We start from the raw sequence: 144,179 nt of genomic DNA, 5'->3' as shown, positions 1-144,179 counted from the left end.
TAATTAAGCCTCCGAGAGGGATAAAGAGGTGGTGTGACGAAAGTTAAAAAATATTGTTTATATCGCCAGGCCGGTTCTCACTTCCTCCTTTCCATTGAACTACACTGGTGCCGAAACCCGGGAAGGAGGAGGGATATGGCATAGTAGAGTTCTTGCCACTACCAACCACCCCAACAGAGCTGACCGTGAGGGGAGAAGGGGCTTGCAAATTATGTCTGCCAATTTCTCATTGGCCTTTTCTCATGTTCAGAGGTACACGAGGCTCTCAAGAAAGACCCCTTGTGTCACTATATTCGACACAACGTTTCTTCCATCCATCAGGGAATGGGTTACAACAGTAACTATGACGTTACTCCCCAACCCTGTATAATATATATATATAATAATTTTCTTTACATTTTTTTGTATTTTTTTTATTGTGTTTATAGTACTAGTTTTCATTACAAAAATGGCCATGGTTTGTTTTATAGAAATAATGTTACATCTAACCAAGTTAATGAAGATCCATGCTTGGTTTTACATGGTTATCATGGTCTTGTTACCAAAAACACTGTTAAAGCAATAATAATAAAAATGTAATAAAAATAAACTATAGTACATTTTATAGGAGTAAATGGAAAATAGAATCAAGGGCTTTAAAGCATGGACCTTTGTGAATTATGGACATAGATCGTTTTCTGTTCTCTTCTAATGCTCTCTGATTATAGAAAAGGATAACTGGTTTTCTTTGCTTTCAAATTTCCAATAGATGACTGAACTTGAATCAACAAGATCCTGATGAAAGGAGTTTCAATTCTGAATAATGTTGCCCTATGTAAATTAGGTTAACTTTTTACCTTTTGTAGATGTTATAGATAACCTTACTGTTTTGCCAGTAAATTTACATATGCATACCAACTCAAAATCAATGCCTTACTATTCAATGAGCATTTCAGTCTGGAAAGTCTATGCAATATTATTGGTAATTGCACTCATTTTTGCAATATATAATATGAATATCACTTTTATTATTAGTTTCTGTCTTTACATTTTTTAATTTATAGGCCACAGTCCCCCAGAGTATTATATATATAGTACTCACCAGATACCAAATGGGGGAATTAAAAAAAACTTTTCACGGATGTCAATACACGATTTCACTGTTCTACTTTCCATCTCAGATGAGACTGATCCCAGAGAAATCGGACAGTGTTGATGTATAGCTTCTGCTTTGCATAGTAAAGTTTTAATTGCACCTGTGGATACAGCACTAAATGGGGTTGACTGACAAGGTAAATCAAAGTATTCCAAATCTCATGTCATGATTTCCATTACAGATGAATGAAAGCTTTTAAGACAGTGACATCTGAAGGATCAGAGATCACCTGCATTAAGAAGTGGTTTTCCAGCAGGACAACAACAAATCATGTATTACCCAGATTACAAATGCATGGCTGTATAAGCAGAGTGTATGCGCTAGATTGGCCTGCCTGCAGTCCTGATCTGACTCCAGACCTTATTCACAACAGTGCCATGTCTTTGATTTCTGAACGGAATGACAACGAGGATGTGAGGGGTAAAAGTACAGTCTCTTCGATGGGTTGTACGGTTGTTTAAAGTGTTTTTGGATTATTCCGCTGATGAAACATTTAAAAATATCTTTCCAAGAAATTTAAATTTCAAAAAAACTTCAGACAACATGAGCTGTGGAAAATTAAAAGTGTTCTATGAGCTGTTTGTTCCCTTTTCAAAAAGCTACACTTCTGATGCTGCACTGGAAAGCGCTTTGGGAACCGCTTTAGGTGTGACTAGCTGTGAATATGTGTGCAACACATCAATGAACATTGACCGGAATTCATAGCCTTTGCCGGTGTAATCATTGGGCAGGGCTATAAATAGATGCATCACAGGAGCATCATCAGATATTTTGTCTTCAGATCACTCTGGGTGTGTGTGCTTTACAAGCCTGTCAGAACTTTCTTTCCTCTGTTAGGAGTTACAATTTTTTAGGCAGTGTGCAGAAACCTTTCCCTTTCTCTTTTCTTTTATAAAAAAAAAGAAGAAAATGATTGATAAACAAAGCAAGCGGTTTTTGTTTTGTGTTTTTGGGGGAAGAGCATGCTGCTCTTGCGTTTGGGCGGGGCAGGTGCGAGCATTGCGATCTGTTTACAGTCAAAATCCGCATTCTGAATTACATTGATGACTGGCTGATACTAGCACAGTCACAAGAACTGACTGTACAGCACAGGGATATCGTCTTAGCTCATCTGGTTTCTCTGGGGTTGAGGCTCAACACCAAGAAAAGCATCCTCTCTCGGCCACCCAGCCCCGTCCCGGTCCTGCTAGAAGGGAGGCTCAGAAACAAAGCACGGCGAGTCGTGCTCCCCCTCGTAAAGACTGGGGACAGGCTCGTCGCCCTCAAAAGCCCCCAAAGCAAGACCTCAGGGAAGTAATTTCTATGAGGAAGAAACCTTGACATTCTTGCACCCAGCCTTATGGGGGTAGCTCCCCTCGGGACGGGGCACGTGTATCATCCACTTCGCCCCTCCCGGTACCCCTATGAAACCTCTCCATTCCACCGCCTCTGGTGTTTCGGGAGTTAGAGGCTTCCAATGAAAAGTTGGGTGTACCGTTGTATCCTGCCTTAGTCCAGGATGCAGAACACCCGACATCCCCTCAACAGGAAGTGTCAAAATGAATACCCATCTCAGAGAACTTGGCAGCGTGGAAACTTCTGCCAGGTATTTCTCTGTGGGTCCTAAGAACAGTAGAAAAAGGCTACAGAATTAAATTCACTCGCCACCCTCCGTGTTTCAGCGGCGTGGTCCCCACTACCGTAAAACCGGAGCAGGCATGTCTACTGTTGGAAGAACTGCAAAATCTCTTGGTCAAAGGGACCATAGAACGTGTTCCCCTTCCAGAGAAAGAGTCAGGTTATTACAGCAGATACTTCCTGGTTCCCAAGAAGGGTGGGGGGTTGCTTCCAATCTTAAATCTTTGAGGCTTGAACCACTCAGTCAGGGTGTTCAAGCTCAAGATGCTAACTATCACGACGGTCATGTCACAAGCCCAACAACACGATTGGCTGGTCACGATCGATCTCATGGATGCCTATTTTCATATAGAAATTCTGCCACAACACAGGAAGTTCCTGAGGTTCGCTTTCGGGGGTGAAGCTTTCCAATAGGAAAGCTTCCCAATTAGTTTAGCCTTATAACCCTGCACATTCACGTAATGCATGGATACAACACTGGCTCCTTTGCGACTCCGGGGCATCCGCATTCTGAATTACATTGATGACTGGCTGATACTAGCACAGTCACAAGAACTGACTGTACAGCACAGGGATATCGTCTTAGCTCATCTGGTTTCTCTGGGGTTGAGGCTCAACGCCAAGAAAAGCATCCTCTCTCCCACTCAGAAAACTACCTATTTTGGGATCGTATGGAATTCGATCACAATACGGACACAATTGTCTCCCGCTCGAATCGAGTCCATTCAGAACACCCTGAGCAGTCAGGCTAGGCCAAGTTTGCACTGTTCATCAGTATCAATGACTATTAGGTCTTATGGCAACTGTGTCCTCGGTGATCTCTTTGGACCTTTTGCACATGAGACCGTTTCAGTTGTGGCTCAAAGCCAGGGGATTTCATCCAAAGGCCAATCCCCTAGGCTGATAAGGGTTACGCATCACATACTACTTACCCTTTCTATGTGGTTCAGACCCCGGTTCCTCACTTTGGGTCCAACTCTAGGTGCGTCTTGTCTTCACAGTTTGCTAACGACAGACGCCTCCCTGACGAGCTGGGTAGCGGTCTTAAGTGGTCGTCCAGCTCAAGGGGAATGGGAGGGTCATCAGCTCGATTGTCACATTAACTGTCTCGAATATATGGCTGTATTTCTGGCCCTGAAATACTTCCTCCAGAGGCTGGCTTGTCTTGGTGCGGGTGGACAATACAGCTGTAGTCTCTTACATAAACCATCAAGGAGGCCCACGTTCAAGTCAGCTGAATTTTCTGACATGTCGGGTTCTCCTTTGGGGCCAGGGCAAGCTCCTGTCTCTCAGGGTGGTTTATATGCCTGGATGCCTGAATGTGGGAGCAGATTTACTGTCCAGACAGAGGATACCGACTTGGGAGTGAAACTCCACCCCGAGGTAATGGAACAAATCTGGGTGAGATTTTACAGGTCAGAAGTGGACCTCTTCATCTCTTAACAGACAGTGCAATGTCCCCCCTACTTCTCTCTGAGTCACCCAGCCCCCCCAGGTCTGGACGCGATGGTGCATACATGGCCCAGAATGCATCTGTATGTGTTTCCCCCGGTTTCTCTGCTCCCGGGAGTCTTGGCCAGAGTTCGCCAGCAATGGTCCTGCCTCTTACTGATAGCACCGCGCTGGCCGAACAGGGTATGGTTCTCGGAGATAATGTCTCCCCTCGACGGCTTGCCTTGGCGATTCCAGACAGGAGGGACCTTCTGTCTCAGGCACAGGGGACAATATTTCATCCCCAGCCCGAGCTGTGGAACCTTCATGTTTGGCCCCTGAAGGGTACCAAGATGGTTTTTCTTATGGCGATTACCTCTCTAAAGAGAATTGGGGACCTACAGGCTCTGTCTGTTTTGCCAGCCTGATTAGAGTTTGCCCCAGAAATGATCAAAGCATTTTTGCACCCTCATCCTGACTACCTGCTTAAGGTGGCTTTCTCAACCTTAAACCCGGTCACTCTCGGAGCCTGTTGCTCCACGCCGTTTACAACGCCAGGGCAGGAAAGACTTCACAGGCTTTGTCAAGTCTGTGCCCTTCAGATTTATTTCCACCGCACTAGCCAGTGGCGTAAGTCAGGGCAACAATTCTTTGCCATGGGGGCTGTAACAAGGGGGCGGCCGCCACCAAGCAGACTATGTTGCATTGGGTGAGGGACGCTACTGCCCTGGCCTACGAGGTGCGCGGTTAAGCTTCGCCAGTAGGTATCAGGGCTCACTCTACCAGAGGGCTAGCCTCCTCTAAAGCCTTGGCTAGAGGTCTCCCTCTGCAGCATGTTTGTGATGCGGCAGGTTGGTCCTCTCCGCACACATTCATTTTTATAATTTGGATTTTCCTGCCACTCCGGGCTCTTATGTCCTTGAGTCGACATCTCAACTCGTGTCTGAGACCTCTCACGCTCTTGTGAGCACACTACACAACCGTAGGGGGTCCGGACAGCCACAGTCCGGACAGCGGCGTGGGTATTCTCGTTCCCAAAGCGCTTTCCAGTGCAGCATCAGAAGTGTAGCTTTTTGAAAAGGGAACATCTCGGGTTACTTAAGTGTAACCCTTGTTCCCTGAAATGGAACGAGATGCTACGCTTCATTGCCGCACTGGGATGCCCCAGGACTGCTCTTCAGACAAAATACCTGACGATGCTCCTGTGACGCATCTATTTATAGCCCTGCCCCAGGTGCATCCAATGTTTACACCGGCAGAGGCTATAAATTCCGGTCAATGTTCATTGATGTGTTGCACACATATTCACAGCTGGTCACACCTAAAGCTGTTCCCAAAGTGCTTTACAGCACAGCATCTCGTTCTGCTTTTTTCAGGGAACAAGGGATACACTTAAGTAACCCGAGATGATACTTTTATACAGTACATGTTATTGAAGAGAAGGTAAGTTTCCCTTAAAGCCTCATTTTCATTCCCATCACAAATCAAAGATACCCCAGCTTTTTGGAAGTGTTCTTGCAATCTTTTGATTTTAAATTAGTATATATAAAAAATAAACTATTAAAGGTGCAATATGTAATATTTTTTATGTAATGTTTTTTTGCCAATGTGTGAAGGGCTTGTAACGCAACTTAAAAAATGAGCCCTTCCCGGACTTCCTAGGTTGCCTATTAAAGCCTGTAGACTGATTTTCATGCGAAGGGAGCGGGTCGCTTTTGCAGGAAAAATCCAAAGTATGAGACATTTATGCATGCTTCTGAGTAGTAAGTATTATATACATTGTGACAAAAAATGATTTATGGCCCTGATTTATGGTTTAATTGCTGTACATTTGACCTTTCCCTCCACCCCCTCCCCTCCCTCCGGCAGTTGTACATGCTGTGATATGACGTGTCTGTTCTGATACCCCCATCGGTGTATTTAAAAAGGGTTAGGTTTGTTCATTGCAAGTATTTTGTGATTTCCACTTGTGCAATGGCTGCTCCCAGCACTCCTAAAAAAACAATGTTAAATGATGTAAAAAGACTTACTAAGATATATTGGGCTCCGAGGAGATGTCATGGTCCAGGCATGACCAGGTCTCTCCATGAGCCGTTAGAAGATCTGAAACATGAATTTCATCTAAACAACACACAGTTGTGTGTGTACGACTTTGACAGAACATCTTGTACTGTTAAGTTATTCAACAAGGGTGATGCAATGGATGAAGACCATTGTTTGTATTTCACGGAAAAGGACTGGGATGTTTTTTACAATCGTGTTTGGAGGGATCTGAATAATGGCGCATCTCCAGAATCATTTCCAATAGACCGTGTGTTTGGTAACCACACTATCAAGAGGGTTGCTGACCATGTCTACATACTTACCAGCGAGGACAAACAGGGTCTCAGTGACAGAGGGTGTCCTTTCCCAGAGACAGAGCACAATGAATGTTTCCAAATGAAGTTTTTGTTTCAGTAGAAAGATATTCCTATACTGAATGATGTTTTTTCAAAGATAGACAAACTGTTTAAATGGTGTGATGCAAATGACCAATAACAATGTAATTAAGGTCAGCCTGTTTGACCCCGAAAAAGCGTGGGAGTGACCGTGTAACACCGCCCACCTTCTGGTGAATGATACCTGTGAACAGGCTGTCTACGACGCTGTGGACGGTTGGAAAGGCTGTTCGGCTGGGTCCAAAGTTTGATGCTAAAAATGGGGAACTGCTGCGGAGCTACTGGCCTTATTACATTTATTCTGAGACATCGACTTCAATGTGAAATAACCAATATGCTGTATAAGATCATTAATGACGAACGTTCTGGACAAATCAAGCTTGTAAATGAACCCTATATTAACAAACGGCTGATTTGTCTAAAAAAACACATGGATATAGTCAGAGGTCTATCAAACAATTGGACTGAAATGATACAAGTCTATGCCTACCAGAATGATTCTCCCTGTTTGTTGCTTAAAAACATTCTAAATTCATTGTTTGAATGCGATAATGTCTGTAAAATATCTGATATAATATGCTTATGTACATTTGTGACGGATACATGTGTGATGTTATTGTCAAGAAACGATCAGAGTGATAGTCATGTCTTTGAAAATGTTGATACTCTGGTTAATTACCTGATTGACAAAAATACTGATACATGCGTTAATTTCCAACAATATCTAGACATTGGTTGATGTTTGTGTTTCTATTTGACTATTTAAGCATGTATTGTATGATTACCCCTGATTTTAAAATAAAAGGATACTTTTATAGATTCACTGTTTCATTATTTAGGTGGTGTCTGATCTGATAACATGACCGAACAATTGCATAAGGTGTACTACACACCATCAAACCCCGGCTCTTTAGGGGGTGTGAGTAGATTAAAACGTGGTGTATTAGAGGAAAGTGGTGATTTGCTAAGTGATAAAGAAGTTTCAGACTGGTTAGCCAGTCAAGATGCTTATACACTCCACAGACCACTACGACATCATTTTAAAAGGAATAGGGTCGTTGTTTATGGTATTGATACACAGTTTCAAATGGACCTGGTAGATATGTCAATATATTCTACGGAAAATGACAATACTAAATTTCTTCTCACATGTATAGACGTGTTTAGCAAATATGCATGGGTACGTTGTATAAAGAACAAGACTGGATTGGCAGTGACCAATGCATTTAATTCAATAATACAAGAGGGTAGAATCCCTCAGAAAATTCAGACTGACAAGGGGAAGGAATTTTTTAACAAGCATTTCCAACAACTAACTAAAAAACACAACATTTACCATTTCAGCACGGGGAGTGAATTGAAAGCAAGTGTTATTGAACGTTTTAATAGAACGTTAAAAGGACGGATGTGGCGTTATTTAACAACTATAAACTCTAAACGCTACATCAATGTTTTACAAGACATTATTCAAGGATACAACAGTAGTTATCACAGAAGTATTAAAATGAGGCCTGTAGATGTCAACAAAGAAAATGAACCGGTCGTCTATGACAATTTGTATGGTAATGTGTGTAAGAAGATGCCTGTATTTAAATTCAAAATCGGTGACGTGGTTAGAATATCAAAGATGAGGGGTCCTTTTACCAAGGGTTATGAACAAAACTACACAGATGAGTTCTTCACTATAACCGAATGTATACCACGACAACCACCAGTCTACAAACTATCTGATTATGATGGCGACGTTATCATTTTATGAAGAGGAGTTACAAAAAATTATTGTGGATAAGGACAAAGCTTTTAAAGTAGAAAAGATATTAGACAAGAAGAAGCATGGTAAAAGATCCATGGTGCTCGTACGATGGGTGGGGTGGCCTCCGAAGTTTGACAGCTGGGTTAATGAAAAAGCTGTTGTAGATCTACAAACCTCTTAAAGCATATAAAAATAAAACATTTGTTACCTGACTTCATTTCTGCAGTAAACGGTCATGGATGAAGCAGGGTTTTATGTTACATTGCCATGCAATGCTTCATTAGATCTTTACCCCGAAAACCGAATTTCAAATTACAGAACAAGATTAGCCAAACCTATAAACTTAAAAGGTCGTTGGGAGGTGGGTGTGGCTGAAATTGAATATCCTAGATCATGGTACACTATTACTGATGATGATGCGAAAGTCTAATTCAGAGAGGTTATCGACGGAATCAGCCATCTTGTGAAGATAAAGCTGAAAAGTGGTTATTATGACGAAGTTTTGTTTGTAATTAAGGAGCTAAATGCAATGCTACCTCGGCATGCACGTCTTGGCTACGATCATGTGAAAAACAAAGTGTTCATGATGGCGGCACCAGGAAGTTCCTTAACATTCCACGGTAAACTAGCCATTATTTTGGGTGTAATACCGAAGAAACCATTGGTAGCGGTAAATGATTATACTGGAAATGAAAGCATCGAACCCGGTTTTACGGCAGTGTACGCGCCACACCAAGCAGACATAAATGGAGGGTTTTACACCATGTACATGTACACAGATATTATCGAATATCAATCTGTGGGTGATGCACATGCCCCGCTTTTGAGATGTGTACATATAACCGGATCGGATCGTGAAATAGTCAGTGTTGCATATGACAGAGTACACTACGTGTCAGTGAATAAACATTCTATTGGAGAGATTTGTATTGAGCTCAAAGACGACAGAAACAGGGAAGTGCCATTTTCTTACGGCAAAGTCGTTGTTAAACTACACTTCAGGCCTGTGAAACAACCGATCCTTTAAAAATGGCGTATTATAATCCGTACCAAATGGACCCCACTCATTATGTAAACTATTATAAAACTCAAGCAGGCGGTGGAATGCCAGGGTTTTCTGGGGGAGGGGTCATGTATGGGGCGGGGCTCGGAGGCCTTTTCAGGGGTTTGTTTCGAATGGCTCTTCCGTTGTTAAAAAGAGGTTTCAGCATAGCCAAACCACACCTTAAAAACGCTGCTAAAAACATAGCCAGCGATGTTGTTACCAGAGCTATGACACATTCCTTTAATAATAATGATAAATCTCAAGATGGTTCGGGGTTAATGGTTATGTTACGTAAACGGAGGTCTAAACCACCTGGAATGAGGAGGGGGAGGAGTGGTCAGGCGGTAAAGAAAACCAGGAAACCCCTAAGAAAACCGCAGTTAGGCAACAAAAAGCGAAAGAGAGCTGTGAAGCGTTTTTCATCTGTTAAAACTATATTCTAAACCATGGCACTACTACACACCATGTCCGAAGAGTGTATTAAATCCGAACTGGATCTGTTTACAGTACCGATGACTCAGGCGGCTATTGAAAAAAACACATACATTGAAATCCCTCCTCTATCTGCGATATCGGACAGCGCTCCATTGGAATTTTTCATAGCGGGGAATGGTGAAGATTATATAGATTTAAATAATACACTGCTTTACATGCGTGTTAAAATCACAAATCCGGACGGTTCAAATATCAGAGATGGGACTCCTGTTGGACTAGTCAATTATCCAGGAAACACTATTTTTTCACAGGTTGACGTATCGCTTGGTGATAGGTTAATTTCGCAGAGTACAAACACTTACCCCTATCGATGTATTATAGAATACCTTTTAAACTATGGTAAAGATACGTTGGAAAGTGTTTTCTCAGCAGGTTTATTTTACAAAGATTCTGCTGGACATATGGATGCAGGCGATCCGGCAGGGGGTAACATTGGTCTGACAAAGAGGGCTGCCTTTAGCAACGAAAGTGCAGTAGTTGAGCTTTTATCACCAATACACAGTGATATTTTCTTTCAAGAAAAACTAATGCTTAATGGGGTGGACATTAAAATCCAGTCTGACAAGAGGCAAAGATTAAGTTTGTCTAATGAGGAGTGATGCTATAGCATACAAACTGCGTATTTTGACAGCTTCTCTGTTTGTTAAAAAGTATCTGTATCACCAGGAGTGAGACTGGGGCACGCTCAAGCACTACTCTCAACAACTGCCAAATACCCCATTGACAGGGTCTGCCTGAAAAATTTCTCCATACCAGCTGGAGGCCGTGTATCAAACCAGGAAAACCTGTTTTTAGGTACATTACCCAAATCCATCATATTGGGTATGGTCTATAATGATGCTTTTACAGGGGCATACAATAAAAACCCTTTTGCATTTAAGCATTACGATCTGGAGTTTCTAGCTGTTTATGTGGATGGTCAGCAACACCCTGCCAAACCATTACAACCTGACTTTGGAGCAGGCACCGCCGTCGAGAATTTTACCAGCTTGCACTTTCGTCTGGAAGACATCTAAAAACCAAGCGTTGGTAATTGACAGAGAAGATTTTCTGCAGGGTTATACACTTTATGGTTTCAACCTCACTCCAGACGAAGAATGTGGTCAACACATCTCGCTTGTTAAGTCTGGGAATATCAGACTAGAAGTACGTTTCAGACAACCGCTTCCAAGAACCATTAATCTGATTGTTTATGCTGTTTTTGACAACATCATTGAAGTTTCTAACCGAAGACAGGTACTTGTTGACTACTATTAATTGAAAACATGAATACCATACAACTTACTATAGACAGAATCACACAAAACACGCATTTTCTTGGAGTACTACCGTGTGATCATTTACCGAAGGACCCCTTAAGAACATTACCTACGTCAGCCATAATCAACACAGACCCTGCACATCTCCCCGGTGAACACTGGTTAGCAATTTACATAAATAAGGATGGTTCAGCATTTTTCTTTGACAGTTTCGGTAATAGTCCTGATTTTATTCGTTTTTCTGTATCAATCACTGCCTTTCTAAAAACGAATTCAACACGCATTCAATATTCAGATAAACAAGTTCAGCATTTTATGTCTGACACATGTGGTCATCATTGTATTTTCTTTCTATATCATATGATTCGAGGTCGTGCTTATGATGATGTTATGATGCTTTATAGCGATGATTTAATTAAAAATGATGAATATGTATCGCATTTTGTGAAAAAACTAAGGATAACTCATTGTAATAGTACTACATTTAAGTGTATGCAATGTGTGCAAATGGGTGAAACGTTTATGTTAAACACATGATTTGTAAATGTTTGCTTCAAATAAATAAAAAGAGCACAATGTCAAATGTACCAATGTCATAGCTTTATTGAATACCATATGATTAATTTGTACAAAACTGAATATACAATTATACAATATCAAAATGACAGCCATACGTTTTGATCAAGAGACGGTGATTTAAACGGTGATACATCTGAATCCTTAGAAGAAGGCATACTTAAATACATTCTTTGACCCGTAGAGTTAGAGGGCGATGTAGACGGTTTGGATGAACTTATTACACATCTAACCTTATGGTTTGGCTCTGTTGAATAGGGGATGTTTAAAGTAGCAATTGCCTGCAAAAACTCAGTCCATCCATGAGGTCTACGGTCATCCTTAATATTATGCGGAGCCGTAATACTCTTTACAAGATCCATCACGTGTGATCCCTGTATAGTAATGCCTTTAAATACAAACTCCCCCGAATCGTTCCAAGATGCCATTTCTTTGGCTTTAGACATTTTATCCATGATGTATCTTGCATTTTTCACACATCTCAATGGGACATTTTTCAATACATCTGCTATAATATCTTCAACAGGGTTAACAGATTGTTCTTTGTGAGACTCATTGGGGATGTTAATGCAAGCGTTAATGTGTTAATATCTCGATCACCCTGTTTAACTACCGTTAAAAATCTTTGTAAAGCCGAGGTGTAAAGCTTAGCCTTCTCATGAGTATCCAAATTGTCTTTATTCAAAATATTTCTTATAGCAACATCCAGATCGTCTTCCACGGTTTGTTGAATAGACTCTCGGGTATTGGACATCTTCAGTTTATCTATTTGGTTTTGAGACACTAAAAACAGCTTCTCAGCATACTCCATCTTCAACCTTGTTTAGCCGTTATCAGACTTGTAATAAAGGGAACTGCTATGCTCAAAAGCGGAAGAAGAAATCCTCCTTTCTGGTTGAGCATGTGTTTTTTTGTGGACACACCAATCTTTTTATTGGCTATGTATTTAATTTCAGTCTTTCTCCTCTTCAACCGTTTGTGTTGCTGGTTCGTTATCGGATTGTGCCATAGAGTACATTAAATGCAATCTCACACAATTTTAAAATGAGCTCGTCAGATGCTGCTTGCATAATAAGACGCCTTTGCATGGGGGTCGCTTTAAATAGCATTTTTAAAAGGGGGAGGTTTCTAGATAGTCTAGCAGACATTTTACCAAAATCACGGTTCTCTTACGAGAGGTTCTCTCGTATTGCATAAGCTAGCTTACGCTACGGAAAGATTCATCTTTTCTGAGATATTGAAGCCAAAAAATTATCCTTAATTTTGTAGCCATTGTCAATGCAGTGCGGCAGCTGCAGACCTTGAGCGGGCTAGCTAGCGAGCTCATTGGTTGCTCTGCGGCAACTGCTGCAGCCTATAGACGAGCTTGGGCGAACTCGCATCCAATGAGAGGCGTCCGCACGCTCACTGCATCAAAGCCCGCCAAAAAGGGCATGACTAGAGTGCATATAAGCGTAGTTCGTAGGCTGGAACCCTGATTTTCATCTCTTCAGCGAAGCTCTTCGCATCTCTGAACTGGAAGCCGCATCGCCGTTCGAGGGGCATCTAGCAACGGATTGGGCACAAATGCGTGCGCGCGCCCATTCTCTGGCCGCTCTGTCACACGACCAGCCCTATGTGTAGAAAACATGCCCACAATCCAGTGTTCACTTCTGCACACAAGCACTGCATGTCTCGTGTCCCCACCAGAGCACGCTCACATAAAGCGGTTACGAACTGCTCGAGCGCTAGAGTCAATAAATGCGCCCACGAATACGTGCGCGCGCCCATTCTCTGCCCGCTCTGTTACACGGCCAGCAAACATTCCTCTGTGTGTAAGTCCCGTGCCCATGACTATGCTTGCGCATCACGTAACAGATGTGACTCTTTCCCCATTCATTCCAATCGGGAAGTCACTCACAAAACAGCCTGTTCATGTTGTCTGCGAGCAATCATGCATAAACACACTAAACGCGCTCACACATTTTGTTCAGCGCTCTGTGTGCGGCAATCAGAGCAAATTGGCCATTCACCCTCTAGCGTTACGCTTCAAAGCGTGGGAAGCTATTCCAGGGATATCCAAGTGGGTGTTAAGCACAATACAACAGGGCTATTTGCTACAGTTCGATCGCCGCCCTCCTCGCTTCAGAGCGCGGCTTGAAACCACTGTGAACACGGAAGCAGCGTGCATGCTTCGTTCAGAAATAGCAAGCCTTCTGTGCAAAAGGGCCATAGAGAAAGTGCTACCCTCTCTGAGCGAGTCGGGGCTTTACAGCCGTTATTTTCTTGTTCCCAAGAAAGACGGCGGCCTCAGACCCATATTAGATCTCAGGGTTTTGAACAAGGTGCTTGCAAAAGACCGTTCAAAATGCTTACAATAAGGAAACTCCTCGCGCATGTGCGCCAGGGGGACTGGTTTATTTCTCTCGATCTGAAAGATGCATACTTTCAGATTCAGATAAATCCCCGTCACAGGCCATTCTCGAGATTCACCTTCGACGGCCAGGTTTATCAATACACCGTCCTTCCGTTCGGCCTGTCCTTAGCACCCCGTACTTTCACGAAGTGCATGGATGCGGCGCTCGCACCCCTGCAGAGTCAGGGTTTGCGAATTCTGAACTATTTGGACGACTGGCTGATTATGGCTCAGTCACATATGGAGCTTCTGTCTCACAGAGCAGCCATCTGAACAGTTTGGGTCTTGCAGTCAATTGGACCAAGAGCTCACTACAGCCCAGTCAGACAATTTCCTTCCTTGCGATAGAACTAGACTCCGTGGCAATGACGGCTCGCTTATCTACACTAGCCGCATCTTTTCAGATGAACAGCCTCACGCCTCTGAAGAAATTCCAGAGAGTGCTAGGTTACATGGCCTCAGCCGCAGCAGTACTTCAGCTGGGTTTACTGCACATGCGCCCGCTTCAGCATTGGCTAAGCACCCGCGCATCTCGCCAGGCTTGGGCCACAGGCCGCCAGCCCATCAAGGTGACTCAGACCTGTATTTCAGCTCTGCAGCCTTGGACAGTGGCCGAGTGGTATCAGCGAGGAGTGACAATGGGAGCTGTATCTCGCCGAAAAGTCATCTCGACAGGCAGCGTCCAACACGGGTTGGGCGCGGTCTCGCGAGGGCTCTCCGGTTTTGGCCTATGGTCAGTTCAGGAAAAGCTCCTTCACATAAATTGTCTGGAAATGATAGCGGTCGAGTGCGCTGCGTGCGCTTTCTCCCGGTCATTCAGGGTCACCACGTCCTGGTCCGTTCGGACAACAGATCTGTGGTATCCTACCTAAACCGTCAGGGTGGTGTCAGATCCAGGAACCTTTTACATCTGACGGAACGCATACTGAGTTGGTCCCAGTGCCACCTGCGCTCGCTGAGGGCGACGCGCGTGCCAGGCCACCTGAACGGCGGCCGGACAGACTGTCCAGAGACAATATTCCCCAGGGGAATGGTCCCTGCACGCTCAAACAGTCCAGACGTTATGGCACCTATTCGGCAGAGCAGAGATAGACCTCTTTGCGTCAGAAGAGAACTCTCACTGCCCGATATTTTTCTCGAGCGAGGACGGCTGACCCAGGACTGGCCCAGGCGCCCGCTTTACGCCTTCCCCGTCTCGCTATTGCCACAGGTAATGCAGAGGATCAGGAAGCAGCGTCACTCGGTGCTCCTCATAGCCCGCGATTGGGAGAATCAGACATGGTTCCGGAGCTTACGCAGCTGTCACTGACAGCGCCGTGGCCCATCCCAGTGAGAGCAGATCTCCTCTCTCAATCTCGTGGCACAATCTGGCATCCCCACCCAGAAGCTGGGCACTGCATGCGTGGGTGATCAGCGACTACCGTCGCTCTGCCAGAAGGAGTAATAAATACCATTATACACGCTAGAGCCCCTTCCACAAGAAGACTCTATGCGTCAAAATGGTCTGTGTTCTCAAAATGGTGCACCGACAGAGACCTGGACCCGTGGACATGTGGGGTGTAGATCAGCTGCTCGTATTTCTACAAGAGCTGCTGGATAAGGGCAGATCCCCATCCACGCTCAAAGTGTATGTGGCAGCCGTTCGGCGTTAGCTGAACCCCTGCACGGCCAGTCATGGGGAAAAAACGAGCTGGTCATCCACTTCCTTAGGGGAGCTAGAAGGATGAACCCCGCGCCCCCATCGGTTCCTATCTGGGATCTTTCTATAGTTCTCGAAACTATGAAAGCCCCCTTTCGAACCACTTCAATCTGTGGATTTGAAATACCTTTCACTCAAAACCGTTTTCTGACTGCCCTGTCATCAGTCAAGCGTGTGGGAGACCTTCCACGCTGTCTGTCAGCTGCGTGTCTTGAGTTTGGACCAAGTGACTCCAAGGTCATTTTAAAACCTAGACACGGCTATGTTCCCAAGGTGATCGGTACTCCTTTCAGAGCACAGGTCATTTCCCTATCGGCGCTACCAGCATCCGATAGTGAACGCGACGCCAATCTCCTTTGCCCAGTCAGAGCACTGAGATTGTATACCGCACGCTCCGCCGCTTTCAGGCGCTCTGAGCAGCTTTTCGTTTAGTTCGAGGGCGCACCAAAGGTCTGCCGCCTCGAAACAGACACTATCTAGATGGATAGTGGACGCTATTGCTGCTGCATACGCGTCAAAAGACCTGCCATGCCCGTTGGGCATTAGGGCTCACTCCACTAGAGGCACGAGCGACTTTTCGCTTCAGTCAATGAAAACCAGGGTTCCAGCCTACGAACTATGCTTATATGCACTCTAGTCACGCCCTTTTTGGCGGGCTTTGATGCAGTGAGCCTGGACGCCTCTCATTGGATGCGAGTTCGCCCAAGCTCGTCTATAGGCTGCAGCAGTTGCCGCAGAGCAACCAATGAGCTCGCTAGCTAGCCCGCTCAAGGTCTGCAGCTGCCGCACTGCATTGACAATGGATACAAAATTAAGGATAATTTTTTGGCTTCAATATCTCAGAAAAGATGAATCTTTCCGTAGCGTAAGCTAGCTTACGCAATACTCGTTCCCTCATCTAGAGAGAACCGAGGTTACGTTAGGTAACCGATACGTTTTCTTTTTTGAATGTAAACTACTGGCTGGTTTGAAAGCAACCCCATTCTGAGACGAAAACATTCAGGGGTTTTTGCTTTATAGTCTATCATGAGGTATCCAAAAGGCTGGTTGGTAGCATCTTGATAGCATTCCATAAAATATTTTGTATTTCCGGGGTACATTTGTTTTCCCAACACATTTATCTGATTGTTATCACGAGGATTCTTAAACAATATTAAATAGTTTGTATTCAAACTGATGGTTCTGCTGGATTTACCTTGGAAAAATAAATTCTGCACAATATAAATAGCTTGAGGTTTCTATGGTGAGCGTATTGAGTGAATAACTTTTCCACTTCAGAGTTTCCACTTGCCTCCTTCATCATGTCAGTCAATTATTAACAGATTTGTTTTATTGACAGGTAATAAAACATCATCATTCAGAGATTGCGGTATTCCTTCCACAAATTTAATGTTATACAATTTATACAGTTCATCATACATAGGTTGCCAGCAATCATAAATGTACACAATGTTTTCAATCTTTTTAGAAATCATATTTACAGCATTTTCCAACAACATTTTTACAAAATAAGACTTTCCAGAATTTGAAGGTCCACTTATTACACATGAAAAAGGATGTTGAAGTCTAAAATCAAAACCATCAACCTCCCGCTACACTGCGGTGATTTAAAAATTATCAGTAGCCATATGGTAGAGTTGTATAATCAGGGAATAGCTGCCTCTTATTATACACCACTTGAAACTTTTTAACAACTGACTTGTTTTGCAAAGTGAAGTTCTTTTTATTCCTCACGATGTTGTCTGTGTAGGTTAGGATGTGTTTGGTGTCATGCGATTTTACATAACTGTCAACAAGACCGATCAAAGTGTCTAATCTAATCACCATAGAATTTTCAGCATTCAAAGTTATACCCTTTGCTTTCATACACACTTTACCTTTTGCAGTGCAATATCCGTATGTTTTAGGCCCTCCTGAACAAAATTCTGTGATTTCGTCAGTCAGATCCCCCAAATACGAACCCAGAGGAGGGTCCCAATCACCGTCTCTAGAGATAAAGATAACGCTGTCTGTGTCGCTATACAACAATCTGTCACCCAATTTATCCATAAGGCTAAACAATTCTAACCATGCATGTGCTGTTGTAAAGGCCCCCAGAAATATATTCACATCCCGTGTGTTGTACATGGCTCCATCGTCATGTTTGTACTGCACCAGAGCAATTTCATCAGACACGAATGTGAAATATTTAACGTCATACTGCCTCAGTCATACAGCCAAATATGATGTGAGCAAATTCTTCTGGGTCTTTCAAAAGTTTAGAAGTGGGTAGATTTTCTCTCATTGAAAAACGCCCCCACAGACTATTCAGCAACAATTTGTTGATAGATCTCTGAGCAGGGTTGTGACAGATCTTTGCAGGATCGAGTTTAACCCCTTCTTTTTTAAAGTAATCATCGATATAGGCTTTTTTTGTCTGAATCGGTGACTACGTGAGAGGGATAGTCTGAGGCCTCCTGTTTAAATTTCAGAAAGGTCTTTACATAATCAGAAAACAGTGTTTCCGATTTCTCTGCAAAGTGCCACACCTCTGAGACCTCCATTACAAGATACCCCTTCTCAATCGCCTTCAACAATTCAGTGCTCACCCAGCAGCCTGAGATAGACCTCTCCTCATCTGTATGCGTACAAGATGTAACATTGATTTGTTTCTCAACGCATGTTCTGCACAGAAACATAAGTTTCCCTGCACACCTGTAAGGAAGCACAGGATGAAGCAATTTTCGGGGGGGTAGCATTGTGGCCTTAATAAGTCCGTAATAATTTTCAAGGGGTTCAAAATCCTTGAAAATTATTTCAGGATGTCCAACAGGGTAGCTTTTTCGAGCCTGACAGTAAGGATAAAGACTCGTGAAATCAACATATCTGATCTTTTCATTTTCTGAAGTTTTGTGGTACAACTTGTAAGCATTTGTACGCTCCCCAAAGAGTGCATCACGCGGTTTCAGTCTCTCAGGTGCCGAATAAGTGGTCATAAACGCAATTACATGAGGGTCAGTTTGCTTAAGATTCTTCCATACACACTCATGCATCACCTCAACGTCTAAACAGTATGCGTTCTGCAAAACATCAATCTTGTCATTAAACTGCATCCTGAGCACTCCAAAAGGCACTTTTGACAGGGGATTTACATAGTCAGGTCTGTAAGGACACTCGTGACCGTGGTGAAAACACCCGGCAAATTCTAGAGCTTTTCGTACACCATCTTTTTCGTAATATCCATCTACAAAGTACTCTCCAAACTTCACTTCACCGTGATTTAGTGCGTGGTGAATGTCTACGTTTCACATACTCAAGCCATTCAATAGAGATGTTAGAGAATGTCTTATACTGATTGACGTATGCATTATTATGTGTCAGAGCCAGTGTATTTCTAGAGAGAAATTGCGTCTTGAAAGCACCCATACAGCAACTAGCAAGAGTCACGTAGCTGAAAGGATCTACCTGCATGCATCGTAGGAATTCATCTCTAAATTTAATGCGTGCTTCACGTAATAAAACGACGTCATTCATGCAGTAGATGCCAATCTCTTTTTTGAAATCAAAGACTTCACCATCGACTGTTTCGTACCACTGATCAAATTTTATCCTGGCACTATCTGTCATGGTGTTGTACCCGTAGTAGTTTTTAGCAGGGTATGGACCTATATAAGTCTGATTTTCCTGTCTGTTGAAATAGTGAGGAAAGAAGCCTTTTTCTTTATTTTCCAAATTTAACGCAGATGGCATCTTAGACAGAGCCATGTGGAGGAATGAGTAAGAATCGATAAAATGTTGCCTAAAAGTCTCATCATACATGAAAATGGTTCTACATCCCTGCATTACTATGTTAAGTTGGAGTCCTGCAAAAATACTCCAGAATTAAAAGGTTGTCAAACCCGCTTGCATTGTGTGCAATCCAAGTGTAATTTTTGTATCTCGGCTGTCTAAACCTCCAAACGAGTTGTCTCACACACCCCTCACCTCCAAATTCAAATGTCTCACCATCAAAAGTCATGGCACACACATAATTTGCTATATGTTTACCATTATCACGTCGTGTTTCAAAATCATAGAAAATGTAACGATCTGTATATTCCTTGGGTATTGTAGGCTGTATGAAGCACTGGTGTAGGCCTTCGTGGCTTACATCATCCCTGCAATGTAAACATTTATCATTTGGACAGTTATGAGGTTTGGGGTTTTTGGCTGTATGGTAACGTTTACTGCATTTCCGACAATATTTTGTAGTATCGCAAGGAGATCTACCACAATCATCGATCCGTAGGGGTACTATTTTATGAGCATTAAAACAGTATCTAGATCTGCAATAGCATAAACAGTCTTGACAGTGTATTATGCTTTTAGGCTGTTTGTAGCACTCACTATCGTTGCAAACAGAGCACACATATTTACAATCATGATTCTGTCTGCTCATGTATAACCTGTGTAACAGAAATCACACACATATGCAGACCCTATAAAGGCTTTCAGATTCTTTATCATGTAATAATGTGAATCATGAATGTAAAGATATGCTGTTTTGGTGTGTGGCTCATCTGAAGTTTTCTATTTTTCCAACTTTCCATCGGTTGACCTGTAAAAGACAACAATTTTTATGTCTAATGCACGTTCAAATTTTGCAATGTCTCCTAGACCTATTTTATCCCGAGGTGTGAAACCGCCAGCACTCTGAATGGATACACCCCGTCTTTCTAAGTTGTCATGGGAAATCTGAGGGTCGAGAAAATATGCTAGACATAATGAAAAACACAGGTTGTTTGACGTATTGACAGGACAGAATAAATGCATTCTTTTTCTTCTAATCACGTCATCATGTGCTATATCAACTAGCCTCCTCACGAGCACCACCGTTCCTACTTCTGGCTATGGATGCGTGTAACTGCAAACTGTCAGTCGGCCATCACTTTTGCATTGCTCTGCATAATTTTTTCAAATTGTTCAACAAAAATGCGTTCGTTATAGCCATTGCTAGGTGATAATACACAGTTTACATCAGATTTCAGACTGGGGCCTCTCAGTGAAATATTAATAAAACTGGATTCACCGCCCATCTGTCTGGAAAATGACACCATCTCTGACAATGCATTTTGCACAGATGTACTGTATTCAGCAAGGTCTGTAGATATTAAATCCCTTAAATTTAGAGCCCTGTGTATCTCTATGCCATTGAAACGCGGTCTTGGTACAATTGTGAAATCATTTACAACACCTCCGTTTCTAACCAATGTTTCAATATTATTCTGACTTAAACCTACATGGGGGTCATTACGTGTCTGATGAAATATTGCTTACACCACCAGTCTGTACTGCATCAACAATCAGGTCATCCTCATTATTACCATCCTCATGCTTTTTTATCATTGCTTCTAATCTTTCACAAAGGTTAGGTCGTGAGACCCCCAGTTTGTCATTATATTTTTGGATCATGTCTTCTAATCGTTTGCGTACTTTAGAGCTGAGGGGCCTGATATTAATGAGGATGAACTGTGTGATGATGGTTCTAGTGACTGATTTAACATTTCACATTCTTTATTGCCATTAGAATAATTTAGACATCTTCTTTGTGTTTGAAGAATAACCTCTAATCTAGCATTTAAATCCAAATAGGCAGGACCTAAAACATCTATCTGTTGATCGATTATGCTTTGTAGCTGTTCAATATTTGACAAATGATCGTATCTAGTTCTTGCAGAAGGATTTTGTTTAAAGTCTGGTTGACAATCATGCAATTCATCGTCTGAATGTGTTCTTTTACTCGTCATATTGAAATCTTTTTTCAATACAGTTTTATTTTCCACTGATTATACACATACACCAACTACAAAAAAAGCACAGGTCACCTAAATAATACAAAACAACAACACCCTTTTAACACAAATCAATCATAAACACAAATATACACATACCAGCTACAAAAAAGCACAGGTCACCTAAATAATACAAAACAACAACACCCATCCATCCATCCATCCATCGTCAACCGCTTATCCTGTGTACAGGGTCGCGGGGGGCTGGAGCCTATCCCAGCTAACATTGGGCGAAAGGCGGGGGACACCCTGGACAGGTCGCCAGTCCATCGCAGGGCCACACATAGACAGACATACACTCACACTCACCTCCACATCCACATCCACACCTAGGGCAATTTTTTTGGAGACACCAATTAACCTAGCCTGCATGTCTTTTGGATTGTGGGAGGAAGCCGGAGTACCTGGAGAGAACCCACGCAGACACGGGGAGAACATGCAAACTCCACACAGAAAGGCCGGGGCAACCAGGGTTTGAACCCACGACCTTCTTCTATGACAGCGTTATTGATGTTAGTCAATATATTTACCATGAGCTGGCTTTCTCGGAATCCGTCCTGGAGAATCTTTTCAATTTTATTCAACATCTCGCGATTGGCACCAACTCGATCGAGAATAAGCCGTATAAGACTTCCTTGTTCTTCTGAGTTTGTCATCACCATGTGGAAGCAGTCACAAAGACGTTTGACATTCTCTGAAATAATGTCCAGCTTCTCGTCCGCCAATCGATTCTGTTCACGCAATTCCATCAACAAATCATGGGAAAAGTTCTGTTGATTTGATGGTAGATTTTCATCCGCCGATAACTGTCTCTTCCACACACTCCTGATTATTCGCGATCGTCCTCCGTACAACCCGATACAGCATCAATAAACGAAATCACATCCCCGCATCGTTTAGCAGCACCTCCTCCTCTGACACCACAGGCCCGCCGTGTGATGAGACAGCAATATCGGTGTTGTCTGGAGGTATGGGTTGGTTAAGAGCGTCCCACTCCCTCACTGAACGCATCATTATCGAAGATTGCTGTGGGGTCTTCGTCAATTTGCAAACTGGTAGCGTACAAATCTATATAAAGAATGAGAATATGTGTATTAGCAAGGGGTTACCATTTTTAATGATGTTAGTGTGAATCGTACTCACCAACTGATTCGTTTAACACAGAAGGTATTTGACGTGACGTTGTTTGATCGCTTCTCCTTTCTCCTGATGAAGACCCATGTTTTTTTTCTCCAAAATAGTGTCTTGCACCGTTTCCAGCTGGGGGTACAACATGTAATCGAGGGCTTCGTGAAATCCTCGGAATAGGACTAACGGGTTTGTTGCGTCTCCGTGAACTGAGTGACAGTGATGTCTTTGTTTGGGTGTAGCAAACCCCGGTTGTGAGACAAGCGTTGACAAGTCAACGTTTGAAATATCTACAAACACCGAAAATACATTTTTGTTTTATCAATATTGCATAATCAAAATAGAACACAAATAATGTATACATACCTTGCAGTACACATCTGTTGACAGATTTGCTCTGACCCGTTGTTTCATTAATTAACGGTTCAGTCACTGAAAAATAAATAGAAAATATTCACTTCAGTACTAAGCAATTGTAATATATAAATACATAAAAATGATCTTTATGTAAACTTACGCAGTTGATCGATGCGATCCAGGTTTTCATAATCGTTGATAGGGCCTGAATTACGTACAAATAAAAATGATTTAAACGCCTGTTAAAAATCAAGGTACCAAAATGTAAAACATCAATATTTAAAAAATCACATACTTCTGAAAATAAACGCCATTTTAAAGTGCAATCACCAGTGTTCTACAGATGCGTCCATCTGGTTCAGCTGTAAATGATGACCACACACACTTAAAGTCTGTTTAAATAGGCTGAGTTCTCCCCCATAAGAAGACCATCACTCACTCACTGCCAGAGGGAGGGGTTGGGGAGGGGAGGGTAATGGGGGGGCAGGAATTAAAAGTTCAAAGGTACTGCAATTAAGTCATAAAGCATAGGCCATATATAATTTTTTGTCACAAAGTTTCACAATCACACCACAGCTATCTGGCGCCATTTTCTGTTTAAATCTGGGTTCATGACGCACCGCGACAACTCAAAATGACGGAGGCCTATAAAAGTTTAAAACACATTTTATTCATGTCTCTTTTATATAATTCTCAACAGAAAAATACACTTCCCTTAGACAACAATTGATCTCATTTTGTTTTCATACATTTAAACGACCGCACATCTTGATTTAACTCAGCGGCTGTTTTTATTATAATATTATTGAATGTAGGCCTATTAGCTTGTTTTTAGTAGGCGGTTGCGCGTGAAGAAAGGACCCATTAATTTACAATATTAATATGTTTAGTTAAAATCTCTTTTAGAACTGAATAATGCAACATTGGGATGTTTGATAGTTTAATCTGTGCCTGAATCATTTAAAAGGACTGCCGATAGACTATACCAAAATGTGAAAAATTAAGAGATCAAAGATTTAAATTGACACTTCGAAATCTTGGCGTACCTTATCACTACAATACCCCATGAACGCAGATCCAATTAACAACCCTAAGGTCTGGTCAAAATACAAATTTAATTAACCCCCAGTCATTTCATCGTCTTTAAGTCTGAGTAATAAAACGAATTATTATTACACATCCCCGCCACAAAACATCTGTCGATCGTCGCCTTTATGTCTGAATCATAAAATGAATTATCACGCCACAAGAAAACTGTGAGCCCCCGCTGCTCAGCGCCTTAAAGTCTGGATCAAAAAATGCCTTATCAATTTGGATAATCTCGTGAAATAATTTTGATTGGAAAAATGCAATACAACATGTGTTAAAGTTACAATTTATAATGTATACTATTTCAATGAAAACTCATACTATTTGGTTTAAAATACGTTTTAGTCTCTGGTAAAAGTAAATAACACTTGTTAACCATTTATTCGTTAAAGTAAACGGCTGAATGAGATTGCTCAGCCAGTATCGTCTGTTTGCGTAAATAAACCTATTTGTTAACTAATATCATTCAATATCCACTGTTTTAGAATCTCATGGTTAAAAATAAAAAAAAATGTAACAAACTTTTGTATTAAAGATATTTCGTCAGAATTATATATAAAATAAACCTGTTTGCCAAAATACTGTATTTTCTAGTGCATGTTGTTAAAGTTTTTATAATTTTAGAGTGCCTTTGCTGTATTTGCCAACTTGATACGTTTTTGTTTTAAAACAAAACTTCAAAGTTTTCGTTAAATACATTTAAACCTTTAAATAATACTTTAAAACACACAAACACTGACTAGGAGGGGTTAAGCCCCACCCCCGCGGAGGGGCTTGTCAACTGATCTTACGCCATTGTCATTTTGGATGAGAAGGTGAAAGGACTTTAAACGGAGTTGTGTAAGATTTCTGTCTTATATAGTTAAAATTATATATTATGTTTTTAGAAAATGTATCCTGTTTGCTAAGTTAATGTTAAACATCTTCTTACTTACATCACTTATCGCTGAATGAGTTCATGAAAGGATTTTAAACGGTAGATTTTGTACTGCATTTTACAATTTATGCTATTTAAAATGCTCTTTGTTGAAATACAATTTTTAAATACATTTTATGTTTTTGTTCAACATCTTTAAAGTGACAATGCTAGTGATGTGTTAGACAACGTAATGTTTAAAAACACATTTTCTTCTCTTTGTCAAAAGTTTAAAAAACAAAACAGTTTTTCACCAAGCATTAAACCCCAATAAAGACATCATTTAAACACATTTTAAACGTAATACTACTTTTTTGTCATCTCAGTTTTCCATTAAAGATTAATAATCTTTCTACTCTTTTAAATACAAATATGGGGGTATCAGAACAGACACGTCATATCACAGCATGTACAACTGCCGGAGGGAGGGGAGGGGGTGGAGGGAAAGGTCAAATGTACAGCAATTAAACCATAAATCAGGGCCATAAATCATTGTCACAACGTATATAATACTTACTACTCTCCTGAGAGCCTTGCCTCAAACAGTAGCTTGTCTTCCGTTATTCAACAGCGTCAACAGACAGTCTGCAACACTAGGTAACGTTATCTTAGAGATGAAATCCAGCAAACGTCCAGCTCCCAGCACAACAACTACACAAACTTGGACAGGTAAGTTTACATAACTGCAAAGCATCTGAAATATAGTGTAAGGAATGATAAGGAATAAGGATCTATCATAAGGAATGATCTGTGTAATGTTAGTTAACTTGATCTTGCCTGCTAAAGCTGACAAATTGCAAGCTACCTTGCTTCATCATTTTCAAATCATTTCAACAATCTTCACTTTATGCTAAATATCAGGTTAATGTCAATGTTAATCTATAATTATTCAGCAAGTTGAACAACAATAACACATGAAATGAATGCTAGACAATGTTCAAGTTAATGCAAAAAGACCCATTCATTAGTGTAACGTAATGTAGTAAACGCTTGTAGTAAACAATCATAACTGTGTAATTTTAATTATGCCACCTCATATGTTAGCATGTTGCCGGTGAATCTTGTTGTCTCTTTAATAACAAGGGTTTCTGAATCTTACATACTGCACCTATAAATTAACAAAAAAACATCAGCTAATGTGTTGTTGTAGTGCTTTTAATATAGAAAGGGTGACTGGAATCAAAGACTTTCCAGCAAGTCAGTCCAATGTCGGACATCTTGGGAAAGCTCCCAGGAGAATATTTCCAGTCATGACAGAGCCGCTCCTATCTACTTGAATGGGGGAACACTGAACTCTCAAGAAACGGTTGGTCAAGATTACGATCAAATAACATTTCTAATATGAAGTAAAATCTGACAATGCTGGTGTCATAAATTGTGCTTCTTTACCTTAAATTACGAGAAAAACCCAGCAGTTTTCATGGCTTTTATAGCTCATCCACATGTGAATTTTGGAGATGATTGACAGGCGATGTCAGTATATAAAGGGTGATTGTCTCTTTTACCTTTAAGGTGGTACTTCCTTTCTATGTGAATTGACCTTTGGGTGCTAATGCTTCTTAATTGGGCAATTCCATTGCTAAATAGTCTCTGATAGAATTTACAAATCACTCCTTTTTGTTTTTGTTTGCATTTTCCATACTTTTTCAGAATTGGGGTTTTGTGTGTGTCTGTGTGTGTGTATGTGTGTGTGTGTGGTATATATAATTTTTCAAATGCAAGCTGTTGTAAATAAACCACAGCTGAGCCTTGTACCTGTTGTCACACTTGATATGGTCACAGTGCTGTCACACTAATATCAATATTCAATTAAATAATCCTACAATTTACTACACTGTACTTCAAAGGTCTCTCTAGGTTCTCTTTTTCATTTCAAGTTTATGGTGTTGCATTCTTATAAGAAGCTGGAATGCAGTTATATCAGTGTCATAGCAATAAAGGCTTCCCAAGGGGTCTCCAACTGGCCCCATCAAGATGAATGGTCCAAATCATTTATTCTGAAGTCTTCTCACCTTCTTTTTGGTCATCATAGAAGATCCTAATGGATGACAGTTTAGGTCCAATGCAGCATTTCTCTTTGAACAGTGATCAACAGTCTTTATAAGGCCTAACTTTGTATTTATATGCTACAGTGATGCCCCTGATGGGTGGTAAACCAGTCCTAATTTGGATTTCTGTGTTCAATCCAGAGTACAGAATATAACTGCGATATATTCTGTATATACAACTACGATAAAAAGCCTTACACAGAATATGCCTGCGAGACTCAAAATCTGCCATTCCCTCATTTCAGCCGATTGCTTTACTGTGAAGTTAAAGTGCAAAATAACAACCATGCACTGGTAGTTTGTTCATTCATTCAGCAAACCATCTGGTGCAACTGAATTTAAATGGTATATGCCACAGTTTATGGATGATGCCACTGCATTTACGTGGCAGATGCCACTGTTTATGAATGATGCCAGTGAAATTCTATGGTATCTGCCGCTGTTTATTAAAAAATTCATTTACGAGGCAGATGCTGCTGTTTGTAACGATTGTACCTGGTGTAGAGTATCTAAGTCAGGTTTGGGGAATGTACGACTAATATTAATGATCGTAATCAATGATTAATCATACGGTTTTGACTAGATAACAATACATACAAAAACGCCCCAAAAAGGGCTTATATAGTCCAAGAGTCTGCTTCAAATATACATAGATAATTAAACACAACAAATTATAATTATTTAGGAATATACATCATGTGCAGACAGGCTATATTAATTTTAATAACACCTTAATGGAAATGACCCGTAGGCTACCGCAACCAGTCAGTTCGTCCAGCGAACCGCTTTGCTAAATACTCCTGATCAATTCTCCAGAAGGTTTATTTTTAGTATAAGCTTATTCATCAAAAGCACGTTAACTTACTTTGATAATATCAGCTCGTAGCTTTAGATCGCACATTAAAGAGGCTTTGTTTTATGACCAACAAACACAGACAATCAAGCGCATAATTGGGTTTAATACAAGGAACTAGGATATATCACTACACTTAACAAACACACATTTAACATAGAATAAACATAAAATAAACAAAGTACACACAGTAAGGGAAAATAAAGGATTAGAGGTATAGCAAACTTGTTTCAACAGTTAACCCTTTTAGAGCCAGCACGGAAGTTACACACTGTAACGCATTTGAATTTCAATGAAATAATACTTGCACAATGGACCTTTGTGTAGCTGAGCAAGACTGTGTGTATGTCGTGTCCTCGTGGCGTCCTTGAGATGGGCTTTCTGTCGGTGTTTCCAGAGCGTGGGTTGTTCGCGGAAAGTTCGAAGCGTCTTAGAGGGTAACTGTTGAAGAGTCGACGGGTGTTCCGGAGGGTTGCAGAGCGTTCAGGGGAGTCCGAGGGAGGGGAAGAGAGAGAGCTGAAGGGTTGTTCCGAAGGGGTCCAGAAGAACGGGGGAAGAGTGCAGAAGAGAAGAGACGTAAGGGATGCAAGAGAGCAAGGGAGGGAGCAGCAAAAGAGAGGTAAGAGAGCGATCCACTGCTGGGGCCGGACTTTTATGGTAGGGAGGTCACCCCTCCTTTGGGAGAAGTGACCCAATGAGACTCCTCCGTTTTGGGCGCGAGTTTGTTTCTTTGTTCTGCCAAGGCTCTTCATTTGCATACTTTATGACTTTAAAGGCTTTGGGTTGAATCACTCAAAAGACAGTAAAACATAGCAGAATACCTTTTAATGTACCCTTATATTTATATTCAGCAAGGACAAGTCGTAAGGTTTAATTTGATACCAAGAAACGTGTATTTGGTACACTTAAAAGTGGATATACATTTTAAAACCCTTTATATAAGGCCTCAGAGTTTAATTACACAACTAAACAATCTTAACTAGTTTAATCTAACAGCAGACATACACAAACATACGGGGATTAAACATATTTCCTTAAAAATAAGCCCTTCTAGGTTTTTAAATGAAAGACACACTTTGTTGCCAACTTTTCACGTGCCTTTCTCACATGGTAAAGCATGAGGATTTGGAGTGTCCCTCTGTCAATAGCGCATTGTACTTCACAGACTAGCTGGCGCCATTTCAGTGATCTTACAGGGGTTCTTTGTATTCAGAATCGATGAGTCCACTGATTCTCATTCATACGCTACACTGGCAATGGCAATGATGAAGACGATGACAATAAACTAAAACCAATGACAAACTAGAACTGATAACAAAGTAATCAAACAATGAACCAATGAAAACAAGACACATGAACATTGATAAAAACAGGAAGGTCACATGACAAGAAAACAGGAACAAAACATGGCATGGAACATGAACAAACTTTTCAAAATAAAGGACATAAACAAAACATTAACAAAAACACATCTAGATGTTACATATCCCCCTCTCTAGGGGTGGCTCCAAACTCCCCAAAACATAACAAACTTCACTGTGAAGGAGCTGGGGAGAGGGGGGTGCTGGAATGTGGAGCAGAGGCGGGCCTGGACCATGGAGCAGAGGCTTGTTTGTGACATTATATGGAGCCGTAAGGGGTTCGGCTGAAACATGGCATGGAGCAGTCCGGGGTTCGGCTAAGACATGGCATGGGGCAGACTGAGGTTCTGTTGTGACATGGCGTTGAGCAGTCCGGGGTTCGACTAAGACATGGTTTGGAGCAGTCCGGGGTTCGGCTAAGACATGGTGTGGAGCAGTCCGGGGTTCAGATAAGACATGGCATGGAGCAGACTGAGGTTCAGTTGTGACATGGCGTGGAGCAGTCCAGGGTTCAGTTGTGACATGGCATGGAGCAGGCTGAGGCGTGGCTGTGACATGGCATGGAGCAGGCGGATCATGGCTGTGACATGGCCTGCTGCTGACTCTGGCTTGGCTGTGACATGGCCTGCAGCTGACTCTGGCTTGGCTGTGACATGGCCTCGAGCTGACTCTGGCTTGGGTGCCATGACGTGGGGCAAGGTCGTGGAAGGTGGAGCCGTGGATAACTTGGGAAACGACCTCCGTGGTCGTGTACATTGGCAGAGACTCGGAGATGGTCCCTGTGGTCGTGAACAAGGGTAGAGTCTCGGAAGCGACCTCTGTGGTCGTGGGCATGGACTGAGTTTCAGGAGCAACCTCTGTGGTCGCAGGCATGGACTGAGACTCAGATACGAAATCCCGAAGTTGGCGGTGCAGGCTCTGGAACAGACGAGGCTGGCAATGTTGGCTCGTTGGACATGGCAGACATGGGCGTTCACTCTTTGGCCATGGCAGACATAGGGTAATGACATGGGATGCTGGCTTGGCAGCCATGACGTGGAACTCTGGCACGGCGGCAGCCATGACGTGGAACTCTGGCGAGGTGGTGGCCATGACGTGGAACTCTGGCGTGGCGGCAGCCATGACGTGCAGTTTAACAATCAAAGTGAAAACCAAAAACCCTAACAATAAACATGAATAAAACACAACATAATCTTGAAACTTAAACATGAACATGGTAGGCAAGGCTTAAACTTGACATGAACTTGAACAGTGCTACACAAACTAAAAAGAGACAATGGCAAACATGAGGGCTTAAATACATGGACATGGGGAAACATTGCCAATGAACAAACAGAACTCTAAACAAGATAACAAGACAATAAACTAAAACCAATGACAAACTAGAACTGATAACAAAGTAATCAAACAATGAACCAATGAAAATAAGACACATGAACATGGAGGGAAACAGGAAGGTAACATGACAAGAAAACAGGAACAAAAAATGGCATGGAACATGAACAAACTTTTCAAAATAAAGGACATAAACAAAACATGAACAAAAACACATCTAGATGTTACACTGTTTATGAATGATGCCACTGAATTTACACGGCATCTGCCGCTGTATATGTATGACGCCACTGAATTTGAGGCATTGTCTCTTGGACTATTTAAAGGGTCGTTCACCACTGGCCACTGTCCTTTTAACCAATTCATGTCCATAACAAAAACATATTTGCTCACAATAAGGGGCTATCCAACTGATTTTACAGAAAGGATGTTTGTTTAGCTACATTTTGTTACTCAATAGCCTATTAAGACTTTGTTTGCTTTGAAGCAGATTTTATTCAGCTGGATCAGTTCATTTCAATAGATTTTCAATGCAGTATTCCCAGTGATGAGAGAATAACATCCATCTATCATACATTCATTTTAAGAATTCACTGTAAAAAAAATTAGGCCTAGCAGTAGTATTTTGATTGTATCATACCTATAATACAATATGATCATATTAACAAGGCCTATTGGCATTGGTGTAGAAACACTAAGGAAACTATTAGGATTTTTCTTTACTACAGCAGATGCAAATTGACAAGAGCAAATACTCTTCAGGCTGGTTCAGCTATTGCACATGTGTGTTGTCGAGTTCACTGACAGGCGATGTCTGTATCTAAAAGGTGATTGCCTCTTTTACCTGTAAGGCAGGACTTTATTTTCTATATCTGTTGACCATTGGGCATTCCAATTTCTCCTATTCGGTTTGATACCAGTGGTCTGTCTGCTAAACTCTCCTTGTTCAGACTAGGTTAAAAGCTCAAAATACGCACAGAAGAAAGATGTGAAATCAAAACTTTAGATTTAGTATTATTATTTAATACATGGCAGTACTTTGTTTTGTATTAATCATTTGTTATAGAGGACCTATTATACAAAATTCACTTTTACATGGTGTTTGAACATAAATGTGTGTTGGCAGTGTGTGTACACAACCACCCTATAATGATAAAAATCCACCCAGTCCTTTTTTTTTTTAATCCCCATTAATCATAAGCACTGTCTCATAACAAGCCACTCGCAGATTCTGTACAAAGTGGCAGCACCTGTACACCAATTAATAAGTGAACATTACACAACATGTTCAACATATTTGTTTGTGTGTGTTGTTTCATTAAAGTGCATAGCGAACGTTGTAACAATATTTGTGTTGCTCATCCATCATTGCAAATCTGCTGAAAAAAACTCTCCCACAAATAAATACATAACCATTCGGAAAATTCCAGGTTCATTCTCAAAGTTGCTACTTCTGACAGAGTCTCTCCCTCATCAGAGTCTGACTCTGGTTCAAACATAGGGCTGAACATCACTATTTTCGCTGTCAGACATATTGCTTATGATGTCTTGTTATCTGAAGCAGAGATGTCAAAACTCTGCCCACCATTTGCATTTAAAGACACGCACACAAAAACGTTTTTATTCCCACCCAAAAATTGGCATTTTCAACATGGTATAATAAAATATATTTTGGGTATTTTGAGCTTAAACTTCACAGACACATTCTGGCGACACCAAAGATTTAAATTACATCTTGTGAAAAGGGCCATAGGTGCCCTTGGCTTTAACGCATCTACGACGCAGGTCTTAGAATGCAATACCCACCAGTTAACATCAGATGTCAGTGTTTATCTTTTTATTTTGTATTTATTTATTTTTGTACAATTTGTAAATAAGTGTAAGTGTGTATTGACGCCTTCAAATATATATTGAGATTTCATGACATTTGGGGGAAATTCTTAATTTAGTTATTTAGTAAGGTAATATATAAAACCTCTGTCTCTCTTTGTCCACCCACTTGCACAGTTGATTGATATGATATGCGCCTCAAGGATCAGGTTTTTCCTTAAAAGGCTGTATTTCATACTTCGTTCGCACATAGTAAGCTGCTCGTGTAAGCATGCAGGGACCCTCAAAAAGTTTTATGATCTGTCCGCCAAACTTTTGCCAGAGGACGTGCTGAATTTTGCGTCGCTGAAAGGAAAAGTTGTGCTTATTCAAAATGTAGCATCGCTTTGAGGAATAACAGTCAAGGACTACACTCAGATGAACAAGCTTCACAGACGCTATGCGGATCAGGTATGGAAGCAAATCTGTCTCACCAGATTTTGAAATAAAAAAGCCATTGAATTTCTAGCACTGAATTTTAGGAGGGCTGACTTGTTTTTTATACCTCTTTTCCCCAAGGTCTTCAACAGAAGCAGATCCTCCCCCTCTACATTCCTTGCAATGACTATTACTGATCAATGAGTTTTAAAATTTCTACAACAATTCCCCGCTTTTTATCATTCAGATTACTCAATCAAAATAATAAACAATAAGACAAATTTTAAGTCATATCATCACACTTACACTCTTCATCTCTAATTTTAGCATAAATGATCACTCTCTTAAACATTTGTGAAATAAGATTTGGGAAAAAATAAAATAAAAAGCTTAGGCTGTTTTTTGTGGGGATAGTCCCTTAAGTATTAGCAAGCAAGTAAAGACTTTATCTGAAGCCGGGCTAAATGAGTAAACACTGTTACTGCACTTCCGACATAAAATCAGACCCTCAGTCACCTCAGTATAAACAAGAAATAGTGTACAGATTAAGTAGGAAAAACACATAAATTTAACATTTTGGTTATGTCACATCTCTTGGTTATGTCAGCAGGCTATAAAAATATAAAGAATAAAAGTATAATAAAATCCCTCATTTCAAACCCTCTTTACATATCAAAACATTCTCAGAAAGAAAAGACATGCCTCATTTTAACACATTTCACAGTAGCTCTCGCTACTTGTATCATCATATTTGTGTTCATCATCCTCTGGATAGACTGTAATTTTTTTACCAATTAAACAGACATCCCTGCTTTAACCAGTCTCTGTACAGAGCTGGAAACACACCCTGACCATTTCTTTGGCATCCGATGAAATGCCCTGTTGCCACACACCCACACTGCTGCAGGTGAAGTTTCATGTGGCTTGCTGAATGGGCATGTGAAGTTGACTTCTTTGTCATTGATGACGGCTGTACAGTTGTCCGCTGTTCTGTCCTTCATGTTGATTCTGACCCTGCAGTCAGACCATCCTGCTTTAAACCATCTCGCATTGTTCTTGAATTCTTTTCAGTTCGTACCTTTTCACAATGATTACTGCTTGTGACCACACGATGGGGTTCACTCTGCACACAGGCCGTGTTATTCTCTGTGGTTGGCCTTGCTCTTCCACTGATAGTGGTACTCGGTGTTCAAACTTGACCTCTGCGTTTATTGACATTCACTCGGAGCAATCTCCTCCTGTTGCTGATTCTCCTGCGATGTGGGCGGATCTTTCCTGCAGTGGTTGGCATGAACCCACGTAGCTCTCTCTGCAACCTTCACCGCCGTGTGAGTCGTCAGTAGCACTTGGAATGGTCCCAGCCACCTTTTCGCCTTCTAGCTCTTTCTCCTCAGGTCACAAATCACAACGAAATCGCCAGGCCTGATTTTATGCAGGAAGGTTTCAGCAACCTTCCCCTGAGCAGCTTTCACCTGAACACAATCTGTTCTGATCTGTTGATGGCAGCCTTTGTCCCCCCCTCCCCTATTCCCATGAATGGTGGTCTACCAAAGAGTATTTCAAATGGACTTAAATTTGTTTTGACTCTTTTTCTCATTCTGCATACATCAACACAATTGGGAGTGCTTTAACCCATGTGAGCCCAGTTTCCTCACAGCACTTAGCCAATTTGTTCTTGATCGTTTAATTCTCCCTTTCAATAGCACCTCCACTGGCAGCGTGGTAACTGCAGTGTGTTCAATTCCCAAAAACTGACCCACCTGCTTTATTGCTTCATTGACAAAGTGTGTCCCATTGTCCGAGCTGATTTTTCTTGGAATTCCCCATCTTGGAACAATCTCGGTTAAAAGAGATTTCGCTACTGCTGCCGAGTCTTGTTTCGAGGTTGGGAAACCTCAACCCTTTTGGACCACATCACCAGGCAGTATTTCTGTTTCCCACAAGGGGTTAACTCAAAGAAATCCATCATCAGATACTCAAAAGGCCCCCCTGATGGTGGTTGAGATACTATAGGTGTTTTTATCCCTCTTGCCACGTTATGTGTGTTACAAATGACACATCTTTTGCACAAATTTTCAGCAAATATCATGAAACCCTTTGTAAACCACAATTCTTTCATTTGCACAACCATCCCTGCTTTTGATACATGGTCTAACCCGTGTATCAACTTTCTATAATGAGGAAAAAAGTGTTTGGGTATACAAGGCATGCCATCACAGCTTATCCACACATTCTCCTTAAAACTACAGCCAGCCACCTTCCACCTGTTTTTCTCCTTGCCTGTGGAAAAAGTTTGCATGCTCTGTAAACAAGAAGAAATGTTGAGATTATTGTCAGATATCAAAGCACACGTAGTCTCTTTTGTCTCCATCGCTGCCGCGGCCTTCGCTGCTGCGTCTGCTCGTGTGTTTCCTGTTGAGACTGTTATCGTTAGTGTGCACTGCGCATTTGCAAATCGCGACCTTGTCTGGTAAAAGAATGGCCTCCAAAAGCTCAGACACAAGAGATGCGTTTAATATTGGCCGACCATCTGACTTCAGAAATTTTCCACACTAAAATCGTGTTACCCCAAAGGCATAACGCGAATCTGTGTAAATTGTCACACATTTGTCTGCCATAAGTTTACATGCTTCTGTTAAACCAGTCCAGCTGCCTGAGCTGAATAATTTGATGGCAGTTTGCCAGATGTCACGACCTCAAATTCAGTGGTTATCGTGTAACCAACCTTATTCTTTCCTGTTTGTGGATCTTTGGAAGCCGACCCATCCACAAAGAGGATATTGTCACAATTGTCTAATGGCGTGTCTAATAGATCTGGACGCGGTGTGCACACCTGTTCAAGCACTGACAGACAACAGTTATGTTCCTCGCCATCCTCCTCTGTGGGGAGAAGTGTGGCAGGATTCATAGTTGTGCATCTTTTAACAGTTATGTTTGGCATGTCCAATAAAATTGTGTGGTACCTCAGCCATCGGGCTGTAGATAAATGTGACGTTATCTGTTCTTGCAAAATCATGTAGACTGCGTGTGGAACCATCAAATTTAAATCAGAATACTCCACAAATTCACTTCTGCACTTATTTCAGCCCAATCTGTTGCTTTCATGCATTTTCTCACAAAGGGGCCCAAATCTGTACACAGCTGCTCTTTGGCCTTGATCGCTGATAAATGTGGCGCAGCTTCTCCTGCTATCAAAATAGAACTGCATTTGTTTTTCTGTCAGGCAAGCTGAGAGCGCACACACATTTTCTGTCCAGAAAATCGTATCAAATTTCACAGTCTCATTATCTGCCCTGTTAAACCACCCTTCCTCATATTGTGGTTCCCGTTCAATTACGACATGTGACATGCAATGGAATTGGTCAGGTGTCATATTTTCTGTGTTAAATGACATTGTTCGATCTTTTGCCAATTTCAAGATCATTTTTGCCAAATCATCATTTTTCACACGCCATTCATATACCCACTGCGGTTCAAATTTAGAACAACATATTTGTGGTTCTTCCTCAATGCTAATCCCAAAGGAACCCCCGTAAGGGTCAAATTCAATTCACACATTAAATCTCTGGCTATTAGAGGTACCGGACAAGCTGGTGAACACAGAAACGCATGTTTAAATGTTCTCCCCTTCTCCGTCTCACACTCCAAGGGCACTGTGAATTTTTCAGAAATCAAATGGCCCGAGGCCGAAGTGCTCTTTATGCACTGAACCTGTCAATTCTGGTACACATGGCAAGTCACATGATCGTATCATAGAATGGCCAGCCCCAGAATCTACCAAAAAATCTACTAATGTCCCATCAACTAACATTTGATATCTCAGCATTTGTAAAAACCCTGAACTTTTGTACATTCTCAAACATTCATCCGAAACATTATCACATAAAGCTTCATCAGTCACACTCAAAGATTTGCATGCATTTTCTTCATTGCAGAGAGCAGTCTGTAAATCAGTGTATGTGTGCGTAAAATATGTTCACTTCCCTTTTCTGTAGCCAGCAGCTGATCACCCTCAGCTCGACCCCCTCCTCGATGCTCTCCGCTCTGCTTGCTTCAGTCTGCTTTTTCATCCCCCGGACAGTCTGTAGCCCAGTGTCCCTCTTGTTTGCACAGTTTGCATTTCGTGCATTCTCTGAACTCATGGTCGTCAGTCTCACACAAGCCGCAATTCCACTTCCGCTGGTTTCTGTAGCCTCTTCTTCTTGTCGGCCCATTTCTGCTGCTGTTTCGATGCGCTGACATTAGATTGTAGCCGCACAACTGCCAGATGAAGCTCTTTCTCCCCCTTTGCCTTGACTTTGTCTTTCTTTGTCAGCAGCTGTTCCTCCGCATGCACAGCGTGTGCCAGGGTGGAGGTCAGCCACCCGCTCTTGCATTCAATGTAACTTGCTTTCACCACTTGCGCGATCTCAGGTCTCTCAGAAATAAAAGTTCATTCAGGCCTCCTTCACTGTCCGAGTCGGGAGAAGCTGCTTGTGGTGCTTGTCTTCTGGGCGGAGAGCAGTCGAGGTCGGGGTTCAGTTTCAGGGCTTTCAGCTCCACCACGGGATAGTGATGATTATACGCCGGCGGCGCCGGCACAATCGCCGTTGCATGTGGGGAAACACAAACATACTTTTCATTAGTCGGTTCTGGTGGTGCTGACACACACACAGATCTTTCACACATTTTATTTTAGTTTTTTTCCCTACACTTTTCAATCCTACATGCTAATTCTTTCTGCATTTGCTTTTGTTCTCTTCTACCTGCGTCCTTAAGCCAACAGCCCACTGTCTGTTCACATTTTTTACACACATGTTGAACGCAGCCACAACAACCTTTTTGTACCTCGCTGCCCTGTTCCACTGATTCTCTCACCACTCTCAGTCTAGTCGTGCTCAGTGTTCCCTCCCCTGGGGAAAACATTTTATTTGATCAGTTTCTCTATATCCTGCATCTCCTATAGTTTTTTCTCATTTGACAGAAAACCAGTGTATCAAATTTGGCAAGCTTGCTTTGAGATTTCCCCATACTGGCTGTTTCTGTTTCTCTGTGGATTTACCGTTCGACGCACGTCTAATAATCTGTCGGACGTCCGTTCCAGCGCTCAGTATTTCAGCTAACCTAATTAAAAAAAAATTGCGAGAACTCAGTCTCTGTTTAGAAAACCACTTGACCTGTTCGTAGGTCTCAGTTTCTGCTCGAGAACCTCGTGTACTCGCACCACAGAAAACAGTCTCAGCCACTATGGTTCACTCACTCTTATACCAAAAGAAAATAATTTAGTCGTCTCTTATCAGAGATATTTGGGTTGCCACGGGTTCGTTTTCATTTGATTCCAGTGGAGTTTCTCCTGGCCCTGATGTGGTCGGTCCCTGTCTCTTAAGCTTACGAGGTAGAGCTGGAACTTCTCAGTCCAGGTGGCCAAATACCATCCGCTCTCAGGTCCAGAAGGCACTTCCAAGGAATCCCACTATTCTGACACCACATTGTTGTGGCAAAAAATTATTAACCAACCCTTATCACTGCGTAAGAGACACTCTGAATCAAACAGTCTTTTAAAAGAATTTATTCTTGCAAGAAGGACCCAGTCATTACACAGGAGTTACTCTGTGCCATGAGCGAGACCCTGAAGGGGAGGGCTGACTTGTTTTTTATACCTCTTTTCCCCAAGGTCTTCAACAGAAGCAGATCCTCCCCCTCTATATTCCTCAGACACAGGGGGATGCCCTTGCAATGACTATTACTGATCAATGAGTATCAAAATTTCTACAACATTGCTCATCTCATGTTTACAGTCCGTGGCACTGGAAGGAGCAGCTTTTATATCCGGGAAGAGAGTGTTCACAACCAACGGTTTGTTCAACAGAATAGATACTGCTAGTTCAAAGCTGCCACCTCACTGATGCCATTTAGTGGTGCTAGCAGGAGAACTATTATTTTGAAAGTGTGTTATGCCATACAGAAAACAGTCTCAGCCACTATGGTTCACTCACTCTTATACCAAAAGAAAATAATTTAGTTGTCTCTTATCAGAGATATTTGGGTTGCCACGGGTTCGTTTTCATTTGATTCCAGTGGAGTTTCTCCTGGACCTGATGCGGTCGGTCCCTGTCTCTTAAGCTTACGAGGTAGAGCTGGAACTTCAAAAACAATTTTTTTAACCATTAAATCAGATGGATATAGTTTAAAAATACATCTATTTGTGTGCACTTGTTGATGTTGCCTGTTAATTGGTTATTTGGGGATGTGAGTGGAAGTTAATCTTTTATATTAAGTTTAAATGGTTTTTGTCAATTTTATAATTTTCCAGTATTGAGTGGCTGTGGAGAGACCTGTGAGTAGCTGTAACAAGCATCTACTATGATGTTCTCCACTACCTTGAAGAAGAGGGCCACGTGACCCCTGTGGGTGCTGGGTTGTACACATCACTCAATTCCTGGACCAGATAACACACAGGTACATGTGATTTTAATGAATAGTGTAGTTGGAACCCAAGATCGCATAGTATTTGAAAGTGTGCCTACTGTTTATCTAACAAAATTCAAAGATTTTTCTCTTTGTAGGGTATGGACATTCCTGGTATTGAGTGGGGAAACAGTGGACACCTCGTGATGACAACTCGAGCATCATTTTCCCAGACACAGAATGCCCACTTACTAATGGACAAATAACAGCTTTAAGAGATTCAGTTAACCCAACAACTGCATCCCAGTCCTAGGGCTGCAACATTTACATTGCTGCTGTTCAATTTTGTGAGCATTTTCTGTGAATTAACTGATCTGAGAATCAGAATGACTTAACTTTTAAACTCAACAGTGACTAAGACAATTGCTGATGAGAGAAAAAAACATCAGCAATAAAAAGTCAATGGATACCTTTCCCCACATGAAAAAGAGTCTATCTACCTCAATGAAGCCGGTGGGAAACAGGAAATTGCTGCTTAACTGCTGTTGAGAAATTGTAACAACAAGCTAGAACAACAGTGTTATTTTCAAACAAGTGAGGATATGTGTTGTTAAGACAATCCGCAAATATACCATATTTATGTTGTAATCACATATTTAGATTGTTCTATAAATAAATCTGGGTCAATGGAAAAAATTAAGTAACACTTCTTTCCTTAAAAGGTTTTAAATGTTTGCCTTATGACATTGCAGGGATGTCACACCATTCAAAAGTTGTTGCAACTGCCACATTTGTCCAGAATTTTTCTGTTATTCTGATTAGTTTTACATCACCTAAAGGAAAAAACTTCATGTACACCAGATTTTTGTGAAAGCTGAGGTTGACAGATATTTTGTAGTACTGCAAAGGGGCCTTCATCCTCTTCAGCTGTAACAGTCTGATAAAATAAAACCAGTACCGTCAAGTTCACTTTTAATTCCTGCTTGAATGGTTTATTTGTGTAGAGAGGAACAAGGTTGACAAGGAACATTTTAAAATTCAGATTTGGAACGTATGCCCAAAACATGCAATGTCACTAAACTAATCAGGTGTGTTCATTTGGTAGAGTAAGGAGGGCTGGGAATCTCCCAGAGCATGTTCTGGAGAATCTGTGTGAAGTACTCCCTCTCCAGTGACCGTTCTGTTCAGGTTTACAAGTATAACAATTCAGCCAACAACTCTTAAACATTAACATTTTTAACAGAACCATTTTAACAGCTAACAAGCTTAAAAGTTACAGCAACATCTTTAGTGCAAGTGCAAATACAGGCCAAGATGTCACTTTCACACAAGACCAAATCCTGACTGGGTAGTGCGAATACAGGACAGGATATCAAATTTAAAAGATGTGTAATCTTTGTAATGCTCTGGGATGCGCAAGGTCTCATAGCAGGTGGAGGCTGTGGGGTATCTGCCCTTGACAACCTCTACAGAGAGACTTGTTGGTAGAATCTCCCATCCAGACCAGAATTTGAACAAATCGGTCAGTTCACTTGGTGTTGCTATGGAGTAGATTAAAATGGATTAATAAAATGGCAACAACAAATGAAATTATCAACAAAAAAATCTAAATGTAACTTTACTAGTGTTGTAGAAATTTTTATACTCATTGATCAGTAATAGTCATTGCAAGGGAATGCCCCTGTGTCTGAGGAATGCAGAGGGGGAGGATCTGCTTCTGTTAGAGACCTTGGAATAAAAGAGGTATAAAAAACAAGTCAGCCCTCCCCTTCAGCGTCTCACTCATGGCACAGATTAACTCCTGTGTAATGACTGGGTCCTTCTTGCAAGAATAAATTCTTTTAAAAGACTGTTTGATTCAGAGTGTCTCTTACGCAGTGATAATGGTTGGTTAATAATTTTTTGCCACAACAATTTGGTGTCAGAATAGTGGGATTCCATGGAAGTGCCTTCTGGACCTGAGAGCAGACGGTGTTTGGCCACCTGGACTGAGAAGTTCCAGCTCTACCTCTTAAGCTTAAGAGAGAGGGGCCGAACGCATCAGGGCCAGGAGAAACTCCACTGGAATCAAATGAAAACGAACCCGTGGCAACCCAAATATCTCTGGTAAGGGATGACTAAATTATTTTCTTTTGGTATAAGAGTGAGTGAACCATAGTGGCTGAGACTGTTTTCTGTGGTGCGAGTACAAGAGGTTCTCGAGCAGAAACTGAGTTCTACGAACAGGTCAAGAGGTTTTATAAACAGAGACTGAGTTCTCGCAAAAATGGTTTAATTAGGTTAGCTGAAATACTGAGCGCTGGAATGTACTCCAGAGAAAGATTTTGAGCAAACCGTAATTAACAAAGCACTAGGGAGTTCACCCTTAGCTGATCTTGTGTTAAGAAATCAGATCTGTTGGAGACGTCCGACAGATTATTAAACGCGCGTCGAACGGTAAATCCACAGAGAAACAGAAACAGCCAGTATGGGGAAATCTCAAAGCAAGCTTGCCAAATTTGATACACCGGTTTTCTGTCAAATGAGAAAAAACTATAGGAGAAAATGTATGCAGGACATAGAGAAACAGATCAAATACCATGATTTCCCCAGGGGAGGGAACACTGAGCACGACTAGACTGAGAGTGGTGCGAGAATCAGTGGAACAGGGCAGCGGGGCGCAAAGAGGTTGTTGTGGCTGCGTTCAACATGTGTGTAAAGAATGTGAACAGACAGTGGGCTGTTGGCTTAAGGAAGCAGATAGAAGAATGCAGAAAGAATTATCATGTAGGATTTAAAAGTGTAGGAAAAAACTAAAATAAAATGTGTGAAAGATCTGTTTGTGTGTCAGCACCACCAGAACCGACTAATGAAAAGTATGTTTGTGTTTCCCCACATGCAACGGCGATTGTGCCAGCACCACAAGTAGCTCCTCCTGACTCTGGCAGTGAAGGAGAACTGAATGAACTTTTTTCTGAGACCTGAGATCACACAAGCACTGAAAGCAAGTTACATTGAATGGAAGAGCGGCTGACCTCCACCCTGGCACACGCTGAACACGCAGAGGAACAGCTGCTGACAAAGAAAGACAAAGTCAAGGCGAAGGGGGAGAAAGAGCTTCAGCTGGCAGTTGTGCAACTATAGTCTTAATGTCAGTACATCGAAACCACAGCAGAAGTGGGCCGACAAAAAGAAGAGAGGCTACAGAAATCAGCGGAAGTGGAATTGCGGCTTGTGTGAGAGTGATGACCATGAGTTCAGAGAATGCACGAAATGCAAACTGTGCAAACAAGAGGGACATGGGGATATAGACTGTCTGGGGAAGAGAAAGGCAGACTGAAGCAAGAAAAGCAGAGAGCAGGGGGGGGGGTCGAGCACAGGGTAATCAGCTGATGGCTACAGAAAAGGGAAGTGAAAATTTCTTAACCACACACACATACACTATGTGATAATGTTTCGGATGATTGTTTGAGGATGTACAAAAGTTCAGGGTTTTTACAAATGCCGAGATATCAAATGTTAGTTGATGGGACATTAGTACACTTTTTCGTAGATTCTGGGGCTGGCCATTCTACGATACGACCATGTGACTTGCCATGTGTCCCAAAATTGACGGGTTCAGTGCATGATAGCACTTTGGCCTCGGGCCATTTGATTTCTGAAAAAATTCACAGTGCCATTGGAGTGTGAGACGGAGAAGGGGAGAACATTTTGCGTTTCTGTGTTCACCAGCTTGTCCGGTACCTCAAATGGCCAGAGATTTAATGTGTGAATTGAATTTGACCCTTACTTCCTTTGGAATTAGCATTGAGGAAGAACCACAAATATGTTGTTCTAAATTTGAACCGCAGTGGGCATATGAATGGTGTGTGAAAAATGATGATTGGGCAAAAATGATCTTGAAATTGGCAAAGGATCGAACAATGTCATTTAACACAGAAAATATGATGCCTGACCATTTGCATTGCATGTCACATGTCTTAATTGAACAGGAACCACAATATGAGGAGGAGTGGTTTAATGGGGTAGAAAATGAGACTGTGAAATTTGATACGATTTTCTGGACAGAAAATGTGTGTGCGCTCTCAGCTTGCCTGACAGAAAAACAAATGCAGTTCTATTTGATAGCAGGGAACACTGCCACACTTAATCAGCGACTGTCACGAACCCCGCTCCTCTGCCCCATCCCCGCTAGCACACACGCACACTCCCTCACTCCGCCCCCTCGAGCTTTTCATGCTTTTTTTGCTCGCTCGAGCCCTCACGCCCACTTTGCTCCTACTCGCTCACATGCTCGTAGGCAATCTCCCTTCCTCGAGTTTCTCACGCGCTTCCAATCCCCAGAACATTATGACCACCTGCACTCGCGTCATCTGCACTCCGGCACATTAGTTTCACCTGCACTCGTCTCATCACCTGTTCTAGTTTACCCCGCATCTTCGCCCCCCGCTAGTCTCGTCTAGTTTTGTACTCCTCTCGTTTACCCCTTAGCTTGCCAGCCCCCCTAGTTCCCCTGTCTTTTCCTCTCGCTTGCCTTGTTTATATCTTGATTCCCCGGCTCTCGACCCTTCGCTTTCCTCGACCATTCTCCATCTGGATTTTCCCCACTGTACCTTCCCCTGCTTTTTGCAAATAAAGCAGTTTTGATTCTCATTGTGACTGTCTCATCTTGTGTGTGTGTGTGGGTCACAGAATAACCAACCTCACCGAAGACAGTCACAATGCATCACGCAGTGGATGTACGCAGCTCACTAGAGCGGATTTTTTCTGCACGCTCTGCAACAGGATCTACCGTTGGGAGTCATGATCGCGCGCTCACAGCCCAGGGACAGCAGGTACGTGCGATTTTTGATTTTTGTCACCCTGGTCTACCTGTGTCTGTCCCTGAGCCCGTTTATGCTCCCAACGCATTTCTGAGCGCCGTGAGCCTTCAACCCCCTGAGAGGTTTGACCGCTCTTCGGGCACTTACCAAGAGTTGGTTATGCCGGGCAGCGGTTATAGAACTTTAAACCGTGCCCTTAACATTATGGACCCAGCGGCCCAACTCTTGGGTTTGCGTCAGGGGAGTCAACCCTTGGAGGCTTATGTGGTTGACTTTTGTGCCCTGGCTAACCAGGTGAATTTTGATGAGGTGGCTCTAAAAGACATTTTTCAATATGGACTGAATGAGCCAGCCTCATCATTCATGCCTGGTGGTCGCTGCTCTCTCAACCTGGCTCAGTTTATTGACCTCGCCCTACTGTACGCTGGTTCCTCGTTTACTGTGGGGGAGGCAGAAACTGAACCAGCATTCCATACCACGGCCCCCGTCTTGAAGCCAACCACGGCCCCCGTCTTGAAGCCTACCACGGCCCCCGTCTTGAAGCCTACCATGGCCCCCGTCTTGAAGCCTGTCACGGCCCTCGTCCCGAAGCCTGTCACGGCCCTAGTCCCGAAGCCTGACACGGCCCTAGCCCCGAAGCCTGACACGGCCCTAGCCCCGAAGCCTGACACGGCCCCAGTCCCGAGGCCTGTCGCGGCCCCAGTCCCGAAGCCTGTCACGGCCCTAGTCCCGAAGCCTGTCACGGCCCTAGTCCTCAAGACTGACACGGCCCCAGTCCCGAGGCCTGACACGGCCCCAGTCCTGAAGCCTGACACGGCCCTAGCCCCGAAGCCTGACACGGCCCCAGTCCCGAGGCATGTCACGGCCCCAGTCTCGAAGCCTGTCTCGGCCCCAGTCTCGAAGCCTGGCACGGCCAGCGAGTCAACGCCCATGCCTGCCACGGCCAGAGAGTCAGCGCCCATGCCCACCACGGCCAACGAGCCAGCGCCCATGCCCGCCACGGCCGGCGAGCCAGCGCCCATGCCCGCCACGGTCGGCAAGCCAGCGCCTGTAGCCTCGACCGTCCCCATGGCCATGTCCCCTGTTGGCCGAGGACGCAAGAGAAGGAAGAGGGCCCCTTCTCCCCAGTCTCGTCTTGTGCTCAAGACCGCAGAGGTTCCCTCAGAGTCTTCCACAGCTCTACCGACCTCTGCTCCGCCCCAGAGTCTTCCACGGCTCTGCCGGGTTCTGCTCCGCCCCCAGAGTCTTCCACGGCTCTGCCGGGTTCTGCTCCGCCCCCAGGGTCTTCCACGGCCCTGCCGGGTTCTGCTCCGCCCCCAGGGTCTTCCACGGCCCTGCCGGGTTCTGCTCCGCCCCCAGAGTCTTCCACGGCCCTGCCGGGTTCTGCTCCGCCCCCAGAGTCTTCCATGGCTCTGCCGGGTTCTGCTCCGCCCCCAGAGTCTTCCACAGCTCTGTCGGGTTCTGCTCCGCCCCCAGAGTCTTCCACGGCTCTGCCGGGTTCTGCTCCGCCCCAGAGTCTTCCACGGCTCTGCCAGCCTCTGCTCAGCTCTCAGAGTCTTCCACGGCTCTGCCAGCCTCTGCTCGCCCCTCAGAGCCCTCGCGGCCTCCGCCTCTCGAGTCTCCAAAGGCTCCTCCTCCCAAGCCTCCCAGGGCTCCTCTCAAGCCTCCCAGGGCTCTTCCTCTCGAGCCTCCTAAGGCTCCTCCTCTCGAGCCTCCCAGAGCTCTACCTCCCAAGCCCCCCAGGGTTCTGCCTTTCAAGTCTCTCGAGCCTCCCAGAGCTCTACCCCTCGAGCCTCCCAAGGCTCCTCCTCCCAAGCCTCCCAGGGCTCCTCCTCTCGAGCCTCTCAGGGCTTCTCCTCTCGAGTCTTTCAGGGCTCCCCCTCCCAAGCCTCTCAGGGCTTCTCCTCTTGAGTCTTTCAGGGCTCCACCCCTCAAGCCTCTCACGGCTTCGCCTCTCGAGTCTCTCAGGGCTCCTCCTCCCCTCGAGCCTCTCAGGGCTCCATCCCTCGAGTCTTTCATGGCTCCACCCCTCAAGCCTCTCACGGCTTCGTCTCTCGAGTCTCTCAGGGCTCCTCCTCCCCTCGAGCCTCTCAGGGCTCCGTCCCTCGAGTCTTTCATGGCTCCACCCCTCAAGCCTCTCACGGCTTCGCCTCTCGAGTCTCTCAGGGCTCCTCCCCCTCTCAAGCCTCTCAGGGCTTCCCCTCTCGAGTCTCTCAGGGCTCCTCCTCCCCTCAAGCCTCTCAGGGCTTCTCCTCTCGAGTCTTTCAGGGCTCTACCCCCTTCCAAGCCTCTCAGGGCTTCGTCTCTCGAGTCTTCCAGGGCTCCACCACCTTCCAAGCCTCTCAGGGCTTCGTCTCTCGAGTCTTTCATGGCTCCCCCCCTCGAGTCTCTTGAGCCTTCCAGGGCCCCACCTCTAGAGCCTCTCGAGTCTTCCACGACCTTTTTCCCCGAGCCTCTCACGGCTCTACTCCCAGAGACTCCAGAGCTTCCTACGGCTCCGCCTCCCGAGCCTCCTATGGCTCCGCCTCTCGAGCCTCCTACGGCTCCGCCTCCCGAGCCTCCTACGGCTCCGCCTCCCGGGCCTCCTACGGCTCCCCCTCCAGAGCCTCCCATGGCTCCACCTCCCGAGCCTCTCACGGCTCTGCTCCCAAAGACTCCAGATCTTTATACGGCTCCGCCTCTCGGGCCTCCTACGGCTCCCCCTCCAGAGCCTCCCACGGCTCCACCTCCCGAGCCTCTCACGGCTCTGATCCCAAAGACTCCAGAGCTTTCTAGAGCTCCGCCCCTCGAGCCTGCTACGGCTCTACCCCCCGAGACTACAGAGCCTGCCAGGTCGTCGCCTCGGGGACCTCCCATGGCGCCACCTCCATTGGCGCCACCTCCTGAGCCTTCCAGGCCTCCGCCTCTAGAGCCTCCCACGGCGCCACAGTCATTGGCTCCACCTCCAGAGCCTTTCAGGCCTTCGCCCCTAAAGCCTCCTTCGGCTCCACCTCCAGAGCCTTCCAGAACCCCACCTCCAGAGCCGCCTACAGTGCCGCCTCTGACGGCACCGCCTTTCACGGCTCTTCCCTGGCCCCTGACCCTGTCCGGTGGCCCCCTGACACTCTCCCTGTCCTGTGGCCTCTTCCCTGGCCTCCTGACCCTGTTCCTGTCCGGTGGTCACCTTCCAGACCCCCGGACCAAGTCCCTGTCCTCCAGTCGCCTTCCAGACCCCTGACCCAGCCTCTGCCCTATGGCTGCCCCCTAGATCTCCCGACCACCCGCCTGTCCGCTATGTTCACCCTGACCTTGCCTTGAAACTGCCCATGGACTGTCTCACTTCCCTTTGTCTGTCCCCCGATCATCCTGCACCGCCTCCCGCGGCCGTCAGGAGCCGTCCTATTCAGAGGGGGGAGTACTGTCACGAACCCCGCTCGTCTGCCCCATCCCCGCTAGCACACACACGCACACTCCCTCACTCCACCCCCTCGAGCTTTTCGCGCTCTTTTTGCTCGCTCGAGCCCTCACGCCCACTTTGCTCCTACTCACTCACATGCTCGTAGGCAATCTCCCTTCCTCGAGTTTCTCACGCGCTTCCAATCCCCAGAACATTATGACCACCTGCACTTGCGTCATCTGCACTCCGGCACATTAGTTTCACCTGCACTCGTCTCATCGCCTGTTCTAGTTTACCCCGCATCTTCGCCCCCCGCTAGTCTCGTCTAGTTTTGTACTCCTCTCATTTACCCCTTAGCTTGCCAGCCCCCCTTGTTCCCCTGTCTTTTCCTCTCGCTTGCCTTGTTTATATCTTGATTCCCCGGCTCTCGACCCTTCGCTTTCCTCGACCATTCTCCATCTGGATTTTCCCCACTGTACCACTGCAAATAAAGCAGTTTTGATTCTCATTGTGACTGTCTCGTCTTGTGTGTGTGTGTGTGTGGGTCACAGCGACCAAGGCCAAAGAGCAGCTGTAAGCAGATCTGGGCCCCTTTGTGAGAGAATGCATAAAAGCAACAGATTGGGCTGAAATAAGTGCAGAAGTGAAACACAGGAGAAGTGTAGGAGCATTTATGTCAAAATGTGATTTTGAAATTCAAGTACAGTATGTGGATGATTTGTTGATCTGTGCGTGTGATGAAGCTACGTGTGTGGCTGACTCTGTGTCCCTTTTGAAGCCCCAAGAATGAGAGGGTCACAAAGTCAGTCTTTCAAAATTGCAGTGTGTGAAACAGGAAATAAAGTTTTTGGGACGTTATCAGACCAAACAGTAAATCCATCTGTGACAAATGTGTATGGCCATAAAAGATGTGCCAAAACCAATTACGAAAAAACTACTATTGACATTTTTAGGAATGTATGCTTATTGTCGTACATTTATTCCTAATAATGCCATTCTTGAACAGCCTTTGCGAGCCCTGATGACAGGGAAGGGGCTGAGGTCATGTGACAAGCTTGTTTGGACAAGCGAAGCCGAAGAGGCATTTACTAACATGAAAGTGCAAATGGCTCTGGCTCCCACTTTGGGTCTGCCAGATGTAAACAAACCGTTTGTTCAGATGGTTGATGAGAAAAATGGGTTTATGACTTCTGTTCTTTTGCAGACTCATGGAGACAGACTGCGACCTGTGGCATATTTTTCAACCAAACTTGATGAAGTAGCAGCAGGTCTACCACACTGTTTGAGGGCTGTGGCGGCTGCTGAACTGGCAGTACTGGCATCCAGGGAATTTGTGGGGTATTCTGATTTAACTTTGATGGTTCCACATGCAGTCTACATGATTTTGCAAGAACAGATAACGTCACATTTATCTACAGCCCGATGGCTGAGGTACCACACAATTTTATTGGACATGCCAAACATAACTGTTAAAAGATGCACAACTATGAATCCTGCCACACTTCTCCCCACAGAGGAGGATGGCGAGGGACATCACTGTTGTCTGTCAGCGCTTGAACAGGTGTGCACACCGCGTCCAGATCTATTAGACACGCCATTGGACAATTGTGACAATATCCTCTTTGTGGATGGGTCGGCTTCCAAAGGTCCACAACAGGAAAGAATAAGGTTGGTTAACCACTGAATTTGAGGATGTGACATCTGGCAAACTGCCATCAAATTATTCAGCTCAGGCAGCTGAACTGGTTGCTTTAACAGAAGCATGTAAACTTATGGCAGACAATTTACACAGATTAGCATTATGCCTTTGGGGTAACACACGATTTTGGTGCTTTATGGAAGCACAGAAAATGATTGAAGTCAGATGGTCGTCCAATAGTAGTAGTAGTAGTAGTAGTAGTAGTCCTTTATTGTCACATAGTAAACCAGTGAAATTGGCCATCGACCTGTCCATACAAACATACATATGACAAGGGGGTATGCAGGACAGGAAGACAGGGAATTTAGAAAGAAATACAGCATGACATAAGGAGAGGAGAGGAGAAAAAAGGCAGCCCCCAGACTATGCTCCTTAAGAAGTACAGTGTGGGACAGGAAAAAAAACACCTCAGCAACATTAGCACATAATCATTACACTCTACGACATGAACAAGACTTGCAACAGGGGAGGGGATTGGGGGGTGGAGGTGGCCCAGCACAGGCAAGCAGCCATCCGGACCTGCAGCCATGTTCGGCGCTGGTCACAGACCCGCCTGTCAGACTGGGGGTACAAAGCGGCGAAGGCGAGGGATAGGGTATCAGGCGGATGATTGCATATCTGAATATATGTGTAAGAGATCATGTGTGTGTAGGCCTGGAGAGTCGCTATGCCAGCATCTAATCTAGGTGCCTCAGTCCGCAGGGTTGTCATAGCAATACACAGCAAGTTGCCATGGAGACAACGTTGATCAGGTCCCAGACATAGTCAACAATCACCAGGTGTCTGGGGAGTCGGGGAAGGAACTCGAGAGTGGCTCACTGCAGTGCTCTTCCGAGGGAGTTGTTGTTCCAACAGCGGCCTTGGCCAAGGCCAGTGCTGGTTGAGGGCGCCCGAAACAGATAAGATTGGGATTGTTTGGTCTTAAGGAGAGTAGCCGCATTCTAATTTACACGGCTATTCTCCTGGTCCATTTTGGTCTCTGAAACGATCCATTTGCCTTTGCAAAGCTGTGAGCTTCTCCATGATGTTATCCATATTTTGGTTCATAGACCCAGTCTGAGTGCAGACAGCTCTGCCCACTGTTTCAATCATGACGGGCAGCCTTGTGGGGCTTTGGACAGCTGTCACCATCTTCTTAACTCCTGACCTGTTATCATGGTACCGAATAGGTAGATATCTTCAACGTCCTCCACGGAAAGAGCCGCCAGAGACACGACCCGCCACCTCTCCCACGCGTCCATCGTGTAGCCAGCTGCGAACGTTCCGTCAGGGCAGACAGGTTCCCCCGAACCCAAGCTTCTCGTCGAGAAGATGGTGTCAATTGCGTTGAGAGACCAGTTGATCAAATCCATGATGTCTTAGTTCGAAGAGCAGTGCTGAGAGAGTCTCTCAAGTACAAGACAGTAGACTAGATATGACGAGAGGAGCAAAGCAGGGAAGATAAGGGTAGGGAGAGGGTGAGAAAATGCGACTGCCTTCGTTGAGAGCCAAAGCGAAATCGATCAATATTAAATGCATCTCTTGTGTCTGAGCATTTGGAGGCCATTCTTTTACCAGACAAGGTCGCGATTTGCAAATGTGCAGTGCACACTAACGATAACAGTTCAGTCTCAACAGGAAACGCACGAGCAGACGCGGCAGCGAAGGCCGCGGCAGCGATGGAGACAAAAGAGACTACGTGTGCTTTGATATCTGACAATAACCTCAACATTTCTTCTTGTTTACAGAGCATGCAAACTTTTTCCACAGGTGAGGAGAAAATCAAGTGGAAGGCGGCTGGCTGTAGCTTTAAGGAGAATGTGTGGATGAGCTGTGATGGCATGCCTTGTTTACCCAAACACTTCTTTCCTCATTATTGTAAGTTGACACACGGGTTAGACCACGTATCAAAAGCGGGGATGGTTGCGCAAATGAAAGAATTGTGGTTTACAAAGGGTTTCACAATATTTGCTGAAAATATTTGCAAAAGATGTGTCATTTGTAACACACATAACGTGGCAAGAGGGATAAAAACACCTATAGTATCTCAACCACCATCAGGAGAGCCTTTTGAGTTAACCCCTTGTGGGAAACAGAAATACTGCCTGGTGATGGTTGACTTGTGGTCCATATGGGTTGAGGCCTTCCCAACCTCGAATCAAGACTCGGCAGCAGTAGCGAAAGCTCTTTTAACCGATATTGTCCTGAGATGGGGAATTTCAAGAAAAATCAGCTTGGACAATGGGACACACTTTGTCAATGAAGCAATAAAGCAGGTGGGTCAGTTTTTGGGAATTGACATGAGAACACACTGCAGTTACCACGCTGCCAGTGGAGGCGCTATTGAGAGGGAGAATCAAACAATCAAGAACAAATTGGCTAAGTGCTGTGATGAAAGTGGGCTCACATGGGTTAAAGCACTCCCAATTGTGTTGATGTACACCAGAATAAGAAAAAGAGTCAAAACAAATTTAAGTCCATTTGAAATACTTTTTGGTAGACCCCCATTCATGGGAATAGAGGGGGGTAGAAAAAGGCTGCCATCAACAGATCTGTGTGAGAATGACATGTTGAATTATTGCAGAGAAATGTCTTCTCTGTTGTCCAATGTTTGTGTTCAGGTGAAAGCTGCTCAGGGGAAGGTTGCTGAAAACTTCCTGCATAAAATCAGGCCTGGCGATTTCGTTGTGATTCGTGACCTGAGGAGAAAGAGCTAGAAGGCGAAAAGGTGGCTGGGACCATTCCAAGTGCTACTGACGATGCACACGGCAGTGAAGGTCGCAGAGAGAGCTACGTGGATTCATGCCAACCATTGCAGGAAAGTTCCGCACACATCGCAGGAGAATCAGCAACAGGAAGTGATTGTTCCGAGTGAATGTCAATAAACGCCGAGGTCAAGTTTGAACACCAAGCACCACTATCAGTGGAAGAGCAAGGCCAACCACCGAGAATAATACGGCCTGTGTGCAGAGTGAACCCCATCATGTGGTCACAAGCACAATTCAAGGAATATTAACAACAGACCCCTGCATTCTAGCTGTATGTGTTTAAGAGGAGCCAGATACAAGAAGAAGGGAGGAGACTGGAAGAGGCAGGCAGCCCTAGTTGTGGAAACAGCATCCGGCTGGGCACCGTTAATCAGCAAAACAGATAAGACTCTGAGTGCTTCAAAGACTGAACTCCTTAACACATTCTGGTCACACAGCTGCAGTACTGATCTAGCAAACGGAAGAAATAGAGCGTCCGAGACCGTGGCACCCATTCAGAGTGCCAGGAATGTGTGGTCTGGGTAAGAGTATGTGCATAATGACTTTGCAACAGGGTGTTGTTATCCAGCTTTGATGAATGCGGGTACATCTGTGTATTTGCCAAACAAGGCACCTGGTTATGTGCAGGGTACACATTATCTGATCCATGGACGACGCCTGGAGCAAATGTGGGGTAGTCATTGTTCTTAGGGGTGGGTACAACGGTAACAATTAATACGATAAATGGGCTAGCATGGACAGTATTAGCAATAGCTAATAGTACAGAAAATGCTTTGACAATGATAAATGATTAAATGAAACAGTTAAGAGATGCGGTCATTCAAAACAGGTTGGTTCTTGATATGTTAACTGCAGAGAAAGGGGGAGTTTGCAAAATGTTGGGAATGTCCTGTTGTTTCAATATTCCGGATTACAGTGACAACATCACGAATGTAATTGAACACATGAGAAAAGCCGTACAGGAGCCAGAACATGTTGAGAGTACATGGTTTACTTGGTTTATGAATCCCTGGGGAGGATGGGGGTATTGGCTGATTCAAACTGTGTTACCAATTGCGGTGATAGGACTGTTGATAATGTTATGTCTACCATGCATCATAACGTGTGTTTTCAGCTCAGTACAGAGACTGGTTAAAGCAAGGATATCTGTTCAATTGGTAAAAAATTACAGTCTATCCAGAGGATGATGAACACAAATATGATGATACAAGAAGCGAGAGCTACTGTGAAATGTTAAAATGAGGTATGTCTTTTATTTCTGAGAATGTTTTGATATGTAAAGAGGGTTGTAAGCAGCGGTCATCCGTGTTACGAGATGACGTACAAGGAGAGGGTTTGAAATGAGGGGTTTTATTCTACTTTTATTCTTGTATTTTTATAGCCTGCTGACATAACCAAAATGTTAAATTGATGTGTTTTTCCTACTTAATCTGTGCACTATTTCTTGTTTATACTGAGGTGACTGAGGGTCTGATTTCCATGTCAAAAATGCAGTAACAGTGTTTACTCATTTAGCCCGGCTTCAGATAAAGTCTTTACTTGCTTGCTAATACTTAAGGGAATATCCCCACAAAAAAAAAGAATAATAATAAATTCTTTTAAAAGACTGTTTGATTCAGAGTGTCACTTACGCAGTGATAATGGTTGGTTAATAATTTTTTGCCACAACACTAGTTATCAGGATAAATTACCAACTATGTCACTAACAGCTTACTCTCAACAGAAGACTAGTCTAAACCCTTGAGATACATTGTTTAAAGAAAAGTAATTTTTTAGAATGAGACCAGTTAGACTGTGACTAATGAGCTGAAAACAGTACGATGACAAATTTGCTTAAAAATCCACCCACATGTTAACCTAAGGAACTTATACAGTAACTAACAGCACATCAACTGTTGAAGATAGCCTGACATGCGACATTTGGTGTCAACTGAACAATCGTCATCACCTTCATCATCCTCACGCGGCCAAGTGATATGCTGAAGAAGTACCTGCATTGAAAAAATAGCATGAGATGATAGTATGTAGGAAAACATACAAGAACAATAGCAAGAACAAGATTGAAAATTGACAGTAATAGATGCTGACCAGGTATGAATTCGACAAAGGTATACTAAGAAAAATATATTACAATATCAGAGTAATTAAAATATACCTCAGGGCTGAAATTCCCTGCTCCCTCTCTTGGAAAAAGCAAGGCCACTGTGTCAGGTCGTTGGGTCAGCACGGTTCACATTGGGGTTTCTTTAAGACCTCGTCTCAGCTGCTTGATTTGTCTTGTGACACGTCCGATTACCTGTTAATAGTAATAAGAGAGAGAAGGTAGAAACAAGCTTGGAGAGTAAGATATTAGAAAAAGAAGAATATTTTCAAGAATATATTTCTATTTAAATAAATTTGTTATGTTTCTATCCACAGTTGAATGAGGTAATAATGATACTCTTCACCTGCTGCTTCATTTGCAGTATTACAAACAACCCTCTGTCTTTTATGTTTCCAGGGAAATAATTTGGCACATAGGAAGTGATACATGTTACATCATCAACCGTGACTTTTTTTTCCCTCTTGGGAATAAATGAACTAGAAAAGTGTAATTATGTCTTCAGAAAAAAATTTGATAAACTTAGCAATGTGCTAATGTGTTATAACCAATACATCACTCACATGGTAATAACTAAAACAAGAATTGTTTTCACTCACAGCATGGATCAATAGCTTATCAAAAAGCCATCTCCTGTTGTTCTCAGTCAGAGAAGTGAGGTCCCAGGCATAGGCCAAGTCCTGGACACTTATTTTATCCTTATCTGAGAGTTTGGATTCCCCTTCAAGCTTCAAGACAGAGGGAAGCAAATTAGGATTGGATAAAAGATGTGTAATGCCAGATACTATGTGCACTTGAAAAAGTACTGAACATTTCACAGTATATGGTGTAACACATTGGATCCAAATAACCTCCACCCTCTGACTATTTTATTTACAGATTACTGGCAATTGAGTCACTCTAGAATCAGGATTATTTGCATAATACTACATTTACTGTATTACAAAACTAAGAGTTAAAATGTCATTCAATCCCTCTTCACTTGACAAGCTTGAGTAAGACATATATAAATGTCACTCTATTATCCATTGAGGACACTGGATAAAGGGGACAATAAATTTTATTGACATTGGACAATAAAAGGGTGCTCCATTGTGGATAAAATATAACATGAAAGAAATAACTTTTTTAAATAAACATACAAGTCTGATTGATTCTCTGATGTCCAAGTCTGGACAGTCCTCCAGTTGAACAGTTGCAGTTTCAGGACTCCCACCAAGCAGGACATGAACAACAGCAGGGCTGAGTCCTGACAGGCATGGTCCTCTGTGAAGAAAGCCATTCTCCCTGCCATAAGGAACATATCGCTTTCCACAAGAAAGTGAGATGCTGAGGGGACTAAATGGTCAGGCTCTCCTTCAAAAAGCCGTGTAACATTGGAGTTTGCTGTTCAAGACATTAAAAACGTTAAATAACAACAACAATAAAAAGTAATAAGCTTCATTCTACAGTACAAAGACATGCAGGTTAATATTGCTAACTCTTAATTACCTTTAAATATAAATGTGAGTGTGAATGGTTGTCAGACTGTATGTGTTATCACTGTGATTGACTGGAGACCCCAGTTCTCAACAACACAGGCATTATACATTTAGTAGAATCCTTTGAACTTTCAGGGTAAAGCAATTCAAGCAATTCATAAGTTAAGATAAACTTGTAATAGACACATGGTATAATAGTTTTTTTATTATGCAACCTAAAATAAACATAGCATTTGCAAGGATGCCATACACATAACATACATACCAAAATTTATGCAAAACCCAGACAAAAAAAAGTTACACCCTCACCAAAAGCAGCATCTCCTGTAACACAATGTAAGGTTCAAAAGAATAAAGATGAAGGAAATACTTGAATCATTTTTTGCCAACTGTAACATGTAATTGGAGCAACCTTCAAGTCTGTAATTCAGGGGTCGTGCCCATTCCGCATTAAGTCGCTTGTAAAAGGAGATAAGGGCCATGTCCTGTTCAGCAGGACTTCTTTTGATGTCCATGCTATGAAGTAAGGGACTCTCCATTTCATGAATATGGCGAAAATTATTCGCACACTGAGATATGGCCTTGATGGGGTCACTGATAGTTAACCAGCCTAAACCACCATAAAAACTGCCTTGCATACCTGGGTTGCGATCACACGCAGGCAGCTTTTTATGAATGGTCTATGTTTTCAGTACGAGAACATAGCCATGACAGCATTGCGGTCGTAGTCTTTTTCTTGTAGTGAGAGAAAGCCACTTCAGCCGCCCCCCGCCGCTCGCCTCCTTCCTACGGGATTGAGGCAGGCGCCGCGGGCGTTGAAGATGATCTGGGGACAATGACGGGCTCCGTTTCGCCGGATGAACCCCCTCGAAACCCCCCGCCTCCCCGGCACGCTTGCTTGTTTCCGTCCGAGCTCGGGATGAGCATTATCTCCAATGGGTTATGTTTTCATAACGGCAGCGTTGCGATCTCTGCTTTCTCTTGTAGTGAGAGAAAGCCACTTCAGCCGCCCCCCGCACCTCGCCTCCTTTCTACGGAATTGAGGCATCCTCGCCTCCTCAGCACGCTTGCCTGCTTCCCCCGAGCTTGGGATTAGTGCGGTCCGCCTAACGGCCTACCGTCCGGTCCCTCGCACTCCCCGGCATTGGATGATGACATCACCGCTGTATCGGGTGCGCGGAGCAAGGTAAGTGCTTCGAGTCTGTTCTCAGCACCAGAGCCTCGGGACGCTTCACTGCCTCCCAACGCCGTATTACCTGTTCCACCCGCTGCGAAGCCCCGCCGGGTACGTCCAAAATACTCGTCCCCTTGGTGCCCCTAGCACGGAGTTTAGAGGTGTGGCTTTCACTGCCCAACCCGTCATGATGGCTGCACCGGACCATTCGGCTCGGTTACGCAATTCAGTTTGCCAGGCCTCCGCCCCCCTTCGCGGGCATCCATTAATCGCCTCTCTGCTAATCAAAGACGCGATAGAGCCTGTCCCTCCAACCGAAACGAAGAAGGATTTCTACAGCCCTTACTTCGTTGTACCCAAGAAAGGCGGCGGCTTACGACCGATCTTGGACCTGTCTGGCGTCCGACATCTAGATTGGTTCGCAGCGGTAGACCTGAAGGACACGTACTTTCACGTCTCGATCCTGCCACAACACCGACCCTTTCTACAGTTTGTGTTCGACGGTCAGGCATATCAGTACGAAAGTCCTCCCCTTCGGCCTGTCTCTGTCCCCTCGCGTCTTCACCAAAGTCGCAGAGGCAGCCCTTGCCCCCGCTCCGAGAAGCCGGCATACGCATACTCAATTACCTCAACGATTGGCTCATCCTGGCCCCCTCGCGAGAGTTACTATGCGCGCACAGAGACCAGGTGCTTAGGCACCTCAGCCGTTTGGGGCCTCAGGTCAACTGTTAAAAGAGTAAGGTCGCCCCGGTTCAGAGCATCTCTTTTCTCAGCATGGAGTTAGACTCAGTCTCAAAGTCAGCACGTCTCTCCAACGAGCGTGCACAGTCGGTGCTGAAATGCCTCGCTTCCCTCAAGCCAGGCACTGTGGTCCCTTGAACCTTTCCAAAGGCTCCTGGGGCATATGGCATCCTCCGTGGCGGCCGCGCCGCTGGGGTTGATGCATATGAGACCACCTCAGCACTGGCCTCAGACTCCAGTCCCGAGACGAGCATGGTGCCACGGCACGCACTGTGTGAGAATCACCACCGCCTGCCGCCAAACCTTCAAACCCTGGACAGACCTCTGCTTTCTACGGGCAGGAGTACCCTTGCAGCAGCTGTCCCGACACGTCCTGGTCACAACCGACGCCTCCAAACTGGGTTAAGGCGCTGTGTGCAATGGGCACACAGCCGCAGGCCTTTGGAACCGGGCCCCGCTGCGTTGGCACATCAACTGCACATCAACACACAGCTGGCCCACGGGGCTGCGTAAGTACGCATTCCCCCAGTGAGCCTTCTTGCACAGGTGCTGTGCAAGGTCAGGGAGGACGAGGAGCAAGTCACCTTGGTGGACCCTTATTGGCCTACTCGGACTTGGTTCTCGGACCTCACGCTTCTCGTGACAGCCCCTCCCTGGCGAATCCCCCTGAGGAAGGACCTTCTTTCTCAGGGATGGGGCACACTCTGGCACCCAGACCTCTGGAACATAACAAAAAACTAATAATGATACACTTTAATCCCGTAATACTTAAAAGTAAAGAAAATAAACAACATACAAATAATATTAATATACATAAATTACACAAATTATTGATTTGGCTCTTACACACAACCCCTAATTGTCTTTGATTTCTCAAAACAATTACAAACACACTCTTAAACTAAAGAGCCAAACAGAATTACCCAATCTGAAATGTTAAACATTATACACTTTATTAAGTAATCCCTTATTATTTACTCATCACATTTGAGAAAATGAGACTATAAATCTGTTTCTAAAAGCAAACAAAGTTTAGTAACAGGCCTTAAAAGAACATTTGTACTTGTTTTCACTTGAGCTTGTCTCACAAAACTCTTATTGTCTGCGAACACCTGCAAAACTCTGCCCATTACCCAAGAGTTTCGTGGTGCAGAGTTATCAGCAACAAGCACAATGTCCCCAGACTTGAGATTTTTCATTAAACCTTGCCACTTTTGTTTTTCTTGCAGATCTGGGAGTACTCTGTAACGCAGTCAATGGAAAGGAGGAGGCGACAACCGGCTTTTCAATATAAATTATATTTTTAATATAAAACTTAAACAGACACAAACACACACATGACGGACATGTCTGTAAACTATCTCTCTCTCCCGCACAATCATCCACAGTCGACCTTTAACCCTCTCGGAGGCTTGATTAGTCTGATAAAGGACCGGGTGTGTATGATCACGACCCGGCCCTGCCCTCCACCCTGCCACATACTCTTTCACCCATCGCCTCCAAAACAGATCAGCCATATACTGAACTTGGTGCCACCTATGTTTATAGTACAGATCCACTTTTTCAAAAACTCCAGGCACCAACAATGGCTTGCCCTTAAGTAACAACAAATGATTAGGAGTAAGAGCCTCCAGATCATTTGGGTCACTTGACACCCTAGTGATGGTACGGCTGTTAATGATCGCCTCCACCTCACATAAGAGAGTTTGCAAACCTTCCTCATCCAGTGATTGCTGCTTTACAAGAGAATTGAGAATCTTTCTGATAGTACGTATCTGCCTTTCCTCCAAAGTGAGACGCAGCCGAAGGATTGAAAATCCACTGGATGCCCTTTGAAAGAAATGTGTTCTGAATCTTGTCCTTGTCTAGCCCCTGTACAGCCTCACGTAACTCCTTATCTGCCCCAACAAAATTTGTACCATTGTCAGACCTGATTGATTGAACTTGACCCCGTCTTGCTATGAATCTGCACAGAGTATGAATACATGAATCTGTGTCAAGGGAGTTCGCCACTTCAACATGAATAGCTCTTAATGCAAGGCAAGTAAAAATCACCCATCCATCCATCCATCCATCTTCAACCGCTTATCCGAAGTCGGGTCGCGGGGGCAGCTGCTCCCCGTAAAAATCACCCCATATCTTAAAAATCAAGGTTCTTCCTATTTTAATTTCGAATGGGCTGAAATAATCAATGCCTACATTTGTGAACGGGGGTTCATCTGGCAGAAGTCTGTCACAAGGGAGGTCTGCCATAAACTGTTTGTTTGTACTGCCATGTAAGCGCTTACAACTCACACACTGAGACAAAATCTTTTGTATGGCAGCCTGCGCTCTTGGAATCCAATACTTTTGCCGCAATCTTGACAACATGTGGTTACGGCCGCTATGACCTAGTTCAGCATGGATAGATCTTAAGATCAGGTTCGAAACATGATGGTCTTTCGCCAAAATAGCAGGGTGCTTGGATTATTCCGGCATAGCTGATCTGCTTAACCACCCACTCCCAGGATCTGGTCATGTAAACCTGGAGACAGCTTATAAAGAGCATTATTGCGCTTTACAACTTTTCCTTGCTGGACTGTAACGGATAATTTCTTTTTCTGCCTCCTCAATGTCACTGACCGATAATGTAACCTCTGGCAAAGAAACTTTGAAATTCTTCATACTCTTTTCAACGTCAGAGATTGCCATTGTGTTTTGTCCCACACAGTGAGTCAGCTCTTTGCTTTTCTTCACCAGCAACTTAAGCATGTTCTCAACTTAAAAGCTACAGCTTTTCTCAACCCGTACCAGTCTGAGTAGTGCAAAACAAACTGAGAAGTATAATCAAACCCTTCAACACATAAGGAGTTGACTATGATTTCCCTAACCCCTGGATCACAGACAGACATCTTGAAAGTGTTAACTGGTATTTCTGGCCACTTTATTTCTGGATCTGCCAAAAAAGATGGACCCGAAAACCATGACATCGATTTAAGAAAAGCATCTGCAGTGAGACCTCTTGAGGCACTATCGGCTGGGTTCAATGACGAATTCACATATCGCCATTGTGATATGTTTGTAAGCTCCCTGATCAAAGCTACTCTGTTAGCTACAAACGTCTGAAACCTTGCACATTCATTGTTGAGATACTTCAGGACTGAAGTACTGTCCGTCCAAAACACAGATTCCTGAAGCACCAAGTCCAACTCAGACTTCAATATATTATACATTTTTGCAGCCATTGCAGCTGCAGTGAGCTCAAGTCATGGCACAGTGACTAGTTTTAATGGAGCTACTCTTGCTTCGCCCACAACAAAAGCACAGTGCTATTTACCTTCACTGTTCTTCATAAGCAAATATGACACGGTGCCATACCCTCGCTCGCTGGCATCTGCAAAATGATGCAGTTGAGCTGAGATGACTTCACCAAAATCAAGTGGCTTCATACATCTCTCAACCTGAAAGTAATTTAGCTTTTGCAAGTCGGCCAACCATATGACCCATTGTTGCCTGAGAGCCTCTGAAATACTGTCGTCCCAATCATGTCTCATTCTACAAAGCTCTTGCAATATTTGTTTCGCAAGAAGAACAACTGAAGACAAAATTCCAAGGGGATCATAAATGGAGCTGACCATAGACAAAATCCCTCTTCTTGTCAATGTTTTTTCCTGCAGATTCACTTTGAACTGAAAAGTGTCTGTCTCTGTACAACACCGCACTCCTAAGGCCCTTTCCATAGGCAATCTGTCCTTTTCCAAATCCAAGTCTTTTACTGTTTTTGCTCTGTCCTCTTCATGGACAGATGCCAACACAATGCGACTGTTGGAAATCTACTTGGTTAAATTAAACCCTCCAAATGCACATACAGCTCGCAGATCACAAATTAATGCAATGCCTTGCTGTTCAGTACCCACAGACCTCAAACAATCATTGAAGTAAAAATTCCTCATCACTGTTCTAATCACCTCAGGCCTGTGTCGACCACTGTTGCCCTGTGCACACTTTTGTGAAAGTGCATACATTGCGCAACTTGGGGACATTATGGCACTGAATAAATGAACAGTCATCCTGTATTCCTCCATATTCAGTGCAGTGTCTCCTTTTTGCCACCACAGAAATCTCAACAGGTCTGAGTTTTTAGTGGGAACTCTAACCTGATGAAACATCCCTTCACGTCTGCAGCAAAGGCAACCGACTCCTGCTTAAACCTAATTAACACCAACACGAGAGTTGTTCAAATCAGGCCACTGCAACAGTTGAGAGTTAAGGGATTTTCCTTGGTAAGCAGCTGCACAATCATACACCACTCGAAGTTTGTGCTTCTGCGGTTGATACACCCCATGATGTGGGAGGTACCAAGTTCTACCAGGAATACCTTTTTCCAACATGTCATTTATGAATTTGCAATACTCCTGATGAAAACCCACATTTCTTTTGAATTTCTTCATCAGAGAGTGAGCACGCTGCACAGCAACCTGACGGTTGTTGGGAAACACTGCATCTTTAGCGGAAGGTCAATGCATTAGTGACCATCAACCAGCTTTATGGATTTAGAAACAGACTCCATAAACTGTCTATACTTCTTCAACATTTCCAACCTTTCAGCCTGCTGACATTCAGGAAAGTCATACCTCATTTGCTGCTGAGCGAGATTCTCTAACTTTACCACAGAAATCCTGTTAGCTAACACCTGTGGTGTTTCTTCATCTTTCCGAATGCCCTCTCTTTCCATAGGTCCGTTCACAACCCAACCTAAAATGGTCTTGACAGCGTAAGGCCAATCTCCTTTGCTATTAATGACTTTCCATGACTCGAGCGCCTTGGGTATGTTCGTCCCTATTAACCACCCAACTTCTGCACCAATTTGAGGGAGATGTATCTCCTCAAGGTATTTCCATCTTTTAACATCCACTTCATGTGGAATGTTTTCTCTTTTAACAAGTATTTCCTTTTGAGAGAACACCTGAGGAAGATCCACAAATTGATTCTCAATCAGAATCACTTTTTACCAGTTAGTTTCAGCTCATTCATTAACTTCTCAGCGCAGAATGTGGCTGAAATACCTGAGTCCAAGAATGCATAAGTCATCACTTCTTGACTTTTCTTCTTTGACTTAACTCTGACTGGCACAATAGCAAGAGCGCATACCAATTGACCAGCCCCAGTTAAGCCACAAGTTTCACCACATATGACATTAGATTCTGCAGCAGTCGAGAAACTCTCATCACTCTGAGGAGCTGTAGTTAAAGAGCTCTGATCAGTGAGATGAAGCACAGTTGGATGCTTCAGCGAACACTTCTGACAAGTAAGTCTTTGCGAACAACCCTTGCTCAGGTGCCCTGGCAACAAACAACCATAGCACAAACCCTTAGTCTTTAGAAAATCAAGCTTATCTTTGTGCGGTTTATGATGCAGAACTTCACAAGATTCTAACCTATGTTCATTGTTACAGCACAAACATAACTTGCCGTGGCTAACCTTAGCTGCAGTCTTTTCTTTCACTCTTTGTTTCTTGAAATCTGAAACAAGCATTGCACTGGTTGCAAAAGTGATTTTCTTTTCTTTAACTGGTAGGCTTTTTGATCTGTTCACCTTAAACTTTGCATTGTCCTTTGGTGGCTTGTTATCCTGAATATTGCGAAAAAGTGTATGTGCAACAATCTTTGCTTTTTTATCCACAAAACTAACCAGGTCAGAAAATCTGGACCTCCTACCTGTTCTTTCTTGATATTCACAAGCTATCACTCTCCATTTTTCTCTCAGCCGAAAAGGAAGCTTTGATAAGATGGTACGCATATTGCTTGGGCTATCCATCTCGTCTACATACGCAACACTGCATACAGTATTGCAACAACCAGTAAGAAAACAGCAAAATCCATTAAAGCTTTGTCATCCTTAGGCTTAATAACCGGCCAGTTCAGTGCTTTCTCAATATATACAGTAGCAATTGTGTACTCGTTACCAAAATGTTGGTATAGCAGTTTCTTAGCCTCTTTGTAGCCTCTGTCAAAAGGCATGTGCTGACAACTGCGCACAAGAACCTTAGGTTGCCCCTGAGTAAGGTTGCTCCAAAAAATACAACCAGTCTCTGTCATTCTGTGTTTTACTCTCTACCCCATGTTCAAATGCTCGAATGAAAAATGTAAATTCAAGTGGATCACCACTATAAAGTGGGATGCTCATAGGCGGGAGAGCAGATAAAGACTTGTTTTATCAGAAACTCAGCAATGTCATTTTGACGTTGCGTGATGCTAAACAAACTTCCTGCTTCAACATGTGTAGGAACAGTTGCATCATGCACCGACTGCTGCACATTAGCAAAACCTTGCTGAGCACTAGTGAACTTTGTAAATATGCCAGTATCAGTTGGAGCTTCACGATAAACCAACTTTGGTCGAACTACATTACCCAATGCAGCTTCAACCTCTTCCTCTGATGTTTTACTGTGCTTATCTGCTTTTCCAGAAGCCTTCGTCACACCACTGACAACAGAAATACTTTGTGCTGTTTCATACGTAGACAAAACCTGAAGTTTGGCTTCAGCAACAGCTATAGCCGTTTGCAGCTCCAAATTTTCTTTCTTTGCACGGAGCGCTGCTTCTTCCCTCTCAAGTTCTTGTTTTTGCTTCAAAGTACTAGCTCGTTCCAACAACTCTGCTCTTTCTGTTTCAACTCTCAGTCTAGAAGATGCTGTAGATGAAACATCTGACACTACTTGACTGCCAGATTTATTCCAACAGAGAGGTAGTTGTGAGGACGAAATAATCATTGAAACACTTTCAATGCATTCAATCTCAGCCTCACATTGTTCTGCTTCTTTAGATTGAAGCTTCACTCTTTCAATCCAATCATTGATTTTATCCACAAAATGCTTAACTGCTTGAGATTTAGGCTCAAACCAGTTTAACTGATCCAAGTATGCCTCATCTTCAAACATAAGTTCTTTGGCTGCATATGTCTTAGAACACAACAAAAGACTGCAAACTCACCGGTTATACATTCATGCACATTATTCACATTACCAGATCCTCTAGCAAAGCTTCAATTTCTCTCATTTGCCTCGTTAAATGTCCCAACATGTCTCTCCTACTTCCTATTAACTGGTTCCTCCTGTGCTTTAACAGTCATCTTAGGCACTCTCTTTGAAGCAGCATTGACTTCCTCTTGCTCCATATCCAGATTAGACAAGTTAACAGCGTGGTTACAGATAGGAAAAAAACATTGACAAGATCACCCTCTTGCGTTAATATGCAGTATACGTAACATGTCCATGTCCGTTACAAAATCAGGTCCGAAATCGTCGAATATTAATCCAAAAGCATGAAAAAACTTTACAGAACCACTCAAAAGTCATCTTTCACCAAATAGATCCGTGAAGAGCATACTCCAAACATAAACGTCTAAGAATCTCCGCCGCCTGAATCCGATACGAGCGTGCGTCTCGTCTCCGCTGATCCATAAATCGCTCGTTAATCCTCTTGTTAAAAGAAAAATACAAAATTTCCAATTCAAAAAGAGAGGTTATTTTAATAAGAATATAGGAGCAAAGTCGAAATTCACTTTCCTTGATCCTACGGTGCAAGAGAACGGGATCGTACACGTGTAAAGCACACAAAAAGGTAACTTTGATAGGCTAGAAGGACACCCTTTATAAGCTGTAGTTGTATTAAGGAGTTACGAATAAATAATTCAGTGATGTAAAGCCTTTTCTTTTTTGTTTTTGTATTTTTGTGCTTGTGACAATTAAACTTGAAGGTGTTCACGGACTTTTGGCCTAGTGTGTTTCACGTGTACGATCCCGTTCTCTTGCACCATAGGACCAAGGAAAGTGAATTTCATCTTTGCTCCTATATTCTTAGTAAAATAACCGTTTCTCTTTCCATACTGCTTGCACACATTTAACCTATTTGAAGACAATGCAATTTTCCATTCAGCAGGCGTGGTCAGCTGAAACTGAAACCGAAACCAAAGTACACATATAGACAAAAATATGAATGCCTGCATTACATAACAAAAAAACAAATAAAGATATACTTTAAACCGTAATACTTAAAAGCAGGGTCGATTCTAGGGTCAGAGCTTTAGGGGTGCTGAGCACCCAATGAGCCCCACTGCCACCACCCACCCTCTTTTCACACAAAAACAAAAAATATGTCTATTGAAAAATAACTTTATCATTTTAACATTGGTTCAACTAACTCCAAAATCCAGATTTTGTTTAATTTTTTTTTTTTAGACCTTTTCAGAGCACCAGCTTAATTGTGAGATTTCACACAGACAGCCCCCTGTAAAAACACATAACATTCTTCACTCAGCTGGTTTTCCTGACCGTTAACTCCATGTGCCTCCTTTTGTATCAACAGTCATCAGATTGGTTAGATTAGATTCAACTTTATTGTCATTGAACAAAGTAACTTGGACAACAAAATGTAATTCATCTTCTGTAAATTATTTACAAAAAATGGTTCTTGAAAGGCTCTTTTTTGTGTGCCAAACTGAGTATGAGGGTATTGAGACAGCTTTAACTGTTTAGGACCAGTGTCCTTATCCCCTAAGTCTGAACAGCTCTCTTCTGTCTCTGCTGCTTTGGCTTGGTGGTCTCTATGTTGCACTCCCTCTGTCTCTTCATTTCTTTCACTAGTCAATTCCCTCTCATCCCTTATGGACTCTCCCTGTTGTTTTCCTCCTCCTTTATTATGAAAAAATGTGGTGTAAAATAATGTTACAAAAAGTAAATGTATTATAGGCTACTTAATGCCAATAAGTTAGTATAGGAGTATGAGTAGTTACTGTTTTGCTTGCCACTATTCACTACATGTCAATTTATTGTTGTTGTTTCCTCACCTGGTTCTTCCTGCATGCTGGCCCTTTCCCTTTCTCCTTCTCCATCTCCCTCTCTTTCCTACGGAAGCGTATTGCATTCACTTGAGAAAAGAAAATCTACTCTGTTTTTCTGAATTAACGACTTAATTATCTCAGAATTACGAGATAATTTTTCATGGAAAAAAAATGTTTTGCTCTGTTTTTCTGAATTAACGACTTAATTATCTCAGAATTATGAGATAATTTTTCATGGGAAAAAAAGTTTTTGCTCTGTTTTTCTGAATTAACGACTTAATTATCTCAGAATTATGAGATAATTTTTCATTAAAAAAAATATTTTGTTCTGTTTTTCTGAATTAATGAGATCCCTCAAAATCCTGCCAGGAGCTCTATTTTAGCTGGATGCGCATGAAGTTATAGAGATATATTTTAAACTTGGCCTTCAATACAAAGACATTACTGTCTATGACATTTGTAATACTGTCATGGCTGAGACACGCTTTGATCTTCCAAAGGACACTAATCAAGCAATAGACTTGCACTTGCATTTAACACGAGAACTACTGGAAATCTAGAACTACTAGAATGGCCATAGTGGTCATTCTGACCGTTCATACTAGACTGTACCAAAATGTCATGTCATATTTACATTCGACACTTCTATTGAGGTTTTAGAATGAAGCTTCTAATGTCTGTCGTCATATTTTATGGCGTCATCACCCTAAAAAATTTATTGAATAAAATAGAATAATATGGATCAAATGGAGCGCCAAGTGAACGCAGATAGTCCTACATAATACGATCTTTTTTTGTAATATATAATAGTGCTAGACTATACACATACATAGGCCTATATATATTATAAGCTGCTAGACTGTCCCGGAAGGTGCGTGCCTCGCTTTGTGTAGACTACAGCAAGTTTTTTCCACCACAGTGAAAATGTTTTTGAAAGTCTAAACGCCAACAAACATGGATTGAGGCGGAATATTTCGTTAGATAAAAACATGTGAATTTTGGAAATTATTACATCTATCCTTTTTTTAAAACATGTTGACTTTTGGACTTTACAACGCTCTGGAGTTATTGGAAATTGGAAACAATCCTATGCAGCCACTGGAATCAAAATCCATGAATAAATGAATCTGTTATATTAATAATAAACACCAGGACACGAAATTGTAATTCTAATGAATGTGAAAATGTATTAGTTCATCGACAACCACAGAACTTGCTATTGTAGCTAATTACAGATACAAATTGGATTATTTATATTAAATTATTCTCTTTGTAAAATAAAAACAAATCAATACAATAGCTTATAAAAACATCACCAATGTGTATTTCAATGCATAGTAAAAACCTTAGACATGTATGAAACACATATAGGCCTAACCCAAAATGGCCAAAGCGGTTAATAAAGAATATGAACATTCGCTAAACTATGGGAAACTTAACTGATTTAGAAAGCAATATTTGTTTTACTGTGAGCACAAATATCATGCTGTAAAACTATAATGAAAATAGTATGCTATAAAATCATTATGAACGAATTCTCCTAAAAGTGGGCTCACTTGAACAAAAAAGGGGGCCCCCTTTTAGGAAAACATTTTCACTGTGGTGGAAAAAACTTGCTGTACACAAAGCGAGGCACGCACCTTCCGGGGCAATCTAGCAGCTAATATATAATATATATAGGCCTATGTATGTGTATAGTCTAGCACTATTATATATTACAAAAAAAGATTGTATTATGTAGGACTATCTGCGTTCGCTTGGCGCTCCATTTGATCCATATTATTCTATTTTATTCAATAAATTTTTTAGGGTGATGACGCCATAAAATATGACGACAGACATTAGAAGCTTCATTCTAAAACCTCAATAGAAGTGTCGAATGTAAATATGACATGACATTTTGGTACAGTCTAGTATGAACGGTCAGAATGACCGCTATGGCCATTCTAGTAGTTATAGAATTCCGGTAGTTCTAGTGTTAAATGCAAGTGCAAGTCTATTGCTTGATTAGTGTCCTTTGGAAGATCAACGCGTGTCTCAGCCATGACAGTATTACAAATGTCATAGACAGTAATGTCTTTGTATTGAAGGCCAAGTTTAAAATATATCTCTATAACTTCATGCGCATCCAGCTAAAATAGAGCTCCTGGCAGGATTTTGAGGGATCTCATTAATTCAGAAAAACAGAACAAAATATTTTTTTTAATGAAAAATTATTTCATAATTCTGAGATAATTAAGTCGTTAATTCAGAAAAACAGAGCAAAAAAAATTTTTTCCATGAAAAATCATCTCGTAATTCTGAGATAATTAAGTCGTTAATTCAGAAAAACAGAGTAGATTTTTTTTTCGCAAGTGAATGCAATACGCTTCCGTAGGAAAGAGAGGGAGATGGAGAAGGAGAAAGGGAAAGGGAGAGCATGCAGGAAGAACCAGGTGAGGAAACAACAACAATAAATTGACATGTAGTGAATAGTGGCAAGCAAAACAGTAACTACTCATACTCCTATACTAACTTGATCCAAGATGGCGGCGCGGTAGCACGCAGCGGCCACTCCGGATCCACAATGGTGCTATTTTTGTTAAAAAAGCCCGACTTTTGCAACACATGGACATCGGAGCAACCAGTGTTCGTGTCTACCATCGCCAGACACTACTCAAATATAAGACTCATGCAAAAACCAAGCTGCATGATGACCTGCAGGAGGCGCTACGCGTACTCGGCTTGCTGCGGAGACCAGGCCTCCAGCCCTCGGCGTCGCCTGATGCCGGTGGCCGGGGAGAGGACGTCGTAAGCGGTGTGCGAGAAGCGGAAGCGCGGAAAGAGGGCGGGGGTCCATGCTAGGCTAAAAACAAACCCTAGCCGGCCGGCTCTCCCGTCTATCCTGCTCTCAAATGTTTGCTCCCTGGACAATAAACTGGACTATATCCGACTCCAGCGGGCTACGCAGCGTGAGTTTAGAGACTGCTGCGTCTTTGTTTTCACGGAGACGTGGCTCAGCGACAGAGTTCTGGATGCCGCCATTCAGCTAGACGGGCTCGCCTCGTTTCGTGCCGACAGAAATACAGCTCTCTGCGGTAAGACTCGCGGTGGTGGCTTGTGTGTTTACATCTTCAATTCAGAAACACAGAGCAAAACATTTTTTTTCCATGAAAAATTATCTCGTAATTCTGAGATAATTAAGTCGTTAATTCAGAAAAACAGAGTAGATTTTCTTTTCTCAAGTGAATGCAATACGCTTCCGTAGGAAAGAGAGGGAGATGGAGAAGGAGAAAGGGAAAGGGCCAGCATGCAGGAAGAACCAGGTGAGGAAACAACAACAATAAATTGACATGTAGTGAATAGTGGCAAGCAAAACAGTAACTACTCATACTCCTATACTAACTTATTGGCATTAAGTAGCCTATAATACATTTACTTTTTGTAACATTATTTTACACCACATTTTTTCATAATAAAGGAGGAGGAAAACAACAGGGAGAGTCCATAAGGGATGAGAGGGAATTGACTAGTGAAAGAAATGAAGAGACAGAGGGAGTGCAACATAGAGACCACCAAGCCAAAGCAGCAGAGACAGAAGAGAGCTGTTCAGACTTAGGGGATAAGGACACTGGTCCTAAACAGTTAAAGCTGTCTCAATACCCTCATACTCAGTTTGGCACACAAAAAAGAGCCTTTCAAGAACCATTTTTTGTAAATAATTTACAGAAGATGAATTACATTTTGTTGTCCAAGTTACTTTGTTCAATGACAATAAAGTTGAATCTAATCTAACCAATCTGATGACTGTTGATACAAAAGGAGGCACATGGAGTTAACGGTCAGGAAAACCAGCTGAGTGAAGAATGTTATGTTTGTTACAGGGGGCTGTCTGTGTGAACTCTCACAATTAAGCTGGTGCTCTGAAAAGGTCTAAAAAAAAAATTAAACAAAATCTGGATTTTGGAGTTAGTTGAACCAATGTTAAAATGATAAAGTTATTTTTCAATAGACATATTTTTTGTTTTTGTGTGAAAAGAGGGTGGGTGGTGGCAGTGGGGCTCATTGGGTGCTCAGCACCCCTAAAGCTCTGACCCTAGAATCGACCCTGCTTTTAAGTATTACGGGTTTAAAGTGTATCTTTATTTGTTTTTTTGTTATGTAATGCAGGCATTCATATTTTTGTCTATATGTGTACTTTGGTTTCGGTTTCAGTTTCAGCTGACCACGCCTGCTGAATGGAAAATTGCATTGTCTTCAAATAGGTTAAATGTGTGCAAGCAGTATGGAAAGAGAAACGGTTATTTTACTAAGAATATAGGAGCAAAGTTGAAATTCACTTTCCTTGGTCCTATGGTGCAAGAGAACGGGATCGTACACGTGAAACACACCAACCAAAAACTTTTTTCCATGAAAAATTATCTCGTAATTCTGAGATAATTAAGTCGTTAATTCAGAAAAACAGAGTAGATTTTTTTTTTCTCAAGTGAATGCAATACGCTTCCGTACTTTCCCTTGGCACTGACAATCATACACAAATATATTGTAGGCAGGAGAGTTGAGGTCAGTATGTCATGTCACAAAAATGTTATGGAGACCATTTACAGATTCTAAGGATATGATCAAAAGGCACACAGAGGCGTGTCATTTAAAATGTCTTTATTGTTGTTGTTATTATTATTATTGGGCTTAGAAACTTTTTTAAATCACAAATTCCTTTCACAAGAGAAGCTGTATTCTCCATTGTGGGTTTGAAATAAATAAAAATAAAAGCAGGGGACCATTGCCTAGATAAGTAATTTCATACAACAACAGATAGCTGGTTTGCATTATCTGTTACTTTAGCTTAACACGTTTCAGAAGAACAAAAAAAAAAAAAAAAAAACAAGACAGAGGTCATTATGGACTGTCCCTAGTCTCTCACCTGAATCTGTCTTTTTCTTTCAAAGAACTGTCGTATGTCCTAAATCTAGGACATACGACATTAAAAAAGCCACAGTGAGTGTTTTCACACATACTGGTGTCATACAGTGATATGTTTGTTTTACTCTGGTCCAAACGCCAGGGCTTCATGTTTCCATGATGACTGACCAGAAAAGACGCATGTGATGTCATGTTTACATGACTCCCGATTGTTAAAATGAGTATCAAATTAACGATAAACTTTAACAACTGAGACACACATACGCACTACACAGGTACGCAGTTTATTTGTCGCGCTGCTGTTTTTGTTTCATGCTCTAGCAGTTAATAAACAGAACTGCACGCGTCTTGCGGAAGAACATTGTAACCGGTGCTACTTCTCTCCGTTTATGACTATGGATGAGTCACCCAGGTCCTGTGCTACTCCACAGCGGCGGCGACCCACTGGACTAAAATGGTCCGAAAATAAACACTTATTATAGGTGTACATTGGTGATTCAGGATACTGACTCCAGTACTCACCGATATGGTTTCGGAATCGGAACAACTCTAGGTAAAAGGAAAGAAGTATAAGACACAGCTTTGGAGCAACTTAGTTGATTCACAACGCTACATAACGGGTTCTCACTCTGCGTGTGTTTCGTGCTGGATGACGGTCGTGCTGAGCGGTGCAGATACAGAGGAGAAGTAGAAGAAGAGAAGAGGATGACACCATTTGCTAAGTGGGGATGTTTTCATTTTCATCCTTAACACATACATTTTAAACCACAAACTACGGAGTATGTTTTGGACATTATTTAACCTTGTCAAAGACGAACAAACATTTTAGAATAACAACATTTCTTACTCCAAGTTTTAGGGGTGCTGAAGCACCCCTAAAAAGGGGCTAGACACGCCCTTGCTTAAAAGTAAAGAAAATAAACAACATGCAAATAATATTAATATACATAAATTACAAAAATTATTGATTTGGCTCTTACACCATGTGATCCAGATGTAAATGATCTGTGCAATGTTATAATTTCTGAATCTCAGTTGAATCTTCCAAGAGACGCATATCAAGCTGTAAACTTATACATGCATTTAAGAGATGTGATCAGGGCATTACTGTAACAACTACAAGGTTATTTTTTTTATTATCTAAAATGTGCTTACATAGCTAGTAGACAATACTCCTGCAGAAATCCTGCAATATTGTACAATGTTTTATGAAGAATTAGAATTTACAAACCTGAACATTGATACATGAAGAATTAGAACTTACTACATTGATGCATAAAACTCATTAAAGAATGAAACCGTAATTTGCTAAATTGTTTATTGTTCACAAAGTTTTGTATAACTGGACAGTAAAGCTACTGAAGAAATCTGTCAATTTAATGCAAATTAGAACATTTAACACCATATAAAAATACTTTGTGTTTAAAGTTTATGGAAAAAACAAAGAGGAGTTATTCCCTTACTAACAACCAACCTGGTATTGCATAGAATGGAAAACAGATTGAATTCAAAAACTTGGCAAAGCCTAATGACCATTAATCCATATTTCAAAACAATATACTGACATTGATCTTTTTGTCTGTTTAAATAAATTTAAATAAAATGTAAATAACATAAATAAAATCAAATAACAAAAATAAGAATCCTATAACAATTTATCAGTATTAATGGCTGCAGTGATGTGTTTTGAATGAAAACAACCTGACCAATTATTTTATGGAATTAAAGGTATAGTTCACCCAAAAATTTAAATTCTGTCATTATTTACTCACCCTCAAAATGTTTCAAACCTGTATGAGTTTCATTCTTCTGTGGAAGATTAATGATGGAATTTTGAAGAATGTTGGAAATCAAAAAGTTGCTGGTCCCCATTTACTTCCATAGTATTTTTTTTCCATACTATGGAAGTCAATGGGGACCAACAACTGTTTGGCCACCAACATTCTTCTAAATATCTTCATGTTCCACAGAAGAATGAAACTTACATTTTTAGGGTGAGTAAATGATGACAGAATTTTCATTTTTGGGTGAACTATCCATTTAACAAACAGGTTAAAGAGGAGTACTTTCCTTTCTAACAACAAAAGTGATATTGCATAAGATTAAAAACAGAATAGCCATCTGTTTCAATACTTTGCATCTGCAGCCTAAATTAAACATACCGGTACAGAGTATGTTTCAAAACATCATACTAAAATGTCTTCTTTTCTGTGTAAACAAATCACATGCAACAATAAAACAACAACAAAAGTTTTATACTCAACTTTGAGAACATTATGGTGCTATGCTTTGAGGAGAACAAACCATATGATACCATATAAGAGAGCCACTTATTAGAAAACTCCAAACCTATTGGAATAAAGTAAATCGAATGTTACAACAATCAATTGTAAACTAATTAATACATTAAAGGAAGAGCTATCCGAAGCATGCTGTTATTTTCCCCATTGAACGCTCAATACGAATCTTCTCTTGGTTTTTAACCAAAAAGTTCATAATGACTACAGACTGTCAAGTTCCAAAAAGTGATTATGACCTACTCCTGAGCAGCATCAAATTTACAGACTGTCCATTTCAATGTAATCACTGGACAGAATGTTATCAAACTCTGTGCGGAGGTTTGGGTAAGAACTGTATGTATATGGTAAATCAAGAGTAGCTCCACAAGTATGAGCAACTGGCCTTCTGCTGAGGCCAGATTTCTGCTTTGCTTTGGTCAGCATTTCTGACATAACATTGTAGATGATTGAATACCATCTGTTCTTTCTGAGAGCGAATCACCTGTTATGTTTGAAGTAGCTGTGCCACTTTTTTGCCAGTGGCCTTCTTTGTGTCATACAGAGCCAATAGATTTTCTTTGTCTGGTATTTTCATCAGTGCAAATTGCATGGTTTTGGAGAAGCAATCTATTATATACTTGGGCTCTTGAAGAATGGCTTTATGAGCCATTGTTTGTATGACAGCCTCCATGGTGTTTTTTGGAGGGATACAATGAGAGCCCTTTCTTGTAAAGAGGTCAAGCAAGTCCTCTTCATCACATTCCTCCAGTGTGCCTTGAAGAGCCTTTGCAATGGCAGATCGTTCAGTTGAAGAGAGATAGTTTTGGAAGGTCGACACTAGGACATCAACACTGACTGAGTCAATTCTATGGATGCACTTGTAACAGGATAAAAAAAAGAATATTTAATTTAAAATTTTGATGTGTGAATTCCATAAAATAAGGCATTTGGTTTTATTCATTGGTGTTCGAGGGCTTCCCACCTGTGGCTATTTATGGTACTGCAGACAGTGTATTTTGTCTTCTCTTGCCATACTGCAGCAGATTCAAGTTGAATGTCTGCAGTAATCTGTTGTCAGCCAACCTGATTTGTACTTTTTCTGTCAAAAAGGTATGTTGCTTTTGTGTTCATTTTGTTATAAATGTTAATTAATGGTATTTGGCAATTTATGTTGTTTTCCTATTATTGTACTCAATAATAATAATTGTTTACGGTTTATTTTATGAGTAATAGGAGTTCTGCTGTGGAGCAGATTCAAGTGTAAATGCTGTAGTATTTTATGAATGTCTGCAGTAATCTTTTGTCAGCCAACCTGATTTGTACTTTTTCTGTCAAAAAGATAAACAAACTCACACATTGGAAGAACTCCACGTGTGAGTGTGTCTGTCCACATCCGTTACAAAACACTAAAATGAATGCACTGGAAACATCACTGGCAGCACACCGAGATCAAGTAATCCTTTTACCCAGATCCTACCTACTGCTTCCCATTCAGCTTCAGAAAAGTCTGGTCTTAGTCTAGGAACCCGCTCATCTTCCCCTTCGCACTGTTCAAGGAACTGATCCCAGAATGCAGTGTAGACTTCTCTGGACACTCAGCATCATCTACAGCACTCTCGTTTACAAATTCCATTGTCAATGTAGATTGAATTATGCTGCTATCCATGAACACAATCACAAGATCTTCTACAACCTTTACCCTGTGTATTAAAGTGTGCAAATCTTTTGGATTTGCAGAATTTTCAGATGAAATTGTAGGAGACAAGTGGTTTCCTGAATGTGACGACAAATGTTCTGATGGTGAAGGCATTTCGCTATCCATCTAGAAAAAGGAAGGTAAAACAATTTAGAACAATTATTCCCACCTAGTGCCCAGCATAATAAATGTATTATGTATTGTATATATGACCTATATAATCTTTGTCCCACCTTTATTCCTTTCTGTGCATTCTTTTAAATAAACATTTTATTTGTCTAAACAAACAAAAGCTGAGTCTTAAACAAAAATATGCAATTGTGTATTGAATTGTCTATTAGGACTGATTATCCAATAAGAAACAACAGCTGTTTTCTAAAGGGCTTCAACATGCAAAACATGTTTTTGGCTCTTACCTGCAGTACAGCATTGCTATTACTTGAGGGTGGTGATGGTGCCTCAGGTTCAGCTTCATTCAGCTCTGCATTCTAGAGGATCAATAAACATGCATAAAATCAAAGTGATACACATTGTCAAAGCAAAGTAAAAAAAGTAGTGTCACTGATTATAACAATTGCCTAGTGATAAGTGAGAAGCAAAAATCAGACAAAAAGACAATTAATATCCAGTAATATTACTGATTTGACTGCACCGACACTATTGGATGAGAGCAAAACTTGAACTGAATTAAGCTGAATAATGACATTATTGTTTTCTGTAGAGCTGCATTTGAAGTTGCTTCATAATTGATGAACTGTGCAACATCTACACTTACTGAACTGAATTAGCACAGAACTGACTTAAGCTAATATTTACACTATTGTCTGATGTAGAGCTGCTTTACAGTTGAAATTTAATTCATTTTGACATTATACATATAAAATTAACACTGTTATTTTCCTGTTTATTACTGTGGAGCTGCTTTGAAACCATCTGTATTGTATAAAGTGCTTTATAAAAAAAATGACTTGACAATAACCAAACAAGAAAAACACATTACCAGTATGATGATCTCGTTGTTCAGATTCCATGTTATCACAATTGCTCTGTCTTCTTCTGTTTGTCCAAGGCCATCACCCTCATTCCACTCAACTGTGTCTTCCTTACATTTACATTTATGCATTTGGCAGATGCTTTTATCCAAAGCGACTTACAGAGCCCTTATTACATGGACAATCCCCCTGGAGCAACCTGGAGTTAAGTGCCTTGCTCAAGGACACAATGGTGGTGGCTGTGGGGCTTGAACCAGCATTCTTCTGATCACCAGATTACCAGTTATGTGCTTAGACCACTACACCACTACCACTAGGAATTTGATTAGTCAAGTCAATGAACTCATTGCTTCGTTGAATATCACAGAGCTCATATGAATGCTGTGGACTCTTTGGATGCAGCACACTATTATTCCACAAGTCAACAGTCTCCTCATTGCTTGAGTTGCTTATGAGCCTTTGGACTGTGTGTGTTCTTTGGATATCTTTCAATGAAGAAAGAGAGTTGTGTGAAGTGCTGGGTGTCTCCATATCCATGGTCTTTGAGGTCAAATCAGTCTGTGGAACATCCTCCATTCTCCTTGTTGTCTGGGTGCCAACAAAATGTTCAATGATTAACTCAGCCATTATAAATTAAATTATAATTTACAACTCTTCTATCAATGTATTTAAAAATGATGCCAAAATTCATTCAAGTAACTCAAAGTTTAAACCTAAAGTCAAAGCATTCATGATCTTACTAAGCTTCCTCCTGGTGTCTCTGTTAGATGAATGTCTGACATCTAATAATTGTGTCCTAGTAATGACTGTTCATTACATTCCTCTTTATCTCCATTAGATAAAGATTCTAAGTCTGAGAGACACACTTCTTGTTTAGTGCAAATGCAAACGCAAAATCTCAGCAATTTCAGTTTGGTTTGTTCATACAGGTTTCCAACAGTGCTATCCAAGGGAATTTGTTTTCTTTTAAAATCACAGACAAGTGAAGTATTTTTTGAAGTACTGTTTCTGGACCTTTTGGTGACTCCCCATTTGGGAAAAAAAGGTTCTTTCCCATTTCTATGATTTGTAAAACAGAGGTCTTTTTTTAACTGTCACGTGTCTTGAGTCACCACCATTACTGGTCCTCACTTGTTGGTATCCATTACTGCCGAAACGAAGCCATCCACATTGCTACCTGGAGAGAGCAGTGTGCACTACACACTGCTCTCTCCCACCTGGAAAAAGGAACACATTTGTGAGAATGCTGTTTGTAGACTACAGCTCAGCATTCAACACCATAGTGCCCTCCAAGCTTGATATGAAACTCCGGGCTCTGGGCTTAAACAGCTCGCTGTGCAGCTGGATCCTGGATTTCCTGTCAGGCAGACGTCAGGTGGTTAGAATGGGCACCAACATCTCCTCATCACTGACCCTCAACACTGGAGCCCCGCAGGGCTGTGTTCTCAGCCCACTCCTGTATTCCCTGTACACACATGACTGTGTGGCAACACATAGCTCCAATGCCATCATTAAGTTTGCTGACGATACAACGGTGGTAGGTCTGATCACTGACAATGATGAAAGAGCCTACAGAGAGGAGGTGCACACTCTGACACGCTGGTGTCAGGAGCACAACCTCTCCCTCAACGTCAGTAAAACCAAGGAGCTTGTGGTGGACTTCAGGAGGAAAGATGGAGAACACAGCCCCATCACCATCAATGGTGCACTGGTAGAGAGAGTCAGCAGTTTCAAGTTCCTCGGTGTCCACATTACTGAGGAACTCACATGGTCCGTCCACACTGAGGCCCTTGTGAAGAAGGCTCACCAGCGCCTCTTCTTCCTGAGACGGCTGAGGAAGTTTGGAATGAACCACCACATCCTCACACGGTTCTACACCAGCACTGTAGAGAGAGCATCCTGACTGGCTGCATCACCGCCTGGTACGGCAATAGCACCGCCCACAACTGCAAAGCCCTGCAAATGGTGGTGCGAACTGCCAGAAACATAATTGGAGGTGAGCTTTCCTCCCTCCAGGACATATACACCAGGCGGTGTGTGAAAAAAGCTCGGAGGATCATCAGAGACTCCAGCCACCCGAGTCATGGGCTGTTCTCACTGCTACCATCAGGCAGGCGGTATCGCAGCATCAGGACCCGCACCAGCCGACTACATGACAGCTTCTTCCCCCAAGCAGTCAGATTGTTGAACACTTGATCTATCAGGATCAATAATTAGCACTGCACTTTATTAATCTATAATCTCACAATGGACTGTCAACATATTCTCCTCAATATACTACTTCATATATATATATATATATATATATATATATATATATATATATATATATATATATATATATATATATATATATATATATATATATATATATATATATATATATATATATATATATATATATATTTCATATACTCCTTACTTATTGTATTCTATATTGTGTGTATTGTTTACTGTACATTGTATATAATTATTGTGTCGTGTAAGTATGTGTACATTTGATATGTAAATTGTGTTGTGTAAGGATGTGGTTTACTGTAATTTGTCTCGTCACTGTCAAGACTGCTATGTGGTGGTGTAGTGGTGGTGTAGTGGCTAAAGCACAGGGCTGTTAATCAGATGGTTGCTGGTTCTAACCCCATGGCCACCACCATTGTGTCCTTGAGCAAGGCACTTAACTCCATGTTGCTCCAGGGGGATTGTCCCTGTAATAATTGCACTGTAAGTTGCTTTGGATAAAAGTGTCTGCCAAATGCATAAATGTAAATTTCACCTACTGTTGCACTTGTGTACATGGTAGTGTGACAATAAAGTGATTTGATTTGATTGATCCAATTTCAATTCTTCAGGAGGTTTTTGTCCATGATACATTTTTGTGTCTTGCCATCGAATACTGTTGCTTAGGGAAGACACAGGCTTTACCATGCAAAGCTCAAAAAACAATCACTTAACTGATCAAGAACAAACACAGTTCTTTGTAATTTAAACCACTGATGTTCATTCTCATTTCTGCATTGTGCTCTAGCCTATTCTAATTTGCTGCTACACAAACTTGTACTGCAGATTTTGTTAATAGCTCTTATAATAAATGTATATTTATATGTACATTTATAGTGGTGCACGAGTCTTTCAAGTAGTGCCTATATGAGGTTGAGATGCAGCTTTCAAACTATAAAGGACACATGCACATCTATTATAAACGGTGCAAACATTCATTGATGCTCAAGAAGGCAACACATTATATAAAACTATATGGTCAAATAAAACTTTTCAGTATATGATCTGTGTAATTTATATATAAGATAAATTAATATATTTAGTACTGTCTAAATCCTCTGCCAGATCCTCTTTCACAGTGCAGCCAGCGAAATACTTAAAAACAGCAATCTCCAAGCGAGCTCGTCCTTTTCGGCGGCATTGTAATGAAAACTCATAACAATGTTTATTCAGCTCACGCACAGCCCAAACACAGCTGATGGAGTGTCCTTCGGGAATCGCGACAATGGTAATCCCAACACTCTTCCGCGGTGCAGCCAGCGAAATACTTAGACACGAGATTAACTCAGGCTTGTTAAAAACCACAGCAACTCGAATTTGTCCAGCTCACATTCTCTTTTTATGTTTTTCAACTTCCTCGCCTTAACCTCACGCACCTGTTGCTTAAATAATCCCGCTACGTCCTTCCATCTCCGAACCTCTCCTAATAACCACATTGCATTTTGGTCAATGTAGTTCCTTACTTTCACCACAACCTTCCACGGCTCCACCTTCCACAGCTCTGTCTCCAGAGCCTTCAGAACCTTCCACGGCTCCGCCTTCCACGGCTCTGTCTCCAGAGCCTTTCACGGCTCCGCTTTCCACGGCTCCGCCCCCAGAGTTCTCCATGGCTCCGCCTACCATGGCTCCACCCTCGAAGTCCTCCCTGGCTTCGCCTCCCACGGCTTCATCTCCTGAGCCTTCCACGGCCCTGTCTCCGGAGTTACCATGGCTGTGGCCTTCTGGCCACCTCCCAGGCCTCCTGACCCAGTCCCTGTCCTGTGGCCACCTCCCAGGCCTCCTGACCCAGTCCCTGTCCTGTGGCCGCCTCCCAGGCCTCCTGACTCAGTCCCTGTCTTGTGGCCGCCTTCCAGGCCTCCTGACCCAGTCCCTGTCTTGTGGCCCCCTTGGACTGCCTGTTTTCCCTTTGTGCCCCCCTTGGACTACCTGTTTGCCCCTTGTGCCCTCCTTGGTCTGCCCCCCGAGCCCCCCCTTCACTCCTTGGATGTTTTTGTTTTTTGTGGGTTTTTTCTTTTTGGGAGTGTCTAGAATCCACTCCTTTGAGGGGGGGTTATGTCACGATTCCCTGTTGTCTGCCCTGTGTTTCTCACTTGCCATCTGTCCCGGACTACACTTCCCATAATTCCCTGCCCTCATCACTGCCAGTTTCATTGTTCTCACCTGTGTTTAATTTAATCATTATCCTTGTGTATTTAAGCCCTGTTGTTGTTCATTTGTTGTCAGTAGTTAAATGTAATGTATGTCCTTGACTGTGTTCCTGCCCGTGCCCGCCGTGGATGTTTCTCTTGTTTATATTTTGGTTTTCCCCTCGTGGATGTTTCATTTGTTCCATGTGTTTTCAGTTACCCTGTTCATCTTTTGTTTTTTCATTAAAACTGCATGTAGATCCTCACTCCTTGTCTGCCCTCGTTACATCGTCTGCCTTCGTTACAAAGTGGGTATGGTTACACGCAAGCTTTTCCTTGGTTAGTTATAACAATGCAAACGTGTAAAAATGTGGTCATGGCTTTTAACGATAATATTAAAACCTTTACACACATAGATACACGTCAACACATTTGGTTACATAATTATCATTAACATATCAGCGAAATATAGGCCCATTGAACTATGACACATTATCAACCTTGTCCCTTTTCATGTGAATGATGTCCTCTTCGGGAACATGTCATGACCATAAAAACTGTTGAAGATCCTCCATCGTTGAGCTACAAAATGTAATTGTTACAGCGTGTGAGTATAATCACATGGAAGTTTGGTTTATTTTTCTATATTCGAGTTAAATATATATTAATTTACCGTGAAAGACGGACAACGTCTTTCACCAGTGCGGGAACCACCAGACAGGAATGCGATGATCATTCAGGTGATGCTGCGCAAATAGAGGAGTAAAGTACCAAGCAAAAGTCTCTTGCGATGACACACGTTTCACAAGAGAACATAACAGGTTTTGCGAGAGAACGCAAATATCTTTGCGAGAGAGAGCAAACATTTTGCGAGAGAATGCAAAAGTTTCTCGGGGGACCGAGAGAATGCAAACGATTTGAAAAATATTTTTCCTCCCATCTCATAATGTTTGCACTACCATGTCCCTTTAGGGGCTCCGTAATTTTGAGCATGTTCCCTATCTAGACATTTTAAATACATTGGATTTTAACATGGGCCAAAAAAAAAACTATGGGATGTACACAACTGCTGTGTGTACATTGGTACACATGCCACATATCTTTGGAAAGCTACATTTCTTGTGATTCTATTGATATAAGACATTTTAAGATACAATCACAACAGCAGGTACAATCTATTTAGATCTCATTTAGGCAACTCACATATGAAGTCTCATAGTAGTCCACTGATCCATAACATCCCAACAAAAACGGTGTTGTTACATTGTCAAATGTCCAAACGATCAAATCAAGTAAATTTTTTTGTCTAAATCACATTATTACATCAATAAATACCCACGGACTCTTGTTGCATCATTTCAAAGTACCCGGCAGCTGTGCCTAATCTTTCACATATTCTCTGTCATAAACTTCAGTTCAGATGTAAACATTTCCTGTATCTGGTATCAAAATGGATGCTGCACTCTGACCTTTCGATTGACACCTCATTTGGCCCAATAGGAGCTTCCATGTCCTGTCCATAGCCTTCAAAACCAACCACAGTCTGTGTCGAATGTAAGTGCCTCCCCCCTTTCCTTTTGTGTAAAGATCAAGCCAATTACAGCCAAGTGTGAGGATGACTGGCGCATCGTATAGATTTTCGCTCCAGGATGTGATAGAAGAATGCATTCGGTGTGAAAGTGATGAGTCTGGAGATTACATTTTTGAACAAAATACGGATGATTCATCATATGTTGATTCCAAGGCAAAGGAAATGTTTATGGAGGGAGGAGACATTACTCTGGACTAGTGTTGTCAAAAATACCGGTACTCCGGTACCGAGTCAGTACTCAAACAAAAAATTATTTACGATACCAGAATTTCTGGAGGTACTGGGGTACCAAGTACCGGGTCTACCCAGTACCCATGCAGAGTCGGGAACTTTTGAATGCTCACAACAAGCAAAAGATGACGAAAAGCGAAGTAGCTGCTGCTGCGGAGTCTCAACTGAATCTTGTCGAAAAGAAAAGTGGAAAAAGCCAGGTTTGGAAATTTGTAGGTTAGGGAAACATCATAGATCAGCATAAACCTATTTGTAAATGCTGCTTTCGCAATTTTCTGACGAAAGGAGGAACCACATCGAACTCTTCGAGCATTTCGGTTTACTAGTGGGTGGAGATTTCACAACATCCGGTGAATGTGGGCCATTCTTGGTTTGTAGGTTCCTGTTGGCATGTAGTATCAATGTACCAAATTAGAAAATTTTTGAACAGAAAATGAGACTTTTGGGCATGGCCTCTAGCGCCCTTTAATGGCGAATGTGGGCCATTCTTGGTTTGTGGGTTCCTGTTGGCCTGTAGTATTAATGTACCAAATTAAAAAAATTTGGACCAGAAAACAGGAATTTCGGCTTGGCCTGTAGCGCCCCCTAGGGGCTAATGTCGGCCATTCTTGGTTTGTGGATTCCTGTTGGCCTGTAGTATCAATGTACCAAATTAGAAAATTTTTGACCAGAAAACGGGAATGCCAACAGGAATCCACAAACCAAGAATGGAGAACATTCACCCCTAGGGAGCGCTCCAGGCCAAGCCAAAATTTCCATTTTCTGGTCAAAATGTTTCGAATTGTGTACATTGATACTACAGTCCAACAGGAAACCCCACACCAAGAATGGCCCACATTCGCCCTTAGGGGCGCTACAAGCCATGCACAAATGTCCTATTTTCAAAGTGATGGTATTTCCACCCAATTTATTCAATTCGTCTGAAACTTAATGTACATACCTCATTTCCCATTGGAAACAAAAAAGTGTCAATGATCCATAAGGTCCGGTATGATGGATTTTCCTGTACACTGAAAATGTTTAGCTTAGGATTCAGACAGAAATACATGTTTTTTGGATTCCTCCTTTGGGAGTGTTTAACCCCAACCCTCTACTGATCAATATTAAAGGATTTGCCATGTTGAGGAGGAATCACATTGCTGCTTGCAGCTATATTTATTATTATTATTATTATTCTCCTTGAGCCCCAATATCTCAAACGTCACTGGGTACCCCCAAACCAAGTATGGTCCACATTCGCCCATAGGTGGCGCTGCAGGCCACAGCCAAAAAAATTTTTTCAAAGTGATACCATTTCCACGCCATTTGTCCAAATCTTCTGAAACTTGTTGTACATGCCTCATTTCTCATGGGGAATAAAAAAGCCACAAACTTCCGCCATGATGGATTTTCCAGTACGTTGAAAATTTGCAAAAACCTACAAAACTCTTCTTCTCCTGAACCGTAGCTCCAATTGACTTGAAATTTGGTAAACATGTGTAGAATTGACATCTTTGAAAATGTTACTTAGCAAAAATGGCTGAAAGGGGTGTGTTTATGCAAATGTCCACATTTTATCAATATATACATGTGTCAATAAATCAAATGTAATTTTGAATGATGGTTTTTCAAACCTAACATTCTTCAAGATGACATCACTCTGAAGTACAACGCAAAGAATGGCACACATTTGCCCTTAGGTGGCGCTACAGGCCATGGCCAAAATTCATATTTTCTGGTCAAAAAAGTTCTAATTTGGTACATTGATACTACAGGACAAAAGGAACAAACAAACCAAGAATGGCCAACATTCGCTCCTAGGGGGCGCTACAGGCCAGGCCAAAATTCCCATTTTCTGGTCAAAAATTTTCTAATTTGGTACATTGATACTACAGGCTACCAGTATCCCACAAACCAAGAATGGCCCACATTTGCCATTAGGGGGCTTAACAGGCCATGCCCAAATGTCTCATTTTCTGTTCAAAAATGTTCTAATTTGGTACATATATATAACATGCCAACAGGAACCCACAAACCAAGAATGGCCCACATTCACCCTTAGGGGGCGCTACAGACCATGCCCAAAAATTCCTATTTTCTGGTCAAAAATGTTCTAATTTGGTACATTGATACTACTGGCCAACAGAAACCCACAAACAAAGAATGGCCCACATTCACCCTAAGGGGTGCTACAGGCCATACCCAAAATTCCCATTTTCTGGTAAAAAATGTTCTAATTTGGTACATTGATAATACAGGCCAACAGGAATCCACAAACCAAGAATGGCCGACATTCTCTCCTAGGGGGCGCTACAGGCCAAGCTGAAATTCCCATTTTCTAGTAAATTTTTTTCTAATTTGGTACATTGATACTACATGCCAACAGGAACCCACAAACCAAGAATGGCCCACATTCACCCTTAGGGGGCGCTACAGACGGTCTCTGGGTCGGTCATCTCAGGAGCGCCTTAGGAGCCTTCCGGGTCCTCGAGGGGGTCCGTGAGACGAGGGGCGTCCAACTTCTGCGGGGAGCTCGACGCTGGGGCTGAGAGCTGGGCCCACTCCCTTTTGTTAGTTGAGGTGAAGCACCACTTTCTTTCTTTCTTGAAAGCCGCAGGAGGACGCCCTCGGCGAGCAGACAGGGCATGGCCCCTGGCGGCAGGGCAGGATGTGTGAAATAGCCTCCGTCTGTTTCTTCACCACTGAGGACTGCTGGGCAGAGTCGTCAAGTGGTGTCACCGAATGGACGGAGCTGGGAGACGGGGGCGTTTTGAGAAAGTGTACTTTGTCTGCCTCTTGTACTGCGACCAGGTCCTGTCCATGCGTTGCGTTTCTGGACCACGGGGGGTGGCCATCGCCTGTTTGAGTGCAGTTCCTGTGGCACGTCAAGAACAGGACTACCCAAGTGCATATTTTGAAGTGCCTTGGCCCGGTGGACTTGCAGGAGGGGGCCATGGCGTGCACGGGGGAGCGGTCTGGGACCGTTCTACCACCGAGGGTAGCGAGAGCGGAGGAGCGAGGAAGCTGGGCTTGCTCAGCTCGTCATGCACGTCCGGGAAGGAACCGGGGCGGCTGTGAACGGCGCACATGCCTGCGGCACCAATTAAGCCCGGGGAAGCATAGCGGACCTCCGTGCGTCAGGCTCAGACTGGGCGGCAGACCCGAAGGTGGCGGCCCGGGCGAGTTATCCGCAGCCGACGCCGCTGTTACACTCTCTGATGCAGCGGTGATGTCATCATCCAATGCCAGGGAGCTCGAGGGACCAGACGGTAGGCCGTTAAACAGACCGCACTAATCCCGAGCTCGGGGGAAGCAGGCAAGCGTGCCGGGGAGGCGGGAGGTTTCGAGGGGTTTTCCCCGCGAAAGCGTCCCGTTATTCTCCCCAGATCATCTTTCATCACCCGCGGCGCCTGCCTCAATCCCGTAGGGAGGAGGCGAGGCGCGGGGGGCGGCTGAAATGGCTTTCTCTCACTACAAGAGAAAGCAGAGATCGCAACGCTGCCGCGGTTATGTTCTCACACAAAACATAACCCATTGGAGAGAATGCTCATCCCGAGCTCGGACGGAAACAAGCAAGCGTGCCGGGGAGGCGGAGGGTTTCAAGGGGGTTCACACAGTTTTGTACATTTGGCCATGTCAGTTTGAAGAGCTTTCTTTTTTTTTTTTAATCATGCCTTTTCAGTGCCACCTATGTGCTTTCTATTGTCCATTTTAGCCTATATTCTCCTTCAACCACAACCACCACTGACTGAAGTTTACAAGTGATGGTTTTTTTTAAGCAAGGTGCCGCTGTCGGGGGAGTCAAAAGATAATTACGTCATTAACCTGCAGGCTGCTCTCTGCCAGTGGGCTGCGAAAAAATAATACATAAAAAGAGTGGGGCTGAGGTAAAATAAAAAATAAAAAAGAGTTGGCTGCTGTGAGTGCAGGCAGCCTAGGGACAGTATCCATATTTCAACCCAGTGCCATGACAACACCGGCCCTTACAGCCAAAAAAACAGACCAGCCCACCGGGAATTCTCCCAGTGCTCCCGATTAGCCAATCCAGGCCTGATCATGCCTATGCCCTACTCACTAGGAAAGACAGAGCTCTTGATATGGGCACTCTGAAGGAAACATGACATTAATTTAAATGTTACCTTCACTAAAAGTTTTCTGAAAGGGCCCTTTATAAAAATAACTCTTTAATAAACTTTTTTCAAAGGCATAGATTTGTCTTAAACATTAAGGGGGTTGAAGAGTGAAGCATTTACATATTTCCATTGATCATGGTATAAATAATGGGGGTGGGGAGCATCTATGCCCCTGACTTTCTTACTTTTGTTTGGAACAAACTTTCGAGTGGTGCCCCTTGTATTAGAATGAGGGCCAGTTGAATATGTCTGTACTACCATCTAGTGGCAACGTAACCATATAACATTCTTATTAGGATTTTAGATTAGGCAGTCAGTTGCTACCTATAACTAGGACCCATTATATGCTAAGGACCCAGTAGTAATGCTGCAATTCTGTTGTAACTCATGTGCCATTGCTCTTAATACTGTGGATAATCCCAGTTCATCAAAGATGTTCTTTGTTAATTTTGTTAATTGTATCATGTGTGCGTGCATCAAATAGTAAGTTACGTTTTCTCTTTGATATTTGTTACATTTATAGCCTTTAAATATATATAATTAAGATTTGTCTTAATTATACTCATTGCACATGCTGTAGCATATGCTACGTATATGTTGCTACCTGTTAGCTAATTCTATATAGTTATAAAAGTATTGTTATACTAAATATTGTTTGTGTATTAAGACTTTAATGACAATACAGCATTTCCTATTTCTTCTTAGTAATATTTGTGTAAATACTCATACAGTATTATTGTTTCTTTATATAGAACCACACACATATCTACATACCTTGAAACTACTCCACTGAATCTGTACATATAAACATCAACGTGTGAAGAATAAAGAAGGTTCATTTTTCTACAAGAGTGGTCTGTGAGTGGTGCATTGATATATCTCCTCTTCAATCGGACATAAATAATTACTTCTAACCGGACATTCTCTGGTGGTTGCAAACTGATAGTAATCAGCAACTAAGTGCATTTATAGTATAGCTCAAACGCTACACTCTTTCATATGGTCCTTCGAGCCAGATGCTGCAACTTCTAGAGCTGTAATAATGTCCATAGTAAGAGAGGATATTTGTGATGCAACAGTTCATCCACATCGTAGAATACACCCCCCAAGTTACCTTGTTGATTATGAGGTTGATCATGTGCCAGTGCAAAGAACTTTACAAATACCACTAGACCACTCCGACGAGGAAGAACCACTAATTGGGTCCACAGGAGGTGCATCACCTGATAGTGCCTATTTACCTGCCTATGGAAGGAATCTTTACCCTTCTCCAAAAGCACTACATATGTGTCTGAAAGATCTTGAGGAGGAGAATAAGCAGTTAAGATGTAACATCAAACTACTCTCTGAAATGCATCCTTCATTGCCATCTCATAAAATTCAATCACCAAGACGACTTATAAGTAACACTGAGGATGAAACCTCTACCTCATTGAGTTCACTGTCACACAGAAAAGGTCTGTGTGTAACGTCTATTAACTTGTGAGACATGGCGAGGACAAGCTACAAACAAAAAGTCAGCAGAACAGAATTGATGAGATAATTAAAGAGCTACAGAGTATGAAAGTATATCCTAAGCCTGCCAGATCAAGATCACCATCACCAGACCGATCATCGGTTCGTCTTAATGGTGAGCATGCTGATTATCACCATCAAAATCCTAGGCAGCCTTCTAAACGTAATCACAGCCCTGAATTCAGACAACAGAATCCATTTGTGGTTCATCACGCTTGGTCCCCACCCCGTAGAGAGAACACTTACCGTGGTCCAACTCCTACTATCCCTGACTTTTGGCGCTTTTCCACTACACAGTACCAGTTCGCCTCGGCTCAACTCAACTCGACTTTGTTTGGTTTTCCACTGTGTAAAAGTTGTACCTGTACCTGCTTTCGGGTACTTTTTTCGTACCACCTCCGGCGAGGTTCTGAGCGGGCTGAGGCGATACTAAAATGTGACGTAAAAACAATGCCGACTGCTGATTGGTCAGAGAGAATCGTCACTATTCACTGCGCCATCATTGCGCGCGCCAGACGGAGTAGCCAGAATAACCCGCCATTTTTAAATAGTTTAAAAAGTAAACACAGATATAGCCTACAAAAGTATTATTATGGCAACTCGGAAGAATACGCCGTGGTCAAACGAGGAGGTGCAGACTTTTCTTTGTTTGGTTGCCGAAGAAAGGATCCAGCGAGAGCTTGATGGGGCAACGAGGAACGAAAAAGTTTATCGAGAAATCTCCGAACTGCTGTCCACACATGGCTACAACAGGACTTTCCAGCAATGTAGGGAAAAGTTAAAAAACTGAAAAGTGACTACAGAGCTGTAAAGGACCACAACGGCCGCAGTGGTTCAAACCGAAAAAGCTGGAAGTGGTATGAACAGATGGACGGTATCTACGGCCATAGACCGGCGAAGCAACGGGGAGGGTGGACTTGACTCGGCCACCAGTTTGTTGGAGTCGCTGATGGAGGATGGTAAGTGTTTTAAGTTTACATTACATTAATTCTGTAGGCGCACTCAGCTCGAGAGTTATGTTTTCTGTAGGCTGGCTTTTGAAAAGCTGAAGCTCACTTATAACAACGAAGACTGTAAACTTGTGTCGCAGATAACAATTGCTGCTACCTCTAGCTAGCTGCTAACTCTGCCATTGCTATTTTCGTATTGTGTTGACTTTTGTATGATCTTTCTATCTAAGATTCATTTTGTACGAGGGAGAATGGTTCAGTGACACCCACTGATGCCACGTTGGCACCAGAACCAGCGGCACCATCGACACCAACAAGATCAGTAGCGTCGACACCGAGACCCGCAGTAGCGCCGACACCGCAACCGGTTAGTATAATTGAGAAAAGTAAACCCTTCTAGCCTGTTGTCTGTGAATCCATACACACTTATTAATATATCATTAATCGTATCAATTACTCAATAACGTAAACTTACTTGCATAACAACAGGAAGCATTCCCAGTTATGGGAATACAGGATTCATTAATATACCTGTTCAGTATTTTTATAACTTTCCAGACGTACACAGTGTACACCTATACTGTACACATAGTATTTTAATGTTGACATTTACTAAAATAGTTGGGCTCAGATGTTAAGTCGTTACATATACTATATAAGTAATAGTAAGTTGTGGGCTTGTGTTTTTTGTGTAGCAGCTGTAATGATAATACATGTGAACAATTTAAAACACACACAACCTTTGAATGAAACGTGACTGGTCCGCTTTTCTTTATAACTCATTCATTGTAATTATTTTTTGGCCAGGACGGAGGAAACGAAAGAGGGAACAGGAGCATCTGACTGTCCTGAGGGAGATGCGGACATCGGATGTCGAGCAGCTGGAGTTGAACCGGCACAGCGGAGCGCCATTTACAGATGGCACTCGATGATGCAGCACATGCCCGAGAACTCGAGCGGCTTTAAGGAGAGAGGAGATTGCTGCAATGTCGCCCTTCAACCAGGCCTTTCTGGGAACCCTGAGCCAGCTTGTCCAGGCACTGAACCGGCGGGATGCTGTTCCACCGCCCCTGGACTGAAACCCCTTTGTTTATTTTAATTAAATGTTTGCACTACTACATGTAACATATGTATATAGTTGGATGTGTGAATTTATATTAATATTATATTTTTTTCTATTTGTATGCGTGTTTAAATAAAACCTTTTTGAAACTTATTACAAACAGTGTTTTTTTTGGATGGTTTGCTTTTTTACAAGGGTTTGAACAAGTATTTTCAGATTGTATACTGTGATAACCTTTAATGAAAAACAGCAGAGACAACATATTTAATGATAATGTATTTATTTAGCAATTAAAATAACGCATCAGACCCTCTCGTACATCTCTACCCTCCTCCTCAACACCCTGTGCCACTGGCACCACAGGCTCTGCTGCTGCAGGTGCATCCCAGTCATTGTCATAGTCCTCTCCGTGACTCTCACAAAGGTTATGCAAAGCACAGCAAGTAAGAATCATAGATTTCACAATTGTAACATCACAGTCATTTCTTTTCATGAGGCAACGCCACCTTCCCTTCAGTCTACCAAAGCGTTCTCAACCACTACCCGTGTCTCGACATATTTTCTTGTTGTAGATCTGCTGTTCTACTGTCAGCCGTCCAGTGTCAGTGAATGGCTTTAGGAGCCAGTTCTGCAGGGGATAGGCAGAATCTCCCAGGATGTAGCAGCCAACATTCACCCCACCAATATTCCTGGTGTAAGTTGGAAAGTGGTTGCCACGGCTGGCCAACTCCCACAATGTGGACAGTCTTAAAACACGAGCATCATGCAAGCTGCCAGGCAGTCCTGCAAACACGCTCCAGAACAGTCCTTTTCCATCTACAACACCTTGAAGGATCGATGGAGTGCCAGCCTTTACGGTTGAAATAGTCACAGTGGTACTCCTGTGGTGCCAAAATGGGTATGTGTGATCCATCAATAGCACCAACACACCGCGGGAGCCCCCATCTGTTCTCAATGTAGGCAGCCATTTCTTCAAACTTCTCCTGGTCTGGGTAACGGATTTGTTCGGGAACCAACAACGTTTCTGCAGCAGCAGTGAACTCTTGAACACACCGCAAACAGTTGTTATGCTTACTCCGAAAAGATGGCCGATAGTTCTGTACTCTGAACCGGTTGCAAGCTTCCATAGTGCGATGGCCACTCTCTTCTTTAGAGGAACACACTTGCGGAAGCTTGTGTCTTGTCTCTCCATCACTGGACGCTAGTTTGTTGTACAAATATATGAATGTTTCTTCCGACATTCTGAAGTTCTGAACCCACTGCGCGCTTGTGAAACCAGGAACAATAACATCCCACCACTCGGTAGCTCGGTTGAAAGCCCAAACAGACGGTCTGTCACGGCGACTTTGCAAAGCTAAACGGATCTGAAACACATAAACCATGCACATTTTAGTACGTAATACTGGTAGCTATAAAGTTGATTAAATACTTTGCATATAGTATTTACACATATGCAAACATTAGCTATGTTAGCATAACTTACCCTCTTAGCGCCGGCTTTGAACAACCGGATTCGCCTCAGTAGTCTGAACTCTGTAGTAATTCCCAAACTCTCCTGTTTTTTTCAGCAGTGTTTCGCTTTGCTGCCCTCAGCCTCTCATGAAACAACGTTTGTCTTCTTGCTGTGAGAAACAGCCACATCCCGAGGATCAAAAACAGCATACACTCGATTTCCTCCATTGTCCTGTGTGTGTGGGTAGCGGATATGTGTGTCGCGCGATAAGATTACGCCACGGCAGTTTCCTCGCGGCGTCGCTATGACGACCGGGTACTATTTGTGGCGGTACTGTCTGCAATGGAAAACAGAGCGAAAAGCGAGCCGAGTTGAGGCAAGCCGAGGCGAGGCAAGCCGAGGCGAGCTGGTACTGGTAATGGAAAAGTGCCATTTGTGAGAGATGATCCACGTGAGTTTGCAAGGTTGGAAGTAGCTCTTGATAATATTCTGCCCATAGATGCTACAGAGCGGTTCAAGTTTCAAATACTTACGGACCACTTGAAGTTAGAAGAAGCATTGCTTATTGCTGATTCATATAGTAATACCAATTATCCATACAGCCATACAATGCAAGCTCTCACTGAACTTTATGGACAGCCCCATCAGCTCGCTCTTCAGCGCATCGCAGGGCTGATGGATGGACCTAGCGTAAGAAGTGGTTACCCCAGATCATTTAGGCTTTTCGCATTGAAAGTAAGAGCTTTGGTCGGAATGCTAGACCAGTTAGGAAGCCACGGTTATACTGAATTAAAATGTGGTTCTCATGTCTCCAGACTACTAGCTAAACTTCCTCACGATCTTAGAGCAAACTTTAAGAGGTATGTGAATCCCCTTCAAACACCAATACCTACCCTACTTGATCTATCAGAGTGGTTGGAGTATGAAGTCAGAGTACAAGAAGATGGTACTCAGTTTAGCACTGATCTAAGTAGAGAGAAGCAGGGTTATCGGCGAGAACAACCAAGAGGACAGAAAGTTCCTTATAAGTCTACTGCTGTCTTTCATGGAAGTGAACAAAGGCAAGTTGTCAAAACTGAGCAGTCTCACCACAATGCGGTTTCTGAAACAAAACCTCAGGAGAAGCCAAAGAAATTTTGTCCATTCTGTAACACAACACTATCTTAATCAATGAACTAATTTCAAGTTACTGAACAAAGAGCAGATTGATACTTGGATTACTTCCAATCAGAGATGTTGGAAATGTGGACGTGATCACCAGGTGGGCCAGTGTACTCTCAAAGCTAAATGCAAGAAATGTCAAAGGAGACATTTAGAGGTCCTGCATGATGTCAATACAGGAAAGAGTGCCAATGCCACAAAAGCGACTGGGGACATTATCCATTACGTCAGTACTTCAATTGAAACCCTGTATGTTGATCGACCAACAGGCAGCAGCAAAGTGTTGCTAAAATTGAGTAGAGTCATCTTGCGAAACGGCGATCTCTCACTAGACACTTATGCTCTGTTAGATGATGGTTCAGAACGCACTATACTTCTCCAAGAATCAGCTCAGTATCTTAATCTACAAGGCAGTCCTGAAGACTTGTCTCTCCGCACAGTGCGTCAGGATATCCGCATCATCCATGGCTTCTCAGTATCCTTTCCGTGTCTCCTGCCACACAACCAAATCGAAGTTTTAACATCAGACAGGCCTTCACAGCTGATGAGTTGGGATTGTCACCTCATACATACCCAGTCAAAACTCTCCAAAAGAGATATTGTCATCTCAGAGACTTGCCTCTTCAGTCAATTGAACAAGCAAGGCCACTACTGCTCATTGGGTCAGACTACACTCATTTAATAACACCAATTGAACCAGTTCGTTTGGGTCCCTATGGCAGTCCAGCGGCAGTAAAGACTCATTTATGGTGGACACTTCAAGGTCCATCAAAGAACCTTGAACACAGTCTACACACACAGCATTGCCTATTCACCTCCGGTAAGCCTTTGTCTAATGAGCTTTTCAGTCATGTTGAGAAACTGTGGCAGATGGACACACTGCCATTCAGAAATGAAAACCTTGTAACAAGGTCAAAGCAAGATGCAGAGGCTATGTGCATACTGGAAGGAAAAACAGTCAGGATTTAAGTGAAAGGTGTTCAAAGATACGCCACTCCCTTTTGTGGAAAACCAGTCTTCCACCTTTAGCAGCTCCAAGGGAAGCAGTACTGCCTCATCTTCAGAAGACTGAGAAACAGTTGTCACACAACTCTGAAAAGTCTCAGGTATACAATGCTGAAATAAGCAAACTATTGGATGCAGGCTATGTAATGAAAATCCCACAATCAACAGTTGCACAAAACCAAGGGTGGTACATTCCTCACCACATCGTCCACCATAATGGGAAGAACAGGATTGTTTTCAACTGCTCCTTCAATTACAAGGGTATAAGCTTGAATGAACACCTTCTTCCTGGATCTATATTGGGGCAACACTGCTGGGAGTACTTCTTCGCTTTCGGGAGTACGCTGTAGCCATTAGCAGCGATATTAAAGGGATGTTTCATCAAGTCCGTCTCTTGTCAGAGGACCAAACATTCCTGAGATTTCTCTGGCGAGACTTGAACATCAACAACCCACCTGATGTGTACCAGTGGTCAGTGTTACCTTTTGGAACCACCTGCAGCCCGTGCTGCGCCACGTTTGCTCTACAAAAGCATGTTGCAGATCATAGCCAACCTGATAGCGATGTTTGTGCATCAATAGAGCGCTGCTTTTATGTGGATAATTGGTTACAAAGTATCCCTTCCCTTGATACTGCCAGGAAATTAGTAGATGACATGCGACACATGCTTGCTGATGGTGGATTTGAACTGCGCCAGTGGGCTAGCAACACTCCACAACTGATAAATCACCTGCCACAGGAGATTAGATCAGAAAGCTGTGAGCTTTGGTTTAGTCTGGACAGATCAGATCCTCAAGAGCGCACACTGGGACTTAGATGGATGTGCAGATCTGACACGCTTGGCTACAAACACGGTCACATAGAAAAAGCTGAACCCACTATGCAGAACATTTATCACATTCTTTCCAGCCAGTATGATCCATTAGGATTTATTATTCCCTTCACCACTAGAGCTAAGATTATAGTTCAAAGGCTTTGGGACAAAAAGAGAGAGTGGGATGCTCCTGAATTACCATCTGATCTCCGACATGCATGGCTCACCTGGGAAGACGAGCTTTCACAGCTTTCCTGTGTCACACTGCCAAGGTGTTACTCTACAAAAATGGATTCACTAGTCAGCTCAAGAAGCGTTCATGTCTTTAGTGATGCCTCTGAGCAGGCATATGGCGCTGTGGCCTATCTTCGCACTGAGGATGCTCAAGGAAAAGTTGAAGTGGCATTCTTGGCAGCTAGATCAAGGGTAGCTCCTAGAAAGCAACAGACAATACCAAGACTTGAACTTTGTGCAGCTCTAACTGGAGCTCAACTAGCAGCTATCCTGAAAAAAAGAGCTTACCTTGGAAATCAGCAGTTTCAATTACTGGGCTGATTCCACTACTGTTCTGCACTGGCTTCAATCAGACTCATGCCACTTTAAGGTGTTTGTAGGAACCAGAGTCGCAGAGATCCAGGAGCTTACTGACTCCCAAGCATGGTCTTATGTGAACACGCAAGAAAACCCCACCGATGACATAACTCGTGGCATGCTGTTGTCACAGCTTGCAGAACATAACCGCTGGACAAAAGATCCTGCCTTTCTGTGTAAACCTACATCTTCTTGGCCTAAATTACCCAAAATAGAGCCAGTAGATTATACAGAGGAACTGTGTAAGTCTACATCTTTTCACCTCCTAATAACTTCCAATGAACAGCAGCCAATTGATGCTACTCAATTCAATACATTCCAAGAGCTTGTGGAAGCAACTGTCCAATCTCTTCACGGGGTGGCCAACGCTACTAGCCCTCCCTTGGCTGACTCATACAGGAAAGCTGAACTAGAAATCCTAAAATATTCACAAATGGAGAGCTTCCCTGCAGATTACAAACAGCTTCAAGCAGGGAAATCTGTTTTTCGAGCAGTCGCTTAATGACACTGTCCCCTGAGTTTGATTCTGACACTCACCTGATTAGAGTAGGTGGGCGACTTCGAAGGTGTAATCAGCTAAGCTCTGATATTCTTCATCCAATTATCCTAGACCCAGTTCATCCAGTAACTGAATTACTAATTAGGCAATATGATGCACATCTACACCACTCTGGTTCAGAGCGTGCATTCGCTGAAATCAGAAGGCGTTTCTGGATTCTGAGAGGACGGCAAGCTGTTTGTTCTATTCAAAAGCAATGCATTGAGTGTCGTAGATGGCGTGGCAATCCAGATACCCCAAAAATGGCAGACTTACCCCCTTCCAGTCTACGACTCTTCCAACCTGCCTTTTACTCCACAGGCATGGATTGTTTCGGCCCATTCACTGTCAAAATAGGTAGACGGAATGATAAACGATGGGGCATCAGTTTGACTACTAAAGCAGTTTACATTGACCTTCTGACTCAGGCTGATTCAGACTCTTTCCTTATGTCCCTCCGACGATTCATTGCTCGGAGAGGGAAACCTCATGAGTTACACTCTGACAAAGGAACCAATTTCAAGGGTGGAGAAAGTGAGCTTAGAGAAGCTTGGAAAAATCTTAACCCCTGCTTGCAAGCAAAGCTTGCCAAACACCAGATTGAGTTCCATTACAATCCTCCTAGTTCTCCTCACTTTAGTGGATCCTGGGAGAGAGAAATCCGCTCTGTTAAAACATCTTTGTATGCCACCATTGGTGCCCAAACGGTCACAGAAGAGGTGCTCAGGACTGTTTTAATTGAAATAGAAGGAATCCTAAACTCAAAGCCACTGGGATACGTATCTTCAGATGTAGCAGATCCAGACCCAGTAACCCCTAACTCTCTAATAATGGGTCGGCTGGATTCTGCATTACCACAGATAGTTTATCCTGAATCTGAACTGCTTAGCCGAAAAATATGGAGGCACAGTCAAGTAATAGTAGATCAGTTCTGGAAACACTTTCTTCATAACTACTTGCCTGCACTTCAGTCCCGACAGAAACGGCAACAAGAAAAGGAAAACCTGGCGGTTGGTACAGTGGTCTTGATTGCTGATCCACAATTCCCAAGAGCGCTCTGGCCTGTTGGGACTGTTAAAGCTGTTAAAGTCGGAGCTGACAAAAAAGTCAGAGTAGCAGAAATTCAAGTCAAAGACAGAACTTACACCAGGCCTGTTGCTCGACTTATTAAACTCCCATTACTTCCAGAGTAGTTGTACTGTGCTGGCCCTATGGATGCAAATCTGCAATACACATTTGGGGGCAGCTGTGTTAGAATGAGGGCCAGTTGAATATGTTCGTACTACCATTTAGTGGCAACGTAACCATATAACATCCTTATTAGGATTTTTGATTAGGCAGTCAGTTGCTACCTATAACTAGGACCCATTATATGCTAAGGACCCAGTAGTTATGCTGCAATTCTGTTGTACCTCATGTGCCATTGCTCTTAATACTGTCAATAATCCCAGTTCATCAAAGATGTTCTTTGTTAATGTTGTTAATTGGTATCATTTGTGCGTGCATCAAATAGTAAGTTACGTTTTCTCTTTGATATTTGTTACATTTATAGCCTTTATACATATATAATTAAGATTTGTCTTAATTATACTCATTGCACATGCTGTAGCATATGCTACGTATATGTTGCTATCTGTTAGCTAATTCTATATAGTTATAAAAGTATTGTTATACTAAATATTGTTTGTGTATTAAGACTTTAATGACAATACAGCCCCAGGCAACATGTTTATGTGGGGCCCATATGGGTTATAAATGGGCTACATGGGTACAGATTGGGCATGGGCTCAAAATGGGCTTCTTATCTGGGGCCCACTTGGGTCAACTAAGTAGGTCCAACATGGGCAAACCCAGTTGGGCTCCCTATGTGGGCCCTAGTTGGTTCACTAATGGGAAATGAGAACATTTTGGCACTTTAACATGTGACTTCAATCTATTAAAAATCTACAAATGCCAACACAATTGCAATTTTACCCAATTTGCTGCCATTTAAAGGATCAAGACCCTGCGGATGCTGTCACAGTGTGGTGCAGGCAGAAGAAGAGGAGGAGTCAAAATTTCCAATGCAAACTTTTACTCACAATAAAATTCAAACACATAGAAGACGGGCAGTACATACAAACACTTAATACAACGGTGACAGATACAGAAAAAAAGGCACACACAAAAACAAAAAAGACTCAAAAGTTTACAAAACTTTTGCAGGATGGATCTCACGAGATTTCATTCAGCAATTCCCATCCCCCACGCCCTGTTTGCGCCCGCGCCACATTCACTCTTACTCACTCTGCTGTCATTTTCGGGAGGAAATTCTCGAGCGTAGTCAAGGTAAGAACTACATTTAAAAAATTTTAATGTTAATTCAAATACATTTCAAAACATAATTTTAACCAAATTTGGTTAACATTATGTTTTGAAAACAAAAGTTCCCCTTCTGTCGCTCTCTCCAAGTTGTGTCAGAGAAGCGACACTAGGGTTCTAGATATTCACCTCTGAACTATGAAAAAAGGCCAATGTGAGTTGGCAACTAGTATTTGCATGTCCCGCCCCCGGACATACGGGTATTTAACCGGCGCAAATACGGGAGTTCATTCAGAAAATTTATTCGGAGCCGATGGTCGTGTCTACAACTGCTGCGTGTACACACCGAGTTACTGCTATCCCTCTGCTGCATGCTGTTGGATTCTACGGCACACAACAGCGGCTTTCTCCTGTTTGCACGGCTGTGCACTTCCTGCCCCTGAGCGCTTCGACAGTGCAGATAATAAAGATCTCTTACGAGTTCTTTTTTCTTCATAAAAGAGTGATTTTATTTAAAAGAGTAATTTCCTCTAAAAGAGCAAAAACACAGCGGTGTTGAACGTCCTTTTAAGGATGCATCTTTTTCAAGATGCCTTTCCGCCCCTGTGTTGTTCCTGGATGCGGTAGAGTACTCTCCGCTTCCGACGGCCACAGGCGTTGTCTCGTGTGTCTGGGTAGCGATCACACCGAGGCTGCGTTTGTGGATGGTTCATGTTCTCACTGCGAGAACATGACCATGACAACGTTGCGGTTGTGGTTGTAAGCAAGCCACTCCAGCCGCCCCCCCCCCGCGTCGCTCCTTCCGACGGGATTGAGGACGATGCGGCTGGCGATGGAGGCGATTCGGGGATGGCAGCGGGTGCAGCTCCGCCGGGAACGCCCCCTTGGAACACCCGCGCCCCGACACGCTCGTTGAGTCCCGTCGCCGCTCGAGGTTGCGGCGACTCGCCTCACAGCCACTGCCTACCCTCTTGCAATGGAAGCAGACGAGTTCACCGCGACATCGGAGGGCGTGGGCTCTGATGCTGAGGACTCCTCTGGGCTGCCGCCTTCGGGCTTGCACGCCCAGGAAGAGGCCGATGCACAGATGTCCAATATGCTTTCCCGGGCAGCCAACAGTGTGGGCTTGGACTGGAACCCTCCATCCTCCTCACAGCCATCACGGCTGGACGACTGGTTCTTGGGTGTTGGGCGCCGCTCACAGCCTAAACCCCGGTTCAATTCTTCCCGGAGGTGCTCATCCGCCCTCGCCACCCTCGACGGCGGAACGCGCCACAGATACACGGTGATTCCCCAGGTGGATAGGGCTGTTGCGCTCCACCTATGCCCCGGAAGCACTACCACCTGGCGGGGTCGCCCTGTACTCCCTTCCCGGTCCTGTAGAGCAACATCCTCGCTCACCGCGAAGGCCTACAGCGCTACCGGATGCGCCGCTTCCGCCCTGCACGCCATGGCTCTCCTGCAGGTCCACCAAGCCAAGGCACTGCGAAACATGCACGGAGTGGCCCTGATCCCGACACGCTGCAGGAACTGCGTTCAGCGACCGACCTCGCCCTAAGAGCAACGAAGGTCACAGCGCAGGCGCTCGGGCAGGCGATGGCCACACTGGTGGCCCAGGAACGTCAGCAATGGCTGGACTTGGTTGAGATGCATGAAGCTGACAATACTCGCTTTCTCAACGCCACTGTCTCCCAGTTTGGCCTCTTCGGCGACACCGTTGAGGACTTCGCCCAGCAGTTCTCCCTGGTGAAGAAGCAGACGGAGGCCATTTCTCACATCATGCCTCGCCGCATGCCTGCCGCCACGGCCCAGGCCCCATCTGCTCGCCGAGGGCATCCTCCCACGACCAGAAGACCTTCTGATCCGCCCCAACCCGGGACTAGCTCTCAGCCCCGGCTTCGAGCAAACCGCGGGAAGTGTACGCCCCCTGTCTCACGGACTCCATCGAGGACCTGGAAGGCTCCCAGGTGCTCCTGAGACAGCGGACCCAGAGTGCAAGAAGTTAGCGCTGGAGGGCCGGGAGGAGAATCCTTTGTTTTTTCATTTGCCGCACCCCTCAACAGGGGCTGCCGTACCCAAATTCTCAATAAAAGAGCTATTTCCTTTACCTCTGGGCCACATGGCCCGCAAATGCCGTTCTCACGGCACTCTGCTTTCAGGCCTCAACAGTCCCGGCTTCCTGGATGCGGTGCCCCCTCCCTCAGCCCCACGACTGTTCCCCGGCTGGCCGGTTCAGACGAGTCCAGAGGACGCCAGCGTCGGACCTCCTCCTCAGTCACTTACGGAGCAAGGTAAGTGCTTTGAGTTTGCTCTCAGCACCAGAGCCTCAGGATGCCATGTGCCCCCCGACGCCGCGTTACCTGTTCCGCACCGCTGCGAAGCCCCGCCGGGTACGTCCAAAATTCTCATCCCCTTGGTGCCCCTAGCACGGAGCTTAGAGGCGTGGCTTTCACTGCCCAACCCGTCGCGATGCTGCACCAGACCATTCGACTCGGTTACGCAATTCAGTTTGCCAGGTCTCCGCCCCCCTTCGTGGGCGTTCATTTCTCCGCAGTGCACGACAGACAGGCTCAGTCCCTGCGCGAAGAAATCGCCTCCCTTTTAATCAAGGATGTGATAGAGCCTGTCCCTCCAACCGAAACGAAGAAGGGTTTCTACAGCCCTTACTTCGTTGTACCCAAGAAAGGCGGCGGCGTATGACCGATCTTGGACTTGCGAGTTCTCAATCGGACCTTGTCCAAACTCCCGCTCAAAATGCTCACCCAGAAACAAATTCTATCTGGCGTCCGGCATCTAGATTGGTTCACAGCGATGGACCTGAAGTACGCGTACTTCCACGTCTCGATTCTCCCTCGACATCGACCCTTTCTGTGGTTCGCGTTCGACGGCCAGGCATATCAGTACAAAGTCCTCCCCTTCGGCCTGTCTCTGACCCCTCGCGTCTTCACGAAGGTCGCAGAGGCGGCTCTTGCCCCGCTCCGAGGAGCTGGCATACGCATACTCAATTACCTCGACGATTGGCTCATTCTGGCCTCCTCGCGGGAATTACTATGCGCACACAGAGACCAGGTGCTCAAGCACATCGGCCGTTTAGGGTTTCAGGTCAACTGGGAAAAGCGCAAACTCACCCTAGTCCAGAGCATCTCTTTTCTCGGTTTGGAGTTAGACTCAGTCTCAATGACAGCACGTCTCTCCAGCGAGCGTGCTCAGTCAGTGCTGGAATGCCTCGCTTTCTTCAAGCCAGGCTCCGTGGTCCCTTTAAAATGTTTCCAACAGCTCCTGGGGCATATGGCATCCTCCGCGGCGGCCGCGCCACTGGGGTTGATGCATATGAGACCACTTCAGCACTGGCTCCAGACTCGAGTTCCGAGATGAGCATGGCGCCGCGGCACGCACAAGGTGAAAGTTACCACTACCTGCCGCCAAGCCTTCAAACCCTGGACAGACCTCTGCTTTCTAAGGGCAGGAGTGCCCTTGCAGCAGGTGTCCCGACGTGTTCTGGTTACGACCGACGCTTCCAAACTGGGTTGGGGCGCCGTGTGCAACGGGCGCACAGCCGCAGGCCGGTGGAACCGAGGCCCGCTGCGCTGGCACATCAACTGCCTAGAGCTGCTGGCTGTTTTTCTTGCCCTAAAGAGGTTTCTTCCGTCAATTCGGGGCAAGCACGTCCTAGTCAGGACGGACAGCACCACGGTGGTGGCCTACATAAACCGCCAAGGCAGAGTACGCTCCCTCCACATGTCACAGCTCGCCCGTCGTCTCCTCCTTTGGAGCCAGCAGCGACTCAAGTCACTGTGCGCCACTCACATTCCCGGCAACCTCAATGTGATAGCGGACGCGCTATCAAGACAAAGCTTGCCCAGCGGAGAATGGAGGCTCCAACCCCAGTCGGTCCAGCTAATTTGGGACAGTTTCGGCAAGGCCCAGGTAGACCTGTTTGCCTCCCAGGAAACTTAACACTGCCCGCTCTGGTATGCCCTCACAGAGGCTCCCCTCGGGACAGATGCTCTGGTGCACAGCTGGCCCGCGGGGCTGCGCAAGTACGCTTTTCCACCAGTGAGCCTTCTCGCACGGGTGCTATTGCAAGGTCAGGGAGGACGAGGAGCAAGTCACTCTGGTGGCCCCCTACTGGCCCACCCGGACGTGGTTCTCGGATCTCACGCTCCTCACGACAGCCCCTCCCTGGGCAATTCCCCTGAGGAAGGATCTTCTTTCTCAGGGACGGGGCACACTCTGGCATCCGCACCCAGACCTCTGGAACTCCACGTCTGGCCCCTGGACAGGACGCGGAAGAGCTAGCCGGCCTACCACCGGCCGTCATAGACACCATCAACCAAGCCAGAGCCCCTTCGACCAGGCATCTTTACGCCCTAAAGTGGCGTCTGTTCGCAGACTGGTATTCTTCCCGAGCCGAAGACCCACAGAAGTGCTCGGTTAGGTCAGTGCTCATGTTTCTACAGGAGAGGCTGGAGAGGAGGCTGTCCCCCTCCACCCTCAAGGTGTATGTCGCCTTATCGCTGACCCACCACTGACTACGGTAGACGGCAAGTCTCTTGGTAAGCACGACTTAATTGTCAGGTTCCTAAAAGGTGCCCGGAGGTTGACTCCCTCTCGGCCTAACCGATTTCCTCTCCCGGACGTGCGCTTGGCCACGCCCCCGCTGCCACAACAACATTATAATATTTGAATGATATAGGTAAAAATATAATAAATGTGTAATATAGTTATCATATTTAGCAAAATACTCCTCTCTATAGCAAGTATTTTATAAGTCCAACTAACATGCGTGCTATGGGTCATTAAAAGGCATCCTGAGGTAAATGTAACGTTAGGTGACATATGTTGTTCTCCAGCTGTTTTATGGACATCTTTCCACGGTTGAAAAACACTGATCGATCGATTTTATTACATTTCGGTAAGTTATACTGTATCTTTCAAATTACCTATTGATCATTCGTGTTTATTTACTATTAACTAGTAGTAAAGAGTAACAGATTATTGGTTCAAATGCCCCTTGAACTGAGATCTGTCAGCGAATTGACAGAATCTGAGAGCTGAGAATCTGTTTCATATCAATAGTAACCTTCTCTGTCTTGTCTGTCGGTGTCAGTGTCCTCTTTGCTTCGCGATTTTTCTCTGCATGAGAAAATGGATGTGTGGCGTGAGAGCATGTAAAAAGTGACTATTGCGTGTCTCTCACAGTGAATTCGTGAGAGTTGGCAGCCCTGCAGATTCAGTTTGTAAATGTTTTCGGCGGGTGTGCTTGTGCTACCGCGGTCTTGTTCATTTGCCATGTTGTTTGTGTATCTCTATCATGGCAAGCGCTGAGCCCTGTCGTTAAAGAGAAAACCGATTTTCATTCAAACAAATCGACGTAAACTACTCATTTGAGTTAATCGATAAAATCTATTTATCGCCCAGCCCTATTTTCAACAGTCTATAGTCTTCTTAAACTGTAGGCCTATACATTTTTTGGCACTGGGCTGTGTGCTCACGATACAGGAAGATTACAACGATGATGTCAATTATGGCTTATGGATGACAGAGAAGCTAGTGTAAATAAGCTGTACAGCTTGGGACAGACACGGTTTGATTAGTAAATCATAAGGCTGTTGTACTTTCAATAATACATAATATGTAAATACATAAAATGAAAACCGACTCAACAGGTGTTTCTGCCTTATGTAAATCAGTTTGTATTTGGGTGTTATTACAAACCAAACAAATAGTTATGATCATACAAATGATTTTGCCTCAATTAGAATTTTGAATGTCATATGCTTTTTTTCTTACAGAAAGTAATGGACCATTCTCAGAGAACAAAGAGAAGGAAAATTGCTGCAAAAGTTGCTGAACATTTTCGTCTTGTTTCACAACAGAATGAATTTGAACAACAGCATTTTAATTTGGAATCAGCCTATAATGAACCATTGGAGGATTCTGTTTATCATGATTGTGTCGAGGATGTAACCGAGAATGTAGAAAATGAATATCCCACAGACATTTTTTATGATGCTTTGGACAATGACATATTTTATGATGGTTTTGAAAATGGGATTGCTGACAATACCAGTGACTTTGACCTGGACTCTGAATGTTCTGATTCAGAACATGCGGCTTCAGAGACACTAGATGACACAAATGGTCTTGCAGAGTGGGTTGCAGAATACAATATCTCTCAAAATGTATTGTCTGCTCTTCTGAAAATTCTCAGACAAAAACGCCTTAATGTGCACAGACCGCAAGTGTGATGCCAAAAATGTAGCAGGAGGAACATACTATCATTTTGGAATTAGGAATTCAGTTCTGGCAGAATTGGCATCTTTAGATTTTGATCTGAGAGATCTGACAGACACTCTCACGCTTAGAGTTAATATTGATGGTCTACCTTTATTCCGCAGCAACAATGTAAGTTTGTGGCCTATTTTGAGTAGGATTAAGGAGATCCCAAATTCAAATGTTTTTGTGATTGGCTTATACTCAGGTGTGATAAAACCATCAAATGTGCAAGAGTATTTAAATGAATTTATTCAAGATGTTAAAGTTGTTGTACAGGAGGGTATTCAGTATAATTATGTGCATTTCACAGTTGCTGCTCCTGATGCATTCATATGTGATGCTCCAGCAGGTGCGTTCCTCAAATGTGTGAAGGGTCACAACGGGTATTACGCATGTGAGCGCTGCACTCAAAAAGGTGTCCATATAAATAGGAGAATGTCTTTTGCTGAGTTGTCTGGAGAGCGAAGGACTGATCAGACATTTAGGGAAATGGGTTATGAAGAGCACCAAGGTGGAGTTTCACCCCTGTCTGAGTTAGGTGTGGGGTTAGTCTCAAGTTTTGTGCTTGATTATATGCACCTTGTGTGTTTGGGCGCGATGCGCCAGTTGATTTATCTTTGGTTAAAAGGGCCTCTGAAATGCAGACAGTCTGTTAAAAATCTCACTATGATTTCTGCATTCATGGCTTCTGTCAGGCAGTATTTGCCGAGGAATTTTTCTAGGAAACCAAGGTCTCTTCTAGAAATTAGTATGTGGAAAGCAACTGAATTAAGGCAGTTTTTACTTTACACTGGTCCTGTTGTCCCACTTAAAAATATACCTGATACAATGTATAGAAACCTTATACTCTTGTCTGTATCGATAAGAATTCTTCTTAGCCCTGATTTGTGCACTGAAAACTGTGACTATGCTGAAGATATTTTGAAAAATTTTGTCCAAGATTTTGGCATTATTTATGGCCTTGAATTTGTTGGATACAACATCCATTCTTTGATACACATTGCCCAAGATGCACGGAACTTTGGTCCTTTGGATAGCATTTCCTGCTTCCCATTCGAAACATATTTAGGTAAATTTAAAAAGATTGTACAGAGGCCCCAAAATCCTGTGCAGCAAATTGTTAGGCGCATCCATGAGAAGCAGAAAGTGGCAAAACAGAAGAAAATATCAATTTCCTCTCCTCTCAAACAGCTCCATTTCTCTGGACCAGTGACTGATGAACTTGGAACATGCCAGCAATACAGGCAGTACAAATGCTGTAAAGGTGATAACTGTTTTTCCTTAGGGGGAAGGACTCTCATTGTGAGAAATATTTTGCTTTCTTCTTGTGAAACTCCCAATGTTCTCTGTCACTTCTTTAAAAGCTATGAATTTTTTTTCAGCTACCCAATTGACTCGGCATGCCTTGGAATTCACTTTGTTTCAAACTTATCCAAAGACTTGCATGTGATATCGGTTGAGGAATTAAGGAGATAAATAGTGCTCTTGCCATTTAAATCTGGATTTGTGGCATTCCCACAGCTGCATTAGCCTGTTTGTTTTGCATTTTTCCAGCATGTTACCATTTGCGGTTGTGGATTTTTTGGATGGTGGAGGTGTAGCTATTGTACCCTGCAAGTGGTTTACGGGACCAGAGGAAGATGCTTGTTACTGGCCACCAAGACGAGTCAACATCAGCAAGGCAGTAAAGGAGGAACTTGTTCCAAACCCTACCTGGCTGCAGTTTAAAGTGCTCGTCCTGGGAAAAGCAGGTAATGTGACCGTTTTTGAATGGTGACTAGTAATAATAATATTTATGTATCTAATAACACAAGTAAGGCGTGCTTCTGAAATAGTAGTTACTAATATTTATTGGTAAATGTCTATCACCTACAGGAAAATATGCCCACGCCACATCAAAGCTTTTGAAGTCTGAGGCGACCTCAGACTTGCAGACGGAGTCTGATTCTGGAAGACGGATGGGAAAAGGGAAGCGCAAAAGAAGGTAAGACTATATTTCTTGCATACATAGATTTTGAAAGCAACAATTGTTCTTGAAAAGGATTAGTTCTTTTAAGCCATTCAAGCACCACAAAACAAACAAGAATGCCATGTCAATTTGACACACACACGACTCGTGTGCACAAAAAGACGCGCGCCAGAATTGAGTTCTCTTTCGCTCTTGAACAAACATTAACACAGAATTTTACCCAAATGTCCATTTGTCAAGAGCAGTCTTAAATTAGTTAAATAACATCTTAAATGACTGTAAATAGTTGGAGGAAATGAGATGCGTCAGATCCGCGTCACGTGCGGCAGATCTTAAAGTGACATCAATCAATCAATCAAGTTGCTGTGATGTCTGTCATTTATGTTAATAAAAAAAAAACAGATTTTAACGAAAATTTTAGCTTTAATAAGGATAAATCTAATTTATAATTTATGCAGTTAAGACTATAAAGTATTTGATAACTTTATTCTATTTCTGTATATTTCCTATTAGACAGGAAGGCTACAGGTAAATATGACATTAATTATAATAGGTTTATGTGAAGATTGTTTAACTTGTCATAAATTAAGTAATTTTTAAAAGCCTAATAAATGTTGAAATTGATAGCTTTCAATTACACTGTAATGTGGAATGTCCATAATTAATGTTTAAAAATAAATCAGTTTCATAGAGACATCGGTAGCAGTATTAGTATCAGTTATACTGTCGCTTGTATCATTAATGTTAATCAAACAAGTCAAAGAGAATATAACTTTCTGCTCGACTGAATAACTTCCGTAGCTTTAATAAGAATCAATGTATATTTAATTCAAACAGTGAAGTCAATGTAGTGCTTCTTTAATGCCACTGTTAAATACACATACTGTAGCTCAAAAGTTTAAAGCACTGTTTATTTCATTACTCATAATTATTCATTATCCTATTTTTGCACATATTCTATTGCACATATACAGCTCTAATTTGAAACTTGTACAACTACTTAATTATGCTCTACATTTTGTGCATTTCAAGGCCAGTGTGTCTGTCAAGCTCTGATGAGGAACTCTGTGGTGCTGGGCATGATCATCCATCCAGTGTGCCTTTACCTCCACCAGTTCCAGAGAACCTCCAACCGCAGGCTCCCCACTTACTCAAGACCCGTCCATTTATTCAACCACCTTCAATTCCTTTAACGGCCGTTGCTCCAGAACGCCCCAGTAGAATTTTGCAAGATGCCAGTTCTGCATTTAGAGATCTGCATTTACCTTCCCCAGTGCCAGAGAACCCTTAACCGAAGGATCCCCACTTGCACGGGACCCGTCCATTTATTCAGCCCTCTCCACCTTCAACACCTTTAACAGCTGTAACACCAGACCGCCCCAGTAGAGTTCCTCAGGGTGCCAGTTCTGCATTTAGAGATGCCATGTTTGCATGTCTCCTAACCGTCCTGGAGGAAATCAAGGAGACAAAGAGTGTTCATGGGAGGATGATACAATCACTCCTCACACAACGGGATGCAAGTACAGTTGCAGCACTTCTAGAAGATATTGTTTTCCCCCTGAGGACGGTCTCGAATGTTGATGCAATGGATCAAAAATTGGCAGACCCCACCTTCCACAAACAAGTGGTATGTTCTAATATGACCATTTAGCAGATTCACAGGGCTGATCGTTAACGTTTTTGCACGTACAGTACTGTACAAAAGTCGTAGGCTTTTTGTTTTAGCAAAGTTTTAGTTACACCATTATTTATTTTTCAGTTTCTTTATTAAGATATAAACAGAAAGTACAGGAAATATGTACACAAAATAAGAACAAAAGGGCTTCTTCAGGCAAAAGTCAGTATTTTGTGTAATATCTCTTTGCACTGAGCACATCTCATACCTCTTTTGGGGAGACTGTCCTTAAGTTTTCTGAAGTAATCGTCTTGGCATATTATACCTAGGCTGCTTTCTGCAGTTCCCAGAGTTCATCTTTAGATTTAGGCCGTATTTTATTTATTTCTGTCTAGGTGATCCCATACTGCCTCTATAAATTCAGGTCTGGATAATGTTTTGTAAGCTGTTTTTCTCTCCAAATATGATTTCACTGTATTAGCAGTGTGCTTGGAATCATTATCATGCTGAAAAATAAAAACATTCCCAGTATGGCACTTTCCAAAAAGAAGGGCATTATGAATTACAACCTGTCTGTACTTTTCAACATTCATGATCCCATCAATTCGACAATATTGCCAACACCACTGGCAGAAATGCAGCCCAAAAGCAGGTGTGCTATTGTTCAAGTGTAAGGGGAGGTCACACTAAATACTTGCCACTTTAGCCTATATGTAAAAGCTGTTATTCATTTTCATGTTCTGGCTGTATTCTAATAAAAAGCCTGAGAAATTATATATGGTCATTATACCATTTCTAAAACAAAAATAATGGTGGCATAAGACGTTTGCACAGTACTGTAGCTTTTTTGCTACAGAGGTAGAATTTTTGTAGCACAGGCAACTCAATTATAACTCAAGTACAAGTATAAAACATCTGTTAGAGAGGTAACCGCATATGTATTATGGGAGTGTTCCCTGGGAATTGTGAAAAATAGAGTTGTATTTATGGACTGGATACACGATAGAGTTGTATTTATGGACTGGTACTGTGCCCATGCATGATTGTCCTTAGAATACAGATGGCGCTGGTAATGGCGACACGCAGCAGCAGTGTGTGAGAGTGGTGTGTAGTCCATGTATGGGAACTGTGGTTTTTCTTTTGATTTTTAAACCGGCTTACGTGTTTATTTAACCAGTTTTTAACCGTGGTTCTTAACTTGTCCTGTTTGTCTACGTTATCGTTTTTTTACTAACCGTTATTGGATTGATCTGCATATGAACGGAAGCAACATGATTCACCTGAATTTGACCGGCCTTCTTTTTCTGTTGACGCTGTTATGTCATTTTTTATGCAGACTTCTCATGTTTGGAGAACCTCTCCAGTATAGTCGGGAATTCCTTCTGTTTTTGCACAGCACCAGCATAGGCACCGTGGACTCTTCCGCAGTTATCCCCGCAGAGATTCTCCGGTTGCCGGACCCTTATGCAGCAGTGAAGAGGAACAGGGCGCATCGGACGAGGCCAACAGCAAGAAAAAGAGGGAGACGCGGCGGTGTACGCCAGAGGCTCAGGAGACAGAGACATAGGCGGATTCCCCTTCCCACAGTCATCCTCGCTAATGTCCAGTCACTCCGGAATAAAGTTGACGAGCTTCAGGCAAATGTTAAGTTCCTGGCGGAGTATAGCAGTGCCTGTCTTCTCGCCTTCACAGAGACATGGCTTAAGGAACACGACTTACAGTCCGATCTGGAGATCGATGGCTTCGGAGTTCCCTATCGCTTGGACAGAGATCCTGCAGTGACCGGTAAGTCACTTGGCGGGGGATTGTGTCTGTACGTAAACAATAACTGGTGCAGTACAGTAGTCGAAGAGTCAGAGAGTCACTGTGTACGCCGGACATTGAACTCCTCTCTGTATCTTTACGTCCCTTTTATCTTCCAAGGGAATTCCCCCAATTATTTCTGACTCTTGTTTATATTCACCCGAAGGCTAACGTTGATAGGGCCACTCAAGCCATGACCAGATCTGTGCAGCGGCTACAGGGGATTGCGCCGGACGCACCGATCCTTATGGGTGATTTCAATCTCTGTAAACCGGGGAAGTCTCTCTGTAATTTTTATCAGTATGTTACTTGTCCGACTCGTCACTTAAAGTGCCTGGATCTTTGTTTTGGGACGGTTAAGGGGGCATATAAATCTCTTTCTAGAGCCCCTCTTGGAACATCTGACCATAATGTTGTTTATTTAGTTCCGACATACAAATCGGTCCTGAAGAGGCACAAGGCGGAATGAAGATTTGTTCCGGTATGGACAGAAAACTCTGTTCATTGTCTTCAGGACTGTTTTACTGTCACTGATTGGGATGTGTTTAAAAATGCTTGTCCGGATTTAGATGAACTGACAGAAACTGTGTCTGCCTATATATCCTTTTGTGAGGAAATGATCATCTCCCAAAAATCCATTCTCATTTATCCAAATAATAAACCCTGGGTCTCTAAATCAGTAAAGCATAATTAATCAGAGGAACATTAGTTTTAATCAGGGGGATATGTTACAGCACAGGGTATTATCTAAACAGTTGAAGAGGGAACTCAAGCTTGCCAAGCACGTATATAAAGACAAAGTAGAAAACTTGCTGCGTACTGGAAATTCACGTCCTGCTTGGGACGGCGTGAAAACCATAATGGGATTGCAGTCCAAAAAGCTTTCCATTACTCGGAATGGAAAAACCGATCTGGACTTTTGTAATGAACTGAATGTTTTTTATCAATGTTTTTAGTGAGGAGGTGGCTGTTTTTAAAAATGTTGATTTAAATCCTGTGAATAATATTGTTCCCATTGATAAATTCATGGTCTCGAATCTCTTTCGTGGTGTAAAAGAAAGGAAAAGCCCAGGTCCCGATGGGATCGGGGGTCGTGTTTTGAAGAACTGTGCTGTTCAGCTGGCAGACATCTTCTGCTTCATTTTCCAGTTGTCTCTACACCTGCATAGGGTCCCTTGTCTTTGGAAAGACTCAATAATTGTTCCTGTGCCTAAGATTCAAACTCCTAAGACCCTCAATGATTTCAGACCAGTGGCACTTCTCTTGTCATGAAAGCTTTTGAAAGGCTAGTGAAGGATGCACTTTTGGACACTGTACAGGATAAGTTAGACCCTTTCCAGTTCGCCTACAGGTCGGGCAGAGGTGTGGACGATGCAATAGGGACACTTTTAAACATGGTTTTTAAACATCTTGAGGGGGCCATGTCCCTTGTCCGTCTACTATTTATTGACTTTTTCTCCACTTTTAACTGCATTCAGCCCCATGTTTTAGCAGACAGGTTGAAGAACACTTATAACATTGATACTGGACTGATCTGCTGGCTAATGGATTTTTTAACAGTGAGGTCCCAAAGGGTGAGAGTGAACAGTGTTTTATCTGATGCACTTTTTTCTTCTACTGGGTCCTCTCCCCTCTTTTATTTGTTTTATATACAAATGAATGCCAAAGCCATCATGAACGGTGCCACATTATTAAATTTGCGGATGATTCTGTCATTGTGTCCCTCCTCAGTAGTGATGACCCCGAACACGGTCCTGTAGTGGATGATTTTATTGATTGGTGCAAATCCTCCTTTTTAAATATTAATGTTGCAATGGTAAGTGAGGACCCAAAAGCGATATAACAAAAGAGTCTTTTAATGTTAGTTCAGGAAGCAATAATGAAAAACACAAATGTTCTCCTTCAGAGAATGACAGCGAACATAAACAACCCGCAGAGAGGGCGATGCAACAGAAGACTTCCTAGAGAACTTAAGTAGGCATCACAAAGTAGCGGCCGGGGGTAGCAGTGAGCGGCGAATGGCTGCTGGTCTCCCCAGGGAGGGCTAGGGTCGAGAGAAAACACTAGCTGTATCCAGCTCCTCTCGCTGCATCTGGCGAGCTGGACAGAATACAAATAATGGGTAGTTTAGACGGGAACAGGTAGTAAAGCCAGGTGGATGCCTACAGGACAGGACTTGGACAGCGACAAACGAGACAGTTCTTGTATTCCTTTGCGGGAGAAACTCTAGTGAGAATCCGACAAAGGAAGCAGCAAGAACAGAGAAAGAAGTAGAGCGCTAATCAGAGGAAAACGGGAACAGGTGGGAAGAGAATTAGCGAAGTATTCAGGGGAGATAAGGAACAGCTGGAGGAGGAGAAAAGAGGGAAAGGAGAAATGACCAAAAAGGGCAGCAGAGGGCGACAGAGAAAAGAGAAAGAACAGGGACAAGACATACCATGAAAAAACAAAGACAAGACATAACAGTACCCCCCCCCCTAACGAGCGCCTCCTGGTGCTCCCGAGGAGGAACCCTGGTGGCTCCGGAGGAAGTCATCAATGAGCGAGCGGTCCAGCACGTCCCGAGAGGGAACCCAACTTCTCTCCTCGGGCCCGTATCCCTCCCAGTCTACCAGAAGCTGATGCCCACGACCCCGAGAACACATATCCAGGATCCTGCGGACCCTGTAGATAGGAGCGCCCTCAACCCCTCCAGGTGCGCTCACAACGTTGGACAAAAGCCTGGGCGGACGGAATGCAGGAATCGGCGAGTTGAGACGAGAACAGCGGGGGTTGGTACCCAAGGCTACTCTGAAAAGGAGACAGACCAGTGGCCGACGAAGGCAACGAGTTGTGGGCGTACTCTGCCCAGGGGAGGTGCTCGGCCCAGGACGCAGGGTTACGGAACGAAAGACTGCGCAAGATGCGACCAACAGTCTGATTGGCCCGTTCGGCTGAGGGTGGAAGCCGGACGAGAGACTGATGGAAGCACCAATCAAATGGCAAAATTCCCTCCAAAATTGAGACGTGAACTGCGGACCTCTGTCCGAGACGATGTTGGATGGGAGGCCATGAATCTTGAAAACATTCTCGAAGATAATTTGTGCCGTCTCCTTGGCGGAGGGAAGCTTGGCGAGGGGAATAAAATGGGCCGCCTTAGAGAACCGGTCGATGACCGTGAGAATAACGGTCTTGCCCGCCGACGAAGGAAGACCGGTGATAAAGTCTAAGGCGATGTGTGACCATGGTCGAGAGGGGATAGGAAGAGGTCTGAGAAGTCCGGCAGGAGGAGAGTTCCCAGAATTAGTCTGCGCGCAGACGGAGCAAGCAGCCACGAAACGACGCGTGTCACGTTCCCGAGTGGGCCACCAAAAACGCTGGCGGATGGAAGCGTGCCCTGAACGCCGGGGTGACCAGCCAACTTGGCTGAGTGGGCCCACTGAAGAACGGCCAGGCGAGTAGGGACGGGGACGAAAAGAAGGTGTCTAGGGCAGGTGCGCGGTGCAGGGGCGTGGGCGAGCGCTTGTTTAACTTGCCTCTCAATTCCCCAGACAGCTGATCCGAGGACACGTCCCTCAGGGAGAATCCCCTCGGGGTCCGCGGGGGCTTCTGAAGAACTAAAGAGGCGCGATAAGGCATCAGGCTTAGTGTTCTTGGAGCCAGGGCGATAGGAAATAATAAATTCAAAACGGGTAAAAAACAAAGCCCAACGGGACTGACGCACATTGAGACGCTTAGCGGAACGAATATACTCAAGGTTTCTATGGTCCGTCCAAAACGACAAAAGGAACGGTAGCGCCCTCTAACCATTGTCGCCATTCGCCTAGAGCTAAGCGGATGGCAAGCAGCTCGCGGTCTCCCACATCATAGTTACGTTCAGACGGCGACAAGTGATGAGAAAAGTACACGCAAGGGTGGACCCTATCGTCAGAGGGAGAGCGCTGAGAAAGGATGGCTCCCACGCCTACCTCAGACGCGTCAACCTCGACGATGAACTGTCTGGATGCATCGGGAGTAACGAGGATGGGCGCGGACGTAAAGCGGTTCTTAAGGAGATCAAAAGCCCTCTGGGCGGAAATGGACCATTCAAAACGCGTCTTGACAGACGTAAGGGCAGTCGGGGGGAAGCAACTTGACTGAAATTACGGATGAAGCATCGATAGAAATTAGCGAAACCGAGGAAGCGCTGCAGCTCGACGCGTGACTTGGGTACGGGCCAATTAATAACCGCTTGGACCTTTGCGGAATCCATTCTAATACCCTCTGCAGAAATGACAGAACCGAGAAAAATAACAGAGGAGGCATGAAAAGTGCACTTCTCAGCCTTCACGTAAAGGTGGTTCTCTAACAGGCGTTGAAGAACGCGACGGACATGCTGGACATGAACTTGAAGTGACGGCGAAAAAATCAGGATATCGTCGAGGTAAACGAAAACAAAAATGTTCAGCATGTCTCCCAGGACGTCATTAATCAGTGCCTGAAAGACAGCTGGGGCGTTTACGAGGCCGAACGGAAGAACCCGATATTCAAAGTGTCCTAACGGAGTGTTAAACGCCGTCTTCCACTCGTCCCCCTCCCTAATGCGCACTGAGATGGTAAGCGTTACGAAGGTCCAACTTGGTAAAAACTTGGTTCCTGCAAGATCTCGAAGGCTGATGACATAAGAGGAAGTGGGTAACGATTCTTAACAGTTATGTCATTCAGCCCTCGATAATCAATGCAGGGCGCAAGGATCTGTCCTTCTTTTAACAAAAAACCCCGCCCGGCGGGCGAAGAGGAGGGACAATAGTACCGGCCGCGAGAGCTACAGATAAATAGTCCTCGAGAGCCTTACGTTCGGGGGCCGACAGCGAGTAAAGTCTACCCCGAGGCGGAGTGGTAACCAGAAAAAGCTCAATATTACAGTCATACGAACGGTGCGGCGGAAGAGAAGTGGCCCGGGACCGACAGAACACCGCCCGCAGATTGTGATACTCCTCCGGAACCCCTGTCAAATCGCCAGGCTCCTCCTGTGAAGAAAAGACAGAAGAAAGAGGGGGAATAGCAGACATTAAACATTCCACATGACAAGACACATTCCAAGAAAGGATAGTATTCTTAGACCAATCAATAGTGGGGTTATGCTGAACAAGCCATGAACTCTGGGGAGGGAGCTACCCTGGGGAGGGAGCTACCATCTAAGGCAAACAAGGCCGTAGGCTCATCTAACCTCTGAAGAGGGATATCATGTTCTCGTGCCCAGGTCTCGTCCATAAAACAGCCCTCTGCCCCAGAGTCAATCAACGCACTGCAGGTAGCGGACGAGCCGGACCAACGGAGATGGACAGAAAGGGTAGTGCAAGACCTCGAAGGAGAGACCATAGTAGTAGCGCTCACCAGTAGCTCTCCCTTACTGGTGAGCTTTGGCTTTACCGGGCAGGAGGTAACAAAGTGGACAGCTGAACCGCAGTAGAGACAGAGGCGATTGATGATTCTCCGCTCCTTCTCCTTAGCAGAAATGCGGATGCCCCCAGCTGCATGGGCTCGGAATCCACGGTTACGGAGAAAGATGGTAGTGCTGAGGAAGAGGAAACAGCGGTGAACGTGAAGTCCCTTCCACAAGTTCGGTGAAGCAGGTCGAACCTTCTCTCTATACGAATAGCGAGCTCAATCACGGAGTCCACACTCGAAGGAACCTCTCTCGAGAGAATCTCATCCTTAACCTCCGCGCAGAGTCCTTCCAGAAAGCGGGCGAGTAAAGCCGGCTCGTTCCAGTCACAGGAGGCAGCAAGAGTGCGAAACTCAATGGAGTAATCGGTGACGGATCGCTTCCCCTGACGAAGTGAAGTCAAGACCCGGGAAGCCTCCTCACCAAAAACAGAGCGGTCAAAAACCCTTATCATCTCCTCCTTGAAGTCCAGATAACGGTTGGTGCATTCAGCCTCCGCCTCCCAGATCGCCGTTCCCCACTCACGAGCCCGTCCGGAGAGGAGAGAAATCACATAGGCGATGCGTGCTCTGCACTGGGAGTAAGTAGAGGGCTGAAGAGAGAAAACAACGTCACACTGAGTGAGGAACGCGCGGCATTCAGTAGGCTCACCAGCAAAGCACAGTGGATTATTGATCCTGGGTTCAGGTGAGCAGGGAGCCCTGGAGACGGGCGTTGAATCAAGGCGAAGAAGATGTATCTGCTTGGTGAGATCGGTGACCTGAGCAGCCAGGGCCTCGACAGGTAGTTTAGACGGGAACAGGTAGTAAAGCCAGGCGGATGCCTACAGGACAGGACTTGGACAGCGACAAACGAGACAGTGCTTGTATTCCTTTGCGGGAGAAACTCTAGTGAGAATCCGACAAAGGAAGCAGCAAGAACAGAGAAAGAAGTAGAGAGCTAATCAGAGGAAAACGGGAACAGGTGGGAAGAGAATTAGCGAAGTATTCAGGGGAGATAAGGAACAGCTAGAGGAGGAGAAAAGAGGGAAAGGAGAAATGACCAAAAAGGGCAGCAGAGGGCGACAGAGAAAAGAGAAAGAACAGGGACAAGACATACCATGACAAAACAAAGACAAGACAACAATTAATGTGGTAAAAACGAAAGAGATGTGCATTGATTTTAGAAGAAATCCCACTGTCATTTCCCCTGTTGTGATGGACAATCATCCAGTTGAACTAGTGCAGCAGTACAAATATCTTGGGACTGTAATCGACAGTAAACTGTGCTTTGAGTCCCAGGTTGATGCTGTGTGTAAAAAAGCACATCAGCGCATGCACTTTCTTCGTAAGCTTCGTAGTTTTAATGTCGACACTGTTTTACGGAAATGTTTTATTCCTGTTTTATTGAATCAGTTCTTACTTTCTCTTTTATCTGTTGGCACGGGTCACTTTTTATTAAACAGAAAAATCGCATGCCAGGTATCGTGAAGGTATGCAGCAAAATTGTTGACACACCCTTACATGACCTACATGACCTGTATAAGGTCAGATCTTTTAAGAAGGCGAGAGCCATCCTGGCTGACCCCAGTCATCCCTTGTGGGATGAATTTATGCTGCTGCCATCCGGGCGCAGATATAGTCTGCCGCGATGCAGAACAAACAGATTAAAAAGGTCATTTATTTCGACTGTTATCACCATTGTTAACAATACCCGGTAAATTCAAATATAAATTATGTTCTTCTGTGGTTGCGTTTATTGTTGTTGTTTGATTAATATATTTGTTACTGCTGACTGTAATCTAAATTGCCCCTCGGGGACAAATAAAGTTACCTTGACCTTGATACACAATACACACAGTAGATTACTACTTCCGATAGCAAAAATAGCAGCGTGCCATCGATTAACCTATGGCTGCACGATTTGGGGGGAAATTTAATTGCGATTATTCAGGTTAACATTTTGTGTTGTCTCCCCCATTATGATAATCTTGTTTTTCCTTAGGTTGGCGTGGTGGCAGAAATTGGAGGGAGAACTGTGGATGAAGCCACACGAAGGATGATGGCCTTCCTTTTAGACCACCCCCTATCAAGACAGTACAATTTTGTTGGCTGCCATGGAAAGCGAGAGTTTGGGGGGCTCAAACTGTTTGAGGTTGTGTATGGTATGTTTACTGTTTAACATATAAATGTGCAAACAGAGGTTATTCTGTAGAGTTGAGTTCTTCATAAATCAATTTGATTGTATGCAAATAATTGTCCATACTTGGACAGAATACCCTGAATTATGACGATATGGACCAGGTATACTGCCAATTCAGTGATAAGTAACCGTTAATTAGTGTTGTAGCAATCACACAACTGATGGTTTATAATAAATAAAACAGTTCAAACATTATTAAAGACAAGTGAGGTAATACAAGTTAAGTACTACAAATAAAATAATAAAAAATACACAAGTTATAAGCATAGATAAATACAATAGAACAAAAGTTACAAATTAAGTTAGGTCTAACAGTAGTATTCAGGTACACAAATGGGGGGATTACTCTGGGTTCGGGTCGAACTCCTCCCTGGACAGCACTCCCTGGACAGCATGCCAATATGCATACATTTTTACCCCCTCTAATTGTATGTAAGTGTGAACTCATGAAATATTGCTCTGCTCCATTGTTTGTTTGTTTGTTTAATAAACCAGCAAAAATTTTGTGTATGACAGAATATTATATCCGATACCATTTTTGTATTTCCTGAAAAATATCAAGGTGGAGATATCTGCTTTGTTGCAAGGGCTCAAATATGGAATTTAATCTCACTCTAATGCTCTTTATGTATTTTACAGGAAGCTTGAAAAAAAAATGCCCTTACAAACCAAATTAACAGAAGAGAGGCTGAAAAGGCAGTGTCAAAGTGGCTAATTGGTGCCAGGGACAGGGGAGGAAACCGTACTGTGAGGACACGTGGTGGACACCAAGATAGGTAGAAGTCTTAAGATATGCTTATTTTTATGTGAAAATACAAACTTTAAAAAAGACAAGAATGATAGTGCAAATCAATGCAAATTCATAGAGTAATCAGCGCTCAAACACACACATAAAGCTTGCCACTGCACACCGACAAACATAATGATTGAGTGTGGTGAAACAAACAGGAGTCATAGAGTAAACGCACACAGATATGCGTCTAATAACAGCGCACATTTATCAGGTTAACATTAATAATAATACATTTTATTTATAGGCGCCTTTCATGGTACTCAAGGACACCTTACAAAATCCATAAAAACAATAGCATTAAATAATAAAGCCAGTTCAGCAACAGACATTAAAATCACATAAAGATTACAAAAAAAGTCACATGCCTAAGCAGATACGTTTTAAGACGACATTTAAAAACCAGAAGACTTGAACTATTGCAAACTTCAACAGGAAGTGAGTTCAATAAATGGGAAGCAGCACAACGGTTTAATGATCTACAACAAAGGAGAGAGAGCATTGGTGACAACAAAGTGAATATATTAATTACTACAATACTAATTTCTAGAAATGACTTAAAAAGTGGTAAAAGTTGGTACATTTTGTGCCTCCAATATGTGCAGTGCAGGGGGTGTTCCAGGACAGGTTTGCAAACCCCTTATCTAGATAAACTTGATGTAGGGCACCAAAAGGCTAACGTGACACATCTGTTTGAACTGAAAAGTAATTTTAAAAAGTTGCATAATGGTTTATTCATTTATTTTCTCTTTTCAAAGGGCTGTTGGGAGAGCGACAACAGAGGAGTAAGAAGCTGCACTGTTGTTGTTTTGTTCGTGAAATGCTTAATTTTATAGTTTTCAGATATGCATATATAAACAATACAAGTTATGCCAAATAAAGTTTGTCAGAAGCTTTAACTTTTTTTCTTTTCTTTTTATATTTGTCTGTTAATAAAGTTGTACATGTGCAAGTTCTAATAGTCATGTTTAAATGATGATTATAACTTCCTTAATAAAGTAAAGCATGATCTACTGGTTTCTGTTCATTGAATACCTTTAACATTTTAGTGTAGTTTAGTGGATTACATGTAATGTTTGTATTTGGGGTTTACTGTAAAATAAGGTAACCCAAACAGACAAATATGGTAGCCCATATATATATACCCGTTGTGGCCCATAAGAGCCGTAGATAAGACCTATCTGGGTCCCATCATCAACCCATGTGGGCAGACTCCTGTAGGCCCTAAATGGGAGCTACTTGGGTTACCCATATGCGCATGATATGGAGCTCATCAAGAGCCCATCATCAACCCATCTGGGTCCTCCATGGAAACTGAGGACAAAATTAGCTGGGTCCCAGATATCAGCCCAAGTGCAACCCCTTTGGGCCCCACATGGGTGTGTTGGCTGGGGCATTTCCTATTTCTTCTTAGTAATATTTCATATGTGTAAATACTCATACAGTATTATTGTTTCTTTATATAGAACCACACACATATCTACATACCTTGAAACTACTCCACTGAATCTGTACATATAAACATCAACGTGTGAAGAATAAAGAACGTTCATTTTTCTACAAGAGGTCTGTGAGTGGTGCATTGATATATCTCCTCTTCAATCGGACATTCTCTGGTGGTTGCAAACTGATAGTAATCAGCACCTAAGTGCATTTATAGTATAGCTCAAACGCTACACTCTTTCACACCCCTCGCGAAGTGCCCTTCAAGGGTGCAGAAATGCAGTTTGGGAACAACCTCATTCTCGGTCCGGGGGAGGGCATCATTTCACACATACTGCCGCTAAAGCTAACTAGCTCACGATGGCCGGACAGGAGGATCCAGTGCAACGAGAAATTCACCAAGACTGGGCGAATCGGGAGTACATCGAAGTGATCACCAGCAGCATTAAGAAAATCGCAGATTTCCTCAATTCATTCGGTAAGATGCAGAAGTTGCCCGGCGTGGTTTTGATTTTACTCGATTTAATACGCCATTTCTTCATGCTAGCATGCTAATCGAGAGCAGTGGTTCATTTGGCTGCGGTATATGTGGAACATTTGTAGGCTTATCAAGATTGTTTTGGGTTTAAATGCTGTTTAGGACCCCAACATATCGGAGGATGCGCCTACATGTGTTGGAGAAGCAATTTATTCGACTTACAAATAGAGTACCCATCAGGAATAGCAAGTTGGGTTGGTCTGATCTGGCGTCTTGAGTTTTTTTTTTAACAACCTTTTTGTCATTAATCATTGTGTTAAACTAATTATTTAACCTCTTGGTATACTCAATATCATACACAGTTCAAGTCTTTGATTGTGGTCAAAAGCCAAACGGGCTACACTGACGCAGATCCATTGGTTTGTTTTGATTAAGCAGACCCAGTTTCAGTGCTCACTGTATCTGGAATATCAATAATGGACCTTTTTCCACAGACTGGGATTTCCGTTTTATTTAGCAGCGTAAATCTCTATAATTAAAAAAAAGTGTAAATTTATAATATTGTACTTTTTGTTATAGTACCCTAGTATTAGTTGGGTCAATATATAATTGAGGGAGTTTTCATGTCCATGAGCTTTATCTCGCAAACATGCTTATTAAAATAAAATTTTAAAAGTCTTCAGTGGTCTTCATGATCTTGTCTTTACAAATTCCATAGTTATTTATTATGGAAATAATCATTTATTTATAAAAATTTACTAGATATCCCTAAAATGTCAACTAAATAACCGTCCGAAAAGAATTACATCACAATCTCATTACCTAAAAAAACATTTTAAAAACTTATTCAAAAACAGTTTTAATTATATTATTTACATTAAGTTGAGGTAATTGTGAACAATGTGTCTTTTTGGGCAATATGTCACATTTTCAATAGAAATTGACAAATTGAATATGTGTCCGAGAAGTTGCTGTCATCTAAGTTACCCATAGCAAATGCACCCCTCAAGGAAGAGTGTGTTTTCCAAATCACATGACCTGCTCCACATGATGTCATTTCCTCCTGAAGAGAAAACTAGCATGACTCCAAGGTATGTTCTCCCTCCACATTTTCAGTTATTTCACCTAAAGTAGTGCTTGGGGCAAATGTGAACTTATCATATGTCAACAATGTTACTAAAATGAATTCATAAATAACTTTGAATTTCAATTTTACTCAGTTGTACATATAATATTCAGAAGAACCTCTCCGTAAAATGCCATGTGGTGTCTGGTGCTAGGCAACTATTTTGATTTTATCCCTAAAAACAGCAAAAATGTCAACTAGGTTACCAGTCACCTATGTTACTCTGCAAAGGTAACTTAGTTGACCAAGAGTAACATAGTTGACATTCATGACATGTTCTTATAGTTTTCAGGAGTTCATTTAATATTCTAATTGTACAGTAACTATAAAATACTTTGCAATAAATATTATAAACGTAAACTTGGGTCCTCTACATTGGTGGTGAGGAAGACCACTTGTGCTTCACAACAATTTCAGCCATGCAAAGAAAAGGGTCCACCTGCCATATGGGCACACCTCTCCCCAGTACTTAACCATCTCAAGGAAACATGCCCAACAGTGTCAATTATCCACTTTTTCAGTGATGGTCCCTGCTCACAATACAGGCAGAAGGGCAACTTTTACATGTTGACAACTGAATTGTACAACCAGGGCTTCACTGCGGGCACTTGGAACTTTTTTGAGGCCAGCCACGGAAAGGGTGCCCCCGATGGGGTAGGAGGCCTTCTGAAGAGAACAGCTGACAGATTGGTGAGCCAAGGTGAATACATTTCCACTGCTAAACATCTTTTCAATGCATTGGTAAACACCAATACAGCTGTCAAGATCTTCTACATTGAAGAGGCTACAGTGGAAAAGGCCATACAGCAGATGCCACAACGATTCCCAGCTGTACCATGCACTATGCGGATTCACCAGGTCATCAAGCAAGCACCAGGGAAACTATCATAACCGTGATGTGAGCTGCCTGTGTTCAACAAGGCAGATTCTGCAATGTCAGTGTTACCAAGTTCAGGCCTTCGACTTCAAAGTCAACTCTGCTGTTCCTGCATTGCACCAAGAACAACCAGAACTTGAAGTACAGTGGGATAGAGATGACATTGTTGGTCAGTGGTGTGTCATCAGATATGACGATGAGGTTTACCCTGGAACCATTGTTGAAGTGAGTGAGACACATGTTCATGTTAAGTGCATGCACAGAGTGGGACACAATCGTTACTACTGGCCAATGCGAGAGGATGCGCTCTGGTATCCATTTGAGGATGTGCTCAGGTTGATTCCTGCCCCACAGCACGTGACAGCACGTCATGTTGAAATAAAAAGAGATGTGTGGGAAGATATTGCCAAATCATATCTTCATGGCTAAGGACATGCACACACACACACGCTAACAAACACACACGCTAACAAACACGTGGCACAAGCACACGGTCAAACACACACATATAGACACCAGACGTGTATAGTCCAGGTGCCAGAAAGTAAAAATCCTGCCATGTTTTTGGATCTGCCTCTACATCTAGAACAGGTGTTTTCACTAACGAGCTCATCTACCTGGTAGAGGAGCTGGTTTAGTGATGATTGGAACAGCTGCTGGACAGGATTTCTACTTTCTGGCACCTGGACTATACACCTCTGATACACACACACACACACACACACACACACACACACACACACTCAAAGTACAAATATATGTACTTGATTGAGCTTGACAAAGTCATTGAAAAACAAACCATAATTGGCCATGTTCTTTGGTTAGAAAATGGGGAGTGTGATCTGTCTCCGCCGGTTTCTTGGGTGCCTGGAAGTTGGAGGGTATGCCAATGTTTTACTTGGGTTCTGACATATGAATGTTTTTGAGATACAACTGTTTGCACTATTAAATTTTTGATCCAATGCAGCACACTTATTCTGTTAACCAACAGAATAAAACACTATTTGGTTATTGTTACTTATTGCAGTGCACTATTATTTTTTGTTCAATACAATGCACTACTGTATTTCATTCCACAAACAAGAGTTTCAAAATGTTTACATGGTGGAATTTTTGTGTAAGTGCTGTTTTTGATACTTTTGTTGTTGTTTTCTATGTTAGGATCTCTTGCTTATGATACATGTGCTTGTTAATAAAGTTGTGATTGATCCTTGTAAACTGATGTGCGTCTGTATTTCTCCTTTATGTCATGAAATATTCAACAGGTCTTGATTAAATGCAATAAAAGATTAGCTAACATATAATAATTGATATAGTTTAGGATTGTTTTTGTTAAATATATCATCCTACTTTGTCATGTCCAGTCAACTATGTTACTTTTGTCAACTATGATACTGGGCTGTCAATTAAGTTACCATTATGTTTTTTAAAAAAATATATGTATTTCAATGGTTCCCTAATCTCCAAGTAAATATTTAGAAACTGAGTAGCTGTCAAATATATACCACAGCATAATTTCATCAAGAAAATTATCATGAATCAAGCAGTTTGGAAACAAAATATACAGACCGGTTACTTCAGTACTTGAAATTTGGGGTTTCAATTGAACAAAATGTGTATTTTCTTAATTAATTGGGTATTTTAATTGAAAAGGTAGGTAAATAGACACATATTCTTCCAAGAGTAATGATTTTTTTAAATGTCTGCCATTTACTTAAAGTTAAAACTTATAGGTTTTGTCCGTAACATAGTTGACCAAATAATGAGTAAACTTCTTCTTTTTAAAACTAAATATCTGAAATCAATTATGCCTGAGCTTGGCAATGACTAAAAACAAAATATTTCAGGGATGATTTATCAGGAAAGATAATAATATTTTGTAAATAAATATATTTTTTCCCAGAATTATTCAAACTCAGAATCTCCCACAATTGTATATTGACCCAGTTATAAAAACTGAATTACCACAGCTGCGAGGGGGTTTCTATTATAGCTGCTGAGAGAGTGACAGTAAATTTGGCATCTTCTCCCATTTTTATTGTCTTAATCCACCCCTCTATATTTTTTCTTCTTCTGTAAAGTCATTCAAATTTAATAGTGGATTTTTTTCTTTTGGTCTTGGAGCAAATGGGAAAGTGAAAATAATATTTGCTGTGATCTCCCAATCACTCCCATTCACATAACCGTTTATATTTGTAAGTTCCTTATTAATTGTCCAATTATTTTATATTTTTGTCAAAAGAAATTAGGGCCTTTCTGTATGCAACATTGATATTTAGGCCTCTGTCAGTGCATTGCTGACAGAAGATGTTTTTCTTTTCAGATATGTCCTGCAGGTCCCGCTTAGCCACTCTGAATGAGAAACTTACCGCTCTGGAGAGGAGGATCGAGTACATCGAAGCCAGGGTAAGTTGGAACAGTTTGCAGGAGTCTCTAGTCTTGTATTGTTTGATACAAACCTCTGATTTGTTGTCTGTTTTTAACTCTTTAAGGTCACAAAAGGGGAAACATTGACTTAAACATCTCTCGGGGTCCATGACGAGGACAAGATGACTACAAACATTCACCTCCTGTCTACATCTCAACATGAATTATTCAAAAAGAATTCCAACTGGCTGGCTCTGATAGATCAGTTAATTTATGTATGGGACCATTTTGACGATGCCCGATTATGGCTGACGTCATGTACGTCTAGGCCTCCATTCTTCTGGACTGTCAGATAACCTGTTACTGTCTCTGTTGTGCTTTCCCATGTAAACAGCCCAATTTAGTGTCTTTTGGTTCTGACCTAGTTTTTAAACCATTTTGAAAGGCAAATTATATTAACGGTATTGTAAAGTAAGACTGAAATTACATAGGATAAACATATATTTTGCTTCTTGAGTTTTGCCCTCTTGTGTTTTACCAGACTCTATTCTGTTATTGTTAAATTTATAAATGAGTGTTGAAATGCATTGCCACCTGCTGTACATTAATCATGCTACAAATATCTGCACATGAGAAATGCCAGTTAGAGGTGGGAGTGGATGAAAAGCACTAAAGTGCCAATTAGACTGTTTTTAAAGCAATTTTATGTTGTTGTAGTGTCTTGTGATGCTGGTTTTGTGGAAAAACATAAAAAAAACCAGCCATGTCTATACTGTTTTATTTTAATTGTCAATCAATGGTGTAATCACCAAGTATTTCTGTATTTGTATGGTTCTCTTCAAGTAAAGAATACATCCCTGGCTGTAATCAGTATGCTCCAAAGAAATGATAGTTTAATCATGTATTTCAGCATTATTTTATTTCAGTGTTTTTAATGAATTGGTAATGTTTTGATTTTTGTAAAGATCTCAAAAACCAAAGCACTCTTTCTGATAGTTGGTGAATTTGTGTTGTGAGAATTATATTATGTTGTATGTCATTACATGATAACTTTGTTGCTTATTCCATAAAAACCAACCCTGTTTGATTGTATTCACTATAAGCAATCACTATAAAAAAAAAAAATGGGTTATGCTCATTACAGCATGCTATAAAAATCTGCCAGAGCTGGGAGATTTGTTTTATCTATACTATCCGTATTTACAATTTGTTTTTTAATTTGTTAAAATAATGAAATGCGATTGATCAATTAATCAGCTGTAGAAAAACAGCAACATCCCAAAACATTTAAACGTGAGGCAATTTTATAATTTTTTTTTAATATTTATTCAAACAACTCAGCATATTTTTCTTTATAAAAATGTTCGAAAAAGTTTTTCTATTCTTTTTATTTTAAACTTTTTAAAAGAGGTCTGTTCTGACATAAACATACAATAACTTTCATATCCCATTTGTTTCCTAGATTAGTGGGAAGACCTCCAAAGAAAGTCAAATAATATATACATTACATGTGCGTGCTTAAAATTTTATTAAAAACGATGGTTGCGTTGTTGCAATATTTTCCACAAAATAAGCATGAAATAACATCCGGATTTTTTTTTTATAACCAGCCACCTCCTAAAAAAAGGAAGGAAAAAAAAGAAAATAAATAATCAATATCAATAAACGCTTCGGTCTCTAATAAGTGAGTGGACTTTTATTTTGTATAAACCAAAATGCTGATATATTTTATTCTGCCTCCGCGATTTTAAGACAGCTGTCGTGTTACGTCAGTTAAGTCAGTTTGCGGATACCATACAATTGAATGGGGAGAGCCGTAAAATGACACCTACCTTGTCGCAAAATGTTCCGTGTCAATTTCATAAACTCAACACAGTTCATTTTAAAAGGACTGTTTAGTGTAAGACATGTTGATGACTTGTGGAAAGGCCACAAAAGCAGTTTATTAAGCACAATGAATTACCTCCTACATAGACATATATTAAAAAACGGCTTCTTGTCTCCTAGCCAGTGTTCCGCTCATATAATCAGTCCAAATCTGATAACTTTTGTATCATAAATTGTGCTTCTGTAGCTCAGATCACGCAAAAAAACAACAACTATAAATTCCAGGATAAATTACGATGTCTGTATATAATAGGTGATTGGCTGTTTTACCTGTAAGGCGGGAATTCCTTTTCTACATCCGTTGTGCGTTCCAATTTGTTTCGTATATTTATTTTAATAAAAGTGTTTCGTCTCTGCTTAGTTATCTTTGGGGCTCTGATGTCATCATGTATCATTTCCGTTTGCCATTTTGCGTTGCTCACAAGGACACATAAACTTGTCGGAATAACGTTGTCTTTCACACCAGAGTCTTCCATAAGTTTACGAAAAATATAATGCAATCATACATTCAGGATCTGAGTAATGGACTCGAGAATGTCCCCGTTTTGATTGAGAGCAGTGTCCCCAAAGAAGCTTTTACTAACTTTCAGGTAATTTAACTATATTTTAGCCTCCTTGTTTGAAATTCACACTCTATGTATGGGCATTTTGTTTGTTACAGTTTAATTATGTTTAGAAACAGTACGCTTATCTGATTGACTATAAGGACGTCTACCTATTTATTTACATGCTATTTGTAGTTATGCTACACCACCAATTGATGGCAGCACATCCCTATAGTTTTTCACTGATTTCTCTTAATCATTATCCATTAGTATGTACCAGAGAATGTACAAGGGCCAGGCTGTGACATTGATCCTAGTGCGGTGACCCTCCCGGGCTGCTCTTGTCATTCCCAGTCCTGTCTGCTTGACAGCTGCCCCTGCTTGAGATTCGGCAAGACATACAACAACGAGGGACTTCTGAACCAGCAACAAGAGGAGGGTGGCTACAGCAGGCCTGTGTTTGAGTGCAATGCCTTATGTGCTTGCAGTGAGTCCTGCCAAAACCGTGTGGTTCAAAATGGGATCAAGGTTTGCTTGGGTATCTTCAGCACCAAAGACAGGGGCTTGGGGGTGGAGACTCTAGAGCACATCCCTTGTGGCCGCTTTGTGTGTGAGTATGCAGGGGAAATCATTGGGCCTGATGAGGCTCGTAGCCGCCAGCTCTCCCAGACTCCCAATGATATGAATTACATAATTGTTGTTCAGGAGCACAGTGGAGGAGACAGGGTCACTCAGATGTTTGTAGACCCTGTGTGTGTGGGAAATGTGGGCAGGTACATAAACCACTCGTGCCAGCCAAACCTGGTCATGGTGCCTGTACGAGTGCACTCACTGTTTCCCAGACTTGCTCTGTTTACGAACCAAAAGATAGAGCAGGGCAAAGAACTGACCTTTGACTATGCTGGTGGACTCCACAGCAACACAGATACACAGAAATGGGATAAAGTGCCAAGTGAGAACCAGAAAGGGCCTGATGGTGGAAAACTGCTTCAGAGAAAAGCCTGTTATTGTGGGGCTTCAAACTGCTCAGGTTTTTTACCATTAGATATCTCAATTCTCAATTAAAAAACATTTGTAAATCTACCCTGACTTTGGATTTTCTCCATTTAGTTTAGAGGGATAGTTCACCCAAAAATAAAAATTCTCTCATCATTTACTCACTCTCATGTCATCCCAGATGTGTATGATTTTATTTCATCTGTAGAACGCAAACAAAGATTTTTAGAAGAATATTTAATCTCTGTTGGTCCATTCAATGCAAGTGAATGGTGTCTAGAACTCCAGAAGGTCTAAAAAGGACATAAAGGCACCTAAAGGCACCATTTAAGTAATTCAGATGACTCAAGTGGTTAAATCCATGTCTTCACAAGCGATATGATGGGTGTGGGTGAGAAGCAGATCAATGTATTAGTCCTTTTTTACTATAGGATCTCCACTTTCACTTCACATTATTTGTTTTTTGGTGATTCGTATTCTTCGTGCATATTGCCACCTACTGAGCAGAGGGAAGACTTTATAGTAACAAAGGACTTAAATATTGATCTGTTCTCAATATATCTCTCACCCACACCTGTCATATCTCTTCAGAAGACATGGATTAAACCACCGGAGTTGTCTGAATTACATAAATGCTGCCTTTTTGTCCTTTTTGGAGCTTCAAATTTCTGGCCACTTGCATGGACCTACAGAGCTTAGATATTATTTAAAAAATCTTTATTTGTGTTCAGCAGCAGAAGAAAGAAAGTCATGCACATCTGGTATGGCATGAGGGTGAGTAAATGATAAGATAATTTACATTTTTGAATGAACTTTTCCTTTAAGACCACATCCACACTAATCTATAATCCAAAGTTTGAACCCTCAGTTTTCAAGATTCCAAACGTCATAATGTTCCAAAGTTTGCAGTTATGGAGAGCATTTTAAAAAAGTCAATATTTTTGGTGGAGGGAAATGCCATTCCAGTGTGAATGAGAGGCATAAAAATGGCAAAAATCAATGAAAATGAAAATTTGATTAGTTGATGTCTACATATAATGCCATTGGATATTTAGCTCAATCGAAAGCATTTGTGACAAATTAATTTGGACTCATCCATCCTTAAAAAAAAAATGGCATAATGTTGATTACAAAAAAAAATACATTTAGACTTGTCCGTCCTTTTCTTGATAAAAAGCAAAAATTGAGGTTACAGTGAGGCACTTACAATGGAATTTTTGTAGGGTTTTCAAGACAGAAATGTGAAGCTTTTAATTATATAAAAGAACACATACATTATTTTAAAACATGGGTATTATTTGAGGTGTAAATAATGTTTAAACCATCATGTTTAATTAACAGTCATTTTAATATATTAAGGTTTAGGGCATTATGTGAATGAAGTTGTACATTTGGATAGTTTACACAGAAAAGGTTAGTGAGTTAAGTGAATTTTTTTTACTCTAAAATCATATTAACATGTATATTGTTTACATCTTGTGTCTACTATACTTTTGAAACAGTTGAGTATTTTAACATTTACAGATTTCCCCCTTCACTTCCATTGTAAATTCCTTCCTGTAACCCAGATTTTTTTCTTTTTTAAAGAAAGGGGAGGGGCAAATTAATAAAAGTTGTGGTAGTCAATATGCCACAAATTGTGTTGATTGAGCTTATCTTCTATTAAACCGGAATATGTGTGATTCAGAGAAAATTGTTATCATATGTTTGACCAGTGTTATTCACATTTCTGTGACTTTAAACCATTGAGGAGGGCAAATGCTTGTTGCCATAATGTGTATATGGGCAGTTGACATGAAATACTTTCAGATAGGTCTTGCTTTACTTCATCTAAACCTACTTTAACCATTACTTTGCTGATTCTTTTACAGTTATAATGCATGCAGCTTTTATGAGATCATATTGAGACTATGAAATATTTGTATGTTTAAAAATGTATTTGCCAAAGTGCAGGACCATTTTAAATAAACTAATGATGTCAAAAAAAGGTGATTTAAAAAAAGTGAAAATTTTAAAAGAAATGGTTTCCAGTCACATGGCCTGAGAGATTCACTGTCACTTATACATTTACTTCAATTTAGCCTAAAAAAAGTGTGTGTGCACGCATGTTCGCGCGTGCAAGAGAACTACCCATTCATAAGTGACCATCTTCCCAAATGTTGAAGAATAAATGCAAAAACTTGTTCAACAATCTCCAAACCTTGATCTGCACTTGTCTATTTTATGTCCTTTACGTATAGGTTCAATAAACATCTTTTATTTTCAAAGTTTTCCCAAAACATATAGCAGTGTCTTACATGTTACACCAAAAATGTCTCCTTTAAGAGCAATCTGCATTTGTCACCATACCTATATCCCATTGGGTACTGGGCAATTAAAAAGAGCCCATGGGTATTTTTAATATAGTAATGTCTGTAACTCTTCTGTCACACTGGGGTGGGACACACTTCTTGTGATGGCACCCTTAAATCTGCCCCTCTTCTCTCCATCTACCCCATTCCCACTGCAGCTCTGCTTTAATCTCTAGCGCAATATTAATATCCACATATGGGTTAATTAGCACAGAAACCATAGCACAGAACACAAGGCATGCAGAGAGGGAACAGATGGATTCCAACTTGATCCGTGACACTATATGCCATAAGCATCAAACGCTTTTGGTTACACTGCCATTGGTCATTCAGGATTTTAGATTCCTTTTTGTTTAGTCTTTAAAGGTGAAATGTATAATTTCTTTAATGTTTCAATGAAACGTGTGAACACTATTGCTCTGTTTGTTTGAGCATTCTGATCAGCCGGGCACAGCAACATCTGCTTGAGTTTGGGGCGGGACTTTCTGCTTAACTGACCAATAGAAACATGTTTCAAAAAAGTAATTGTAGCATTCAAGGAAGGGAGGGAAAGGAGGACAAAGGAAACAAACGTAAAGGGGCTTTTCAGCATACCACTCTGCTTAAATTCTAAACAGTGTCTTTCAGCTCTCTCTCCCTCGTCTCTGGTGTCTCTAGCATTCTTCCGGAGAGAGAGAAAGCGATAAGGGTGCACACACCTGAGCTCTCTGGTCCATTTTATTGCTCTCCCCAGTGCAATCAGAAATAGGTTTTAGACAGTAAAGTGCTCAGGTGTGTGCACCCTTATCGCTTTCTCTCTCTCCGGAAGAATGCTCGACCACGCCCCCGCTGCCGCAGTCTCTATAATTCCTTTTGGTGACTCTAGTGATGTAGAAAATGCACATCTTTAAATCATACAAGTGCTGTCATTAAGCCAGCCTTAGCTGGTCTCCCAGACTGGTTAGTTGGCTATTTTTTTGGGGGGTTTTGGGAACTTTTCAGGTGGTTGGGCTGTTAGACCAGCTTAAACCAGCTAAGACCGTCCAACCAGCTTAGATTTTTTTTTCAGCAGGGTGGGCCATATATGTGTTACTATGTGGAAAACGTTCAGTCACAAGAATCAGCCATTGCAAAACCCAAATTGATCAACTACTTTTGAATATTTGGGGAGACATGTCCCCCTCAATGTCTATTTCTTCTTTTTTTGTAGTAATTACTTCGTGATGTTGATTGTGTTTCCTCTCAATTCACTTCACTGGTGTGAAGATTGTGGTAAACACTCCCAATCTTGTTTTTGGTCTCATGAACTCATTGGGTTTGGTGAGATAGCACATTCACAGGTCTCTATGGCAACAGAATGTGTGATAACCACCGGACACAGTGCGTGTTGGCTGTAGTATTTAACGACTATTGTTGGAGAGTGAATCAGAAATCGCCAACACTCATTTAACTCATTTAAGTGGCAGCTTTCTCTCATGAGTTGTGCACATTCACTGGCAAAGTACTCACATCTCCGAGAGAGGACTGCACTGATGGTTGAAAAATTGTTGTTGAAACCTCTGAATTGTGAAAGGGAAAGCTAATGTTTAATTCAGCTCAGGACCCTTCCTTGGACCATAGGATTTGTGCCCTAAGTGAGGTTAAACCCTGCACTGCTCTTTTCTTATTTTTTCATATAAAAGACACAAAAATATATTTAAATATACTCATACAGTATATTTAATGTAGTTTATTTTAAGAGCAATTGGCGAATTGGAACCAGCATAAAAAAAATACATATACACTACCGGTCAAAAGTTTAGGGTCACTTAATCATTCTTAGTCATGAAAACTATGGAAGAACAGAAATGGGACTATAGGAATTGTGTTGTGACTAAAAAAATTTATAAAAAAAATAAAAACTATGTTATATTTAAGCATCTTCAAAGTAGCCACTCTTTGCATAGGCTTTGCAGAAATGTACTCTTGACATTTTCTCGTCCAGCTTCATGAGGTATCGCCATGGTATGCTTTTTAAACAGTATTGAAGCAGTTCCCATCAATACTGGGCACTTATTAGCTGCTTTTTTTATTATTCGGTCCAAGTCATCCATATTAAAAACTTTTTTAAATAAAATTGTAGTTTTGTAATGTTATCAATTAATATGTTGGCACAATTCTATTTTTGTCCACAAAACTTTTTTTAAAGATTTAAGCATATGCCTTCAAATCAAAAGGTTTTTAAGATCATGAGAAACATTTCAGTCAAGTGAACCCAAATTTTGAACGTCAGTATATATATATATATATATATATATATATATATTATATATATATATATTTATTTATTTATTATATATATATATATATATATATATATATATATATATATATATATATATATATTACATTTTAAATATAACATATTTATATAATGTTTATATATAAACATTATATAAATATGTTATATTTAAAATGTAATTAATATAATATTTAATATAAATAATAATAATTATTATTATTATAAACAATTAATAAAACAATGTATTCATATTTTTTTATTTCATATGCTATAATATTATTATTATGTATGCTGTATTTTGTATATAATATGAAATCTAAATATTTTGTGTAATTATGTGCAATCAAATATATATTTCATATAACTTATATAAGTTATATGTAATGATGTATATTTCATATTATAAAATGATTAAATATAATAAAATATGCAGGGTCACAAACAATATTGCTATTATTAATTCAGATCTATTGTATTGAATTATTAGTATTAAATTATTTTAATTAAACAAATGTAAGAGCAATGCTCAGTTTTAAGTTATGTATTGATAAATATACATTTATATTTATGAATATAAATTAATAAATAATTATAAAAATGGTAATTTAAATATACATTTATATTTATTTAATGTGTTAAGAAATAATTTACTACCATGTATAAACATTGATATTATTCAAATAATTTTCATGGTTAAATAGAAATTTAGCTCAATCGACAGAATTTGTGGCTTAATATTGATAATCAATCAAATTAATTTGTTACACTGAGGCACTGACAATGGAAGTGAATGGAGGCCAATTTATTTACGTTAAAAATACTATTTTCAAAAGTATAGCCACAAGACATAGAAAATATGCATGTAAACATTATTTTAGTGTGATATTATCGCTTACTAATCTGTGTAAAGTTATAGCCAATTTACAAATTTCATTGCCATGACAATGTATTGTCTACAAACCCTAAAATCACTGTAAAAATGACAATTTATACAACTTTTTTGCTCAAATAATACATGAGTTTAACAGTTAATGTAAGTGCTTTTATAAAATTATATGCTTTACATTTCTGCCTTTAAAACCCCCAAGAATTGGCCCATTCACTTCCATTGTAAGTGCCTCACTGTAATCTCGAGTGAGATTTGCTTTCTTTCAAGAAACAGATAGACAGGTCAAAATACATTTTTGTGGTAATCAACATTATAACACAGATGTTGATTGAGCTTAACTTGTATTAAACCCCCTAAAACCCTTTGCACCTTTAAACTACTCCCATATTTGTGTTTGTTGCGGTGAATATTTTTTCTTTGGGAGCAGATCCTCTTGAGAAAGTAGGACAGTGTTTTAGTAAACAAGTGTGTGTCACGCAAGACTGCTGATATCCACACCACACTGCTGCAGGTTTTCAGTGCAGCCAAATTTAAAGTTGTTTTTATATAGAACATTGTCAAGAGAATTTCACTGCAACATGAAAGAGAAATATTGTGGTGGCCCAAATAATGATGCCACTTTTGGATGTTAGTAATTTCTACTGCCATTATGTTTCATATTTAAAATTTCAGACCACGCCTATACAATCTAGGGGGGGGGGGGGGTCCAATAAAATCAAAAAAATTGTATAAGGCACACCCTGGCAGCTCCAGATGCAGACATGACATTTTTTTGAATCCTTTTTACATTTGTTGGAATTCAGGATTTTGCAAAAGGGAGACATTAAAATGCCAACTATATGATTTATTTTTCTCTGTATGAGGCAACAACTCTAAACACACCAGGGCATGCATGATCTGAGATTAAAAGTTTTCCAATTGAGCAATCAATAACAGATGAAATGAGGGACTTATATATATATATATATATATATTTTTTTTTAAATCTGTTCTAGAGTAAATCTTATGGACTGATGAAAAAAAATGTATAGTCCCTACCAGGGTCTCCAAATACAACGATTGTTACACATCCTGTGCAGCATCAATGTTGCTTTTGTGTGCTTGCACACTTTTGCTTCACTATGATCAAGGACTGAGTCCATCAAAAGATTAAAGTCTCCTCCCAATATTATATCATAAGGGGTGCCAGGGGTAGCCAAAATAAGACTTTGCTCCTTAATTTCAGCTAAAACAATAAATGACCCACTTATTCCATTGACCGCTTGCTGTAGGCATGTAAAGGTTTTACGGCACTCCTTAGCATCTATTCTAAATTTGGCCAGGAATATCAGTGCAAAAGCGACCTTCTGTTGTTTCTTGCATTCCTTGAATCGATCACGTTTCTCTGTTGTCGAATTCACAAAATCTGGGAACAAGAAAATGCTGTGGTTTTTCCCCAATAAAGCCTTCCTTTACTCCTCGCCTTACATAACACAAGATCTTCATCGGATGATCTCAGAAATGTAGCCAGAATTGATCGGGGCCGGTCTCCCTCCATGGATCTCCATGCCGGAACCATAAGAGCTCACCTTGATTTTCATCTAATGTCGAGCAGATTCGGATGGAGCCAATCCAGGAATTTCACCATATTCCGACCCTCTTCGTCCTCAGGAATTCCGACAATAGGGACATTATTCCCTTGGCTATGGATCTCCATGTCCTCCAACTTCTTCCAGACATAATCCAAATCCACGTTGGTTGCTAGTGGATTATCAGATCATTCCCTTTCCGATGACTCCAGATAAGATCCATTTTCTTGACATCCCCCACACTTGTAACCATCTCAGAGAACTTCGCCTCCATGGCAGTGATCGACGTATCACAGCAAGATCTTCCAAATCAGCAACGGCCTTCGTCAGCATTGCCAACATGCCCAGCAACTCTCGCTGCATTTCCCGCACCTCTCCGGCCAAATTGACTCCCTGGCTTGTGGCCCTCTCGGGCGTATCAGGTAGCGCACATAAGTGTCTTTTAATGTCTCCAGAGTGCAGGGATTTTGAATTATTTGATATATTGTCCTCCACGAACAGTTATGAAACTGAGTGTATCGAATCTCACCAGTTTTTATCATTAAAAGTGTTCACTGATGTGGTTGTAAGAGTGGCAGATGTCAAGAAATGGATAGATTATATGGAGTCATCAGATAGCTGCTAATCCGCTGGTGGATTTGGAGCATGTCTGGGAAAACTTGGAGGATATGGATCGTAGTCGGCAGGACAACATCGGAATTGTTGGAATTCCTGAGCGAGCAGAGGATCAGAATATGATGGAATTTCTGGACAGGCTCTTTCCAAATCTGGGAGATGGAACTTCAACTTCTCTCAAGAGATTATGGGAGAAAGATTTTAACTTGATATTGGCGGAGGGAGTGTGGGCTAGGATTCTAAAAAACATTAAGTTTGCATTTAGAAATTCAAGGGTGTGTCTGATGCAATGCCAAATCTTACATCGATTCTATTTGACCCCCTCTAGATTGTGTAGGCTTGATCTAAAAGACACACCCACCTGCTGGCGATGCCAGTTGGAGGATGGCGATATAACCCATGCTTTCTGTACTCGTCCTAGGATTCAGGATTTTTGTTGAGAGTCCAGAATTTTGTTTGTGAGATCCTGGGCACTCAAATTCTGTTCTGTCCCAGACTTTGTGTGTTGGGTGATGGGGCGGTATTTGATATAACCAATAAATATGTAAAAAAGGTAGGTCCTCACCAGTGTGATGATCGGGAGACAGATAATTCTGAGGGGATGGAAATCAGCGGGCACTCCCTCTTTTTATGAATGGTGCACTCAACTGGGCATGGTTGCGTCATTTGAAGAGATGTCGTATAGACGGCTCGGCAGTTTGGTTGCATATGACAGGAAATGGGGCAGGTTTTTTGCCTTTTTGGATGGTGCTCAGAAACGAGCTGTGGAGAGAGACATTTTGTTTTGTTTGGGTATACATGTATGTTGTTTTCGATTTTTTTTTTTTATATTATTAAGTGTTTCCTCTTGTCTGTTTCTTTTTCTTTTTTTTTTACACTTTCATTTTGTGTCGGACCACTGGATGTTAGTAGAGTGTCTGATGTTCAGGTGATTTTTGTGTCATGGGTTAACCTTTGTATCCATCAACTGATCAAAGGGATGAGCTGTATGACCTCTTTCAGTTTTAAGCAGATGTAGCTGCACATATTTCCATCTCAAAGGTTCAGTCAAAGCTCTCTTCCACTCCACACAAATTCATGCAGGTGGAGAATAAGGTAAGAGCTGAGCAAAACACACGCAACTTCGTATGATAATAATGACCCGAGCCCACTCACACTCACGGCCCGGACTTACTCTTCCTGTTGTTTAGAACACTGCACATAGATGACAAGCATAAAAGCCTATTGTGTGTCTAGTGTCTGTGCATGCACCTCAGTCTGTGTTCTTGGGCATAACTCCAAGTTCTATCGGAAAGACACGCAGGCTTGAGTGAGGTTTAAGATGCCATTTATTTGATAAATGTAAAACAGAAGGTAATGTGTCTCTCTTTGGTGTAGGCCCCGTCCGGCGGTCCGAGGGAGTTGTGCCCGGAACCGTCATGTCCTGCCGGAGATAGGAGGCAGGGGCGAGGAGCCTACCCCCAAAAAGACAGAAAGTAGTATAACTACCCCCAAAAGATGATCCTGTTTGGTACGAACCGGGTCTTGTGTTAGGCGTTCATTCTGGGGAAGAAAATAGAGATGTGAGCATCAGAATTGACATGGAATTTGTGATATCTCTGGTATGGTTGTGTGAAGCCTTTGCAATGGCAAGGTTTTTTTTTTTTTTGTTTTTTTGGGCTCTCCGTTGAGGCCCCTGGTTGTGCAGAATCTGCCTAAGGCGAGCAGCGTGGTATGCGGCCCTACGTTAGGCTGGCGTTGCTGTGCGGTATCTTTGTTGAAGGACGACATTTGATATGAAAACAAATGTTTTCAACAAAATTGTTTGAGGGATCTTTGCCGAAGGTGGGCAACGTGTGTAAAGCCATACGATAATGGCACGTTGCGTGCAGTCCCTTCGTTGAAAGACATTTGATATGAAAACCCTCCGACGAGGGAATGATTGTTTGGGTATCTTTGTTGAAAGAGGTGGGTGACGTGCATAGCCATATGATAATGGCGACGTTGCGTGCAATCCCTTTGCTGAAAGGAAACGTTTAACTGTGAAACCCTCCAAAAGTAGTGATAAAATGTGTGCGTTTTAAAAAAAAAAATAAATAAATTATAAATATAACCTGCCGGGGTTATGGCATGCATGGGGCCGTATGATAATGACGATGTTGCGTGCAATCCCTTTGTTGAAAGAAAACATTTGATATGAAAACCCTCCAACGAGGGAAAGTTGTTTGATGGTTATCTTTGCCAGAGTGAATGCATACATAACACCATACAATAATGACGATGTTGTCGTGCCATACCTTGTTGAAAGCCATCTCGTTATGGTGAGAGTTTCCAGCAAGGGCGGCTGGTTTGAGCGATACCTATGCGACGGAACTATGCTTGATTATGGAAGCCCGGCAAGGGGAGGGGGGACATAGTTATGTGCTGTCCTTGCGAGTGCAGGTAAGGATGAGCTGGGGAAGAGCCACCGACCACCACCAGATACGCATGAGAACTTATGGCTGATGGAGAGTTGAGCTTGTTTGATGATTTGGGTCAAGTTGACCATTTCAGGTACGATTAGGGAGAGCAGCGGCCGAGCATCTTCATAGTAGATTCCGGTATACCTCGAAGGGTGCCCGTCGAGCTGGTCTGTGGAACTCCTGCGAAGCGAGGGAGGGAAATTGAGAAACCCGGGAATGTGTCTGGCTGGGATGATGAAGTCACAGGAAATGCACTGCCATGTCAGACGTCTCATAGGGGACATGATGGTTCTAGGAGGGCCGGACTTTATTGATTGTAGTAACTACTGCGGAATTGTCACATGACTACGATGCGTTGGGTTTCTGGAGGGAACCCATATGACGCTGACCGTGATGATGGGTGTGGAATAAGAAAGGCCCATTTTAAACTTCTTTTGTAGATGTAGCTTGCGGCGTCATCGCGGAACGAGGCTGCAGTGGTTCTGCGAGTGTATTTCCTATTTCTGAACTCAAACATATATTTTACCCCGTATAGGGTAAAGAACCATTTCATTGGAGGGTAGAGGGGAAGGTTGTTTGCTGGACCGTATGATGATGTGCTTATACGAATGGCAAGAAAGGATTTGAAGCTTGGGTCTCCGTGTCATTTCTTTCTTCCCTCCGCTGTGCCGCATCAAGACTGTGATTGTAGGTCGAGAACATTTGTTAAATACATTAAATATCTAGCAATAGGAATAGTAGTAGTAGTAGTATGTTTTATTTAATGCCATGTCAGCGATCAAATCTATTTTCATGGCAAGAATTCAATTACAAAAAACAAATATCATATAAATACAATATAAACAAAACAAATATAAATAGCAAGTCATATTATACAATATTTTTTTTAAGATTAATATATGATAAGAAATCCAAAACCTTTTCAGGCACAATCTCATTAAATAAGTCCTTTAACGAGGTAACTTCATAAAAGAGCATTCTACTTGTGTTAAGACCAGGACAATCTAGTAAAATATGTTTGACAGATAAGGGAATATTACAAAACATACATAGGGTTGGGTCTTCACCATTAAGCAAAAGGCATGGGTCAGATTTACGTGACCTATACGACATCTGGTGTAGACCACTTGATCAAATCTTGTTTTAAAATTGATAAAAAGTCTGTTTGAAATTTCCGGATGAATTACATACAACTTGTTGTTCTTGCACATATTCCACTCTTCTTGCCACTTATTTAAAATATATCGGTTAATAATCGGTCTGATATCTGAGGGAGGGATTTGACATTCATTAACTTCCTGATTAAGAGCTTCCTTAGCAGCTGCATCAGCTTGTTCATTTCCTGAAAGGCCAACATGTCCTGGAACCCAGCAAAAATAATGCTGAAGAACTGATTTAGTAGATAATCCACTTTGGTTAAGATGCAGTCCACTAAAGGATGGTCAATTTTTAAAGTGTCCATTGCTTGAAGGCAGGATTTAGAGTCAGTAAAAATTATAAAAACTTTTTGCAGAGAATTTTCAATGTGCTCCAAAGCTAAAAGTAAAGCACGAGCCTCAGCAGAGAAAATTGAGCACTGTTTTGGAATACGAATTCCATAGCGTTGATTTCCAGTCACCATTGCTGCCGTTACACTGTTTTTCAGCTTCGAGCCATCTGTGAATATAGGTACATGGGAGGGGAATTGGTTTCTTATTTCCAAATATTGCTGTCTATATACATTTGGATGGGTCATCCCTTTCTTCTGATGAGTCAAGTCCAAATTGATATTAGGCTTCTTTAGTTTCCAGGGAGATATAGAATTCAATTGTATTTGGGTTAGAATGTTCAAATTTATATTCAAGTTCTCCAAATGAGGTTTAATACGAATACCAAAGGATCTGATACTTTTAGGTTTGCTCTCATACAAAGGAGTAAGTTGTGGGTTGAAGATTGAAGAATAAGCGGGGTTGGTTTTATTTGCCTTTATTTTGATAGCATATTGGAGTGAAAGCTTCAATCGTCTGTTTTGAAGTGAAGGTTCATTGGCTTCGATGTACAAGCTTTGCATCGGCGAAGTTCTAAATGCTCCCAAGGCGAAGTCGTAAGCCCTGATGATGTACTGAGTCCAACATCCGCTTATATGATTCTCTGGCAGAGTCATAAATTATGCTTCCATAGTCCAGCCGGGAACGAATTAGTGTTCTATAGAGTCTCAAAAGAACCATGTAATCTGCTCCCCATTTTGTTTTTGCCAGTACTTTCATTATATTCATGGCTTTAAGACACCTGTTTTTAAGTGCTTTCAAATGAGGAATGAAAGTCATTTTGTTGTCAAGAAGGAGTCCTAAGAACTTAATTTCTTTAACAACATTAATCGGTTCTCTATTAATGAAGAGTTCAGGGTCAAGATGAAGGGGTCGCTGGATACAGAAGTGGGTACAGACTGTTTTTGATTTAGAGAATTTGAATCCATTTTCAACTGACCACTGATATATTTTGTGAATGCATAACTGCAGTTGTCTTTCAATTGTACTCATGTTCTTCCCTCTATAGCAGATGCAGAGATCGTCCACATATAAGCTGCAGAATATATTAGATCCAATGATACTCTCAATGCTGTTTATTTTAATACTGAAGAGAGTGACAGAAAGAATGCTTCCCTGAGGAACTCCAATTTCTTGTTTGTGAATATCCGATAAGGTGTTTCCTACTTGGACTTTAAAATATCTGCTGGTCAAAAATTGGAAATAAAGATGGGTAATCGTCCTCTAAAACCCATGTGGTAAAGATCTTTCAAAATCCCATATCTCCATGTTGCATCATATGCTTTTTCCAAGTCAAAAAGACGGCAACAACATGTTCTTTTCTAATGAAACCATCTCTAATATAAGTTTCCAGTCGGATTAATTGATCCAAGGTGCACTTTCCACGTCTAAAGCCACATTGATAGTCACTTATTTGTTTCTTCGACTCCAGAGTCCAAACAAGCCGATTATTTACCATTCTCTCCATCGCTTTACAGAAGCAACTGGTAAGAGCGATTGGTCGGTAGTTATTTGGATCTGAATGGTCTTTTCCTGGTTTAGGTATAGGAATTACGGTTGCTTCTTTCCAGGAGGGTGGTATTTGTCCAGAAGACCAGACAGAGTTAAAATTATCTAAAAGAAGAGATAATATGCTTTGGGGTAAGTGCTTTAAGAATTGATAATGAATTTGGTCTGGCCCTACAGCAGTGTCATGGGAACATTTTAAAGAGTGTATTAATTCATCCATCTTGAAAGGTTGATTATATACTTCTTCGTTATCAGAACAGAAGTTCAATTTTTCCCTTTCCTGCTGTATTCGAATTAACTGGAACTCAGGGAGGCAGTTTTCTATTGACGAATTCTTTTCAAAAGATTCTGCTAATGTGTTTGCTATATCCATTTCCTTTGTCTGGAGAATATCTAGTTTTTTAATATGTTGGATACTAAATCCATTTCCAATGTTCTTCATTTTGCGAATCATGTACCAGATCCTCTTCATGGGAGTATAGCATGTTAAACTTGATACAAATGGTCTCCAGCTTTGCTTTTTTGCTTCATTTAAAATTCTGCGAGCTTGAGCTCTACAAATTTTAAAAGATATAAAAGTAGCCGTTGAAGGCTGTTTATTAAAAAGTCTTTCCGCCTTTTTCCGTGCCCCGATAGCTTTTTTTACACTGCTCGTTAAACCAGGGGTTAGCTTTACAGTGCGATTTAGAGGATGTCTTTGGAATTGTTTCATTTGCAATATCAATTAACTGTTCAGTATTTTGGTTCCATCATTTAGTAAACACAAGTCATTTTTATGTATAAAATCCTCCATTCTCTTTCCTTTAGCATCACATCGATCTTCTCCCCATAAAGGATTATGGCTATTAAAATCACCCATAAGTATAAATGGAGTCGGCAATTGTGCTACGAGTTTGTCCAATTCTTTCAGTGTAATAACTTCGCTGGGAGGTATGTAGATAGAGCATAATGTAATGACTCTATGAAAGGTGATACGTACTGCTACTGCCTGTATTTGGGTATCCAGTACAATGTGACTGTGAATAAAATCCTTTTTAACCAAAGCAATGGGAATACTTACGAAGAGAGCGTCTGGAGCGTAGGAAGCTATATTGAAGAAAGTATAATTCTGGCCATTCCCCTGTGAACCATGGTCCTAGATGGTAACCCCTGAATCCTATGGAGGGAGCCATGTCCGAGAATAGGGGCGTGTCATCCGGGAATTCATCGATTGGTGGGTAGGAGAGGCCGTCTATGGAATGAGCTAGTGTGAGAAGGCGGAAAAAACGGCGGAGTGGCCTTGAGGAATCATAAGCATGGCAAAATTGAGGTGTACTGATGGGGCTGGAGATTGCGTTTGGAGACCCGAACGAACCAGGGAATGATGTGAAAATAGACCTGATCCTGTCATATTTCTTTAGATTCATTATTATTCCTCGAGCTGGAGCAAATAGGGTGAGAAGAATAATGTCTCAGCTTCATGAGTTTGGTTGTTGGCTGTAAAAGGAATACGAGTCTTCATGTACTCCCGGCATAGAGCCCTGAAGATGCAGTGGACAGTTTAGTTTTTGAAGGAGGTGTGCCCCAAAACATACAAGAATGTGTGCATGTTTGTGCAAATCATCTTGCACGAGACTGCTTTGTAAATGTGTGTTGATATGAATCGGGATCTTCAAGAATGTGATTCTCGAGCATGGATCAGTTCCGGCTGTTCATGTCCCACCTTTACGACCTGAAGATGCAGTATCGCACTTTATATTTTGTGAATATTTGCAAATCTCCTTCCGAATGTGCTTGATAACAGATTCAATGGCTGATGTGCCAAGTTACCATTGTCTCTGACATATTCCGGAGACCAGATACGCGCACGCCTAAACATGTATGGCTGAATTCCGTCATTTACGCTGTCAATCATATTGGTTCTGATTAGTTGTTGCTGTAGTGGTCTGACCACGATGACTGAATGATTTGTGAAGACATGCCAATGAATTTATGCTCTTTGATGATGCCTGAATGATAATACAATGGAAGTATGCCATGAGATGGGAATTACTCTCTGTATGACCTGATCATAGCGAAATGCCTTACGCTGTTGGTAGATAATCTGATGGATAGGGGAAGCGGTGCGGAGCCTACCTCTAGGTGTCAGAGGCACGCCGCAACAGTGGTGCTAGCGATGAGAACCTGGAAGTGCGTCTGGAGTAAGAAAATGCTGCGTTTTATGGATCGCGTAAATGCGCCCTTGGAGGCGCTCTGGGAACCTCGTCGAATGTTGTACTGAACGAAGTAAATTCTTTCGCAGGCTTGGTGAAGGCTATATTAACCCGTTGATACATATTTGTTTGCACTCGGGAGTGGTCACTCTGCTTACGTTTAATATATTTGCATTCTGATATATGCATGCATGTATATGCGATTAATGATAACGATTATACGTCTTTTATAAAGTTTAAGTATTCAACGTTGATATCCGATCTCTGTTGCATGATAGCAGTCCTCCAGAAACGCAATTTGTTTACATGTGCCGGAAGTGCGGATGACAACATGCAAGGGTGATATCAGCTAAATTGGGCAACTTTTTGGTAAATCGTTTGGGACAATAATTCAATACCATATATGCATTTTCCATGTGTTTTTATGATTAACAATGACTGTTTTTGATCATTTTGTGTTGAAATTATATAACAAAATATTATTGTTTAGGCCCTATAATTCTTGAAACATCAGCTGTGCCAACTGTTTTTGCATAAGCAGTTTCAGGTAAAATGGGCCAGCTGTTCAGGTAAAATGGGCCAGTCAAACTGCAAAGGGAAATGGTAATTTATTATCAATTTTAATAAACAATAGCTTATAACATAACATTTAAACTGCATTAAACAAACATTTTTATGTGCCATTAAAAAAACATTTTGGGTGCAAACCCACATATTCAAATGTGCAATTAAAAAAGTAAAATTTGGAACAGTATAGATAAGTGAACTGATGTCAGTGGTGTGTGTGTGTGTGTGTGTGTGTGTGTGTGTGTGTGTGTGTGAGAGAGAGTGTACAACATATTTAGAACGGAATGTGCAAATTACAAAAGTTCATATTCAAAATTCATAACTGATGTGTGTGTGTGAAGAATTTTTTTTCAAACACAGTCTTTGCAAATGAAGCCATCGTCATCACAAATTCCATTCTCTTCACCACAGCTCTCATGAAACCAGGCAGAACATGGATCACATTTTACCCATTCCTCAGTAGCCTTAGGGTCATTTGGGTCACCATAGTGGGTGTTGCAGACTTTGCAAGGTGATTTGCTTCCCATGCCCTGCTTTGTCTTCTTTTTGGTTGCTTGCTGCCTGGGTACTTTCTGGCTTGCTTGGG

General features: G+C 42.4%; 4 protein-coding genes and 1 long non-coding RNA gene across 8 annotated transcripts; 3 read left to right on the top strand and 2 right to left on the bottom strand.

Annotated features, from left to right (window-relative positions):
* Positions 1–28,234: 28,234 nt before the first annotated feature.
* Positions 28,235–53,982, bottom strand: LOC127632973 (uncharacterized). Its single transcript, XM_052111828.1, has 2 exons — positions 53,947–53,982; positions 28,235–30,565 (listed from the first exon to the last, which is right to left on the bottom strand). Exon 2 carries the CDS (start codon positions 30,525–30,527, stop codon positions 29,517–29,519), a length of 1,011 nt encoding a protein of 336 aa, XP_051967788.1. The 5' UTR covers positions 30,528–30,565; positions 53,947–53,982; the 3' UTR covers positions 28,235–29,516.
* A 215-nt stretch (positions 53,983–54,197) lies between these two features.
* On the bottom strand, positions 54,198–55,379 carry LOC127632974 (uncharacterized). Its single transcript, XR_007969155.1, has 3 exons — positions 55,242–55,379; positions 54,699–54,827; positions 54,198–54,294 (listed from the first exon to the last, which is right to left on the bottom strand). It is a non-coding gene; the product is annotated as an uncharacterized LOC127632974 (long non-coding RNA).
* Positions 55,380–69,136: 13,757 nt separating this feature from the next.
* LOC127632781 (uncharacterized) lies at positions 69,137–118,959 on the top strand. 4 transcript variants are annotated; one of them, XR_007969135.1, is made up of 8 exons: positions 69,137–69,392; positions 105,746–105,942; positions 106,067–106,175; positions 107,193–107,787; positions 109,112–109,560; positions 116,969–117,128; positions 117,806–117,942; positions 118,715–118,959. XR_007969135.1 is itself a non-coding variant. In XM_052111547.1 (8 exons), exons 1-2 carry the CDS (start codon positions 104,141–104,143, stop codon positions 105,790–105,792), a joined length of 1,362 nt encoding a protein of 453 aa, XP_051967507.1. In that variant the 5' UTR covers positions 102,453–104,140; the 3' UTR covers positions 105,793–105,942; positions 106,067–106,175; positions 107,193–107,787; positions 109,112–109,560; positions 116,969–117,128; positions 117,806–117,942; positions 118,715–118,959. The 4 variants fall into 4 exon arrangements, 3 of the variants coding, with proteins under 3 accessions (XP_051967507.1, XP_051967505.1, XP_051967506.1); XM_052111547.1 differs by lacking the exon at positions 69,137–69,392 and adding an exon at positions 102,453–105,455; XM_052111545.1 differs by lacking the exon at positions 69,137–69,392 and having other exon boundaries at positions 102,453–105,942.
* Positions 118,960–119,682: 723 nt separating this feature from the next.
* Positions 119,683–125,339, top strand: LOC127632782 (probable protein BRICK1). The gene is made up of 3 exons (XM_052111548.1): positions 119,683–119,877; positions 124,204–124,286; positions 124,373–125,339. Exons 1-3 carry the CDS (start codon positions 119,760–119,762, stop codon positions 124,397–124,399), a joined length of 228 nt encoding a protein of 75 aa, XP_051967508.1. The 5' UTR covers positions 119,683–119,759; the 3' UTR covers positions 124,400–125,339.
* A 1,138-nt stretch (positions 125,340–126,477) lies between these two features.
* Positions 126,478–129,909, top strand: LOC127632845 (histone-lysine N-methyltransferase SETMAR-like). Its single transcript, XM_052111650.1, has 2 exons — positions 126,478–126,724; positions 126,950–129,909. Exons 1-2 carry the CDS (start codon positions 126,629–126,631, stop codon positions 127,742–127,744), a joined length of 891 nt encoding a protein of 296 aa, XP_051967610.1. The 5' UTR covers positions 126,478–126,628; the 3' UTR covers positions 127,745–129,909.
* The last annotated feature ends 14,270 nt before the right edge of the window (positions 129,910–144,179 follow it).

Source organism: Xyrauchen texanus, chromosome 39 (genome assembly GCF_025860055.1).
Source record: "Xyrauchen texanus isolate HMW12.3.18 chromosome 39, RBS_HiC_50CHRs, whole genome shotgun sequence".
Classification (NCBI taxonomy): Eukaryota; Metazoa; Chordata; class Actinopteri; order Cypriniformes; family Catostomidae; genus Xyrauchen; species Xyrauchen texanus.
Note: the sequence above shows the minus strand (reverse complement) of the source record. Positions and strands in the feature narration are given on the sequence as shown.

Excerpts from the sequence above, each read along its gene's own strand:
- LOC127632973 (XM_052111828.1), bottom strand. The coding sequence starts at position 30,527 with ATGGCTGCCGCCACGCCAGAGTTCCACGTCATGGCCACCACCTCGCCA.
- LOC127632781 (XM_052111546.1), top strand. The coding sequence starts at position 104,141 with ATGTGCACAGACCGCAAGTGTGATGCCAAAAATGTAGCAGGAGGAACA.
- LOC127632782 (XM_052111548.1), top strand. The coding sequence starts at position 119,760 with ATGGCCGGACAGGAGGATCCAGTGCAACGAGAAATTCACCAAGACTGG. Across the intron at positions 119,878-124,203 it reads AGATTTCCTCAATTCATTCG|ATATGTCCTGCAGGTCCCGC; the intron begins GTAAGATGCAGA and ends TTTTCTTTTCAG. Across the intron at positions 124,287-124,372 it reads TCGAGTACATCGAAGCCAGG|GTCACAAAAGGGGAAACATT; the intron begins GTAAGTTGGAAC and ends TAACTCTTTAAG.
- LOC127632845 (XM_052111650.1), top strand. The coding sequence starts at position 126,629 with ATGCAATCATACATTCAGGATCTGAGTAATGGACTCGAGAATGTCCCC. Across the intron at positions 126,725-126,949 it reads AAGCTTTTACTAACTTTCAG|TATGTACCAGAGAATGTACA; the intron begins GTAATTTAACTA and ends ATTATCCATTAG.